Source organism: Oncorhynchus tshawytscha, linkage group LG16, assembly GCF_018296145.1.
Source record: "Oncorhynchus tshawytscha isolate Ot180627B linkage group LG16, Otsh_v2.0, whole genome shotgun sequence".
NCBI classification, from domain to species: Eukaryota; Metazoa; Chordata; class Actinopteri; order Salmoniformes; family Salmonidae; genus Oncorhynchus; species Oncorhynchus tshawytscha.
In genome coordinates, this window is record NC_056444.1 from 69,619,148 (window position 1) to 69,750,260 (window position 131,113).

At 43.0% G+C, this 131,113-nt stretch overlaps 4 protein-coding genes and 2 pseudogenes across 10 annotated transcripts; 3 read left to right on the forward strand and 3 right to left on the reverse strand.

Moving 5' to 3' along the window:
• Positions 1-223: 223 nt before the first annotated feature.
• LOC112216248 (citrate synthase, mitochondrial) lies at positions 224-21,617 on the reverse strand. Its single transcript, XM_024376095.2, has 11 exons — positions 21,437-21,617; positions 9,501-9,548; positions 9,070-9,177; positions 7,745-7,810; positions 6,001-6,132; positions 3,114-3,302; positions 2,215-2,417; positions 1,620-1,749; positions 1,351-1,452; positions 985-1,194; positions 224-690 (listed from the first exon to the last, which is right to left on the reverse strand). Exons 1-11 carry the CDS (start codon positions 21,491-21,493, stop codon positions 517-519), a joined length of 1,419 nt encoding a protein of 472 aa, XP_024231863.1. The 5' UTR covers positions 21,494-21,617; the 3' UTR covers positions 224-516.
• A 1,213-nt stretch (positions 21,618-22,830) lies between these two features.
• LOC112215220 (inactive dipeptidyl peptidase 10-like) lies at positions 22,831-55,241 on the reverse strand. 2 transcript variants are annotated; one of them, XM_042299554.1, is made up of 25 exons: positions 54,758-55,241; positions 47,224-47,338; positions 46,580-46,675; positions 46,346-46,440; positions 45,614-45,685; positions 36,965-37,017; positions 36,248-36,329; positions 35,308-35,428; positions 34,899-35,053; positions 34,684-34,781; positions 32,766-32,889; positions 32,105-32,146; positions 31,876-31,980; positions 30,198-30,289; positions 28,356-28,403; positions 27,201-27,319; positions 27,011-27,058; positions 26,681-26,779; positions 25,372-25,438; positions 24,947-25,141; positions 24,790-24,844; positions 24,547-24,646; positions 24,395-24,453; positions 24,227-24,299; positions 22,831-24,087 (listed from the first exon to the last, which is right to left on the reverse strand). In XM_042299554.1, the coding sequence occupies exons 1-25, from the start codon at positions 54,794-54,796 to the stop codon at positions 23,873-23,875; spliced, it is 2,367 nt and encodes a 788-aa protein (XP_042155488.1). In that variant the 5' UTR covers positions 54,797-55,241; the 3' UTR covers positions 22,831-23,872. The 2 variants fall into 2 exon arrangements, with proteins under 2 accessions (XP_042155488.1, XP_042155489.1); XM_042299555.1 differs by lacking the exons at positions 36,965-37,017; positions 46,580-46,675; positions 47,224-47,338; positions 54,758-55,241 and having other exon boundaries at positions 46,346-46,431.
• A 748-nt stretch (positions 55,242-55,989) lies between these two features.
• LOC112216250 lies at positions 55,990-70,084 on the forward strand (annotated as a pseudogene).
• Positions 70,085-70,999: 915 nt separating this feature from the next.
• Positions 71,000-78,019, forward strand: LOC112216252 (annotated as a pseudogene).
• Positions 78,020-102,377: 24,358 nt separating this feature from the next.
• Positions 102,378-104,486, reverse strand: LOC112216254 (DAZ-associated protein 2). Its single transcript, XM_024376097.2, has 4 exons — positions 104,274-104,486; positions 103,285-103,403; positions 102,918-103,160; positions 102,378-102,656 (listed from the first exon to the last, which is right to left on the reverse strand). The coding sequence occupies exons 1-4, from the start codon at positions 104,284-104,286 to the stop codon at positions 102,528-102,530; spliced, it is 504 nt and encodes a 167-aa protein (XP_024231865.1). The 5' UTR covers positions 104,287-104,486; the 3' UTR covers positions 102,378-102,527.
• A 13,356-nt stretch (positions 104,487-117,842) lies between these two features.
• On the forward strand, positions 117,843-126,011 carry LOC112216255 (POU domain, class 6, transcription factor 1). Of its 6 annotated transcripts, none has more exons than XM_042299556.1 (12): positions 117,843-118,223; positions 119,184-119,279; positions 119,788-119,832; positions 120,470-120,686; positions 120,837-120,982; positions 121,308-121,569; positions 121,693-121,868; positions 122,201-122,320; positions 122,556-122,807; positions 122,969-123,104; positions 123,273-123,441; positions 123,886-126,011. In XM_042299556.1, exons 2-12 carry the CDS (start codon positions 119,226-119,228, stop codon positions 124,232-124,234), a joined length of 1,926 nt encoding a protein of 641 aa, XP_042155490.1. In that variant the 5' UTR covers positions 117,843-118,223; positions 119,184-119,225; the 3' UTR covers positions 124,235-126,011. The 6 variants fall into 6 exon arrangements, with proteins under 6 accessions (XP_042155490.1, XP_024231868.1, XP_024231866.1 ...); XM_024376100.2 differs by having other exon boundaries at positions 121,696-121,970; XM_024376098.2 differs by having other exon boundaries at positions 117,845-118,223; positions 121,693-121,970.
• Positions 126,012-131,113: the final 5,102 nt, after the last annotated feature.

A 131,113-nucleotide genomic window follows, 5' to 3' on the forward strand; every position in this document is an offset into this window, starting at 1 on the left:
TGGTTTGAGTGTGTCAAGAACTGCAACACTGCCGGATTTTTCTCGCTCAACAGTTTCCTGTGTTTATCAAGAATGGTCCACAACCCAAAGGACATCCAGGCAACTTGACACAACTGTGGGAAGCATTGGAGTCAGCATGGGCCAGCCTCCCTGTGGAATGCTTTCGACACCTTGTAGAGTCCATGCCCTGACAAATTGAGGCTGTTCTGAGGGCAAAGGGGGGAGTTCAACTTAATATTAGGAAGGAGTTCTTGTTTTTTTACACTCAGTGTATGAGTATGTGTTTCGCATCTCTCTTTATCTTCCAAATGTGGAGGCATAGCGGGGATATATAATATAGGATATCTATGAATACCTAACCGTCTCACACCAAACAATGTAAATATCAAACGCCCTTTTTGGGGATTTTTGATTAATAATAATAAATTAAAAATGTGTACTGTCTCTTTGAATCTCTTTCATGGGGATGGGGGCGAGGTCAGCTTTTATTTGTTATTTCCTCCCTTCTCTCCCTCTTCAGCCTGACTTGTTGGCCCCCACCAGGGTCATGAGTCCGTCCGTGCTCATGGACTTGGGGCGTTCCAGGGGGAAGCCCAGGGCTCGGCTCCAGATCAGCTGGGCCAGCACTCCCAGGGCTCGGGACACACCGAACAACACAGTGTAGTAGTTCATCTCTGTCATCCCATAATACTGTAGTGGAGAGAGGTCAGGGGGAAGGCCAGGGAGAGGTCAAATATGTTTTGTTACAGAGGGTCAACAAAAATGGAATGATTAAAAGACTAAACTAAAACACACAGGTGCTGTGTTTTGTGATGCTTATAATTGAAGTATAATTGTAATGCTGACTAGTCAAAATACATTTAGAATGCACTTTCAAATTCAACTTCCATCGAAGTTTCAGAATGGATCTGCATTACATTGCAATACGTAACATTACAATAGGACATTGTTGAGCAGAATGCCTGAATAAAGAATATTGCTTACCTGCAGCAGCACTCCACTGTGGGCATCTACGTTGGGCCAGGGGTTCTTGGCCTTACCCTGCTCTAGCAGCACTGGGGGCACGATCTTGTAGAGCTGGTGCACCAGCTTGAACATGGGGTCATTGGGCAGGTGCTTAAAGGCAAACTCCTGCTGGCATTGGTACCTGGGGTCAGTCTTCCTCAGGACAGCATGCCCGTAGCCTGGCACCACCTACGGCAGAGAGAGAGGGTGTGAGGAGTAGGGTTGAAAACTTCCCCCAAATCTCCTGTGTTCTTCAGAATCCCCGTTCCTGATTCCCAGAATCCTAGAGAACTAGGGACTTTTTGGTAAGATGCGTCGTAATAGTGAAGCTAGACGCACTCTTACCCTGCCAGACTTGAGTGTGTTCCAGATGTAATCCCTCATCTTCTCATCAGACACCTCCCCTCCCATCTCCTTCTGCAGGGCCGTCAGCCACACCAGTACCTCCTGTAGGGCACACAGAAACACACTTATAACCTCAGCAAGTCTAAAACAGAAACTCTCTATAAAAGCACTGTTGTGCTAATGTTAAGGAAAAGCCAGTTACGCCAACATGATTATCGTTCTGTCCATCCATGTGACTGTGCAGAGCAAAGGACAGGATTGACACAGACCTGGTTGGCCAGCCCATGCAGAGGTCCAGCCAGCCCGTTCAGAGCAGCACTGAAGGAGAGGTAAGGGTCGGACAGAGCACTGCCCACCAGGTGACTTGTGTGGGCGCTGACGTTGCCTCCCTCATGGTCACTGAAACCAAAGGGTCACATTAATTTTAATGTATAGTAATTCATTACAAAATTGTACCTCACATTATTGATTACTACTAACAAACATTTATACAGAGCTATATTGAAATACAGACTTATCCCCCCCCCCAAAACTGTAGAATAATTCTAATGCAACATATAAACACTAGCGGGCAGAGAATTTTTATATTTGAGGGTTTCACAATTCTCAGAATTTAGTGGCAAAGGGGAAGGAACTACAGCCAAAAAAATAGACAAAATGGCAACCCCCTCCCCCAAAAGTAAAATAAATCAATGACTTATAATTGTTAATAATATGAATACCTGGGATTTATAGAGTGCTTTTCAATGACCCAAAGGCACTTAAACTGTAATTATGCTTAATATATAAATCCTTCAGGGCAGGTTTCAATGGAGATTCTTCAGTAGAGATTCTTAACCTGAAACTGGCCCATAAGTAAAATACCTGTGGATTGTGAGGTAGAGCCTCATAAGTTCAGTGAACTCAGCAGAGTTGCTGTAGCCCAGCATGTTGGCGAAGTTAGCGGACCAGTCCTGGTTGGAGTCAATAGCGCCAATGCTGCTGCCCTCACGGTACAGGTTACGGTAGATCTTGGCAGCAACACATGGCAACTTGGCAATTAAGTCCATGGAGTCCTCATAGATGAACTGGAATAGAGTAGATTAACTGAATAGATGAACAGGAATGGAGTAGATTAACTGAATAGAGAAGGGTAGGTGGTTTAATCAACAGTCAGTAGTCTCCCACAGGATCTCACTGAAAGACATGATAAATCCCACACACGATTACCTCGGTAGGTGATTTCCTGTTGATGTTTTGGTCTGTGAGTTTTTTCAAGTCTCGGTTGAACTCTGGGGCTGTAATTCCCTGCTCTACACAAACAGTGTGGTTGTGTTTCTATTTACTTAAATTTAACCTCATCTTGATGAATATGCTCTTGTTCAAGGAAGACCTGGTGTGCGTGTTAAAATTCACATTTAAAAGAACAGACACTTGAAAGGTACTTTAAAATAAGTCAAGGTTTAGTGAAGACGACTCATTGATCTGGCATCACACACTGGTTTAATGCCTTTTACCACACCTCTGCCTGTACTGCATTGTCGTGTGAGGAATGCAGACCTAGGTTCAAATCATATTTAAAATATTTAAAATACTTTGAGCGTTGACTTTTGCCTGCCTGAAGCGCCAGATGTGCAAGGTTTACACCTTAATGGCTATTCTGTTTGTTCTATTTCACCAGGCACGCTCAATCAAACACAGAAAGTATTTTTTTAAATGTCAAATACCATTTGAACCCAGGTCTGTGAAGAATACATGCTGAGATCTGTCTGTGTGTGACTTACCTCCCAGTACTTGGCCTTGTTGACGCCCTCGGAGTAGGCCCGGGCAAAGCTGCTCTCACTGTTCAGAGCTGTGATAGCAGCGCTGAACTGGGACATTGGGTGAAGGTTGGTAGGGAAGTTATCTAGCATGGTGACGACGTGGGAGGGGAGTGCTGCCCGCTTAGCCCATTCTTTGGACAACCAGCTCACCTGGAGAGATGCAAACATGATCGGTGAGTACAAGTAGGGCCTATAAAAAAATTGAGCCAGGAAATGTTCTTCAATCCCAAACATTATAAATCCCCATCACTTTGCTATGGTTGTAGAACTTCAATGCCTTCCTCCTAAACCATAAAGAGTAGGTGTGTCCAAACTTTTAACTGGTACCATAAAACCTGTAATATAGGAATTTCCTCCAGCTGAGCCATATTAGGGTGGAATTAGACCTCATCTCGTGGTGGCTTCAAGAAAGAGCTGCAGCAAACACCAAATGCCAAGGATGTGTGTTGGAGTTGAGTTGTTGCAGTAATACCCACAATGTGGCCCAAAAACGAGAAGCTAGCTTTGTAGTGGGAACGGTTTGTCCAGTTGGAGCGAGTGGATTGGATGAAGGGAACCACGGGAACGTCTACTGTATGCAGTGCTCACAGAGGACTTTGATAGCTATAACCAGTGGAAGGCAGGATTCGGAATGAGTGTCTGAAACCAGGTGCTGTGCCGAGCGTGAATGTTAAGCCAGCAACCTCTGTTCCCTACCGGTACATCACGAGAGTCAGCAGTAATGAGATAAACCGGGTAAATTCAATGTGGATTTACCTCCCTATATCGCTATTGGATTAACGGACTCCCTCAGGCTGGTGAAAAGGCCTTTTCCTCGGCTCTTCTTTGGTCGTTAACTCAGCTGTCAATCGGTAAGTCTCCACGCTCTACTTTATACAGTGGGGCAAAAAAGTATTGTCAGCCACCAATAGTGCAAGTTCTCCCACTTAAAAAGATGAGGCCTGCAATTTTCATCATAGGTACACTTCAACTATGACAGACAAAATGAGAAAAAAAAATCCAGAAAAATCACATTGTAGGATTTTTAATGAATATATTTGCAAATTATGGTGGAAAATAAGTATTTGGGCACCTACAAACAAGCAAGATTTCTGGCTCACAGACCTGTAACTTCTTCTTTAAGAGGCTCATCTGTCCTCCACTCGTTACCTGTATTAATGGCACCTGTTTGAACTTGTTATCAGTATAAAAGACACCTGTCCACAACCTCAAACAGTTACACGACAAACTCCACTATGGCCAAGACCAAAGAGCTGTCAAAGGACACCAGAAACAAAACTGTAGACCTGCACCAGGCTGGGAAGACTGAATCTGCAATAGGTAAGCAGCTTGGTTTGAACAAATCAACTGTGGGAGCAATTATTAGGAAATGGAAGACATACAAGACCACTGATAATCTCCCTCGATCTGGGGCTCCACGACAAAGAATGCTGAGTTGCATCCAAAGAACACCATACCTACTGTGAAGCATGGGGGTGGAAACATCATGCTTTGGGGCTGTTTTTCTGCAAAGTGACCAGGACGACTGATCCGTGTAAAGGAAAGAATGAATGGGGCCATGTATCGTGAGATTGAGTGAAAACCTCCATCAGCAAGGGCATTGAAGATGAAACGTGGCTGGGTCTTTCAGCATGACAATGATCCCAAACACACCGCCCGGGCAACGAAGGAGTGGCTTCGTAAGAAGCATTTCAAGGTCCTGGAGTGGCCTAGCCAGTCTCCAGATCTCAACCCCATAGAAAATCTTTGGAGGGAGTTGAAAGTCTGTGTTGCCCAGCAACAGCCCCAAAACATCACTGCTCTAGAGGAGATCTGCATGGAGGAATGGGCCAAAATACCAGCAACAGTGTGTGAAAACCTTGTGAAGACTTACAGAAAACATTTGACCTCTGTCATTGCCAACAAAGGGTATATAACAGAGTATTGAGAAACTTTTGTTAGTTATTGACCAAATACTTATTTTCCACCATCATTTGCAAATAAATTAATAAAAAATCCTACAATGTGATTTTGTGTACCTATGATGAAAATTACAGGCCTCATCTTTTTAAGTGGGAGAACTTGCACAATTGGTGGCTGACTAAATACAGTGGGGCAAAAAAGTATCTGTTAGATTTATATTTTTCCTGCTTGTGCTAGAATAGTTGGTGTTGTTCTCTGGCTTACCACTTAGCTATGTTGACCGTGGTGGTTTTCCAACTAGACTAGTTAGCTGGCTATGCTAGCAAGCAGGCTAAATAAGTAACCTTAGCTGGCTGGCTAAGATAACTGCATATACAGCAACATTATTTGATAATTGTTTAGATGGTGTTATATTTGTTCAAAACTTGTTTACTTTAAATGTTTCTGTTAGCTAGGTGTTGATCGCAACTGGCTGACTCATGCAGCGCTAACCTAATGTTAGCAGGCTAGTAGGGCTAACGTTAGCAGGCTAGTTGGCTAGCATCTTTGCAAGCTGATTTCTATCAATAAATTCATACATTAATTGGGTTTGAAGTTTTTTTTATTGAACATTTTTATTGAAACCAGTAGTTATGAAGGTGCAAACGATTTGATTTAATTTAAAGTTATACATTATAGGGAATAGGCTGACTGGCTGGGTCCTCCATATAAAACGTCACAACCCACAAAAAACACTTTCCCGGCATGACTTCAGCATTCTGATCGGTTTTATGTAATAACTTAAAAAATAAAAGTGAGGTCTAACATTGTATTAGAACTTTACGTGCGTATACTAATGCAAATCCATGTTACATGTGGTTATGTTTATGCTACCCTTTAACCTCCTTTCCACTTGACCAGACTAAATCTTTACATTCAGTTTAAATTAGCCCTAGCCCCATCTCACCTGTTCCTCTGTGGGGACCTGTCCTGTGACCAGCAGCCAAAAGAGGCCCTCAGGCAATGGCTCCTGACCTCCTGGAGCCTTGGGCAACAGCTGCTGACACTCTGGAATGCTGTAGCCACGGAAGCGGATGCCCTAAAGACAAATTTGACACAATTTAGATAGTGCCTTGAGAAAGTACTGACACCCCTTGACTTTTTCCACATTTTGTTGTCTTACAGCCTGAATTTAAAATGGATTAAATGTAGATGTTTTGTCACTGGCCTACACACAATATATATAAAAGAGGAAATATGTTTTTCGAAATTTACACAAAATTATTTAATAAAGAAAAACCAAAATGTTATAAGTATTCAACCCGTTTGTTATGGCAAGCCTAAATAAGTTCAGGAGTAAACATTTTTTATTTTTTTTATTTGCTTAACAAGTCACATAATAAGTTGAATGGACTCACTATGTGCAATAAGTGTTTAACATGATATTTGAATCATCTCTTTACCCACACGTACAATTATCTGTAAGGTCCCTCAGTCAAGCAGTGAATTACAAGCACAGATTCAACCACAAAGACCAGGGAGGTTGTTCAATGCCTTGCAAAGAACGGCACCTATTGGTAGATGGGTAAAAAAATAAAAAAATAAATAAGACCCTTTGAGTATAGGTTAGTTATTAATTACACTTTGGATGGTAACTCAGTTGCCGGAGGATGGAAACTGCTCATGGCTGTCACCCTAAGGCCAAATGCTGTGATAGAAAACTGAGGATGGAACAACAAAATTGTAGTTACTCAACAATACTAACCTAATTGACAGGGTGAAAAGGAAGCTGTACAGAATTTAAAAAAAATCAAAAACATGCATCCTGTTTGCAATAAGGCATTAAAGTAATACTAGAAAAAAAATCTGTCAAAGCAATTACCTTTTTGTCCCGAATACAAAGTTGTTTGGGGAAAACCCAATACAACTAATTACTGAGTACCACTCTGTTTAAAGCTGCATCATGTTATGGGTGTGCTTGTAATTGTTTATTTTTTATCCTGAAAAACTCCCCAGTCCTTAACAGAATGGAGCTAAGCACAGGCAAAACCCTAAAGGAAAACCTGGTTCAGTCTGCTTTCCAACAGACACTGGGAGATTAATTCACCTTTCAGCAGGACAATGACCTAACAGACAAGGCCAAATCTACACTGGAATTGCTTACCAAGACAGTGAATGTTCCGAGTGGTCGAGTTAGTTTTGACTTAAATATACATGAAAATCTATGGCAAGACCTGAAAGTGGTTGTCTAGCAATGAACAACCACCAATTTGACAGAGCTTGAATAATTTTTTTAATAATAAAAAAGGGCAAATGGTATACAATCCAGGTGTGGAAAGCTCTTAGAGACTTACCCAGAAAGACCGTAGTCCCTGCCAAAGGTGCTTCTACAAAGTATTGACTCGAGTGTGAATACTTATTTCTGTATTTCATTTTCAATAAAATGTGCAAAAATGTCTAAAAACATGTTTTCACCTTGTCATTAAGGGGTATTGTGTGTAGAAGGGTGAGAATAATTGTTTTCATCAATTTTGAATTCAGGCTGTAACACAAAATGTGGAATAAGTCAAGGAGTCTGAATACATTCTGAAGGCACTGTAAGTAACCATATGGCTTATCTACGAGGGCCAAGAGTGCTCAGCTTGACACATCAATTATTCTGTGGTTGATACCGTTGTGGATTATTTGTGTTGTGATGGCAGGAAACACACCTCATCAGGATCCAGCACTGAGGTCTCATACACCAGACCCTTCATGCCCCTCATCCCACCATAGACCTATGAAACAACAGAAATTACACTGTACAGAAAGCTCAATATAGGCTAGACTATTTCTCTCTGATCAAAGTCCAGAAATAAGTGTCTCAATTCAAAATGTGTAAAGATGACCCTGATCTTAATTAATCTACATTCTTCATAGTCATAAAAAGGGTGAAGATGTCATGTGAATGATAAACGTGTGGATGACGTTCACTGTAAGAGCTGAGGTGTGTGTAACCCTGGAGTGAGTCTGCTGTGATTTCTGGTGTGGGAGGCAAGAGCTGTGACTCAGCTTTATATTTTAGTTATTTTTTGTTGCATTAGTCCGCTGTTGGTACAGTCTCAAAATGTTTTGAATATCAGCAATCAAGTTTTCAAGAAGCAAAGTGTCATCGGACACATGTGGCTGTGCTTAGCTGGCAGAGAACAGGCTGAGTAGTGGTACATTACATGACCGCTAGTATGCTAAAAGGGGAATAGATGAGGGGCAATATCAGACCCAATCACGTAGCAGCCGGTCTATAATACAGTAATGTGAATCCATTTCTACATATTGATAAACTAAAGACCCTCACCACACATCATTTTGTTAATGGAATTTTGAAAATGATTTTACCATTGCTTTTCTGATCTTTGTGGTGTGGTGGTTCATTTCTTTACTATCAAATGAGGAGACAACCTTATCACACAAGTCAGAGTTATACTTAAACTAAATCTTTAAACCACTTATTAATAATGGAGCATGATGGCTGGTCGACAAATCACCCTCAGATGATTCGTTGAGAGCCCTGAGACAAAAGTACAAAGGTCTTTTATAGCCAAGATAGTCCCCTTTCAACCTACATGATGAACAGATGTATTGAATGGGTCACAAGGTTAAGATTTGTATAAAAGATACTTATAATTCACAGCAGACAGTATCTGCTGTAAAAACAGTTTTCATTGTGTAGAGACCAGTGTCTGGCCCCCTAACTCCATACTGGAGCCATGTTTCGGTTCTATACTGTACCAGTGAGACATTAACTCATGCTCTGGAATACAGTATCCCCAAAGACATCATAAATCTCCTGTCAGTTATCTCCCAGAGGCCCATCCTCAGTAGAAAACAACCCCTTATTCTATTGCATAAACAACCATGATGCAATAAAAGTATTATAACATAATCTTGCAATTTTCCTCTCAAAGTGGTGTATTTCTACATGAAAAGCCTTTGATTATCTTGTATGGTTTTTACCAACATTATGTTCTGAGATAATGAATATGGCTCAATTACTTACCATATCAACAGTGATCGATCCAATGTTGGTTTTACCATACTGCTGTTTGAAGCTCTTGATCCTACTTTGCTCTTTTGGGATGAGGTCTGATAGAACATCCTTTAAATTCTGCAAAAACACAGACATGTCTCTGAAAGCTCAGTCAAAATAAAATTAGTTGAAAACCAGCCTATTAAAAAAAAGGTCAACTACAGAGAACCTAGTGAAAACTGTGATAACACTGCCAAGTCTGTGTTAGTTAAACAACCAATATATCCAAAACATAGGTTGAAAAACAGGCTTATAAAGTTGTCAGCATGGTCCATAAATGGCAAAGAGAACAAAGAAGGAAATCTCGTCAATCCCTATTAATATCATGCTTCACCAACAATTACGTTAATAATGAGCAAACTGACAATGAGTGGCCTTGAAGAGGTGGTCAGAGTACTTACTGTTGATGAGCTGGCATGTCTGGATGCCACAATGACACATGAGGCATTCTGCAGAGGAGAAAATGCAAGCGTCAGAAAACATGAGCCTGAGGGAGGGTCTGTGGTCAAAACAGAGACTTGGTTAGCAGAGTGTAAAGGGGGTATTAGAGAAGCTTCAAATTAGCTGCGTAGCACAACTGCACTCTGATTTCCAATACCTGCAGCTAGACTACGAGAAGTAGGCCTAATTTAATTATTGAGCTGATAGTACCATGAAATCCTGATTTCTCGCCGCTTCTCAGTTAGCCTAAATATCCAACCCCATAGACTCAACATCCACGACAGAGTGGGAAGATCGGGTAATTGGTTCTGTATAGATAACTGCTATCTGGTCCGGCAATCCGCAATGTCTGCCTTCACTGCAGATAACAGCGAAGACCATTATACTGTTGTCAGAGGTAAATGGGAGCAGCTGGTATAATGATGAAAGAAAATGAACCTAGAGGGTTTATAGCAAAAAGCTAGCAATATTTCTCAATTTCAATGAACCATAAATGTATTTTTTTTCTCCAGCTATGGCAGATGACCCTAAGGACTTGGTCACTAGAACTAGGAGATTGAGTCGGATTAACAGGAATGTTCTTGAGTAAATAAATAAAAATACAAAAATCAGCCAAGGCAGGATGAAATTTCTTGCCTGGATGCCAGTAATCTTGTAGCTTAGCAGGTGATTACTACCAGTAGTCTGAAACCAGACCAGAGAGGAAGAGGCAAAGCGAGAGGTTTCACCCTCGCAAAAATATGTCCAAAATAAGCCCAATGCGTTTCTATGGGTTTGTTTTTTTATTTAAGCTTGTCACCTGCCTTCCTGCCTTTGGGACAACGGCTCCCATTGTTAGGGCAAAGACATGAGCATCTCGTCATTATATACAGATCTCTGACCAGACTCAGTCAGATTGTCAATGGAAGGGGGATGGAGCCAGGGGGTCAACGCAAGGGACATCTGGCTACAAGATTCCCAAAAAAAAACACACCACTTCGATACAGCCACAACCGGAAGTGACTTTTTCATAGTAGGTTAGGATAATTAAAGTTGGCAGATTAAGAAAAGTAGGTTAACTCTTTTGGGGTAGGGGGCAGCATTTTCACTTTTGGATGAATAGCGTGCCCAGAGTGAACTACCTCCTACTCTGTCCCAGATGCTAATATTTGCATATTATGAGTATTGGATAGAAAACACTGAAGTTTCTAAAACTGTTTGAATGATGTCTGGAGTATAACAGAACTCATATGGCTGGCAAAAACCTGAGAAAAATCCAACCAGGAAGTGGGATATCTGAGGTTTGTAGTTTTTCAAAGCTTGGCCTACCGAATACACAGTGGGATATGGATAAAGTTGCACTTCCTACAGCTTCCAGTAGATGTCAACCGTCTTTAGAAACTTGAATGAGGATTCTACTATAAAGGAGGGGCTCATGAGACCTCTTTGAGTCAGTGGTCTGGCAGAGTGCCTTGGTCTCATGATGTGCGCTCCCGACAGAGTTAGCTCTCGTTCCATTGCTTTTCTTCAGACATAGGAATTCTCCGGTTGGAACATTATTGATGTTTGATGTTAAAAACATCCCAAAGATAAGTCAAACGATGTATGGAGGAATCTGTTTCTACGACCTGTAACGGAACTTTGAATTGTCTGGACGAAGCGCCTGCGCCTCATGAAGATGGATTACTGGGCTGAACACGCTAACAACAAGTGGCTATTTGGACAGAAATGATGGACTTTATGGAACAAATCAGTCATTTGTCGTCAAACTGGGATTCCTGGGAGTGCCTTCTGATGAAGATCATCAAAGGTAAGTGAATATTTATGGCGTAATTTCTAACTTCTGTTGACTCCAAAATGGCAGATATTCCTCTGGCTGTTTTGGGTTCTGAGCACCTCTCTCAGATTATGCTTTTTCCGTAAAGTAAAAAAAGAAAATCTGACACAGCGGTTGCATTAAGGTTAGCAAAAAGGGTTAGGAAAAGTTTTAGGTTTAGCAAAAACATGGGACGAAAAGTCACTTCCGGGCATAGCATGTGTTTTAGGGAGTCCCATCTGGCTACGTTCCCACTAGGTGGAACTCTACTTCAGGTGTGGGTAGCCTACCTTCCCATAGCAGCTATAATCCAACATTAAAACAGTGATAAATCATTCGATTTTTAATTGAAGGCCAGCATCCCGAAGTCACCTATTCACTATTGACGTTGAGACTGGTGTTTTGCATGTACCATTTAATTAAGCTGCCAGTTGAGGACTTGTTTCGGTTTCTCAAACTAGACACTAATGTACTTGTCCTCAGTTGTGCACTGGGACCTCACACTCTTTCTATTCTGGTTAGAGACAGTTTGCGCTGGTCTGTGAAGGGAGTAGTACACAGCGTTGTACGAGATCTTCAGTTTCTTGGCAATTTCTTGCATGGAATAGCCTTCATTTCTCAGAACATGAATTGACTGACGAGTTTCAGAAGAAAGTTCTTTGTTTCTGGCCATTTTGAGCCTGTAATCAAACCCACAAATGTTGATGCTCCAGATACTCAACTGGTCTAAAGAAGGCCAGTTTTATTGCTTATTTAATCAGGACGACAGTTTTCAGCTTTGCTAACATATTTGCAAAAGGGTTTTAATAGTCATTTACTACATTAACAATATCCACACTATTTCTGATCAATTTGAATGGACAAAAAAAACAAAAAAACTTTTGAACGGTAGCGTGTGATTAATATATATATATATATATATTTTTTTTTAAATGGCACAGGAGACACCCGTCTTAGTCACACCCATCCCAGTGAACTAATCCCTTGCGGAGGCCGCTTGGATGGCACAGTACAATGCACATTCATTGTTTCATAAGTAAAGTGTGTGAATTGTTTGCAATCACCAGTAGTACATTTACCTAGTGGTTAGCGTCGGGCCAGTAACCGAAAGATCGAATCCCCGAGCTGACGAAGTAAAAATCTGTCATTCTGCCCCTGAGCAAGGTAGTTAACCCACTGCTCCCCAGGTGCCGAAGACGTGGATGTCGATTAAACCTGTTACGGCTAGACGTTCCGGAACATCCGGTGAAATTGCAGAGCGCGATATTCAAATTAAATTTGAAATATTTAACTTTCATAAAATCACAAGTGCAATACACCAAAATAAAGCTTAACTTTTGTTAATCCAGCCTCCGTGTCAGATTTCAAAAAGGCTTTACGGCGAAAGCAAACCATGTGATTATCTGAGGACAAGGCCTCATCATACAAATGCATAACAAATCATTTTCAACCAGGGAGGTGCGACACGAAAGTCAGAAATAACGATATAATTCATGCCTTACCTTTGAAGATCTTCTGTTGGCACTCCAAAATGTCCCATAAACATCACAAATGGTCCTTTTGTTCGATAAATTCCTTCGTTATATCCCAAAATGTAAATGTATTTGTCGCAGAAATACACCGGGTCCAACTCGCCCAACATGACCTAATAAGTTACCTGTACACTTGATCCAAACAACTTTCCTAATCCAACTTTAGGTATCCCCCTTTCCGTTACCATTAATAATTAATTAATTTCTAATTCCTAGAAAAGCTAAATATACACTAACTGTACACTATTTTTTATTGGTTTTATCACATTTGCAGCCGATAGTATTTTTCAGTTACAACACTTTTCTGGCATCCTCCTTCCAATACACAGTTGTTCATAGATGCTAGATTGCCATGTTACAGCGGTTTTATTGGCTATATGGCCGTGTGTGAATCCTAACGCTATAAAAAGGTGTATTCATTTAACCTTTTATGAAAAATAATTATAGATTGTACAGTACAGAAGCAAACTTCCAAAAGGTTACCAAAACCGTATCGCAAGCAAGGATTATTAACGTGTCATGTCGACAAAGTCCTGGGACTATTGTACAGTTCCACAATGTCATCAATGCTTCAACTGAGAATCAAAGAGGGAGCCCTCTTTGGTGAACGAGAGGTCATCTGTCTGAGGATTGAAAGTTAACAGTCCCTCAAATAAGAAGTCACAAGTTAACGTGATTTGTCAGCTGTCTGGGCCATAGAAATAGAATGATCTGAGCAGGAGGGTAATTGGGTGAAGGCAGTACTGTAGGTTACAATCTAGTTACAGCCGGTGTTCCAAGGACACTCAGACAGTCTTACTCCTGACCAGGGAGGTAGTTGCTTGGAAACCCAATGGGCAAAAATTAGCATTTGAATCAGGAAAGTTTCCTCACAACTTCCAGAATGTCAAATAAAATTAGATTTTAACGTACTTTACCAGTTGTCCTTGCGGCTGTAGGAGACAATATATCCACAGGAAAGTATAATTACATCAACTTTTGAAAGTGCTGGTAGTGCTCAGACTTCTATCACCTGAAGCATATGCACGAGCCTCATGTCTACTTGCCAAGCTCCTGCACGTGTTTACATGGTTCTGTACATGCTTCAGGTGATAGAAACCTGAGCACACTACCAGCTTTGAAAAGTTAATGTAATTCATATTTCTTGTGGATATTGCTTCACATTCCTACCGCCAAAAGGACCAACTGCACAGACAACCGGTAAAGTTTGTTAGAATATAATTGTATTCAACATTCAGGCTTTTAGAGGTCGTGAAAGGAAACTTTCCTGATTCAAAACACTCATTTCTGCTCGACATAGAATTCAATGCAATTTAACGTTGGGTTTCCAGGCAAGAGGTAGCAGTGGCACCCAGGAATCAACAGACCTCTGTGGAATGCATGAAATCAAGACAGAATTCAAATCAGTGTGTGTTATTGAAACTTCAGTGTTGCACATGCATAAGACTTATTACATAATTGGATAGTTAACTGGCTAGGTATAAATCAAATCAAATTTTATTTGTCACATACACATGGTTAGCAGATGTTAATGCGAGTGTAGCGAAATGCTTGTGCTTCTAGTTCCGACAATGCAGTAATAACGAACAAGTAATCTAACTAACAATTCCAAAAAAACTACTGTCTTATACACAGTGTAAGGGGATAAAGAATATGTACATAAGGATATATGAATGAGTGATGGTACAGAGCAGCATAGGCAAGATACAGTAGATGATATCGAGTACAGTATATACATATGAGATGAGTATGTAAACCAAGTGGCATAGTTAGTGGCTAGTGATACATGTATTACATAAGGATGCAGTCGATGATATAGAGTACAGTATATACGTATGCATATGAGATGAATAATGTAGGGTAAGTAACATTATATAAGGTAGCATTGTTTAAAGTGGCTAGTGATATATTTACATCATTTCCCATCAATTCCCATTATTAAAGTGGCTGGAGTTGAGTCAGTGTCATTGACAGTGTGTTGGCAGCAGCCACTCAATGTTAGTGGTGGCTGTTTAACAGTCTGATGGCCTTGAGATAGAAGCTGTTTTTCAGTCTCTCGGTCCCAGCTTTGATGCACCTGTACTGACCTCGCCTTCTGGATGACAGCGGGGTGAACAGGCAGTGGCTCGGATGGTTGATGTCCTTGATGATCTTTATGGCCTTCCTGTAGCATCGGGTGGTGTAGGTGTCCTGGAGGGCAGGTAGTTTGCCCCCGGTGATGCGTTGTGCAGACCTCACTACCCTCTGGAGAGCCTTACGGTTGAGGGCGGTGCAATTGCCATACCAGGCGGTGATACAGCCCGCCAGGATGCTCTCGATTGTGCATCTGTAGAAGTTTGTGAGTGCTTTTGGTGACAAGCCGAATTTCTTCAGCCTCCTGAGGTTGAAGAGGCTCTGCTGCGCCTTCTTCACGATGCTGTCTGTGTGAGTGGACCAATTCAGTTTGTCTGTGATGTGTATGCCGAGGAACTTAAAACTTGCTACCCTCTCCACTACTGTTCCATCAATGTGGATAGGGGGTGTTCCCTCTGCTGTTTCCTGAAGTCCACAATCATCTCCTTAGTTTTGTTGACGTTGAGTGTGAGGTTATTTTCCTGACACCACACTCCGAGGGGCCTCACCTCCTCCCAGTAGGCCGTCTCGTCGTTGTTGGTAATCAAGCCTACCACTGTTGTGTCGTCCGCAAACTTGATGATTGAGTTGGAGGCGTGCGTGGCCACGCAGTCGTGGGTGAACAGGGAGTACAGGAGAGGGCTCAGAACACACCCTTGTGGGGCCCCAGTGTTGAGGATCAGCGGGGAGGAGATGTTGTTGCCTACCCTCACCACCTGGGGGCGGCCCGTCAGGAAGTCCAGTACCCAGTTGCACAGGGGCGGGGTCGAGACCCAGGGTCTCGAGCTTGATGACGAGCTTGGAGGGTACTATGGTGTTGAATGCCGAGCTGTAGTCGATGAACAGCATTCTCACATAGGTATTCCTCTTGTCCAGATGGGTTAAGGCAGTGTGCAGTGTGGTTGAGATTGCATCGTCTGTGGACCTATTTGGGCGGTAAGCAAATTGGAGTGGGTCTAGGGTGTCAGGTAGGGTGGAGGTGATATGGTCCTTGACTAGTCTCTCAAAGCACTTCATGATGACGGATGTGAGTGCTGAATAAAGATCAACACAATGTGCAACAACTTCAAATATTTTACTGAGTTACAGTTCATAAGGAAATCAGTCCATTAAAAATAAATTAGGCTCTGATCGATGGATTTCACATGACCGGGAATACAGATGGTCACAGATGCCTTCAAAAAAAAAGTTGGGGCATGGGTAGCCTAGTGGTTAGAGCGTTGGACTAGTAACCGGAAGGTCGCGAGTACAAACTCCCGAGCTGACAAGGTACAAATCTGTATTGAAAATAAGAATTTGTTCTTAACTGACTTGCCTGGTTAAATAAAAAAGGTAAAATAAAAATTAAATAAAACATTTTTTAAATCAGAAACAGTTCGTATCTACGCCGGTACATCCGGCGCCGACAGAGATGGCCGCCTCGCTTTGCGTTCCTAGGAAACTATGGTTTTTTTACGTGTTATTTCTTACACTAGTACCCCAGGTCATCTTAGGTTTCTTTACATACAGCCGACAAGAACTACTGAATATAAGATCAGCGTCAACTCACCATCAGTACGACCAAGAATATGTTTTTCGCGATGCGGATCCTGAGTTCTGCCTTACAACCAGTGTAACCGAGTGGATCACATGCAGCGACCAAAAAAAAAAAAAAAACTCAGAAAAAGAGGGAAACGAAGCGGTCTTCTGGTCAGACTCCGGAGACGGGCACATCGTGCACCACTCCCTAGCATTCTTCTTGCCAATGTCCAGTCTCTTGACAACAAGGTTGATGAAATCCGAGCAAGGGTAGCATTCCAGAGGGACATCAGAGACTGTAACGTTCTCTGCTTCACGGAAACATGGCTCACTGGAGAGACGCAATCCGAAGCGGTGCAGCCAGCGGGTTTCTCCACGCATCGCGCCGACAGAAACAAACATCTCTCTGGTAAGAAGACGGGCGGGGGCGTATGCCTTATGGCCAACGTGACATGGTGTGATGAAGGAAACATACAGGAACTCAAATCCTTCTGTTCACCTGATTTAGAATTCCTCACAATCAAATGTAGACCGCATTATCTACCAAGAGAATTCTCTTCGATTATAATCACAGCCGTATATATCCCCCAAGCAGACACATCGATGGCTCTGAACGAACTTTATTTAACTCTCTGCAAACTGGAAACGATTTATCCGGAGGCTGCATTCATTGTAGCTGGGGATTTTAACAAGGCTAATCTGAAAACAAGACTCCCTAAATGTTATCAGCATATTGATTGCGCAACCAGGGGTGGAAAGACCCTGGATCATTGTTACTCTAACTTCCGCGACGCATATAAGGCCCTGCCCCGCCCCCTTTCGGAAAAGCTGACCACGACTCCATTTTGTTGATCCCTGCCTACAGACAGAAACTAAAACAAGAAGCTCCCACGCTGAGGTCTGTCCAACGCTGGTCCGACCAAGCTGACTCCACACTCCAAGACTGCTTCCATCACGTGGACTGGGAGATGTTTCGTATTGCGTCAGACAACAACATTGACGAATACGCTGATACGGTGTGCGAGTTCATTAGAACGTGCGTTGAAGATGTCGTTCCCATAGCAACGATTAAAACATTCCCTAACCAGAAACCGTGGATTGATGGCAGCATTCGTGTGAAACTGAAGGCACGAACCACTGCTTTTAATCAGGGCAAGGTGTCTGGTAACATGACTGAATACAAACAGTGCAGCTATTCCCTCCGCAAGGCTATCAAACAAGCTAAGCGCCAGTACAGAGACAAAGTAGAATCTCAATTCAACGGCTCAGACACAAGAGGTATGTGGCAGGGTCTACAGTCAATCACGGACTACAGGAAGAAACCCAGCCCAGTCACGGACCAGGATGTCTTGCTCCCAGGCAGACTAAATAACTTTTTTGCCCGCTTTGAGGACAATACAGTGCCACTGACACGGCCTGCAACGGAATCATGCGGTCTCTCCTTCACTGCAGCCGAAGTGAGTAAGACATTTAAACGTGTTAACCCTCGCAAGGCTGCAGGCCCAGACGGCATCCCCAGCCGCGCCCTCAGAGCATGCGCAGACCAGCTGGCCGGTGTGTTTACGGACATATTCAACCAATCCCTATACCAGTCTGCTGTTCCCACATGCTTCAAGAGGGCCACCATTGTTCCTGTTCCCAAGAAAGCTAAGGTAACTGAGCTAAACGACTACCGCCCCGTAGCACTCACATCCGTCATCATGAAGTGCTTTGAGAGACTAGTCAAGGACCATATCACCTCCACCCTACCTGACACCCTTGACCCACTCCAATTTGCTTACCGCCCAAATAGGTCCACAGACGATGCAATCTCAACCACACTGCACACTGCCCTAACCCATCTGGACAAGAGGAATACCTATGTGAGAATGCTGTTCATCGACTACAGCTCGGCATTCAACACCATAGTACCCTCCAAGCTCGTCATCAAGCTCGAGACCCTGGGTCTCGACCCCGCCCTGTGCAACTGGGTACTGGACTTCCTGACGGGCCGCCCCCAGGTGGTGAGGGTAGGCAACAACATCTCCTCCCCGCTGATCCTCAACACTGGGGCCCCACAAGGGTGCGTTCTGAGCCCCCTCCTGTACTCCCTGTTCACCCACGACTGCGTGGCCATGCACGCCTCCAACTCAATCATCAAGTTTGCGGACGACACAACAGTGGTAGGCTTGATTACCAACAACGACGAGACGGCCTATAGGGAGGAGGTGAGGGCCCTCGGAGTGTGGTGTCAGGAAAATAACCTCACACTCAACGTCAACAAAACTAAGGAGATGATTGTGGACTTCAGGAAACAGCAGAGGGAACACCCCCCCCATCCACATCGACGGAACAGTAGTGGAGAGGGTAGCAAGTTTTAAGTTCCTCGGCATACACATCACAGACAAACTGAATTGGTCCACTCACACAGACAGCATCGTGAGGAAGGCGCAGCAGCGCCTCTTCAACCTCAGGAGGCTGAAGAAATTCGGCTTGTCACCAAAAGCACTCACAAACTTCTACAGATGCACAATCGAGAGCATCCTGGCGGGCTGTATCACCGCCTGGTATGGCAACTGCACCGCCCTCAACCGTAAGGCTCTCCAGAGGGTAGTGAGGTCTGCACAACGCATCACCGGGGGCAAACTACCTGCCCTCCAGGACACCTACACCACCCGATGCTACAGGAAGGCCATAAAGATCATCAAGGACATCAACCACCCGAGCCACTGCCTGTTCACCCCGCTGTCATCCAGAAGGCGAGGTCAGTACAGGTGCATCAAAGCTGGGACCGAGAGACTGAAAACAGCTTCTATCTCAAGGCCATCAGACTGTTAAACAGCCACCACTAACATTGAGTGGCTACTGCCAACACACTGTCAATGACACTGACTCTACTCCAGCCACTTTAATCATGGGAATTGATGGGAAATTATGTAAATATATCACTAGCCACTTTAAACAATGCTACCTTATATAATGTTACTTACCCTACATTGTTCATCTCATATGCATACGTTGATACTGTACTCTATATCATCGACTGCATCCTTATGTAATACATGTATCACTAGCCACTTTAACTATGCCACTTGGTTTACATACTTATCTCATATGTATATACTGTACTCGATATCATCTACTGTATCTTGCCTATGCTGCTCTGTACCATCACTCATTCATATATCCTTATGTACATATTCTTTATCCCCTTACACTGTGTATAAGACAGTAGTTTTTTTTTTGGAATTGTTAGTTAGATTACTTGCTCGTTATTACTGCATTGTCGGAACTAGAAGCACAAGCATTTCGCTACACTCGCATTAACATCTGCTAACCATGTGTATGTGACAAATAAAATTTGATTTGATTTGATTTTGATATCTGGTGTGAACACCATTTGCCTCATGCAACACGACATCTCCTTCGCATAGAGTTGACCAGGCTGTTGATTGTGGCCTGTGGAATGTTGTCCCACTCCTCTTCAATGGCTGTGCTAAGTTGCTGGATATTGGCGGGAACTGGAACACGCTGTTGACACATCGATTCAGAGCATCCCAAACATGCTCAATGGGTGACATGTCTGGTGAGTATGCAGGCCATTTTCAGCTTCCAGGAATTGTGTACAGATCCTTGCGACATGGGGCCGTGCATTATCATGCAGAAATATGAGTTGGTGTCGGATGAATGGCATGACAACAGGCCTCAGTATCTCTTCACAGCATCTCTGTGCTTTCAAATGGCCATAGATAAAAATGCAATTGTGTTCATTGGCAGTAACTTATGCCTGCCCATACCATAACCACACCGCCACCATGGGGCACTATTCACAACGTTGACATCAGCAAACTGTTTGCACATAACATACACGTTGTCTGCGGTTGAGGACAGTTGGACGTATTGCAGAATATTTTAAAATGACATTGGAGGCGGCTTATGGTAGAGAAATTAACATTCAATTTTCCAGTAACAGCTCTGGTGGACATTCCTGCAGTCAGCATGCCAATTGCACACTCCCTCAAAACTTAGCATTGTGTGATAAAAACACCTTTTAAAGTAGTCTTTTATTGCCCCCAACAAGATGCACCCGTGTAATGATCCTGCTGTTTAATCAAGTTCTTGATATGCCACACCTGTCAGCTGAATGGATTATCTTGGCAAAGGAGAAATTCTCACTAACAGGGATGTAAATACTTTTTTTTTTTTATAAAATAAGTGTCCACAAAATTTTAGAGAAAAGCTGTGCATATGGAACATTTCTGGGATCTTTTATTTAAACTCATGAAACACAGGACCAACACTTTACAAGTTGCGTTTATATATATTTTTCAGTGTGGATTGCGACATAAATGGAGACTTGGCAACAATACAGCACCCGGAAATGAACAAACCTAGATAGCCAATACAACAGAAACGTACGTTAATAGTTAGGACATGTACTTATGAATGGAAATGTTAGCACTGAAGGTCAAATGAGGGGAAGTGGAGGAGCAGGTTAGCTAGCCAGCCAATTAACTTGCCACTGCTGACAGTAGGTAGCTAATATAAGACTATGCATTATTTTGGATTATCTAAACAAGCAGTTTAAAATAACGTCCATGTGAGAGGTGGGATAGCTAACTAACGTTAGCTGTCAAACGTCAACCTCCTGCACAATCAATCTCCTGTTAACGTTATCCGTCACTGTCAACTGGCTAGCTCGCAGCTAACCTAAAAAACGTCGAGAAACAGTAGTTCCAACGCATTTAAAAGATAGAGGACCATCGTTGGTAAGCTTCAAAACAGTCTGGCGATGTGTAGCCACTAGCATACATGAATGCGCTTGACTACAACCGACATTTTTCCTGGAGAGCGAGCAAGCCGGCTAGCTAGTTGTTGAAGTTTACTTGATAGTTTCTAGCAAATTAACGTTTGCACTGACGCCCACTCTACTTCGAAGAGGCTCCTTGCCTCGGCTTACCTTTGACTGAAGGAGTCTTGGCGCTAGCCTGCTGATACTGGTAGCCAGAAAGGACATGATGTCTGTGGGAAAAATATATTTATTCTGAAAGACAGTGCCCAGCGAAGCTAGTTGAAGGTGCCCCTACAGAAAAAGCACGACTGAAGGTTGAAGAGGGATTCGGGCCCGCAAGTAGGCGTATCGTTGATTGGATGGTGGTTGCAGGAAAATGTAACCTCATTGGCCAGTTGAGCCTCGTGTGTCTCTATCAATCGAAACGATTGGCTAAGGCAAACGGAAGACTGGGAGGGAACTCATTTCCGTTTCATTCTGTCACACAATTTAAATGAATTGTTTCTGGACATGACCATAAAAATTACAGGTGTAGATCGGAAATAATTTGATAAATATCAGCAATATTTTACTTTTGATACTTAGTATATTTTAGCGATTGCATTTAGATTTGGATCCTTAACTATATTTAAATCCCAAATACTTTTAGTGAAGTAGTATTTTACTGTCTGACTTGGTTGGCCCTGTCCGGGGGTATCGTCGGACGGGGCCACAGTGTCTCCCGACCCCTCCTGTCTCAGCCTCCAGTATTTGTGCTGCAATAGTTCATGTGTCAGGGGCTACGGTCAGTCTGTTATATCTGGAGTATTTCTCCTGTCTTATACAGTGTCCTGTGTGAATTTAAGTATGCTCCCTCTAATTCTCTCTCACTCCCGGAGGACCTGAGCCCTGGGACCATGCCTCAGGACAACCTGGCCTGATGATTCCTTGCTGTCCCCAGCCTACCTAGTTGTGCTGCTGCTCCAGTTTCAACTGTTTTGCCTGCGGCGATGGAACCCTGACCTGTTCACCGGACGTGCTACCTTGTCCCGGACCTGCTATCTCTAACTCTGAATGCTTGGCTATGAAAAGCCAACTGACATTTACTCCTGAGGTGCTGACCTGTTGCACCCTCTACAACCACTGTGATTAATATTATTTGACCCTGGTGGTCATCTTTGAACTTCTTGGCCATGTACTGTTATAATCTCCACCCAGCACAGCCAGAAGAGGACTGGCCCACCACTCAGGTCCTGGTTTCTTCCTAGGTTCTTGCCTTTCTAGGAAGTTTTTCCTAGCCACCGTGCTTATGCATCTACATTGTTTGGGGTTTTAGGCTGGGTTTCTGTATAGTACTTTGTGACATCGGCTGATGTAAAAAGGGCTTTATTTGATTGATTGATTGACTTTCACTTTAGTAACTTTCTATTAAGGTATCTATACTTTTACTCAAGTATGAGATTTGGGTACTTTTTCCACCACTGGACATATTGCACTTATCCAATTCTTGCCAAATCTATTGGGTAGGTTAAAAATACCTGGTACCAACGAGACCGGTTCAAGAAATTATACTTGACACAACAGACAGTTATTCATTCACTATTTCAATTCTGATACTTTAGCCGAGGCTCCACCTTTCCTCTCCAAAGCAGCCAGTGATGGAACACACACAACAATATTTCTGTAAAACAAGGAATTGATTCTTTATCGTAAAGGATTTAGTAAAACAAAAAAAAGGAAAAATGTAAAGTTGGCTATTCAATTGCAAACAGACTACATGCAGTGCACCATAGATGTTCCACAACTTTGATTGGGAGTCCACGTTGCTGGGGGAGATGTATACTTTTCAGTGAGGTGTTAAACTTTTGCAGCACACATGAAGAAAGTATGCGTGACTGTCAAAGGAAATTAATTTAAGAAAAAACAAAAACATAACTACTGAAATAAACTTCTAACAAATGTGCTTCATATTATATTTTGTTGGGTTTGTTCATTCTTATTATATCCATCCAAAGTTACCAAATACAACATGGAACTGTTGAAAATAATCATGCAAGAGGCATGGAAAATACAGTCTATAAGTCCGGATACATCTCTGAATTGGCATGGTGAATACACTTGTAAACATACCATGTATTTGGCACATTAAAAGTGACACTAAGTCCATACCATATATGTGTTACATAACAGCGTAGCAGGCTGATTTTAGCTGTAATAAATTAAGCAAAGTTAAGATATGCAGGATAACGAAACATAGAAGAATGCATTGTAAACCACTCCGCTTCATGCAGCCATTACGACATGCATGTTCAGGCGATTTTGTAAACTTTAAGAAGAATCAACATTTGGCCTGGCCATGGTCACTTCTTGGATAATGGATCCACACAGTGTAAACAATCAGGGACAACACAATTCAAACAGTACAAACAATGGTGGGAAGAAATTGTATATTTCCAAAGTTGCTGTGAACTGATAACAGTAGGCTATGATCTGATATTCTTGGTCCACACTCCCGTGGTCTTGTGTCTAGTCAGTGGCTGTGGGAAGAGACTAGTGTTTAGTAGTAGTCTGACTGAGTAGTCGTCACTTCTCAGTATGTTTCTCCAGTGCCAGAGGTGGGAGTACTCAGTCATCCTCATCTGGCTCCTCTATGGAGGCCAGGAGGGGGTTGTGTCTCAGGCAGGTCTGGAGGTAGTGCACCAAGGTCCGTTGGGAATGCTGGATGCTGCGCCGCTCCTTCAGGATGTGGCCCTCATCTGGGTACAGCTGCAGGGAGTAGTTGGCCTCCACCTTCACCAAGCGGCTCAGGAGCTCTGCACTGTGCTGGAAGTGGACCCGTGCTGCGTCACCCAAAGCCAAAAACACACACATAAGACAAACAAACACATACAAGTTATTATTAATAAGTTCAGCAGTTGATTTGCATATTGATAAAAAAAGTGGACAAATTTAGCTGTTAAAATCATAGCCAAATCTCACCGTCTGCAGTCCCATGCAGTAAGAGGAAATTCTCGCCTTTAAGCTTGTGAACATCTTCCAATACAGATGCCGTCTGAGGAGACAAAACAGAGACAGAAAGCCCTTACAATAACCTATTGCCTTATACTTCCTACCATGCATGATCACACATGGTATGAGGATCCTCACCAGGTAAGTGTACTCCTCCTTTGCTGGGAGACCTAGATACCTCTCTGAGAAGGCAGCACCTATACATGAAAGCAAAATAGATTACTTTTAATGGTTTCCTTTTCAACATAGGCTCTTGTGTGTTTTTTCACTATTGTATAGTCTTCACTTACTGTAGAGTTTGAAATCTGTTATGGGAGCCATAGCGGCTGCACATTTAAACAGCTGATCAGTCGCAGCTAGCATCTTGAGGGATAAATAAGCACCAAATGCCTGTAGGGAAAGACACAAGTGCCATTAAACAGAGAGTCTTTATAATATATGCTTTTGCAACATTATACTTTTGAAACTCATGTGATCACGTGGTCGTGGCCAGAATATAGGTTAATTGTTGCCATAGTAAACATAATAGTAACCTTGCCATACAGGGCAATCCGCTGATCGTCAATGTAAGGCAATTGCATCAACCACCTGTGGAGAAAAAACAAAATAGGTCATACATTTATTTATGGATAATTTCTACAATATGTCAACAAAATGTAATGGCCAATAATAACACTGTAGAAAACTAACTCTACGACTCCTAGTTGATCTTTGACTCTGAGGGAGCTGAGCTTGCGGGGATCCACACTGCTGATCTTCTGCCCCCGGCCGACCCCACTTCTTCCATCCACCCAGGCTAACGCCATGTCATGTGTGCTGGCGAGCACCTCAGGCCATCCCATAGTAAACTCCTCCGTCACCGACTGACTGCCTGGAACTCCGTCTCTGCATGACAACAGGAGGAACAGGATCAGCTGAGCAAAGGGCAAAGGTTAAACAACTAAGCCGTGGTTTAGCCTGCTGGTAAACTATGGGGAAATCAATGTCTGTTAAAAGTTATGTAACAGGCTGTAAAACTGTAAAAGTGAATCGTTGATATAGGCTCACATTAAGAGGCTTCATACAATGGCATAAGCATGTTATAACACGATTGATCAGCTGTGTTTAGAACTTACACAATGATGAGTAGAGGGAGAAGGTGGGCTTCATAACCCTGGGGCAGAGACAGCTTCAGGTGTAGATCTAAAAGGAAAACAAACAGAGGGCCCACACTCAGTCTCAGATAAGATATACAGTGATATACACTGAACCAGAGCTCATCAGTATTCTCCCCCTGAAACACCTGTAGGCATCAAACTAAAGCACCAGTAAATGAGCTCCCCTGAGTCCTATGCGTGACACTTAAACAATGAGTTAACGGTAGCTCATTGAGAATGTGTAGGCCTACAGTTGACACCCACACACACACACAAAGCACACATACATTGTACACACATTGTTCTCCTCCCAAAGGAAGAGTATGAATCATGCTCTCGCTACCATGGAGACCTAATCACTAAATGAAACAATTACTTTCTTTATGGATATGCTGCTATATTTGGCTTGTTATTTACATGCCTGGCCAAGCAGAACCAGTCTGTTTTGTGACTGTTTGAACCCAAAGCAGCCTCTGTTTTGTGACTGTTTGAACCCAAAGCAGTCTCTGTTTTGTGACTGTTTGAACCCAAAGCAGTCTCTGTTTTGTGACTGTTTGAACCCAAAGCAGCCTCTGTTTTGTGACTGTTTGAACCCAAAGCAGTCTCTGTTTTGTGACTGTTTGAACCCAAAGCAGTCTCTGTTTTGTGACTGTTTGAACCCAAAGCAGTCTCTGTTTTGTGACTGTTTGAACCCAAAGCAGTCTGTTTTGTGACTGTTTGAACCCAAAGCAGTCTCTGTTTTGTGACTGTTTGAACCCAAAGCAGTCTCTGTTTTGTGACTGTTTGAACCCAAAGCAGTCTCTGTTTTGTGACTGTTTGAACCCAAAGCAGTCTCTGTTTTGTGACTGTTTGAACCCAAAGCAGTCTCTGTTTTGTGACTGTTTGAACCCAAAGCAGTCTCTGTTTTGTGACTGTTTGAACCCAAAGCAGTCTCTGTTTTGTGACTGTTTGAACCCAAAGCAGTCTCTGTTTTGTGACTGTTTGAACCCAAAGCAGTCTCTGTTTTGTGACTGTTTGAACCCAAAGCAGTCTCTGTTTTGTGACTGTTTGAACCCAAAGCAGTCTCTGTTTTGTGACTGTTTGAACCCAAAGCAGTCTCTGTTTTGTGACTGTTTGAACCCAAAGCAGTCTCTGTTTGAACCCAAAGCAGTCTCTGTTTTGTGACTGTTTGAACCTAAGGTAGTCTCTGTTTTGTGACTGAAGCGAATGTAAAATTATGTCAGTGAATGCTAATTATAATTTTAGACTGCTCTGTGTGTGTGGGCCCAGGGTGGTTTCACACACTTACCATGGTTGTCAGCTGCGAGGGTCTTGAAGACAGTCTCTGGGAGTCTCTTCCCTTCTAGGGTCTCAGAGAGAGGTGTGTTGTCCTCCAGAACTATGTATCCTAAAGGTGATCAAACAAAATACATTTACACAGTCTATTCACGGTCATGCAGCTATCCACCTCCGTCCTGAATTCCAATAACTGTCTGAAACTGCTCTACATTATATATGTTTGTTTGCCCATGTTGCCCTCTACTGGCCATTGTTGAAAGTGTCTGATGGTAAAAAGTGGAAAAGGTTCAAGATTAAGATTCAGAGTGTTTAATAGATTAGTCAGACAAACCAGACTCACTGGAGGGGTCCTTCGTGTTGTGTACTGTCACCTTGGGGACTCCAGGGCCTAGGGAAACATGGGCCAAAGTGATAGAAAAAGTATACATGTTTGATTATTGTTAAAATGCTGTTTTAATTCAAGCGGTAGGGTGTGTGCGTGTGGTGTGCGAGCATGCCTGCGTTTGAGTGCATGTGTACAGAGCTCCTACCTAGGCAATAAAGTGTGAAATATGTCTGATTGGGGCTGAACACGGCTTTGAAAAAGCTACAGTCATCTAGAAGGTTGCAGGTCAGACACTGGCGTTGGAAGATCCCTTCAAAGTCCGCACTGAAAGGGAGGAAGACAACAGAGTGACCAAACACACCTTAAAGAATTGTGGATGAGGAAGGTTTGGGTCTGAAACTATTGGGCTGTCCCAATCAATACATTAAGTTTGTAAATTACACCTTAATTAAGCAAATAATACAATGATAGCTATGCTAAAATACATTACTGAGTTGACTCCTCAAACACAAATAGGACTGACTTCTCAAAACACAAATAGGACTGACTTCTCAACACAAATAGGACTGACTTCTCAAACAAAAATAGGACTCTTCAAGGGTGAAAAAAAGGCAACTATTTAAATAAAACCACTATCTCCGGCCTCTCAGTAACTCTCTCTCTCCAAGGGAAGTACCAAAAAAGAATGCACAGAAAATCACCTTTAAACCAGACACCAATCTCTCCCTCTACTCTATCATCTGGTGAGGCCAAAAGCAGACAAATTAAAAAACACAATATAAAACATAAGGCGAATGACTGGGGACTGAGCACATTAATCACAGGTCTTGGATCAGTTTTTATGTCTGTGTCCCAAATGGCACCCTATTCCCTATATACTGTAGGGCAATATAGGGAATAAGGTGCCACATGAGATGCTGTCGTTATGTCCCAGTGACTCATCCTCTAGCACAGCACCATCCCATCCACTGCGTTGGCTTGGTCAGCTCTGATTAACATGTTAGGTGGTCTGGCTGGAGCGCCCTTAGAGAGGAACGGCTTCGGCTGCTGCACAATTTAACCCTTCAGCTCACGCTTCACTTCTCTGATCATCTACCTTCTCACGAAACCAGAAAATTGTTGAGCCACCATTCCTTTGACTTGAATTAGAAATAGATAGTTTTGTTTCTTTGGCTGATAAACTAATATTTTCATCTTAAAAATTGGAAATTACATTCAGTAAAAAAAAAGGTATGTTTCAGGAACTAAAATGTTTTGATTTGGGAGATAAAAAAATAAAATTTAACTTCATCAGTCAAAGTCAAGCACGCCTACGAAGGATGAAATTCTGGATAAAGTAGTTTTGACAGGATGGCCTCACCTGTACAGGTGTCTGCTCTGTCTGGATTCTTCTGTGCTGAGGAAGTAGCTGCAAACAGAGAGGACAAAGTGATGCAGTCAATAGAAAACATTCAATCGAGTTGGTCCCCCTTTGCTGCTATAACAGCCTCCACTCTTCTGGGAAGGCTTTCCACTAGATGGTGGAACATTGCTGATGGAACTTGCTTCCATTCAGCTACAAGAGCATTAGTGAGGTCGGACACTGATGTTGGGCGATTAGGCCTGGCTCGCAGACGGCGTCCCAATTCATCCCAAAGGTGTTCTTTGGGGTTGAGGTCAGGGCACAGTCAAGTTATTCCGCACCGATCTCAACAAACCATTTCTGTATGGACCTTGCTTTGTGCATCGGGGCATTGTCATGCTGAAACCGGAAAGGGCCTTCCCCAACCTGTTGCCACAAAGTTGGAAGTACAGAATCGTCAAGAATGTCATTGTATGCTGTAGCGTTGAGATTTATCTTCACTAGAACCAAGAGTCCTAGAGAGAACCATGAAAAACAGCCTCAGAATGATTTCTCCTCCACCAAACTTTACAGTTAGCACTATGCATTCGGGCAGGTAGAATTCTCCTGGCATCCGCCAAACCCAGATTTGTCTGTCGGACTGCCAGATGGTGAAGCGTGATTAATCACTCCAGAGAACGCCTTTCCACTGTTCCAGAGTCCAGTGGTGGCAAGCTTTACACCACTCCAGCCGATGCTTGGAATTCCACATAGTGATCTTAGGCTTGTGTGCGGCTGCTCGGCCACGGAAACCCATTTCATGAAGCTCCCGACGAACAGTTATTATGGTGACGTTGCTTCCAGAGGCAGTTTGGAACTTGGTAGTGAGTGTTGCAACCGAGGACAGACCATTTTTATGCACTACGCGCTTCAGCACTCGGTAGTCCCGTTCTGTGAGCTTGTGTGGCTCACACATCTACACAATAACAGCATTTACAGTTGACCGGGGCAGCTCTAGCAGGGCAGAAATTTGACAAATTGACTTGTTGGAAAGGTAGCATCCTATGACGGTGCCACGTTGAAAGTCACTGAGCTCTTCAGTAAGGCCATTCTACTGCTAATGTTTATCTATGGAGATCGCATGGCTGTGTGCTAGAGTTTATACACCTGTCAGCAACTGTGCGGGGCTGAAAGAACTGAATCCACTCATTTGAAAGGGTGTCCACATACTTCTGTATAAATAGTATATGTTAGTTAGTCCATATGGACACTATGATATCTATGATTTATTTATACACTTCACTCAACACATTCATGGGATTAGTTGATTCTCAGACAATGTCGATAAGGCTGAATTACAGAACTTTTCCAGTGATTTGAGTTTGACTCCATTGTCGAATCAGCAAAATTAGTATGAAAGCTGTGCTATATGAGTGTCTTGCTTGGAGGCAAACGGCCGTGCCAGCCACCACATGGGCGATTGGGACTGCCTGCATCCGTCCGGTTCCCATCATGCTCTGTGATGATGATGATGCTGCCACACACACACACACACACACACACACACACACCGCACACACACAACTCAATTTGTCTAAGCATGAAGGACTTGGGTCTCTGCCCTGCTCAGTCTATGACCATCTAATCATGTAATCAGCTGACTTGCCCTGAGCAAAGTCAGATATTTTTTAAGTGAATACTACATTGCCTCTTTTAGTTAAGGATCAAGGGCTAGTTATTTTAAAAGGCAATAATACCTTTCTGCTAATTATATCAACACACACAGTTGCTCTCCACATAGCATCACATGCAGAGGCTCTCTATATAGCATCACATGCAGAGGCTCTCTATATAGCATCACATGCAGAGGCTCTCACATACATTTTCCTATTGTCCTCATCCAGGGCACACAGCACAGTGACATCCCAGTTCCCGGACGTCAGAAAGCGAGGAGGGACAGGGGGGATGGCAGGCTGTGTCACATAGAATGAGAGAGAAAAAGAGGGGGGTGAATACAGAAACAGACAGACTGCCAGTGGAATGCAGAGTCATCCAGAGAAAGATGTAATAAGATGTGAAAGGCGTCCCGAGTGGTACAGAGGTCTAAGGTACTGCATCACAGTGCTAGCTGTGCCACTAGAGATCCTGGTTCGAGTCCAGGCTCTGTTGCAGCCAGCCGCGACCGGGAGACCCATGGAGCAGCGCACAATAGGCCCAGCATCGTCTGGGTTAGGGAAGGGTTTGGCTGGCAGGGATGTCCTTGTCCAATCGCGTTCTAGCGACTCCTGTGGCGGGCCGGGTGCAATGCACCAGGTGCACTGTGTTTCCTCCGACACATTGGTGTGGCTGGCTTCCGGGTTAATTAAGTGGGCATTGTGTCAAGAAGCAGCGCGGCATGGCGGGTCGTGTTTCGGAGGATGCATGGCTCTCAACCTTCGCCTCTCCCGAGTCCGTACGGGAGTTGCAGCGATGACTGCAACTACCAATTGGATACCACGAAAAAGGGGTTAAAACAACACAAAAAAAAAGATGTGAAGAGAGAAACCGACAGATACAGAGAGGGAGATGTAGAGAAGAACATTGTCAGGGAAACAGAACTATTCAGAAACAGTTACAGATACCTAAAATAATCACTGCTAAGACTTCAGCTCTCTGACATTAAGATCTGTATAATCACATGTTGTTTTATGCCACCCTGACCTTGCCGGATGAATCAAACTGAATTCTTCCACTGCTCTATGTTCGCTACATACTTCAGTCTGAGACTACCATCGTTGAAGTCATTTGTGGTGACGTCAAAATGACATGACCACAAACTAATCAGACGTACCAAATCTAATGACGAATTTTCAAAACGCCCACATGGTTTCTAGCTCTGGCCCAACCCATCGGTTCCTGTGACTAATCAGAAAGGTTAGAATATCTTCAGAGTGACACAGCAGTCTAAGGCACTGCTTCAAAGTGCTAGTGGCGTCACTACAGATCCGGGTTTGATCCCATGCTGTGTCGCATGCGGCCATGACTGAGAGACTCATGAGGCGGAGCACAATTGGCCCAGCGTAGTCCAGGTTAGGGAAGGGTATGGCTGGCTGGCATGTCCTTGTCCCATCGCGCTCTAGAGACTCCTGTGGCGTGCCGGGCGAATGCATGCTGACACAGTCGCCAGTTGGACAGTGGCTTCCGGGTTAAGCAAGCGGTGTGTCTAGAAGTTGTGCGGCTTGGCAGGGTTGTGTTTCGGAGGATACATGGCTCTCGACCTTCGCCTCTCCCGAGTTGCAGCGATGGGATTAGACTAACTACCAATTGGATATCACGAAATTTGGAAAATAATGGGGTAAAAAGTAAAAAATATAATATGTTTGTGTTCTAGAAATTGTTAGGGAGGTACTTATATCCACACTCATTGTAGAGAAGAAACAAACGTCAGTGGGCGTGGCAGAGCAAGGAGTTTGGGTAGCCAGGCAAACCCTGACCCTATTGAAGATTTAACAAGCAGTCTGGCATTAAACCATTGGAGGATGACACAGGGGTATAAAAGTTTGAGTGCCCTCACACTGACCTGGGCTGGCAGACTGGCAATGTGGCGGAACTCCCCCCGGGCACCCTGCTTGGCTGGCAACGTCAAATAAAACCAAGAGCCATCAGATGAAAACAATGGCACCTCCTGTTGGACAAATGAGACAGGCATGGTCAACAATACCAATCCAGGAAATATCACAGGCCAATAAGACTGGGTCAGTATACCAGTTTCAATTAGTAGCAGCTTTTATGAAATGAGAAATGCCTACCTGTCGTTGGTTTTGCATTAAGTCCATGACCATTGTGTGTTTCTGTGGATTTGATATGGAGATACGAAATAAAGAAAACGTTTCAGCATAATTAAACAGCCAAAGTTAATATTATATAATGAATCCATAAGGACTGGCTGGAGAGAGGTGGCAAATAAATGCTGCAGCGAATCATTGGAAATGTATCACAAGCAGTATAATTGACCTTATTTAAGATGGAAGGGAGAGAATATGACATCTTAAAGGAAAAAGGTTGGTATTTGTTTCATTAGTCCATTGTTGATTTAGTCCCAAAATGTTCTCCTTGTCAGCAATCTAGTGTTCAAGCTATGCAAGTTTCAAAATACAGAAAGCAATTAGCATCATATGATGCTGTGTTTTGCATCATACGTGGATGATTTCTGTATTTTTTTTAAAGTGACATATGTTGAAAAGTTGAGTGCTGACAAGCAAAACATTTTGGGACTATGTCAACAATTGACTAATTAAACAAATACCCCCCCCAAAAAAATTGGGTTGGAGTTTTCCTTTAAGGAAATCAATCCAAACACCCCAGTGTATAGCTTATGGGATGGAAATGCTATAAAATTAATGAATGGCAGAGAGAAGGGTCAGGACACCCACCCATTGGATTACTGTGGAGTAACCTTTGACCTCTCACCTTTGAGCATGCCCCAGTGGTGGCCTCACACACACAGAGCTCTGATTGGTTCTGGGCCCGGTTCAACCAACGTACCACCAACTGAGTACTGCTGATCCATGTCACCATGGAGATGTAGCGGTCTCTAGGGAGACATTTAGGGAAACAGACAGAAAGAGAAAGTCTCTTGGATGGCACAACACAAATGTAAAGGGGATTTTCTAGGTGAAACAAATAGGAAAGCAGTCATTGGTAAAGGCAATCAAAAATGAATCTGGTTTAATACAAGTTGCAACAGGGAGACAACCTCCAGCATGGGAGCATAGAAACATAACGAGCCGTCTCTGAGCAGGCCCTTATTAAATCCTAATCACATATGTTCTGTAAACACAAAACAAAAGACATAACACAAGGTAGTGAACCACACAGTCTCACACAATACAATAATAACCAGTGTATCCTCTGAACTGGCTCCTTTAAAGCCAATGTAGGCTTGATCCACAAATGTGGTCGGAGGCTCTGTGTGGAGGGTGTGACGCAATTGTGGAGCATCCGGGGGCATGCAGATGCCAAATCCAGCTCTGTACCGCATCGCTGTGCGCCTCCCAAATTTTGTAACAATGCGGAGGGCTCTATATAACTTCTTGAAGCGCTGCATTAACATAATTGGTTGAGAGTAGGTGGTTTCAGGAGGTCCTGTATAAACACAAACTCCCTTCCTTGACAACTTCCTTCACAACAGCGCTGCTCTGCTACAGGAAACTCAAGAAGCATGAATGCCCTGACCATAGAGAGCATTTTTATTCTCTATTTTGGTTAGGTTGGGTGTGACTACGGTGGGTGATCTAGTGCATTTATTTCTATGTTGGCCTGGTATGGTTCCCAATCAGAGGCAGCTGTTTATCGTTGTCTCTGATTGGGGATCATATTTAGGCAGCCATTTCCCCACTGGTTTTTGTGGGATCTTGTTTGTGTGTAGTTGCCTGTGAGCACTCCATGACTTCACGTTTTGGTTGCTGTTTTTTTGTGAGTTTCCTTTATTAAACATGAGGAACCCAAATCACGCTGCACGTTGGTCTGAGTAGATTTCCAGTTCGTACGACGATCGTGACACTTTTGCAGAGGCCGTATCACTGTAAATGCTGCAGAGCCTTTTAGACTGGCGCCAATATCATCAGCAGATAGGAGTCTAAGATTCAAATCTAGAATTCAAGTCCAGTGACCATCAACCTTGCACAAACAGAATCATGTGTATTACAGAAAGGAAAATGTCACGATCGTCGTATGGAATGGACCAAGGTGAAGCGTGGTGAGCGTACATTTTTCTTAATTTGCAAATGTCGCCAACAAAACAATAATACAACAAAAACTAACGTGAAGCTCCGTAAGGCTTTACATGCACAAACGAAGACAACGACCCACAACTACCAACAGGAAAAAAGGCTGCCTAAGTATGATTCCCAATCAGAGACAACGATAGACAGCTGTCCCTGTTTGAGAACCATACCCGGCCAAAACATAGAAACAAACAGATTGCCCACCCCAAATCACACCCCGACCTAACCAAATAGAGAAATAAAACTGCTCTCTAAGGTCAGGGCGTAACAGAAAAGTATAATACATTGTTTTAATCACTTAACTCAATATTAATTGGGGCGGCAGGGTAGCCTAGTGGTTAGAGCGCTGGACTAGTAACCGAAATGTTGCAAATTCGAATCCCCGAGCTGACAAGGTACAAATCTGTCGTTCTGCCCCTGAACAGGCAGTTCCTAGGCCGTCATAGAAAATGAGAATTTGTTCTTAACTGACTTGCCTAGTAAAATAAAGGTAAAATAAAAAAATAAAAAATAAACATTAACTTTATTCATCTTAAATTTCCCATTAGAACAGATAAAAACATTAATGACGATGTCAGTTGGTGAAATTTTGGATATAGTACCTGGCCCTGACAGAGTCTGGAGGGATCATCTCTAGAGTGTGAGCTGGACCATAGAGATTCACCACAAACAGACTGACAGTGGGGATGGTGGAGCCAGCCTGTACACACACACACATATAGGATCAGAGTATTAGATTCGTTAGATAACATGACAGGCTGAGAGAACATAATCAGAGCATTCATACATTTGATCATATGAGATCAGTGTCGTTTACCTTGGGGTAAGGAAAGAACACATTGGAGGGATAGACCCCGCCCAAGAAGTGAGGTATCTCCATTAGCGGTGTGGCAGAGTTGTTGATGGTGAGGTATGCCAAGCGAGCTCCATCTTTCGACCACCAGTTGGCAGAGAAAGTCAAGAGCACTTCCTCTATAAACAATTTTACAGATGAACAAAGCAATCATGTGTCAAAACTATTTCAAATACACATGTTACTCATGGAAGTCCAATTGTTACACATTGCAAATAGTGCAAAACATGTATCAAAGCCATATACTATCTGCAATGTCATTAATCTCAGGGAACAGCTTTCAATATGGAAAATCCAATTTTGCAAACAGTTTTTAACCAACCAATCAGTGTCTATGTCATCGTGATAGAGGAAGGGTTAGAGTATCTCTTACCCTCGTAAATCCAGTCACTCAGCCCGTTGATCACCAGCCCCTCTCTGCCTGTAGCTGTGAGGCGGAGAGGTTTACTGGTCACTTCTGTCTGGTAATAGATATCGCCTTCAAACACATAGGCCTGGCAGCAACAGAAACAGTACTAATCCATTATCAAAGCAAGGCACACAGTGCTCAGTGTTGGCTGGCCCAATCAAATGTCTGATTGGCTCCAAGTGGGAACGCATCAGCCAGCTAAGTCACAAGTCAATACATCTCAACTTTCCACTGAAAGATTTGCATTGTTAGTTGAACACAAACATTGCACTGAAAAACACTTTACATTCAAAACACATAATCAAATATTAATCTAAAACAAACACTGTGAAACAAACACTGAAATAAATCACAGAAAAAAATCCTTATAACTCAAATATTAACCACCGCTGAATAAAGGCGTTATAGATTTGTGGTCTCAAATGCATTTCTAGCCCACCAGATATTGAGGTGGAATGCAGGATGAGTGAGTAAAGGTGTGTGTGTGTCTCTATGAGTGAATGCTGCAGCTTTACATAGTCCATCAGCAAATAGCCCACCCAATTTACCTACCTCATCCCCATAATGTTTTTATTTATTTACTTTTCTGCTCTTTTGCACACCAGTATATCTACCTGCACATGACCATCTGATCATTTATCACTCCAGTGTTAATCTGCTAAATTGTAATTATTTGCCTACCTCCTCATGCCTTTATATATATAGACTATTTTTTTTTTTTTCCTACTGTGTTATTGACTTGTTTATTGTTTACTCCATGTGTAACTCTGTGTTGTCTGTTCACACTGCTATGCTTTATCTTGGCCAGGTCGCAGTTGTAAATGAGAACTTGTTCTCAACTAGCCTACCTGGTTAAATAAAGGCGAAAAAAAAAGACAAAAAAAAAAGAGAGCAGCTGCCTTACCAGCTGGTTCCCCTGCAGTCCCCAGGCTGCATACTGTATCAATGCCTTCTCCCCCGCTGGAGGGTTAAGCTCCAACAGAACCCTAGGACACACAGAGACACACACACAGACACAGTCCCTCCATTAGGATTCGACGGGCCTCTAAAGCCACTTGTGGATAAAAAAATGTAGAGAGAAGATTTGTCCATGCTTGTTTGTAAGCACTTGAGAGATGTCGTAAAAAAGACACGATGCAAATGCTAAAACCAAACAGACGGAGGTCAGTCATGCAATGGAATAAGACCTCTTTCAATCCATTGAAACAACACTCTTATCCTCCTAAAAACAGGCAGACATATTGCGGCAACACATTCCCAGGCATTTCATATTTTGTTGGAGAGCAGGTCATTCTGAATTCCTTTAATTGGCATTAGTGCTCCTCATACTGTAGACCCAAGGCCCAAGCTTCAATCGACAGACACAGGAGCGCCCTTCCTCACTGGTGGGCCAGCAGATAGGAATCTCTGATAGTAAACCTAGAATTGATGTTGACCAGCCAGAGAGGACAATTACTGTATAAGAATAATGGATGTCTGACATAACAGATGAAGTTTATTCAGATGAAAGAAATACACATTTGGTGGTGCTTGGCCAGTCGAGGCCAGGGCCCACTTGCGTCAGCAATGCACATGCCCAGTGCAGCCCATGCATTAGCATTCATGGCTCTACTGTACCTACCCTTTAGCCACATTGTAGATGGCATAAGAGGCTGTGAAGGACTGAGAGAAAATCTGGAAGAAGTGAAGGAGATGATGGGCACATTGGTCCCAGAGTTACACAAACACACACACACACACACACACAGCCCTGAAAAACCATCATTAAATGTACAGTTAGACCATAAGACAATCTAAATATGCACATTAACAACAATTGGAAGTCAGTGGCTAGTCCATGAAACCAGGTCAGCAATTCCATCAATCGCATTGCATCATCACAAACTTCAGTTCTGATTATCCAATCGAACAGCGCAGACATTGATAACCCAGTCTATACTAACAGAGAACAGGAGACATTAGAGGCATGATGTCATGTGAGGATGAGAGAGAAAAGGGGGACAGAGAAAGACATCCTCACTAAGTAACATCATTACAGCCAATATCCCTCCAATTGAGAAAGATTGAGAGTGGCAACTCAGCTTGACCAGTGGTCAGCTAGGCATGTCGAAAAGTAGACCCAAATCAATGAGTGTGCCCTGAAAGTATTTTTTAAAACTGCACTATTGGTTAGGGGCTCATAAGTAAGCACTTCACTGTAAGGTCTACACCTCTTGTATTCAGCGGATGTGACTAATAAAATTGGATTTGAAGTGTAAACTAACTCTTTGTGTGTGTGTGTGTGTGTGTGTGTGTGTGTGTGTGTGAGACATTCTATAGAGGACATTCTATAATTTTTGACTTAATCTGTCTAGTACTGTCTTTTTGCTAGCTAGGGCCATCTACTTTAAGTGCTGCCGTCTTCCCAGTAGTCTACTTGGTGTGTGAACTGCTGACTGCTCATAACTTGCAGATAGTTGTGTTTTCTGACTATGTTTTCTCTCATAGTCCAAGAGCATCTGGTCATCACACCAGTGGCACAGGGCTACTCATTTCTCCGAAGTGGAGATTTTATCTTTTATCCCTCTCTCACCAGTCCATTTCCTCATTTCAATTTCATGCTTTCACTTGTCCACTCAAGCTTAACACTGTTATCATCTATTGCCCACCAGGTGCCCTTAGAGACCTCCTCAATGAGCTTGACACCTTGATAAGCTCATTTCCTGATGATGGCTCACCACTCTTCCTTCTTGGAGACTTCAACCTCCCTAGCCGCTCAGGCCCTAACCAGATGGTCATGCGCCTTCACAATCTTCACTCTCTCTCTCCCACTACTCTCTTCTCTTCTATTCCATCAGCTCTCCCTTCTGCTAAATCCTTCTCCCTCCTGTCTCCTGATTCTGCCTCTTCGACCCTACTCTCCTCCCTTTCCGCATACTATGACTTGCACTGTCCATTTTCCTCCTGGCTGGGTCATCCCTACCCTCCTTCTCCGTAGCTGAGTGACTCATTGCAGAACAGGGCTGTGGGCAGCTGAGCGAAATGGGAGGAAAACTAAACTTCTGGAAGACCTATTATCCTTTCACTCCCTCCTCTCTACCTTCTCTTCCTCTGTATCCACTGCCAAAGCCACTTTCTATCACTATAAATTTAAATATTTTGCTCTAACCCTAGGAAGCTCGACAATGGGACAGCAATGGAGATACAACCGTACTTGTATGAGGTGAGATATTGATAGGATAATAGAGTTCTTCCCCCAGTCCATTTTTTTGTGCAAAACATACATTTCTCTCAGGTAGTGCCTCAACATGCTGTACAGTCATGGCCAAAAGTTGAGAATGACACAAATATCAATTTTCACAAAGTCTGCTGCCTCCGTGTCTTTAGATATTTTTGTCAGATGTTACTATGGAATACTGAAGTATAATTACAAGCATTTCGTAAGTGTCAAAGGCTTTTATTGACAATTACATGAAGTTGATGCAAAGAGTCAATATTTTCAGTGTTGACCCTTCTTTTTCAAGATCTCTGCAATCCGCCCTGGCATGCTGTCAATTAACTTCTGGGCCACATCCTGACTGATGGCAGCCCATTCTTGCATAATCAATGCTTGGAGTTTGTTAGAATTTGTGGGGTTTTGTTTGTCCATCCGCCTCTTGAGGATTGACCACAAGTTGTCAATGGGATTACGGTCTGGGGAGTTTCCTGGCCATGGACACAAAATATTGAGTTAGTTATCACTTTTGCCTTATGGCAAACTGTTCCTGGGTGGTTGGGAGAAGTTGCTCTCGGAGGATGTGTTGGTACCATTATTTAGTCATGGCTGTGTTCTTAGGCAAAATTGTGAGTGAGCCCACTCCCTTGGCTGAGAAGCAACCCCACACATGAATGGTCTCAGGATGCTTTACTGTTAGCATTACACAGGACTGATGGTAGCGCTCACCTTGTCTTCTCCGGACAAGCTTTTTTCTGGATGCCCCAAACAATCGGAAAGGGGATTTATCAGAGAAAATGACTTTACCCCAGTCCTCAGCAGTCCAATCCCTGTACCTTTTTGCAGAATATCAGTCTGTCCCTGATGTTTTTCCTGGAGAGAAGTGGCTTCTTTGCTGCCTTTCTTGACACCAGGCCATCCTCTAAAAGTCTTCACCTCACTGTGCGTGTAGATGCACTCACACCTGCCTGCTGCCAATCCTGAGCAAGCTCTGTACTGGTGGTGCCCCGATCCCGCAGCTGAATCAACTTTAGGAGACGGTCCTGGCGCTTGCTTGACTTTCTTGGGCGCTCTGAAGCCTTCTTCACAACAATTTAACTACTCTCCTTGAAGTTCTTGATGATCTGATAAGTGGTTGATTTAGGTGCAGTCTTACTGGCAGCAATATCCTTGCTTGTGAAGCCCTTTTTGTGCAAAGCAATGATGACGGCACGTGTTTCCTTGCAGGTAACCATGTTTGACAGAGGAAGAACAATGATTCCAAGCACCACCCTCCTTTTGAAGCTTCCAGTCTGTTATTCAAACTCAATCAGCATGACAGAGTGATCGCCAGCCTTGTCCTCGTCAACACTCACACCTGTGTTAACGAGAGAATCACTGACATGATATCAGCTGGTCCTTTTGTGGCAAGGCTGAAATGCAGTAGAAATGTTTTTGGGGGATTCAGTTCATTTGCATGGCAGAGAGGAACTTTGCAATTCATCTGATCACTCTTCATAACATTCTGGAGTATATGCAAATTGACATCATACAAACTGAGGCAGCGGACTTTGTTAAAAATTTAAATTTGTGTTATTCTCAAAACTTTTGGCCATGACTGTATGTTATACCAGCACCTAGTTGTCTGTAACTGCAGAGCAGACTCAACTCTCCATTTTCTTTTCCCTTCTCTCTAAATTGCACAGTCTTACATTTACATTACATTTTAGTCATTTAGCAGACACTCTTATCCTGAGCAACTTAGAATTAGTGCATTCATCTTAAGATAGCTAGGTGAGACAACCACATCACATTTTCTCTCTTGGCAGTTTCCACCTGTCTAACTCCTGCTGCATTTCCTCATCTCCATCCTTCCTCTCCTTCCCCTCTTTTTGGGTAAAACAAAGGGAATAACTCTCATAAGCACTGACGCACACATGCATATGCACACGCCTAATTAGTCTAACTACAGATGTAGGATCTTCATTTGATCATCCTGTTCGGAATTTTGTAGTGTATTTGAGGTTTAAAACGTCTTCTGAAGTTTACAAATTCACACTTCCTGTTTTTATTTTCCTGCCGTAGCATACTGGATCAAATTAAGAACCTACATCTAATCACACACAAAACCAATTTGTCTGACTATTGATGATTTTAAGGAGCAATTTAACCCCTCTGCTACATAGGAACGTTGTTCTCTCCCATATGCAGCCCCCACCATCCCTACTCCTAACTATATCCCCCCTTTCAAAATAAATGTATTTCCATCCAGTAGGCACAAATCTCCCCCAAAGCCCCACCAGCTACATCTAGCTAATATGAAATCCAGGGGAGAAGCCTTTCAACTTAACAAACAGCCCACTAATCCATTTCCCACCACTGCAGCCCTCTCCTCTAAGCATCCATCCTCCTGATTCTTTTACACCCCTTCTGATTGACTTCCATTGGACAGGATGATCTAAGGGCAACTGGTGCGTTTAACATGTTTTTCTCCCCTATCTCTACTGCGTCTGTCTCTCTATTCTCTCTGTCCCTCTCTCTATCTCACTTTGCCATTCTCAGCGGCATACAGATCCTCTCCCCAATAAGAAAGCCGGTGCTTGCTGCATACTGCTTCAGTCAGCAGAAAAACCCCAGAGATAGAGAGAAAAAAGTGAGTTATAGATAGATAGAAAGACTTGAGGGAGTGAGAGAGAAGCAAAGCAGAAAGAGAGCAAAAGATAGACTGAAGGTATAAGCCCCCACATCCACCACAGACACCACACTGTTCACATACATCTACTCACTCAAACTCTGTGCATATAGATGGGAATAGAACATCCTGCTGATGCAACAGTAAAAATGCAAACAGAGAATTGTAGACATACCAACACACAGGTACTGTAGTGCTAAAACCTATTGATTCATATAATATGAAGCATGTACTGATGCATGTACTGATGCATGTACTGATGCATGTACTGATGCATGTACTGATGCATGTACTGATGCATGTACTGATGCATGTACTGATGCATGTACTGATGCATGTACTGAAGATCATCAGTTACTAGATTGTTCAATCAGACTGAATGAGCTCTGCTATCTATCTCTCTCGAGTGGTGCATCGGTCCAAGGCACTGCTTCTCAGTGCTAAAGGTGTCACTACAGAACCTTGTTCGAATCCGGGCTGTATCACAACCGGCCATGATTGGGAGTCCCATAGGGCAGCGCACAATTGGCCCAGCGTAGTCCGGGTTTGGCCAGGGTAGGCCGTCATTGTAAGTAAGAATTTGTTCTTAACTGACTTGCCTAGTTAAATAAAAGGTAAAATATATACATACACACCATCTAAAAAGCAATATTAACGTGCAAAAAATGATACTTGTGTTTTTGCTTCCCCATTTTACAACAGTGCTAATCTGATCAACTACTAAATGAGAACAGATCCTAGAGGAAAAAGAGAACGAGAGAGGGGGAGAGAGGATAAGAGAGAGGGGAAGAGGGAGAGAGAGGATAAGGGAGAGAGAGGGGAAGAGGGAGGGAAAGGATAAGGGAGAGAGAGGATAAGGGAGAGAGAGGGGAAGAGGGAGGGAAAGGATAAGGGAGAGAGAGGATAAGGGAGAGAGAGGGGAAGAGGGAGGGGAAGGATAAGGAGAGAGAGGATAAGGGAGAGAGAGGGGAAGAGGGAGGGAAAGGATAAGGGAGAGAGAGCAGATTGTATACAGTCAGAACAGCCCAGCTGTTTTGACAGGGCTTTTTAATAAGGCAAAATTTGTGCTGAGGGCTTATTTTTTTCCTAATCATTTTTTCCTCCTCTCCCATTACCTGTATATTACACCTTTTGCTCACTCCTTTGGGGAAACAGGAAACTATGTATTAAGCAAAAGGTTATTTACAGAAGGAGTAGGTCAGTTGGGGAGACAGAGAATGCTATCATAAGGCAAAGAGAGAAACGGGAAAATGCATGTGTTGTTAGAGTTGCTTGTTATGCTTTAGTTTGCCTCAAACCACCTGCAATTGTGCATTAGACATTAGGCTCTCATATAAGCTTCTCCTTTACTTTCCCCGCAGGGCGATTTCATTACCGCATGCAGCTCCAACTTTACCACGCTATCTCTCCCTCCCCCTGCCCTGCTATCTACATCAAACTCTCTCTCAGCCATTCATACCCTCCATCCTTCTACACCCCTTCCCCCAGCATTACCCAGTCTGAAGATTGCCAGTAATTTCACTAGTGGCTGTTGTTTGAATAGCATGTAGAGCAACAGACTGCTGCAGTACTGTAGCAGCATCACTAGTTTCCCTTTCTCTCTCCCTCCCTCTCTCTCTCTCCCTCTTTCTCTCTCCCTCTTTCTCTCTCCCTCTCTCTCTCTCTCTCTCCCTCTCCCTCTCCATATTTCTCTCTCCCTCCCTCTCCATATTTCTCTCTCCCTCCCCCTCTCTCTCCCCTCCATATTTCTCTCTCTCCCTCTCCATATTTCTCACTCCCTCCCTCTCCCTCTCCATATTTCTCTCTCTCCCTCTCCATATTTCTCTCTCCCTCCCTCTCCCTCCCTCTCCATATTTCTCTCTCCCTCTCCATATTTCTCTCTCCCTCCCTCTCCATATTTCTCTCTCCCTCCCTCTCTCCATATTTCTCGCTCCCTCCCTCTCCATATTTCTCTCTCTCCCTCTCCATATTTCTCTCTCTCCCTCTCCTCTCCTCTCCATATTTATCCCTCCCTCCCTCCCTCTCCTTCTCCATATATCTCTCTCCCTCTCCATATTTCTCTCTCCCTCCCTCTCTCTCTCCATTATTCTCTCTCCCTCTCCATATTTCTCTCTCCCTCCCTCCCTCTCTCTCTCCCCTCTCCATATTTCTCTCTCTCCCTCTCCCTCTCCATATTTCTCTCTCCCTCCCTCTCCATATTTCTCTCTCCCTCCCTCTCCATATTTCTCTCTCCCTCCCTCCCCTCTCCATATTTCTCTCTCCCTCTCCATATTTCTCTCCCTCCCTCTCCCTCTCCATATTTCTCTCTCTCCCTCTCCATATTTCTCTCTCTCCCTCTCCATATTTCTTGCTCCCTCCCTCTCCCTCTCCATATTTCTCTCTCCCTCTCCATATTTCTCTCTCCCTCCCTCTCCCTCTCCATATTTCTCTCTCCCTCTCCATATTTCTCGCTCCCTCCCTCCCCTCTCCATATTTCTCTCTCTCCCTCTCCCTCTCCATATTTCTCCCTCCCTCCCTCCCTCTCCATATTTCTCCCTCCCTCCCTCCCTCCCTCCCTCCTCCTTCTCCATATTTCTCCCTCCCTCCCTCCCCATATTTCTCTCTCCCTCCCTCTCTCTCCATATTTCTCTCCCTCCCCCTCTCTCTCCCTCTCCATATTTCTCTCTCTCCCTCTCCATATTTCTCGCTCCCTCCCTCTCCCTCTCCATATTTCTCTCTCTCCCTCTCCATATTTCTCTCCCTCCCTCTCCCTCCCTCCCTCCCTCCTCTCCCATATTCTCTCTCCCTCCCTCTCCCTCTCCATATTTCTCGCTCCCTCCCTCTCCCATATTTCTCGCTCCCTCCCTCTCTCTCCCCTCTCCATATTTCTCTCTCTCCCTCTCCTCTCCATATTTCTCCCTCCCTCTCTCCATATTTCTCCTTCCTCTCCCTCTCCCTCTCCATATTTCTCTCTCCCTCCCTCTCTCCATATTTCTCTCTCCCCTCCCTCCATCTCTCTCTCTCCCTCTCCATATTTCTCCCTCCCTCCCTCTCCATATTTCTCTCTCCCTCCCTCTCCATATTTCTCCCCCTCTCCATATTTCTCTCTCCCTCTCCATATTTCTCTCTCTCCCTCCCCTCCCATATTTCTCCATATTTCTCCTCCCTCTCCATATTTCTCTCCTCCCTCTCCATATTTCTCGCTCCCTCCCTCTCCCATATTTCTCGCTCCCTCCCTCTCCCTCTCCATATTTCTCTCTCCCTCCTCTCTCCCTCTCCATATTTCTCCCTCCCTCCCTCTCCCCTCTCCATATTTCTCCCTCCCTCCCTCCCCTCTCCTCTCCATATTTCTCCTCTCTCCTCCCCTCTCCATATTTCTCTCCCTCTCCATATTTCTCCCTCTCCCCTCTCCATATCCCTCCCTCTCCCTCTCCATATTTCTCTCCCTCCCCTCTCCATATTTCCCTCCCTCTCCCTCTCCATATTTCTCCCTCCCTCTCCTCTCCATATTTCTCCCCCTCCCTCCCTCCCCTCTCCATATTTCTCCCTCCCTCCCTCCCTCCCCTCTCCATATTTCTCTCCCTCTCCCTCTCCATATTTCTCTCCCTCCCTCTCCCTCTCCATATTTCTCTCCCTCCCTCTCCCTCTCCATATTTCTCCCTCTCCCTCTCCCATATTTCTCTCTCCCTCTCTCCATATTTCTCTCCCTCCCTCTCCCTATTTCTCTCCCCCTCCCTCTCCCTATTTCTCTCCCCCCCTCCCTCTCCCTATTTCTCTCCCTCCTTCTCCATATTTCTCTCTCTCTCTCCCTCCCTCCCCCCCCCTCCCTCTCCATATTTCTCTCGCTCCCTCCCTCTCCATATTTCTCTCTCCCTCCCTCCCTCCCTCTCCCTCTCCATATTTCTCTCTCCCTCTCCCTCCCCTCTTTCTCTCTCTCTCCCTCTCCCTCCATCTTTCTCTCCCTCTCCCTCCATCTTTCTCTCTCCCTCCCCATATTTCTCTCTCCCTCCCTCCCTCTCCCTCTCCATATTTCTTTCTCTCCCTCTCCATCTTTCTCTCTCCCTCCATCTTTCTCTCCCTCTCTAACTGTTTCATAAGGAGATTTACTCTAAAGGCTGGATTAGAATGCATGGCATCATTGTACTACAGTCACAATGCAGTTGGGAAATAGACCTGTCATTAGTCGCAAACGGAAACAGATTTGACTCAATTGATTTTCTCTGATGGTCTGGAATCAGTTTGTGGCGTTGCTGTGTAAAACTAATGTGTTCAATGAAAGCGAGTGTGAAACCCTTGTTACAATCAAATAATCTTTGGTGTCTTTGGAGAATTGCTTTGACAGTGAGTATGATTATTGATAAAGATTTACACTGTAAAAGAGATGGTTCTTCTGAGCATTTTATTTGGTCATAACCAGAGTCACTCACCGGTTGAATGTTGTATGCCAACAGGACAAACCTCTTGTCTGCAGACACATGGAACTTTGTGTAAGTCAAATCCTGTAGAAAACATGGTAAGATAAACATGTCAACAACATCCCTAGATCTAATATGAGACTTAACCTTCAAGAACAACATCCCTGGAGCTAAGTAGTTGTAGATAATGTCAGAGATAGGACTGCACTTGGGAAGCCATGGCCATAGTTATAGTAGGTCTGCATATATCATGAGCAGAATGCTAATTACTGTTGTAGGCTTACAGCTACAGTGTGGGATTAACATGGCAACAGAGATGATACACCAAGTGAGAATCTGGCGAGAGCCGGAGAGGAGACAGCATCTCCCCATCTTGACAACAGAACCCTGCTTAGCTCCTAGGCAATGACCCACATAAGTCTGTCAGTGTCGCACAGAGCCAGGCGGTGTTGTTCAAAGTGAGGCTCTTGCTTGAAAAATCTCTTTGAAGCCGTATGTTGAAGGCTTCAATTGAACAGTGAGGGAACCAAATAGACCCAAAAGAGCTTAAACTGTCACTGCATATCTATATAACTGTATAGTTACTACTGCTCTCTACTGGTTTAACAGTCGTTCTATAGTTCTTTAACCATCTGGGAGGACCACTCAGTCTCTATTGAATTTGCCTGGTTGACTCCGTATATGAGCCGATCAATAGTGGAATACAGCTCCTCTCCTGCAGAGACGTTACGGGCCGTTACTCACTAAAGAGCTGTTGTCCAGCAGGGTAGCTGTGATGTTGGAGTGGAGGCTGTAGGACAGGACATGACCCTCTCTGGTTCTGAGCGCAACCTCATTCTCTGGAAGGGACAACACAGGCCGAAGGGAAATGGTTACCTTTTGGTTGGTTCACTCAATATAACATGAATGGGAGCTTGCCTTGGCTTCCCTATACATGTTCTATCTCGTTCCCCCGCTTTAGGGTATCAAGGCTCTTACCATCCAACCAGGTCACACAGGGGTCGTGAACTGTATACTTCTCACTTTCCAGATCCTCCATGGTGAGACGGGATCGCAGAAACAGGTGAGACTCATCTTCCAGAGAAAGAAAGAAAGCAAGAGAAATGAGAAAGTGGGAGAAAACAAATGGGCAAAAACACTCCACTTGTCATTTCCACCCGGAATGAACAAGAAGCTTCCTCTATTCACACAGAGCCAAGGCACAGCTGGTGCTGCGGCGGCTCAGCTTGTTCTTAGCATAGCACTGGAGTCTCGTCTTTGGTCTGAGTCTCTTTTCATTGCAGGGGAATTTTGTATTTGTCAGTGTTGATTTGTTTTGTCAAATTGTGAATGTCATTGTTGATATGTTTATCTGATGGAGAGTCTCTGTTCTCACTCCTCCCACTGCATCCTCTCTCCTTCTCTCCATCCCTCTCTCTCTCTCTGTTCTTCAAGCCTCCTTCTCACTCACCCCCTTCACCCCTCCTTGCCTTTATTCTCTTTCTCACCCTGCTGCATTCTTTTTCTCTATTTGTTTCGCTACATTTTTATTTTTCTCCCCATTCCTTCTCTTCCCTCCCCCATTCCTTCTCTTCCCTCCCCCATTCCTTCTCTTCCCTCTCCCATTATGTGTTTCATCTTACCAGGTGTGAGCATGATGACTGAAAGGCTGACCAGTGATAGAACACCAACGATCACCATCATGGCGATTGCAATGCCCTTCCAGTTCCGAGGTGGACCGGCTGAAGCGTGCATGTCCTAACAAGAGAAGCACACAGACACACACAGACACACACACAGACACACAGTGATGAGTGTAATGTCCACACACACAGCTGAGGGAGAGAACATTAGTGCCGCTTCATTTCCACAGCCTCACAGTGAGTATTTAGCTTCTCAGACAAGCAGATCTGCGGCGTAGGCAACAGGCAGTCTCTGGGGAAATACCAGTTTCGTACAGCCTCTCACTATGACAGAAAAATGTGTAATTTAGACTTCTCCTTTGCCAGGGAAATGTTTAATTAATTGCAGACTATCATTTCTGTCATGGTTTAATTTCTCAAATCTGTCGCCTCATTTCACCTGTAACAGCTTTAATGGGGCACATGGTAGGGGTTGGGAGGAAGAGTGGAAGGGTGCACGTTCTTGGGCACAGCGTTCTTGGGCATAAGGACTATGGTGGTCTGCTTGAAACATGTAGGTATTACAGACTGGGTCAGGGAGAGGTTGTAAATGTCAGTGAAGACACTTGTCAGCTGGTCAGAGCATGCGCTGAGCCTGCGGCCTGTTTAAAACTCTTACTCACATCGACAATGGAGATCGTGATCACACAGTCATCTAGAGCAGCTGGTGCTCTCATGCATGGTTCAGTGTTGCTTGCCTCAAAGCGAGTATAGACGAAATTTAGCTTGTTTGGTAGGCTTGCGTCACTGGGCAGCTCTCGGCTGGGTTTCCCTTTGTAATCCGTAATAGTTTGCAAGTCCTGCCACATCTGAAGAGTCTCAGAGCCGGTGTAGTATTTGGTATTTTATTAGGATCCCCATTAGCTGTTGCAAAAGCAGTAGCTACTCTTCCTGGGGTACACACAAAACATGAAACATGATATACTGTACGTGTGTTGAGTATTCTCTCAAGATTAGCCTATGAAGTGTGGAACTATGTACAGATATCATTCCCTTTCTGGTTCTACTGGTAACAATAATATGCTCCATGGCCCTTTTCTTGTTGTTATGTCAACTGTTTGATTTGACTTTTATGATTGTGTCTTGTGTGATTGTGGTTTAAGTTTTTTCAGTATGCAGATAGGTTGAGAGCATGTGAGGTTGGGGATTGTACATTGCATAAGTGGAGATGTGTGTGTGTGTGAATGCAACAGTGGCTGTATAGTGGTGGTTCGGAGACAGCTGGTGTAACACAGGGCTGGATGGAGGATCAGCAATATGTCAACCAGCAATCCCCATGGCTGTTCCCGTCCTCCATCAAGGCCTGCGGGAAGGTGAGGGTGATGGAAAACAGGAGCCAGCCATGGCTCTGTGGCTTTGAGGACAGGGCCAGGCCATGAGGTTTATGGCTGCATTGTGATTGCGCTCTCACACTCCAATGAATATAATGCCCCGGTGTCTTGTCTCAGACAGCTACACACTATATATGAGGACTCTGGAATCGTCTGCAGTTGTATTTATTCGTGACTGATACTGTGGCTCCCTTATTCCAGTAGAGCTTTGAGGAGCATTGGAGGAGAATATACAGATGTAATATTCCTACAGCAGCTATTTCTTGTACTGTAATGTTCCATCTTATTTATGTTTCACCTTGTGTTCTTGAACTTTTTGTTAAATTAATTCCCATCATCACACCTCGTCATGTTGGTCTTCTAGGTAGCTAACTCACCTTTCATGGAACGTGCACCCTTCCACACAGGTCCAGAGCTCCAGACCAATAAGTCCTCCCCTGATGTGCTCCTTTCTTTGACTGTAGCTGCTATACTCTATCTCTGTAATTCTCTCTGTTCTCTCAACACAGTGCACAGTCCTGTGCTGTACAATAGTGGACCCGATCAACATCATTCCCTCTGATTGGGTGTTATGGAAGATTTGGAAGAAAAGAGACCCTGGCAGGCAGACACACACACACACACACAGAGGAGACCCTAACAGAGAGGCACGGTTAATGTAATTTCCCTTCGCTCTTCTGATTCGACCACAGATATTGTTTTGATTTCAAAATCCTTCCCTAATTACTACTGCATGCAACAGTCTGCTGAAACATCCCCTCTAATGGGATGCACCACCACAGGAAGCACATCAGATAGAGCGGGAGAACCCTGTGCATGCTGGCTGGGGGAAGAGGGAGTTATGTCAAAGTTGCAAATGAGACACAGATACAGGAGACGGGAAGATAATCTCAAGGGTGGATACACACAGCCACCATATTCTGGGTGGGTTTCAATGATGGCGACGCTACATCTGAGGAATCAAGGATTCAGCACAGCACTGATTGCCAGAAGAGGTGGACAGGTGAGAGGTTAGATTGACATGTGAATATCACCAGTGCACACTTTTTGGTGACCCAATAAAAGGAATCAGGACAATAAAACAACTATAATGTATAATACACTGCTCTGTGAGCCATCCATCCGAGACAGAGTCAAGAGGAGCCTATGATAAAGCTTTGATGATGCTGTCAGTCAAACCAACCCACAGGCAGTCTATACTCTAGTCTATAGACTAAATGGAGCTTCGTACTGTATGTGCAACCAAACATGTATCTCTTGGGGAGAGACCTCTGCAAACATTTGCAGTGCTGACTACGTTTGTAGCGTCAGTGAGAGATAACAGAGTTCCCCTCCCACCATGGCCAACAGACAGAGCAGACCGAGGGAATTCCCCTCAACCAACCAAATAGGACCGGTACAGTGTGCAGCTGAACAAGGTCCAGCGGGAAACAATTCATAGAAAGCGAGCAGTCGGTAAAATGGACTTTAGATGGGTCACTAGAAAGCCTCTCGCCCCACAAAATATGACACATCCTTGCGTAATCCCTGGTCCGATAACCTGACCCCTTCTTCATTGAGAAATTCAACTAACGATTACAGATAAAAACACATGCTGAAACACATACTGTATGTAGACTGTAATCAAAACACCTTAATTGTATGGTTGGCTACAGACTTTAAAAGGGAAACCACACAAAATAGAATTGCTCAATTTGCTCCCAATACACCAGAGGTAGTTCATAAATTAGACTCTGGGGATCTCCTTGTCTGTCTGTCTTTGGAACATGCGGTGAAAATAACACAATAAATCATCGGGAGCAGAATCACAGCTAATGAAGCTATTGTTGAGACATGCTGACTCTCATCTACATATCCAAATCCCACCAGCTACATAATTCTGCAGCAACCAATCACTAGTAACCAGAAAGAAAAACAAGATGTACCAAGACATGATATTTGACATGACATTTGAAGATCAAGCAAGCCAGTCAACCATTACATTTTAAGAGACAAAACTGTAATAGCAACTATTTTTTGGAAGATACAATAAGCCTACCAGCATCTTGTTTTAACGATTCACTGTAATTGATCGCACGGGACAAAAGCAGATGAACCATTAACACATAACTTTTATTTGAATGCATTGCCATGTCAATATCTCTTTAGTACCTCAGTTAAATAGTAACCATTATGAAGCAGTTTCCCACTTTCTGACTGGTTTCAATAGATATAACTGGGGTGATGTGCAAGGACCTCAACAGCACTGCCAGTGCTCCGCTATAAACATCAAAGGATTTGAAAGCTGTATCGCCACGCCATGATTGATGTGACCTTTTGGATAATAAAATTTCAATAAAACACAGTGCCGCCATCTATACCGCCATTTATTTGGCATTTATTTGGCAGAATTTTCTCACTTGCCTCTCACATCCTAAAAGGTTGTAGGTAGTAGGCTTTGGATTTGGGTTGAGGAGGATGACACTTTTGCCCTAATATCATATACTCAGCAGCACCTGCCACAGTTGCATGGAAAAATCCACTGCTTTAAGCCTCCTCTTTTGTGAGCCCTGCAGCCCTTTTCTCTATTCCCTTTCATGCATCCCACCAAGCAATAGCAAATGACTGTACAAAAAGTCTCTCAGTACACTATATGGCTACTGAACCTATCCCACTCCTCTACATAGCTGTGTCCGCCCTGGGGAGAAGGGAGTGTGATACTGCTGTAAACTATGGGAGAGGAGAAGTACATAAAAGGGACGGCAGGTAGTCTAGCGGTTAAGCGCGTTGGGCCAGTAACTGAAAGGTCGCTGGTTTAAATCCCTGAGCTGACTAGGTGAAAAATCTGTTGGTGTGCCCTTGAGCAAGGCACTTAACACTAATTGCTCTGGATAAGAGCGTCTGTTAAATAATTGATTTGAGAGAGAGGTGCATGTTCTGACACAGGACTGATACAGTTGAAGTCGGAAGTTTACATACACTTAGGTTGGAGTCAATAAAACTCGTTTTTCAACCACTAACAAATTTCTTGTTAAACTTTAGTTTTGGCAAGTCGGTTAGGACATCCACTTTGTGCATGACACAAATAATTTTTCCAACAATTGTTTACAGACAGATTATTTCACTGTATCACAATTCCAGTGGGTCAGAAGTTTACATACACTAAGTTGACTGTGCCTTTAAACAGCTTGGAAAATTCCAGAAAATTATGTCATGGCTGTAAAAACTTTTGATAGGCTAATTGACATCATTTGAGTCAATTGGAGGCGTACCTGTGGATGTATTTCAAGGCCTACCTTCAACCTCAGTGCCTCTTTGCTTGACATCATGGGAAAATCAAAAGAAATCAGCCAAGACCTCAGAAAAAATATTGTAGACCTCCACAAGTCTGGTTCATCCTTGAGAGCAATTTCCAAACACCTGAAGGTACCACGTTCATCTGTACTAACAAAAGTATGCAAGTATAAACACCATGGGACCACACAGCCGTCATACCACTCAGGAAGGAGACGCCTTCAGTCTCCTAGAGATGAACATACTTCAGTGCGAAAAGTGCAGATCAATCCCAGAACAACAGCAAAGGACCTTGTGAAGATGCTGGAGGAAACAGGTACAAAAGTATCTATATCCACAGTAAAACAAGTCCTATATCAACAAAACCTGAAAGGCCGCTCAGCAAGGAAGAGGCCACTGCTCCAAAACCGCCATAAAAAAGCCAGACTATGGTTTGCAACTGTACACGGGGACAAATATTGTACTTTTTGGAGAAATGTCCTCTGGTCTGATGAAACAAAAATAGAGCTGTTTGGGCATAATGACCATCGTTATGTTTGGAGGAAAAAGAGGGATGCTTGCAAGCCGAAGAACACCATCCCAACCGTGACGCACGGGGTGGCAGCATCATGTTGTGGGGGTGCTTTGCTGCAGGAGGGACTGGTGCACCTCATAATATAGATGGCATCATGAGGCAGGAAAATTATGTGGATATATTGAAGCATCTCAAGACATCAGTCAGGAAGTTAAAGCTTGGATGAAAATGGGTCTTACAAATGGACAATTACCCCAAGCATACTTCCAAAGTTGTGGCAAAATGGCTTAAGGACAACAAATTCAAGGTATTGGTGTGGCCATCACAAAGCCCTGACCTCAATCCTGTAGAAAATTTGTGGGCAGACCTGAAAAAGCATGTGCGAGCAATGAGGCCTACAAACCTGACTCGGTTACACCAGCTCTGTCAGGAGGAATGGGCCAAAATTCACCCAACTTATTGTGGGAAGTTTGTGAAACCTACCCGAAACATTTGACCCAAGTTAAACTATTTTAAAGGCAATGCTATCAAATACTAATTGAGTGTATGTAAACTTCTGACCCACTGGGAAAGTGATGAAAGAAATAAAATCTGAAATAAATCATTCTCTCTACTATTATTCTGACATTTCACATTCGGAAAATAAAGTTGTTTTCCAAACTGACCTAAAACAGGGAATTTTTACAAGGATTAAGTGTCAGGAATTGTTAAAAACTGAGTTTAAATGTATTTGGCTAAGGTGTACGTAAACCTCCGACTTCAACTGTAAATGCATCCTTTTAAAGTACACTCTTCTTGTTCAACCCCCCCATCATAGATCAAATCTGTGGAAACAGAACCAAGCACGGAGGTGCAGTATATGAATTGCTTGGCTGTGTAAATAACGCAGAGAAACATTTGTCTGGGAAAGATACACTAACTAGTGTTTTGTGGATTCCTTGTTTAACCTACAAAATGTAATGGATCAATTCTAAATTGTTGGGAGACATAAAACATTCCCCACTGACCACTTCAGACAGGAAAGACATTTATCATCTATTTTCAATCATTCACAATGTTGCACAGTATAAAATATACCAATGCAACCTAACACAGCACTGCCTAAAAACAATGTTGTTGACAGTCTGACACATGATTTGTAAACCAAATGAATAGTGCAGCTCTGAACTGAAAATGCCGTCACGGCTGAATTGTTGCTGTCGCTGAGAAGGTAATGGGTATTCTTAATTAGACTTGGCAAGGCTATAATGTACTGCTGTAGTGGAGATGGAAAGCATATCGCAACACTAACTAATATCCAGGAGCAATGTATTTCTCTGATTATTAATTAAAAACAGTATGTATGCAGCTATCAGCAACTGTCTACCAAGAAGCAACCAACTACAGTCACATTTGGTTACTTTTACATTTCTGGAGCATCAGCAATTCTGCAACCTATTGACAGCCTGCAAGTAGAGATAGCTACATGCAAATAATGTTGCAACTTCTCTGTTTGAATAGGCTCACAGAGCTGCTGAATGACCATGCAGTGGACATTTTTCAGTACATGGTGGAAAATTAATGACATTAAAAACAGTGGCAAAAAGTGTGAAATGAAAATGCTGGTAAAATAAGGTCTGGTGTTAAATAAGTCAACTTTGCTATTCAGATTTGAAATCAACTTAATTGAGGCTATACACTTCATATAATTACAGAATACATTTGATTGTCCATCACCTGCTGCAAGGTGTGTGTGCCTCATTCACACTTCGTTTGCAGATCTCTCTTTATCCACATGCTGTGGGCTATAAATCAATTAATAAAGTAGGCCTATATGCCCTTTGGCATGGGTAAGCCATGACTACAGCATTTTAATTGCTATAACCGCAACCGACACGCAGTATGACGTGTTTTAAAATATAGCCTACATAATTTAACTGAATCAGTTTACCAACAAAAAAAATCACTACATCAAAACAGTTTGCGATAGAAGAGGGGAATACCGGTATTGGGGTTACCACTGCAGTGCACACAGAAGCTTGTTCAAGAGATGCCTGTATTGATTAGATATATTAAGTACGAATAAAAGAGCACAAAGGAAAGACAGATATTAATTGATAATCACATCATGTTGATTTAAATGTAAAAACTATTTCTGACTGGTCACAACAGAGATATAAAAATAAAAAACAGGCGCATTTAGACTATCCTTCAAGCGCATACGCTCACATGTAGACACACGCACACACAGACCTCTGCGACTGTAATGTTATCCCCATGCTCATCAGAGAGATTTATGCAATGAGATAAACGCAGATCCTGCTCTATGATAAAATTTTAAAAACAATCTTGGGAACATCTAAAAAAAACCGAAACAATATTGAGTAGAGCCATTTACCAGGTCCGTGCCCATGTTCTGTTGAGTAGTGGCAATCATCTTTGCTGTCTTCAACAAGCTTCTTCCTGGAATTAAATCATGCTCCTTTCAGCAGTTGATCTGGATGAATGCACTTGCGATGTTCACAAGTTGTCCAAGTAAAAATGCTCTCGCTCTCTTTCTCTCTCTCTCTCTCTCCCTCTCCCTCTCTCTCTCCCTCTCTCTCTCTCTCTCTCCTTCTACAGTATCTCCGCGGGAGGGAGTGTATGTGTTCTGTTTATGGCCATTTGCTTGCTTCCTCGCTGATTACAAAGTAATCAGATTACGTTACTGAGTTTGGCTAATCCAAAAGTTATGTTATTGATTACAATTTTGGACAGGTAATTGTGACCGTTAGAAAGTAACCTACCCAACCCAGTTGATAAACTCTGAAATTAATCAAGACACAGTCGTAACCTCTGGCTCAGCAATATTCTATGGCTGTAAGTAGTCATGTTGGAGCAACACATATGCCAAGTAAATCACGGTTCTGACTAGATGGAGCACAGCTATGACCGAGAGTGACTTTTCGTAGCAGGTTAGGGGAGCATTTGAACTAACCTTTATCCTAAACTTAACCTAATTATCCTAACCTGCCACGTTAATTCTCCTAACCTGCTACGAAAAAGTAACTTCTAGTCAAAACCATAAATCACAGCTACTGAGTTCAAATAGCCTAATAATGATAGAAATATCAATATGTTAATATGATATCAATCAATATGATATAACAAGAATGAGAATTCATGTTAATACTAATGCTCAATAATTATTGTCATAATATTCACCATTATAATGTAATATGGATTAGATTTTCCCAGATGTTCATAAATATTTCACCCATTTTATTCACTCTTGTATGCTGCATTTGAAGCTGATTTGAGTTTTGCGTTTTCCCATGAGAGAGAAGCTAAATGACTGCTCTGTGGGGAGAAAAGACTGGACTGGTGGATACTGGATCAGAGCTAACATCAGTCGTTTAATGGGGCAGTCGTCACTAGTTACCACAACCACAAGGCATAAACGCCACCTATTTAAAAATGTATCTTCATAAAATCTGATTTTAAACCCAACCACACTGTTAACCTTATGCCTAACCCTAACCTTAAATTAAGACCAATCTTTTTTTTTTTTACAATATATCTAATTTTGACATTGTGGCTGTGGTAACCGCCATGTGCGCGTTGATTTACAGCTAGGTGAAGAACGCCAGTTGATATTCATTGGCTAGTGGGTAAATTTGAAATGCACCGCGCCTGCCTTGCTTCTTGTATACACTTCCAGGAGTTTAGCGTGAGATAACCCAAACAAAAGAATAACAAACTTGATCATCCAGTGCAAAACAGAGGTCAAAACATTTGGCTGTGCAAAGATTTTTCTGTTTTGTCTGCCTTTTTTCATTAGTGTGGTGGACTCAAACGGTATGTAGTGGCAGCTAACTTTAGCATGCTAGTAGCTAACTGTTAGCTGTACAGTAGTTTTTTAAATTACACATCACCAGCAATGTTGGCTAGCTACTGTAGCCAGCTAACGTTAGCGTCTGAGCTAAATCTACTGTTGCTTTCCTTCCATCTAAATTGTATGTTGTATGTGCAGGTTTTAGCTAATTTGGGTGATTTATGTGGCAAATTTGGTTCGCTAATATTGGGAAATTGCATCTTTTATTTATTCTGTGCTATTTTTTGGATTAGGAAAAGACAGTTGATCTGTTCATCATAGTTGGCTATGATGAATTATCAGCCAGGGTTCATCACCACCAGACACTTTCGCCCATCCGCAATTAGCCTGGGGACGAGGTTATTCACCTATTGACATTTAGCAAACTTATTTTCAGAGGTTTCTATGTGCCCTTATTTTTCTCAGAAGATGGACGCTCCTGTGTTAAACCTACACAGCTTGTTTGACAATCTGCGGTCTCATGTTGACATACTCAATGAGAGCATTGAACCCCGTAAGTAATTGTTTTAATTTGATTTGACATGGAGATTAATATTATAGACAATGCTGGACAATATATATTCAAAGCTACCACACCTTTATTGTGCATTTTCTCGTATCAGAGTTCATCCAGATGGCCCTCAACTTTGAGGACTGTCGTCGTAGATGGCTCAGGTTTGAGCAGGACCTAGGGTCCTGCAAGGAAGTGCTTGCCAAAGCAGAAACAGAGGGGAGCCCTGGAAGTCAAACTCAAGCATGCTCGCAATCAAGTCGACGTGGAGATCCGCAGGCGCCAGAAGGCAGAGGCTAACTGTGAGAAGTTGGTGTGTATTCACAGCAAGTCTAATTCATATTTTATTTTATTCTTGTCACTGGTACCCTCAGACTGGTTCACTCTTCGCTGAAGAAACTGTTGAATGGCTTTAAACAACTCCTCTCACCTTCCTTCTCCCTGCGTTCTGTTGCTGCTATATCAGCCTCCACTCTTCTGGGAAGGCTTTCCACTAGATATTGGAACATTGCTGTGGGGACTTGCTTCCATTCAGCCACAAGAGCATTAGTGAGGTCTGGCACTGATATTGGGCGATTAGGCCTGGCTCGCAGTTGACGTTCCAATTCATCCCAAAGGTGTTCGTTGGTGTTGAAGTCAGGGCTCTGTGTAGGCCGGTCAAGTTTTTCCACACCGATCGCGACAAACCATTTCTGTATGGGCCTTGCTTTGTGCATGGGGGCATTGTCATGCTGAAACAGGAAAGGGCCTTCGCCCAAACTGTTGCCACGAAGTTGGAAGCACAGAATGTCATGTGCTGTGGTGTTAAGATTTCCCTTCACTGGAACTAAGGCGCCTAGCCCGAATCATGGAAAAACAGCCCCAGACCATTATTCCTCCTTCACCAAACTTTACATTTGGCACTATGCATTTAGGCAGGTAGCGTTCTCCTGGCATCTGCCAAACCCCGATTAGTCTGTCCGACTGCCAGATGGTGAAGGGTTCATCACTGCGTTTCCACTGCTCCAGAGTCCAATGTCGGCAAGCTTTACACCACTCCAGCCAACACTTGGCATTGCGCATGGTGATCTTAGGCTTGTGTGCGGCTGCTCGGCCATGGAAACCTGTTTCTTGAAGCACCCGACAAACAGTTATTGTGCTGATGTTGCTTCCAGAGGCAGTTTGGAATTTGGCAGTGAGTGTTGCAACCGAGGACAGACTATTTTTATGCGTTACACACTAGGTGGTCCCGTTCTGTGAGCTTGTGTGTCTACCACTTCGCAGCTGAGCCGTTGTTACTTCTATACGTTTCCACTTCACAATAACTGGGGCAGCTCTAGCAGGGCAGAAATGTGACGAACGGACTTGTTGGAAAGGTGTAATCCTATGACTGTGTCACTGAGTTCTTCAGTAAGGCCATTCTACTGCAAATGTTTGTCTATGGAGATTGCATAGCTGTGTTTTCAATTTTAGACACCTGTCAGCAACGGGTGTGGCTGAAGTAGCCTAATCCACTAATTTGAAGGGTTGTCCACATACTTTTGTGTGTGTATATATAGTGTATTTGCAATAATGAACCCGGTCCGTTCGTTTGATTAACCATTCCAGGACTGGGACTCGTCCATCATGAGAACTGTGCGGCTGAAGAAACGTGAAAAAAGGGTAAACGAAGTGTATTGGATGCAAAATATTTGCCAGCCATTTCTTGAACATCTGTGTGTGGAGTTTTTAAGATGTTAGCCCTCTTCATTACAGCGCTCTACCTCTAGAAATTTCACTGACGGCCCCCCAAGTGCTTCCAAAAGGTCTCGATCAACAGGCAGAACGTCTGAGAAGGTAAAGATTTTAGTTTAATTTCTATAGATAACTGAGAGCTGTTACTCAATATACTGTTGAAGTTTACAGTGACTTGACTGATGTTACGTTTCATGGTCGTAGGGAAATGAGTCTCTTGTGGCCAAGACCACAGTGACCGTGCCTGCTGACGGAGGACCCATCGAAGCAGGAGTCTCTACTATTGAGGCTGTTCCCTACTGGACCCGAAGCAGGAGAAAAACTGGTAAGAGCTTTTACTCATTTACTGTGGATTTGATGAACTTTAAAACGGAGGATTGTATTTTACTCAGAGTTAGTATTGTATGTTGAAGCATGATAGGATATTCAGTTGGAAAGATGCAGGCAGCTAGGCTATATTAGTTTATCCTTGACAATGTGACATGTATGTTCATAACTCATCAGAACTGCATTGTCAGACTCTGATCTGTATTTTACCTTTGTCTGTCTGTCCTGTCTAGCTACACTGGAGTGGGACTCTGAGTCAGTCAAGTCTGAGGATGTCATGCCCAACCGGCCAGAGAGCGACAGCAGGCCTCAGGAACCCAGCACACCCCAGGGCAACGGGAGCGTCCGTAATCACAAATTTGTCTCCAAAGCGGTAGGAATGTAATTTGTTTTCAGACAGAGAGGGTTAATGCATGGGTGACTTGAGATTAATTTAGCAAGGCAGAAAATGTTGGTTCTTATTTTCGAGTTAAAAGCTTTATTCTACCGCATGCACAGGTAATCAAGCCTGAGTCATGTGTGCCTTGTGGCAAGAGGATCAAGTTTGCGAAGATCTCCCTGAAGTGTCGTGACTGCAGACTGGTCACCCACCCAGAGTGTCGTGAACTCTGTCCCCTGCCATGCATCCCCATCCAGGGTGGCACTCCTTTCAAAATTGGAGAGGTAAGGGGAAAATTCCATTGTACTTCTCTTCTTGTATTCCAATACTTTTATTCTGATGTAAATCTGTTTTTCTTCAAAGATCTCTTGAGTTTAGTTCAGTGGGATAAACATTCTCTTTTACTTTTATTTCCTTCCCAGGGCACACTTGCAGACTACGTCTCCCATGTCCAATCTCCCATGATTCCCTCTTTGGTTGTGCACTGTGTCAATGAGATTGAGCAGAGGGGCCTACGTGAGGTGAGTGTTTTTGTCTCAATCTCACACTGGGCTGAATCATTACTGCCTTTTATGGCTTAGTTTGGGCGGCAGGTTGCCTAGTGGTTAGAGCGTTGGGCCAGTAACCAAAAGGTTGCTAGATCAAATCCCAGAGATGACAAGGCAAAAAAAATGTTGTTCTGCCCCTGAACAAGGCAGTTAACCCACTGTTCCTAGGCCGTAATTGTAAATAAGAATTTGTTCTTAACTGACTTGCCTAGTTAAATAAAGGTTAAAATATAATAAAAACAATTAGTTTATACAGTAGAATTTATAGCTTCTGTATTTCATGCTTTCTAAGGCTTTAAGTTTCACCATGCTCTTTCTTCTCACTCCCAGACCGGCCTCTATCGGCTGTCTGGTTCTGACCGCACAGTGAAGGAACTGAAGGATAAGTTATTGCGAGGGAAGACTGTCCCGCTGCTCAGCAAGGTGGAAGATATCCACTGCATCACTGGCCTCCTCAAGGACTTCCTCAGGAACCTCAAAGAGCCCCTCCTTACTTTCCGCCTCAACCGCACCTTCATGGAGGCTGCAGGTAGGTGTTGGCTCTATAGCGATAAAACAACTTTATCAGTCTCTGTGGTTTGTTCGGACATTGGCCGACTGAATAAAGGTGTCTTTTGGTTGTTTTGCATAGCCATTTTGTGTTGGGGCACGTTGAATGTTTTGGTTAGTAATAGTTAATGTGGTATATTTCAGTGTTCATTCATGGTATTCTTAGTCACCAGTAACTATAGTTACTAAGTCTATGCAATGTCACATTCTTCCTCTACAGTAAAACATTTTTTTCCCCTGCTACTCAATTTCTGTGATCTCTACATTGCACTCTTTGTCCTCAGAGCTTGTGGATGAGGATAACAGCATTGCCCTGATGTACCAGACCATCAGTGACCTGCCACAGGCCAACAGAGCCACTCTGGCCTTCATGGCCATTCATCTCCAGAGGTGAGCATCTGCTGTGCATTTAACTATGAGCTCTGCTTACTCACTTAATTGTATATGAACAACCAAGCCTTTCTTGAAATGTCTTGTAGAAAGAGGCCATGCTTGTTGCATTCTGTGACAGGTGTTTTTCCCTACATCCTTATTGACCACCATAAACTATTTCAGGGTCACCCAAAGCCTGGACACTAAGATGGACATCCCCAATCTGGCACGGGTGTTTGGGCCTACTATCGTTGGCCATGCAGTGCCTGACCCAGAGCCCATGACAATCATACAGGACACCAAACGCCAGCCCAAAGTAAGACACATTACAACAACACAGCTCTTGTTTTAAGTGGCAGTATTTCTTCACAAAAACACACGGGCTGCAAAAGTGACATGATTGCCATTTTTGTTAAAAAACAATGTCTTAGTCTTGCAAGTTGTTAGATCTGTTTTGCCTGCTTGGAAGATGACGACGCAATAGGCTGTAATTCGTTTCAATTCAATACAACTGTATTTTTCCCCTCATGAGTAATTTATAGTAGTTATTGTTTTTCTATTTCTATTGTTTTTCTGTTACCCAGGTTATTGAGCGTCTGCTGGGCCTGCCGGTGGAGTACTGGAGCCAGTTCATGATGGTGGACCTTGACCAGCTGCAACCTGATCACATGATCATCAAGAACGCTAACTATTATACCCCTGACCAGAAAGGTGAGCGAGTGCATGAGTCTAGCAAAGCGTTATCTCGGCAACCCAAAACCAAATCTCTAGTAATGCACCGACATGACATTTTTGGCCGATACCGATATCCGATATTTTACATTTTTGCGGCGTTTTAAACATTTTAGTACAGTTAAATAGTTAACACGCTCACATGGATGCAGTGATCTAAGGCACTGCATCTCAGTGCAAGAGGTGTCACAACAGTCCCTGGTTCGATTCCAGGCTGTATCACATCCGGCCATGATTGGGAGTCCCATAGGGAGGCACACAATTGGCCCACCGTCTCCGGGTTTGGCCAGGGTAGGCCGTCATTGTAAATAAGAATTTGTTTTTAACTGACTTGCCTAGTTAAATAAAAGGTTACACACACCACATTGACCAAAAAGTTATATTGTGCATTTACATATGTCCCCATTACCAGTAAAACATTATTAAAACATTTCTTTCACTTACTTGCTGTTTCCTTGTTCATTTGTTTCCTTGTCAACCAGGATTTGTATGGAATGCCGTTTGGGTCTTCGCGTGTCAAAAAACATGCATGTCAAATAACCTTGTTGACCAATCAGGACCTGAATATGACTGCACGTCACATAATTTAACGCGTTCATTCATTTTTAAGTAGTTATTACACATTGATTGCACTATCACTCATTTTTCATGTCACAACGATTCATCGATACGTATTTTATGTTGCTGTTAAAGTTTTCTCGCGCACCTACAGTGCTGGTCAGAAAGAAAAGCTAGCTAGTTCATGGATGCAAACAATGTTCTTCCCCAAAAACAGCAAAACGAAATCTGTTTTGGGAGCTATAGTTGAAGTCGGAGGTTTACATACACTTAGGTTGGCGTTTTTCAACCACTTCACAAATTTCTTGTTAACAAACTAGTTTTGGCAAGTCGGTTAGGACATCCACTTTGTGCATGACAAGTATTTTTTCCAACAATTGTTTACAGACAGATTATTTCACTTATAATTCAGTGGGTCAGAAGTTTACATACACTAAGTTGGCTGTGCCTTGAAAAATCTTTGAAAATGCCAGAAAATGATGTCATGGCTTTAGAAGCTTCTGAAAGGCTAATTTACATCATTTGAGTCCATTAGAGGTATACCCGTGGATGTATTTCAAGGCCTACCTTCAAACTCAGTGCCTCTTTGCTTGACATCATGGGAAAATCAAAAGAAATCAGCCAAGACCTCAGAAAACAAATTGTAGAGCTCTGGTTCATCCTTGAGAGCAATTTCCAAACACCTGAAGGTACCACGTTCATCTGTACAAACAATAGTATGTAAGTATGAACACCATGGGACCACACAGCTGTCATACCGCTCAGGAAAGAGATGCTGTCTCCTAGAGGACTTTGGTGCGAGAAGTGCAAATCAATCCCAGAACAACAGCAAAGGACCTTGTGAAGATGCTGGAGGAAACGGGTATAAAAGCATTTATATAAAAGTAAAATGGTTTCACATCGACATACCCTGAAAGGCCGCTCAGCAAGGAAGAAGCCACAACTCCAAAACCGCCATAAAAAAAGCCAGACTACAGTTTACAACTACACATGGGGACAAAGATTGTACTTTTTGGAGAAATGTCCTCTGGTCTGATGAAACAAAAATAGAACTGTTTGGCCATAATGACCATCGTTATGTTATTAGGAAAAGGGGGAGGCTTGCAAGCCGAAGAGCACCATCCCAACCGTGAAGCACGAGGTTGGCAGCATCATGTTGTGGGGGTGCTTTGCTGCAGGAGGGACTGGTGCACTTCACAAAATAGATGGCATCATGAGGCAGAACAATTATGCGTATATATTCAAGCGACATCTCAAAACATCAGTCAGGAAGCTTGGTTGCAAATGGGTCTTCCAAATGGACAATGACCCAAGCATACTTCCCAAAGTTGTGGCAAAATGGCTTAAGGACAACAGTCAAGGTATTGGAGTGGCCATCACAAAGCCCGGACCTCAATCACATAGAACATTTCTGGGCAGAACTGAAAAAGCGTGTACGAGCAAGGAGGCCTACAAACCTGACTCAGTTACACCAGCTCTGTCAGGAGGAATGGGCCAAAATTCACACAATTTATTGTGGGAAGCTTGTGGAAGGCTACCTGAAACGTTTGACCCAAGTTTAACAATTTGAAGGCAATGCTACCAAATACTAATTGAGTGTATGTAAACTTCTGACCCACTGAGAATGTGATGAAAGAAATAAAAGCTGAAATAAATCATTCTCTCTACTATTATTCTGACATTTAACATTCTTAAATAGTGGTGATCCAAACTGACCTAAAAACAGGGAATTTTTACTTGGATTAAATGTATTTGGCTTATGTGTATGTAAACTTCCGACTTCAACTGTATATAGCTAGGGGTCATCTAAAATAATCCTTATATATATATATAAGTCTGATAACTCTGAGGAGGACATTGGGAAAACATATATTGGGTATTGAGTAGACTGATACCTAAGGATTGGGGATCATTGAGGTAAAGCTGTACAGTGCAATATAAAAGTCAGTACACACAATAGGCTGACTGGGTAGGTGATTTCACACAGTCCTGCAATAAGAGCTACAATGCTAATATTTGCGATGCAGCTAGCTGGCTGCTTATAACGTTAGCCAGCTACTTAACCCTGTTGCCCAAAGCTATCTATGTATTTTCATGAACTGAAGTTCAATTTCAATAGGTTGAGCAACAAGTAGCTACCTAGCTAATACTTACTCACAAGGATTCCTAAATCATTGCAAAAAATAATGAAAATGACAGCAGTTTTTACTGGTCATTGTTTTCAGGCTGGTTGTATTGTTGCTAGCTAGATACCAAGCTAAAGCTAGCTAGCTACCCCAGAAGTTGCAGTCAAACAAATAATGCTTTATTACCAACGCGGTATTGTAAACACATCGTTTGTGGCCGGTGTTTGCTTGTTTACAGGCTTTTTTTGTACAGCTTTGACAGTGCTACTAATAGTAGTGGTGGCGCTTGGCTTGCACGTGCAAATTCAGAACATACAACATTCTATAACAGAACTGTGTTATTTGACATGTATATTTTTCAACACGTAAATACCCAAATGGCGTTCCATAGTTGGTCTTGAAGCTATTACTGTGTAACTCTGGTAGGAAAACATCTGAAAAATAGCACACTTGGTAGTGTGTACTGGTGCTTGACCAGTCACGAAAGCCAACATCACCCACGACAGAGAACGGTTGATTTTCAAGGGCAATGAATTCCATTATCTTGGCTTTAATGGATTTCGCCTTTGAGTTGTCTCGCTGAAATTTTCTTACTCTTTCAAATGACTGCTCGATCCACACAGCAGACATTGTGGGCTAGGTTAGAAATTCTGTGTAGCGTCATTACGTCATGTACCTACGTTTTACATAGGTATGCATGTCAGCTTTGACATCGGTTTTGCACATCATCGTTAAACTAGACATCGGGGCGATACCAATGTTGGCATTTTTAGCTAATTTCATCCAATTCCAATATGTTCACCGATATAGGATGCATCCCAACAAATATCAAATCAAATTTTATTTGTCACATACACATGGTTAGCAGATGTTAATGCGAGTGTAGCGAAATGCTTGTGCTTCTAGTTCCGACAATGCAGTAACAACCAACAAGTAATCTAACTAACAATTCCAAAACTACTGTCTTATACACAGTGTAAGGGGATAAAGAATATGTACATAAAGATATATGAATGAGTGATGGTACAGAGCAGCATAGGCAAGATACAGTAGATGATATCGAGTACAATATATACATATGAGATGAGTATGTAAACAAAGTGGCATAGTTAAAGTGGCTAGTGATACAAGTATTACATAAGGATGCAGTCGATGATATAGAGTACAGTGTATACGCATGCATATGAGATGAATAATGTAGGGTAAGTAACATTATATAAGGTAGCATTGTTTAAAGTGGCTAGTGATATATTTACATCATTTCCCATCAATTCCCATTATTAAAGTGGCTGGAGTTGAGTCAGTGTCATTGTCAGTGTGTTGGCAGCAGCCACTCAATGTTAGTGGTGGCTGTTTAACAGTCTGATGGCCTTGAGATAGAAGCTGTTTTTCAGTCTCTCGGTCCCAGCTTTGATGCACCTGTACTGACCTCGCCTTCTGGATGATAGCGGGGTGAACAGGCAGTGGCTCGGGTGGTTGATGTCCTTGATGATCTTTATGGCCTTCCTGTAACATCGGGTGGTGTAGGTGTCCTGGAGGGCAGGTAGTTTTCCCCCGGTGATGCGTTGTGCAGACCTCACTACCCTCTGGAGAGCCTTACGGTTGAGGGCGGAGCAGTTGCCGTACCAGGCGGTGATGCTCTCGATTGTGCATCTGTAGAAGTTTGTGAATGCTTTTGGTGACAAGCCGAATTTCTTCAGCCTCCTGAGGTTGAAGAGGCGCTGCTGCGCCTTCTTCACGATGCTGTCTGTGTGGGTGGACCAATTCAGTTTGTCTGTGATGTGTATGCCGAGGAACTTAACTTGCTACCCTCTCCACTACTGTTCCATCGATGTGGATAGGGGGGTGTTCCCTCTGCTGTTTCCTGAAGTCCACAATCATCTCCTTAGTTTTGTTGATGTTGAGTGTGAGGTTATTTTCCTGACACCACACTCCGAGGGCCCTCACCTCCTCCCTGTAGGCCGTCTCGTCGTTGTTGGTAATCAAGCCTACCACTGTTGTGTCGTCCGCAAACTTGATGATTGAGTTGGAGGCGTGCGTGGCCACGCAGTCGTGGGTGAACAGGGAGCACAGGAGAGGGCTCAGAACGCACCCTTGTGGGGCCCCAGTGTTGAGGATCAGCGGGGAGGAGATGTTGTTACCTACCCTCACCACCTGGGGGCGGCCCGTCAGGAAGTCCAGTACCCAGTTGCACAGGGCGGGGTCGAGACCCAGGGTCTCGTGCTTGATGACGAGCTTGGAGGGTACTATGGTGTTGAATGCCGAGCTGTAGTCGATGAACAGCATTCTCACATAGGTATTCCTCTTGTCCAGATGGGTTAGGGCAGTGTGGTTGAGATTGCATCGTCTGTGGACCTATTCGGGCGGTAAGCAAATTGGAGTGGGTCTAGGGTGTCAGGTAGGGTGGAGGTGATATGGTCCTTGACTAGTCTCTCAAAGCACTTCATGATGACGGAAGTGAGTGCTACGGGGCGGTAGTCGTTTAGCTCAGTTACCTTAGCTTTCTTGGGAACAGGAACAATGGTGGCCCTCTTGAAGCATGTGGGAACAGCAGACTGGTATAGGGATTGATTGAATATGTCCGTAAACACACCGGCCAGCTGGTCTGCGCATGCTCTGAGGGCGCGGCTGGGGATGCCGTCTGGGCCTGCAGCCTTGCGAGGGTTAACACGTTTAAATGTCTTACTCACCTCTGCTGCAGTGAAGGAGAGACCGCATGTTTTCGTTGCAGGCCGTGTCAGTGGCACTGTATTGTCCTCAAAGCGGGCAAAAAAGTTATTTAGTCTGCCTGGGAGCAAGACATCCTGGTCCGTGACTGGGCTGGATTTCTTCCTGTAGTCCGTGATTGACTGTAGACCCTGCCACATGCCTCTTGTGTCTGAGCCGTTGAATTGAGATTCTACTTTGTCTCTGTACTGACGCTTAGCTTGTTTGATAGCCTTACGGAGAGAATAGCTGCACTGTTTGTATTCGGGCATGTTACCAGACACCTTGCCCTGATTAAAAGCAGTGGTTCGCGCTTTCAGTTTCACCCGAATGCTGCCATCAATCCACGGTTTCTGGTTAGGGAATGTTTTAATCATTGCTATATCTATTAGGTTCTTGTGTTATTATGTTGAAGATTTAAGGATTTTTATTTATTTATAAGAACTAATGAAAATATACAGCTTGGTAACGTAATGTGACTAATGTTGACTGTGTTAATATTGTTCAAGTGAGCATGCTGGGTCCCCTCACAACTCCAGAGCACCACCAGATGAACAAAACCCCGTCCTCCAGCTCCTTGGGTCAACGCATGAGGTCCACCCTGAGCAAGACCACGCCCAAGTAAGCACTCTGTGCTGTCATGCATTTAAATTATTCAGCATTTTGTGTTGTAGGTCACTGCAATGTGTATGAAGATCCTGTCTGAAGGACTTGAGTTGTCACTAGTCTCGAAGCAAACACCATTGGTCTATAAACCTGACAGTCTGGAGTACATTTTCACCTAATTATCAGCTTGTAAAGGTGAATGACATGAGTAAATTTTTCACCCAAGTCTTAATTCACTTCCTTATAACTTTGGTTTCTGTTGACTAATGCTAATACTGCCTGACTAATATGTGTGTGGTGTTATAACTTTCAGATTTGGGAGTAAGAGTAAGTCCAGAGTAAGTCTGCTGTGGTAGTGGGATTCCCCAGTCACCCAGGAAACTTCTTTGCATCTCCGCTCCTCAAGTAATCCAAAGCAGCCGCAGGGCAGCTCTATTCACCTAATGGGAAATAAATGCAATACCTAGCAATAGATTGATAAACTTATTTTTTTAAATTTTACACAAGACTGAGACTAATGCTTCCACAGATGCTGTAAACACCTATTTTGTGTTTTTATATTTCAAAATGCTACGGTTTTAGTATATAACAGGATATTTTTCCAACCAAAAGGGAAGGTCTCTTTTGGAGCTCTGATTTAAAAAATAAACTTAAAAAAAGATGAAATGTTAAATCAAGATTTAACAACCTCAGGCAATGAAACCTACTAGGTTTGTAGTATCTTTCTGTGATTTATTTACAAAGAATGTTGAACATTGGTTGAGAATACACACGTCTGAAATTTGGCAGGTGATTGTCTTATATCTAACACGCAATTTAACGTGCACATTACCAGTTAGAAAACAACATTCCATAGAGCTTTTTATGCCGAACTTGAATGGAGTTATTATTGCATGTGGCATTTAAAAATATTTTCCTGTTAATTTATATAATCACCTTTCGTAACGTCTACATGCTTAAGCAGTTTGTTTGTACATGTTTCACTCAATTTGTCTTTTACATACTCAAGACTAGCCACAGTGTAGTAATATTAAGTTGGCACATTGATAAATGTCTGCAGCATTCTTTAGCAATAATCAACTAACTTTAAGGTAACCATGCAGCTGTATGCTTGGTGACTTGAGCAAATTTTGCAACTTGAGGATACATTTGAAAGAAATTCACCTTCCCTTGTTTCCTTTCCTGAGTGTTCTAAAAATATAACTTACAGTATTGGCCAATATGACTCTGTTTGCACAATGGGAGGTTGGTTCTGACTAATGTTCTGCACCTCTAACTGCATAGAACGCTTGAATGTTGCATCAGAGAACCAGAGTGTAGAAATGGTGGCATTTCAACAAGAACGTCAAATTTGCTTTGATCAACGATTTTTGTGGACCAGTATTTAAAATTGTCTTTGTTTCATTATTGCATTTTTTGGTATTGCTGAAAACTTGAACAAAAGCAAATGATGGTATACAGATCATTTTGAAGGCAGCAGGGGACCTGTCAGGTCTCTGCTCTACAATGTGTTCTGTTACACCAATCTTGACACTAGCTCCCAGGAAGGGAAAATGTCATTCTACGGTGTTAGGAATGAATTGGTCCTAGATGACATGCACAGAAACACTGTACAAGTAGGTCTACTGCATGAACTGCCTTTTTGCATGCCTGGAATGGTAGTGTTGAGAAATGTTAAAGAGCATATGAATTTGCCTATGAACATAACAGTAAGCTATTGCACAGCAATTGCATGAAAAGGAGTTTATATCAAAGCATTTGTTCCACATTTAGAATGTCTGTCAAGACTGGGTGTTCTCTGAACAATATGTTTCATATAATGAAGTTTTGGTGTGTGTGCTTTGAATGAAAGACTGTTAGAGAACCAGCACACTGGGTGCTTGATGATTAGTGGTCCTGTTCAGAAAGTTTCCCCTTGAGCCAGAACATCCTATTAGAAAGTGTGCAACATCAGAACTCGGGAATTGGCCAGAGGAGTGTTCTGGAAGGCAGAGTCTGAACCCCGCTTCTCCAGGATGGGAATGCCATTAACGTGACGCAGCAGGAACCAGACAAACAGAGGAGATGGCATACTGGGGACCCTTCATCACAGACGAAGCAGAGCCAGAGTCCAGACCACTGCATTATCTCCCCAAGGTAGTTAGGGTGCTGGCTGTCACCCCACAGCCCGCTCTGGATGAACTTTCCCTGGGGAGGCTGGATTGAGGCTATTCCCTGTAAATTAATATACTATAAAATGAACATACAAATACAGGAAGTTTATTCAATGTTTTGAGAGTGGTCGTGACTCATGTTTACAGCACTTTGTAGTGAGAATGCATCCATGAGGATTATAAAAAGGTCAACCTCCCCTAAGGAAGCCCAGCAGGCTGACTCACAGCATTATCTGGGTCCCCTTTGAAGAGCCACTTGTGATGGCCTCTGTGACAAAGGCACGGCTCCATATCCCCCAGCCCAGATAGTCCCTCAGGCCCAAGGGCTCATCTCGCTGCTCACTGTTCAGCATGAGGGTGGGCAAGCGCGTCAAACACCCAGACAACTGAAAGGTAGAGGAATAAATAATTGACTGAACCATTGGTAGAATAGATCAAAGATGTCTAAATAATGTTTTACACGTCAAGATTATGCACCTACTCAACAAGACATTCACCTGGGACCAAAATAGAAGAAAACATTTGCAAAAGAGTACTGTATACTATCAGTGTGCAATGTTAACACTAATTTATGTTCTCTCCCATTTGGGCACAACCCTGATATCAGTGGCTATCCTAATCTCATAAATTTATAAGGAGCAAATAAGACTGAGCAGTGAGTTAAAGTGGATTCTCTAATGGGCTACATCGGGTTGCTTAAGGATGATGGAAATCACAGCTACTGTGGCTGAGTGAAAAAAATAAAAGCTGGTGACCATAATGATTCAAAGTACCTTGAACATTCCAGTACACAAAGAATATCCCTGGGCTGTCTCACATGGTTAAACCTGCGATCCTGGCCGTCCTTCACGATCCACATGAAAAGGAATGTTCCAAGCCTGCAGAGGTTAGAACATGAGTACCGTTGTCACATTATCCCCAGCATTATTCATTAACCCAACCATAACGACTCACAACCATAAAGGGTTCTGCAACACTGTTGGCCCAAGCCTTAGCCTTGGCTAAGACTGCTGAACTGATACACTACTTTGTTGAATGAAAAGCAAATCAGCAGAGAACACTAAAGCTCTGCAAGTGTTTATAACTGTTTTGTTCTTCTCCACTGATGGGATTGGATATTAGGTCACAGGAGGCTGCTGAGGGGAGGACGGCTCATAAAAATGTCTATAATAGAGTGAATGGAATGGTATCAAACACATGGAAACTATGTGTTTGAAAGTGATATCATTCCATTAATTCCTTTCCAGCCATTACTATGAGCCTGTCCTCCCCAATTAAGGTGCCACTGGCCGCCTGTGCACTAGTTTGGAAACCCTTTCACCCCGACTCTGTCAAGCTTACCTTACTCCCCATGCTGTTACCAATCCAGTCTGCACATTTTGCCTCAAATGACAAGAGTCACTCCCCAATAGCTACTCAGGTGGGCAAGTAATATAAATGTGCCAGACCCTAAAAAATAGACGTTTCACAGTAAGGCGTGTTCAATTAATATTTTACCCAGTAGCCTACAGACAGTGACAATTAGCTCCAAAGTTCAAGGGTAAAACTTTCGATGAGCACATACAGAGCAGCACAAGAAGACAAGTTAAAGAAGCTTGTCAAGAAATGCAATTAATTTGTTGCATTGACAAGGAATGCCCATTCAGTGTCTACAGGTAAGTTGCAGCGTTTTACATAACTGTAAAGTAAATAGCTAATTCTGAATGGCACATACTGTCCTATCAGTTTTAACTTGCATTTTGACAGGTCATATGTAGACAGATCTGTTGTAACATATTATACTAGAATAAGGCAAAAGCCAACAATTGTCACATGCAATTGTCAAAATGCATGGGCCTACATGACTGTTGTTTTTTGGTTTAAGGCAATTCCATGGTAACAGAGTGGTACAGTATGTTACAATATTGCTACGCCATTTTTGTCGATAAAACATCTGCTATGGTAATGGCCAACTTCACGATAACAGAGTGATGCTGATACACCCCGATTTTTCACTTTAAAATGTATACCAAACAAAAAAGAATGATTGTGCATAGTTGTTTAACTTTGCAATGATTACTTTTAACAATTTCAACTGAACCTCTTGCAAAAACACATTTACTTGAAGAACAGTGCAGATTTAAAGTTTGGTAACAGAATGACAGTTTGTGCGGTTTGTGTAATCATAGGGTTACCAAACTTTGCATCAAAACAAAAAAAATAATGACACATGCAATAATAACTCAGTTCAAGGCTATCATAGAATGATGGCAAACTGTCATTATTACCAAACTTTGCATTTGTAAATGTGTTCTAGTAAATTTTTCCGTGGAAATTGTTAAACGTAGTCATTGTGCATATTTGTTTAGTTTGTTTAACTTTGCAATCATTCATTTTTGTTTGGTATACATTTTAAAGTAAACATCTGAGTTTCAGCATCACTCTTATCGTGGAATTCCCCTTTACCATAGCAAATGTTTGATGATCGACAAAGGGCGTAACAATATTGCATTGGTAAAATTGTAACATTGATCTACTGTACAAAGTTAAATCGGGTGAGCTACAGAGTAACAATTTGTGGTAAACATATCACGATACAAATTGACCAATCTCGCGCTACAATGTGACAATTTGTGGCAAATCATCTTGGACTTTGGATCATTGCTTTAGCATTCTTATTTATAGAGGCTTGCAAGGTTGACTAAATCAGTTGGTGGTAATGTTGAAGTAAACTGGGGTGTATTCATTACCTCTTGCAACGGAAACCGTTTAAATAAGTGATTTTGTAACATTGATATTCATCAGATACAAAATGCTATACTTTCATTAATGGAAAAAAAATGCCTCATTCCATTGCAAACATTTTGTTTGACCGCATTATTGTTGATTTAGAATAGGCCTATGCCCAAACCTAATAGATTCGATTACTTATTCAACCAATGGTTGAAATCGTAGCGATTCCCTGCAAACACGCCTCGGCATGAATTGGTATGCTTCAAATCAACATGTTATATACCTGCTAAATCATAAAACTTCTCTGTTTTGAGAGTTCCTGATATGGCCCATCCAGTCCACTGGATTCTCAGGTCTGTAGCTGCACATTTTGCTATCGTAGTCCCTTTATCAGGTCCAGTAAATGATATAATATCAAATGGTATTCTGACATCGGACCAGCCCCACTATCTTGAAACAGTCCTGTGTAAAGTTCACTTCCATAGTATGTAGGCGTGGCCAACGACAATTTGATAAGACATAGGCGGCGTCTTCTTCTTCTTCTTCTTCTTTGGTGAGGTTTAACAACGGTTGGCATCCAATATGTTGCATTACGCCCCCAACTGAACTATAGTATAGCTCAATTACACTTTGTGATACAAAATCGTAAAGGGGAAGTGGGAAAAATGAAAAACATAAATATATTTTAATTACCCTACCAACTAACTCATTCAAACCCATCACCTTTACTTTAACCCAATCTTATCCTACCCCAGGCCAACGGCCTGAGAGGATTGGACACCACTCAGCACATGCTGTAAGTCTTCTGAAGTAAAATCTCGTACTCCCAAATACTTTTCTGCAGCTGCCACCACAACATATTTTTTCTGTGATTTATGTTCAATTTCTGCAGTACAGTTGATAACCATTGCTATGAATGCTAAGAAGCCAACCTTACTGAAGCATACTGTATATCGTTCATTGGTCTATCCCTCTGTGCTAGCACAGATATCCACAGCAACACGTGCACCCCAACAGTTGACACACCACTTTATCCACCAAAACGACACAATCCTCTATCCCATGCCCTCCTGCACACTTCCCACATCCTGGAATTTCCCTCATACACACTGCTGTGACACGACTATAAATGTTGCACCTGAAACAGTGCAGTGGATTCGCCACAAAATCTTTAACAGGATAACTGATATATCCTATCATGACCTTGTCGGGTAAAGACTCTGACTCAAAAGGACTGACAGTGACTCCTCTGTTTCACCACACTCACCACCGGGTCTGCGTCGCACCAAACGGTGGGCGTCACAAACACCAGGAATCTTCAACTTCACCTCCACACTAAACACTACACCAGAAATAGCTCATTTTAATGGTGCCCTGTTCCTAAGAGCAAAGCAAGAAACAGATCTTGACCCAAGTTGTGTGACACGGAGCGCCCGCTAGTTCTGGTCAGAAGAAACACAAACAAATATAACAAGTCCACTACAGTTTACCTTCACTGATTCAACTGCACCCAACTCTTTTCCCACCAACCCTGAAACCACAAATGGATCCTCCAAAAGGCAAGGATCCACTTCATCCAGAAATGTCACTCCTACTGGACCAAATGTATCTTTATCATAACCATATGCATCAATGCAAGGCTCGGGCTCCGAGCTCCTCACAACACCTTCTACCCCTTCCATTTCATCCCCAGAACTCAAACTGCCATCCAGCTCCACCTGTTTGAATTTGACACCAATCTTCCTTGACAACCTCTCACTTGTTATTTCTAGCTTCAACAGATTCAAACCCATCCTCTTCCTCCCTAGATCTCCTCTCTCTTTCTCTCCAATCCTCTGCCCTTAACCAATTACCCGACTCCTTCTGAAAATATTCAACTTTTCCAAGCTTAAAATCTATTTTTAGCATTGAGAGAGACATGCTAAGCCCTGTACTCCCTCCTCTTCAAACTCAAGCCATCACCAGTTCACCTTCCTTCCTCCCAGGCTAATAATGCAATACATTAATCAGACATAGGTGTGCTAAAAACACTGGGAACACAGGGGGACCCCCGAGTGGCACTGCGGTCCAAGGCACTGCATCTCAGTGCTAGAGGTGTCGGTACAGACCCTGGTTCAATTCCAGGCTGTATCACAACCAGCCATGATTGGGAGTCCCATAGGGTGGCACACAATTGGCCCAGCATCATTAGGGTTTGGCTGAGGTAGGCTGTCATTGTAAATAAGAATTTGTTCTTAACTGACTTGCCTAGTTACATTTTTAAAATGTAGTCATTAAAACTGCCATACATGTTTGATGCACTTTTGATCTTGAGCCTAATATGCATCCATCCCGACTAATGTCTTAACTTGTCTTTCCTCCACCTCTACATTTCCAGGGATAAAAAGCTCAACACCAGGGAAAAGGAGAAATTATGGCAGAGGGCAATGGTCCAAAAGGAGGCACTGGGGTCTTTGCGAAAAGATTCCAAAGGCAGCTGAGCAGGGGCAAAGAGAAGGTATACAGTTCTTTAACTTTCTCAATATAATGCACAATATTATTAAGTTGTTTGAGGTTTGACATGTATCGTATTCCCTACTTTGTAGGTCTTGCAGAAGTTTGGAAAGACAGTGGAGACCAAAGATGAAATATTTGAACAATGCCTCCTAAATCTGAATGACCAACAGGTAGTCACCATGACAGTACAGTACTACACAGAGATCAGACCACACCATACGTATGAACCTGTAACGATAACCTTAAACGGATATGTGATTTATATTCTATAGAAAAGGCCTGTAAATGTGCCCCAGTAAATCCCATAGATGTATGTATAGCCTACAGACAAGATGAGTCACTCTATAATCTCTGTTTGCAGATTGATGGGAACCGGTTATACAAGGACCTGAAGATTTACCTTAGTTCTGTCAAAGGTAAACATTTGTTCAGTCCGTCTATGTTGTAAATTAAACGTGATCTGTATGATGTTGTCCATAAATTGCATGCTTTTCTATAGCTTTAGCACCATCAGTAGTGCCCCAGTCTGATAACATGTGATCCATGCTGTCGACTTTCCACAGGAATGCGGGAAGCTTCAAAGCGTCTTTCCCAGTCTCTGTATGGTGTCTATGAGCTGGACTGGGATGGAGAAGAGGAACTGGGGACCATTGTAGAGGTCAGTCATAGCACTGCTGTATTATTAAGAATGGCATGCATGACTGTTGATTATTATTATGCAAATTTCTGTATAAAAAAACATACATTTTCTCCACATGCCAACAGGGTGAAGACCTCCTGTGGAATGATTATGAGGCGAAGCTGATAGATAAGGCACTTTGCACCATTGAGTCTTACATAAGCCAGTTCCCCGATGTCAGGGTAAGGATGGAAACATACACACACACTCCCTAAATATTTGATCTCACACGGGCATTATTCCTTTCCTCCAACCCCCCAGGAGAGGGTGGCCAAACGAGGCAGGAAGTTAGTCGACTATGATTCCTCCCGTCACCACTTGGAGGCGATGCAGAATGCTAAAAAGAAAGATGATGTCAAAATTGCCAAGGTCAGACAGACAAGATACCCCTGTCTACTTAATTTGCACAGCAATGATCATTTAAACAAAACTACAAACTCATCTCGTCATGGTGCTTCTCTCGGTACAGGCAGCTGAGGAGGTAAACAGAACCCAGATTGTCTTCGAGGACATCAACAGAGAGCTGAGGGATGAGCTCCCTACTCTCTATGACAGGTAACGAGTCAGAAGTCCGCATATAGCCAGATAGCAGAATGACAAATGCATCATCAGATCAAGTGTGTCAACAAAGAAAAAATAGAGGACAATTTATATGAATAAAGTTTTTTCTTCTCTTCATTTTGTTCCTTCCTGAAGTCGAATTGGATGCTATGTGTCAGTCTTCACAGCCATCTCAAATTTACGGGACACCTTCTTCAAGGAAATGACTACGGTATGTGCAGGTCATATTCTTCTCAATATCTGGGGTGGGAACACAGTGAAAAAAGCAGTTATGTGGGGCTTTGCTTTGGTTGATAAAAAACGTAACTGTTTTGTCAGCATTTAGGTAACAAAAGTCCTAGTTCTTTCAGTTTATATCTATTCTTAAACTGGTGTAATATCCTCTCTTTCAGTCCAACAGTTATTTACAGAATGTGATGAAGGACCTGAAGGATCAGCATCCAGACAAGGTGTTTGTCATCAAAGGGTTGAATCAGTAAGTTGGCTAGGATTTTACATCTCTCACCAGCCCTGTTTTTTTTTTAATTAACTTTCCTCCCATTTTGAGTCTATCTATGAGCTGTGGTCTGGGATGAACGAAATAGTGAGTGTTACATAAAGCATAACGGTAATTAAAGCAAAGTAAGCGCATCAACATGTAGTCATCCTATCCCTCCTCTCACATATCTTTCAGGACTGGCTCTCTGAAGAGGCGATCTTTCATGTCCCCCAGGTCGTGGAGAGCTAGCTTCTCTGACTTCCATCAGAGTTATAGTCCGGGCAAGTCCGGCACCCTCACTAGAGACAGGTCCAGCTTCAGATCCCTTAGTAGTCCTCGCTATGATGAGTCATTAACCAGCATCCCTGCAGTCTCCCCACGGTCCCCACCTACTAAAGAGCCTTTTTCAGAGGCCCAAGACCTGGATGCAGACTCCACCCGCAGTGAAGGCCCCACTGCAGAGAAGAAACCGGAATCTGAAAGCAGGGATAACACCACCACTAAAGGGGCCTCTGGCAGCGGCCAGAAGTCAGAAGAGAAACTGATGGAGGAAGAGAAGGATGTGAAAGAGGGAGAGCCTCCTTCAGACCAGCACTCCACCACCTCAGATAAGAAAGGAGAAGAAGAAGAAAGCTCTTCTGCGTTGACAGCGAGTACTTCCGATGTGACCAACTCCAATAACTCAGAGAACGTTGAGCTCCAATCCTCGGCCATAGACACACCCCAGCTGACCATAGAGAGCCCTGTGGCCCCTGAGGACTCTGGGGCCCACGGTGTGCAGAACGGAGCGGCTTCTGATGGCTCCGATGCTGACGTGCTTGTCCAAAAGGTGAGACACACGCAACCTTTAATGACCTCTCGTATGTAGTACATTTGATTTACATGCCGGTCTACTCTAATCAAGACAGGCTGTATAATAATGGGATTCCATCGACTGCTGCTAGACCATTTGGATCTACTGGTATATAACTTTTCTTTTCTTTTACTTTTAGGCAGCAAAATTACATATCCAGGAGCAAGAGGGTGTGAACAATACTGTGGTTTAATGAAGGATCTCTGAGGAAAAGGTTGTGACTGTCTAAAGTAACTGTAATTGAGTTATTATATTGAGTTTCTTATTTCCTGAGTTAACTGTCAAAATGTTTTGTATTTGTTCACAGAACGAGTTATAGTAATTAGGGAGAGTGGATGAATACTGCACAAGGGAAAATAGGATCAATATGAAAAGCCTTCTCAATATTACTGGAGGGATATAAGAATATCTCCTGTTTCCACCTGCTGTCTAAGATCTGGAAGCTCTTGCTTGTGGACAATATACTTTCAATACAAACGTTTTGTTTTTTAATTAATATAATCAATGGTATGCCAATTTGTGCTTTGTTTAGGGTTGTGCCAGTATTCACCCAATAACTTTATACACCCAATAACTGTGAATTGTATTTTAATTTAATTGTAGAGAAACAGCAAGTTCACTAAATTGTACTTGACTCAATTTGACATTCAGCTTTGCAAAACTGTATCTCATTTCATAGAGCCCACAGTGGAGGTGTCATAACCATAAAACCTAACGGTCAAACAGGGAAATGGTTCCAATAATTTTTCCACCAAACATTTTTTAGAAACACTTAAAATAAGGGCTGTGTTTCGTGTAGGCTTACCCTGGTGTGACATTTTTATAAGGTCCCCTTGTCCTAGAGAGATTTACACTGTCAAAATGTCATGCCAGGGTAAGCCTAAACAAAACACAGCCCTTATTGTAATTGTTTCTGAAATCCCCTATGGGAAAAATGAATGGTAGAAAAACCATTGGAACTATTTCCCTGTTTGACCGCTAGACTTTATGGGTATTATGACTCATACTGTGTTACTCTCTATAAGTTTGCTAAATTGCACCTGAAAAACTTGATTATTGATTAAACAAATAGCTTTTTATAATGTCTTGTTTAGTGTCACAGCTGTTAATTTAAAAACTAAAATCAAATGACTAAATCAAACAGTGGTGTAAAAATACTTTAAAGTACTACTTAAGTCGTTTTTGGGGGAATCTGTACTTTACTGTTTATATTTTTGACAACTTTTACTTTCACTTTATCACATTCCTGAAGAAAATAATGTATGTTTTACTCCATACATTTTCCCTGACACCCAAAAGGTACTTGTTACATTTGGAATGCTTGGCAGGATAGGAAAATGATCCAATTCACACACTTCTCAAGAGAACATCCCTTGCCATCTCTACTGTCTCTGATCTGGCAAACTCACTAAACACAAATACATCACTTGTAAATTATGTCTGAGTGTAGGAGTGTGCCCCTGGCTATCCATAAATAAATAAAACACAAATTGTGCCATCTGGTTTGTTTAATATTTGAAATGATTTATACTTTTACTTTTGATACTTAAGTATATTTAAAACCAAATACTTTTAGACTTTACTCAAGTAGTATTTTACTGGGTGACTTTCACTTGAGTCATTTTCTATTAAGGTATCTTTACTTTCACTTTAGTATGACAATTGGGTACTTTTTCCATCACTGAAATCAAAGGTGTCTTGATTAATTTCGTTTTTATATAAAATGTCTCAAACATCTTTGTCCCGATACGGTGTCTTTTATTTGTGAGCCTATAACTAGGTTTCCGTCCATTTGGCACGGAAAACAGATTTTCATGCGAATATTATCAACAACAACAACAAAAAATACAGTGGGGCAAAAAAGTATTTAGTCAGCCACCAATTGTGCAAGTTCTCCCACTTAAAAAGATGAGAGAGGCCTGTAATTTTCATCATAGGTACACTTCAACTATGACAGACAAAATGAAAAAAAAAATCCAGAAAAATCACATTGTAGGATTTTTAATGAATTTATTTGCAAATTATGGTGGAAAATAAGTATTTGGTCACCTACAAACAAGCAAGATTTCTGGCTCTCACAGACCTGTAACTTCTTCTTTAAGAGGCTCCTCTGTCCTCCACTCGTTACCTGTATTAATGGCACCTGTTTGAACTTGTTATCAGTATAAAAGACACCTCTCCACAACCTCAAATAGTCACACTCCAAACTCCACTATTGCCAAGACCAAAGAGCTGTCAAAGGACACCAGAAACAAAATTGTAGACCTGCACCAGGCTGGGAAGACTGAATCTGCAATAGGTAAGCAGCTTGGTTTGAAGAAATCAACTGTGGGAGCAATTATTAGGAAATGGAAGACATACAAGACCACTGATATTCTCCCTCGATCTGGGGCTCCACGCAAGATCTCACCCCGTGGGGTCAAAATGATCACAAGAACAGTGAGCAAAAATCCCAGAACCACACGGGGGGACCTAATGAATGACCTGCAGAGAACTGGGACCAAAGTAACAAAGCCTACCATCAGTAACACACTACACCGCCAGGGACTCAAATCCTGCAGTGCCAGACGTGTCCCCCTGCTTAAGCCAGTACATGTCCAGGCCTGTCTGAAGTTTGCTAGAGAACATTTGGATGATCCAGAAGAAGATTGGGAGAATGTCATATGGTCAGATGAAACCAAAATATAACTTTTTGGTAAAAACTCAACTCGTCGTGTTTGGAGGACAAAGAATACTGAGTTGCATCCAAAGAACACCAGACCTACTGTGAAGCATGGGGGTGGAAACATCATGCTTTGGGGCTGTTTTTCTGCAAAGGGACCAGGACGACTGATCCGTGTAAAGGAAAGAATGAATGGGGCCATGTATCGTGAGATTTTGAGTGAAAACCTCCTTCCATCAGCAAGGGCATTGAAGATGAAACGTGGCTGGGTCTTTCATCATGACAATGATCCCAAACACACCGCCCGGGCATGAAGGAGTGGCTTCGTAAGAAGCATTTCAAGGTCCTGGAGTGGCCTAGCCAGTCTCCAGATCTCAACCCCATAGAAAATCTTTGGAGGGAGTTGAAAGTCTGTGTTGCCCAGCAACAGCCCCAAAACATCACTGCTCTAGAGGAGATCTGCATGGAGGAATGGGCCAAAATACCAGCAACAGTGTGTGAAAACCTTGTGAAGACTTACAGAAAATGTTTGACCTCTGTCATTGCCAACAAAGGGTATATAACAAAGTATTGAGATAAACTTTTGTTATTGACCAAATACTTATTTTCCACCATAATTTGCAAATAAATTCATTTAAAAATCCTACAATGTGATTTTCTGGATGTTTTTTTTCTCATTTTGTCTGTCATAGTTGAAGTGTACTTATGATGAAAATTACAGGCCTCTCATCTTTTTAAGTGGGAGAACTTGCACAATTGGTGGCTGACTAAATACTTTTTTGCCCCACTGTATATATTCACATATTTCCATGTTTTCATCAAATTGACTTAAGGGGGGAACACAAGTTTATACAGTATATAGAATATTCAAAGGACAATTGGCTAGGGGGTACAATATCACATTACACAAGAACCTTAAGGGACAAATACACACAGCTATAATGGCTTTTTTGTTGGTAGAATACAATATAGTTACATTTATTTTTGCAAGGTAAGAAAGTGTGGTGTTTTGTTTGTACATTTTCTGAAATGAATTACACAAAAATGTTCAATTTATTTATATGACCCTATGATCACTCGGCTACACAGCTGATGCCTGCTGGACTGTTCATTAACACGGTACTTCATTTAGTTTATCTGTCGGCCCCAGGCTCAAACTCAGGCCCTGCGTGTAGCTAACTGACCCCCTCTGCCCATTTATCACCATTTACCTGTTGTTGTCCTCGCTGTTTTACCTGTTGTTGTCTCACCTGTTGTCTTAGCTCTCCCAATCAACACCTGTGATTGCTTTATGCCTCTCTCTGTCAATATGCCTTGTATACTGTTGTTTAGGGCAGCTCTCATTGTTTTATTTTACTGCGGAGCCCCGAGTCCTGCTCAACATGCCTCAGATAGCCACCTTGTCCCACCCCCCACACATGCGGAGACCGCACCTAGTTTAACTGGCGCCTCCAGAGATGCAACCTCTCTCATCGTCACTCAATGCCTAGGCTTACCCCCACTGTACTCGGACTCTACCATACCCTTGTCTGTACACTATGACCTGAATCTATCCTACCATGCCCAGAAATCTGCTCCCTTTATTCTGTTCCCAAAGCACTAGATGACCAGTTCTTTTAGCCTTTAGCCGTACCCTCATCCTACGCCTCCTCTGTTCCTCTGGTGATGTAGAGGTTAACCCAGGCCCTGTGTGTCCCCAGGCGCTCTCATTTGTTGACTTCTGCAACCATAAAATCCTTGGGTTCATGCATGTTAACATCAGAAGCCTCCTCCCTAAGTTTGCTTTATTCACTGCTTTAGCACACTCCCCCAACCCTGATGTCCTAGCTGTGTCTGAATCCTGGCTTAGGAAGGCCACCAAAAATTTTGACATTTCCATCCCCAATTACAACATTTTCCGTCAAGACAGAACTGCTAAAGAGGGCAGAATTGCAATCTACTGTAGAGATAGCCTGCAGACTTCTGTCATACTATTCAGGTCTATGCCAAAACAGTTTGAGCTTCTACTTTTAAAGATCCATCTCTCCAGAAATAAGTCCCTCACTGTTGCCGCTTGTTATAGACCCCCCTCTGCTCCCAGCTGTGCCCTGGACACCATATGTGAATTGATTGCCCCCCATCTATCATCAGAGTTTTTACTGCTAGGTGACCTAAATTGGGATTTGCTTAACACCCCGGCCATCCTACAATCTAAGCTAGATGCAATCAATATCACAAATATTATCAAAGAACCTACCAGGTACAACCCCAAATCCGTAAACATGGGCACCCTCATGGATATCATCCTGACCAACTTGCCCTCTAAATACACCTCTGCTGTTTTCAACCAGGATCTCAGGGATCACTGCCTCATTGCCTGTGTCCTTTATGAGTCTGCGGTCATAAAGGACCACCCCTCATCACTGTCAAATGCTCCCTAAAACACTTCTGCGAGCAGGCCTTTCTAATTGACCTGGCCCTGGAATCCTGGAAGGATATTGACCTCATCCCGTCAGTAGAGGATGCCTGGTTGTTCTTTAAAAGTGCTTTCCTCACCATCTCAAATAGGTATGCCCCTTTCAAAAAATGTAGAACTAAGAACAGATATAGCCCTTGGTTCACTCCAGACCTGACTGCCCTTGACCAGCACAAAAACACCCTGTGGCGTACTGCACTAGCATCAAATAGTCCCCGCGATATGCAACTTTTCAGGGAAGTCAGGAATCAAAACACACAGTCAGTTAGGAAAGCAAAGGCTAGCTTTTTCAAACAGAAATTTGATTAATGCAGCACTAATTCCAAAAGGTTTTGGGACACTGTAAAGTCCATGGAGAATAAGAGTACCTCCACCCAGCTGCACACTGCACTGAGACTAGGAAACACTGTCACCACTGATGAATCCACGATAATCGAGAATTTCAAAAAGCATTTCTCCAAGGCTGGCCATTCTTTCCACCTGGCTACCCCAACCCCGGCCAACAGCTCTGCACCCCCCACAGCAACTGGCCCAAGCCCCCCCTGCTTCTCCTTCACCCAAATCCAGACAGCTGATGTTCTGAAAGAGCTGCAAAATCTGGATCCCTACAAATCAGTTAGACTAGACAATCTGGACCCTCTCTTCCTAAAATTATCCTCCGCCATTGTTGCAACCCCTATTACTAGTCTGTTCAACCTCTCTTTCATTTCGTTTGAGATTCCTAAAGATTGGAAAGCGGACTCTAGACCCAAACTGTTACAGACCTATATCCATCCTGCCCTGCCTTTCTAAAGTCTTCGAAAGCCAAGTGAACAAACAGATCACTGACCATTTCAAATCCCACTGTACCTTCTCCGCTTTTCAATCTGGTTTCCGAGCCGGTCATGGGTGCACCTCAGCCACGCTCAAGGTCCTAAACGATATCATAACCGCCATCGATAAAAGACAGTACTGTGCAGCCGTCTTCATCAACCTGGCCAAGGCTTTCGACTATGTCAATCACTGTATTCTTATCGGCAGACACATCAGCCTTGGTTTCTCTAATGACTGCCTCGCCCGGTTCACCAACTACTTCTCAGATAGAGTTCAGTGTGTCAAATCGGAGGGCCTGTTGTCCGGACCTCTGGCAGTCTCTATGGTGGTGCCACAGGGTTCAATTCTCGGGCTGACTCTTTCCTCTGTATGTCAATGATGTCGCTCTTGCTGCGGGTGATTCTTTGATCCACCTCTACACAGACGACACCATTCTCTATACATCTGGCCCTTCAATGGACACTGTGTTAACAAACCTCCAAACGAGCTTCAACGTCATACAACACTCCTTCCGTGGCCTCCAACTGCTCTTAAATGCTAGTAAAATTCAACCTATCGCTGCCCGCACCCACCCGCCCGACTAGCGTCACTCCTCTGGACGGTTCTGACTTAGAATATGTGGACAACTATAAATAGCTAGGTGTCTGGCTAGACTGTAAACTCTCCTTCCAGACTCACATTAAGCATCACCAAACCAAAGTTAAATCTAGAATCAGCTTCCTATTTCGCAACAAAGCATCCTTCACTCATGCTGCCAAACTTACCCTCGTAAAACGGACTATCGCACCGATACTTGACTTCGGCGATGTCATTTACAAATTAGCCTCCAACACTCTACTCAGCAAATTGGATGCAGTCTATCACAGTGCCATCCGTTTTGTCACCAAAGCCCCATATACTACCCACCACTGCGACCTGTATGCTCTCGTTGGCTGGTCCTCGCTACATATTCGTTGCCAAACCCACTGGCTCCAGGTCATCTATAAGTCTATGCTAGGTATAGCTCTGACTTAGCTCACTGGTCACCATAGCAACACCCACCATAGCACGAGTTCCAGCAGGTATATTTCACTGGTCATCCCCAAAGCCAACACCTGCTTTGGCCGCCTTTCCTTCCTGTTCTCTGCTGCCAATGACTGGAACGAATTGCAAAAATCACTGAAGTTGGAGACTTATATCTCCCTCACTAACTTTAAGCGTCAGCTGTCAGAGCAGTTTACTGATCGCTGCAGCTGTACACAGACCATCTGTAAATAGCCCATCCAACCAACTACCTACCTCATCACCATATTTGTTTTTCTGCTCTTTTGCACACCCTTATTTCTACTTGCACATCCTCATCTCTACATATATCACTCCAGTGTAAATTGCTAAATTGTAATTACTTCGCCACTATTGGCCTATTTATTTTCTTACCTCCTTACTTAATTGGCACATACTGTACACAGATTTTTCTATTGTTTTAATGACTGTACGTTTGTTTATCCCATGTGTAACTCCGTGTTGTTGTTTTTGTCGCACTGCTTTGCTTTATCCCGGCCAGGTCGCAGTTGTAAATGAGAACTTGTTCTCAACTGGCCTACCTGGTTAAATAAAGGTGAAATTAAATTAAATAAAAAATATCGTAGGTAAATTGTATTTTTTATTTTTTAAATCCCAGCCTCCGTCCCCACAGGAAGCCTTTAGCCAGGTCGTCATAGTAAATAAGAATTTGTTCTTAACTGACTTGCCTAGTTAAATAAAATGTTACATAAATAACAAATAATATTAAATAAATGAATACAATGCCAAAAAAATATTGCTTCGTTATAAAAGGTACAATTTGAATATATGTTCCTTAACTTCTTCATATTGTGGTTGGCAGGATAATATTTCTGAACAATTTTAAAAGAAACTTACATAATTTTGTTAATAAGTAGGTATTTGTGGCAACATCCAAACTTTTTTCCAACAGATATTATCAATAAAACTGTTCCAATAAGGCATGACATAGATACAACATCCTGCTGAAGCAAGGCTTGAATAATGTAGGTTGTAGGTTTTTGGCAAAGTGGGTGGGTTTATATCCTGCCTGTTTGGCCCTGTCCCGGGGTATCAGCGGATGGGGCCACAGTGTCTCCTGACCCTTCCTGTCTCAGCCTCCAGTATTTATGCTGCAGTAGTTTATGTGTCGGGGGGCTAGGGTCAGTCTGTTATATTTGGAGTATTTCTCCTGTCTTATCTGGTGTCCTGTGTGAATTTAAGTATGCTCTCTCTAATTCTCTCTTTCTTTCTCTCTCTCTATCTCTCTCAGAAGACCTGAGCCCTAGGACCATGCCTCAGGACTACCTGGCATGATGACTCCTTGCTGTCCCCAGTCCACCTGGCCATGCTGCTGCTCCAGTCTCAATTGTTCTATCTGCGGCTATGGAACCCTGACCTGTTCACCGGACGTGCTACCTGTCCCAGACCTGCTGTTTTCAACTCTCTAGAGACAGCAGGAGCGGTAGAGATACTCTTAATGATCGGCTATGAAAAACTAACTGACATTTACTCCTGAGGTGCTGACTTGCTGCACCCTCGACAACTACTGTGATTATTATTATTTGACCATGCTGGTCATTTATGAACATTTGAACATCTTGGCCATGTTCTGTTATAACCTCCACCCGGCACAGCCAGAAGAGGACTGGCCACCCCTCATAGCCTGGTTCCTCTCTAGGTTTCGGCCTTTCTAGGTAGTTTTCCTAGCCACCGTGCTTCTACACCTGCATTGCTTGCTGTTTGGGTTTTTAGGCTGGGTTTCTGTACAGCACTTTGAGATATCAGCTGATGTAAGAAGGGCTACAGTGCCTAGCGAAAGTATTCGGCCCCCTTGAACTTTGCGACCTTTTGCCTCATTTCAGGCTTCAAACATAAAGATATAAAACTGTATTTTTTGTGAAGAATCAACAACAAGTGGGACACAATCATGAAGTGGAACGACATTTATTGGATATTTCAAACTTTTTTAACAAATCAAAAACTGAAAAATTGGGCGTGCAAAATTATTCAGCCCCCTTAAGTTAATACTTTGTAGCGCCACCTTTTGCTGCGATTACAGCAGTAAGTCGCCTGGGGTATGTCTCTATCAGTTTTGCACATCGAGAGACTGAAATTTTTTCCCATTCCTCCTTGCAAAACAGCTCAAGCTCAGTGAGGTTGGATGGGGAGCATTTGTGAACAGCAGTTTTCAGTTCTTTCCACAGATTCTCGATTGGATTCAGGTCTGGACTTTGACTTGGCCATTCTAACACCTGGATATGTTTATTTTTGAACCATTCCATTGTAGATTTTGCTTTATGTTTTGGATCATTGTCTTGTTGGAAGACAAATCTCTGTCCCAGTCTCAGGTCTTTTGCAGACTCCATCAGGTTTTCTTCCAGAATGGTCCTGTATTTGGCTCCATCCATCTTCCCATCAATTTTAACCATCTTCCCTGTCCCTGCTGAAGAAAAGCAGGCCCAAACCATGATGCTGCCACCACCATGTTTGACAGTGGGGATGGTGTGTTCAGGGTGATGAGCTGTGTTGCTTTTACGCCAAACATAACATTTTGCATTGTTGCCAAAAAGTTCAATTTTGGTTTCATCTGACCAGAGCACCTTCTTCCACATGTTTGGTGTGTCTCCCAGGTGGCTTGTGGCAAACTTTAAACAACACTTTTTATGGATATCTTTAAGAAATGGCTTTCTTCTTGCCACTCTTCCATAAAGGCCAGATTTGTGCAATATACGACTGATTGTTGTCCTATGGTCAGAGTCTCCCACCTCAGCTGTAGATCTCTGCAGTTCATCCAGAGTGATCATGGGCCTCTTGGCTGCATCTCTGATCAGTCTTCTCCTTGTATGAGCTGAAAGTTTAGAGGGACGGCCAGGTCTTGGTAGATTTGCAGTGGTCTGATACTCCTTCCATTTCAATATTATCGCTTGCACAGTGCTCCTTGGGATGTTTAAAGCTTGGGAAATCTTTTTGTATCCAAATCCAGCTTTAAACTTCTTCACAACAGTATCTCGGACCTGCCTGGTGTGTTCCTTGTTCTTCATGATGCTCTCTGCGCTTTTAACGGACCTCTGAGACTATCACAGTGCAGGTGCATTTATACGGAGACTTGATTACACACAGGTGGATTGTATTTATCATCATTAGTCATTTAGGTCAACATTGGATCATTCAGAGATCCTCACTGAACTTCTGGAGAGAGTTTGCTGCACTGAAAGTAAAGGGGCTGAATAATTTTGCACGCCCAATTTTTCAGTTTTTGATTTGTTAAAAAAGTTTCAAATATCCAATAAATGTCGTTCCACTTCATGATTGTGTCCCACTTGTTATTGATTCTTCACAAAAAAATACAGTTTTATATCTTTACGTTTGAAGCCTGAAATGTGGCAAAAGGTCGCAAAGTTCAAGGGGGCCGAATACTTTCGCAAGGCACTGTATATATATATACATTTGATTTGAATAGCTCTATTGTTGTTGAATTGACCAATATAAGAAAAATTATAATAATATTGATGAGGTAACAGGGTTAATCATAGGTATCTTCTGAGGATCAGGTCTTGACACATTCCTGAATAATAAAGCAACACCTGGGAGAATGGCATCTAAAACAATTAGAAAATCTTTAAGTGTTACAGGGATTTTGTAAAGTGATAAGAATTCCTTATAATTAAGTAAAATACCCTCTACATTTACATGTTGGCTCATCAAAAGGATATTATTATCAAATTGATTTGTTGCAGATACAAGGCTTTGCGTTTTGACGTAGTGTACATAAACATACCTTTTGTGGTAAAAATTCCAAGTACCGAATAAAAAGTACAAGTTAAATGAGTTTTCATCGCATTTTCAACTCTACTGATGGTTTTCTGACAATAAAAAAATGTTGCGTTATAGAGCGAGTGACTCGAGTGAGTGGTATTGGCACGTGCGGTCTCGCCAGCGCACATATAGCCTAGATCAGGGGTTTCCAATTCAAAACTTTTCCTGGAGAGCTACACTGCTGTAGGTTTTTGCTCCAACCCCAGTTGTAACTAACCTGATTCAGTTTATCAACCAGCTAATTATTAGAATAAAGTGTGCTAGATTGGGGGTATGTTAAAACCTAGAGGGCCGTAACTCTCCAGGAACAGGGTCAGAGTCCTGGCCTACATTATGCGACTATTATAATGGACCAAAAAGTGAGATTATTTGTATTTCTCAAACGGCAGCCAAACACCGATTATTATGTCACCAAAAGACCCTCGATATTCACTTTGCACGTTCACCACCCTGTGAAATGAATAATAATGTACTTCATTTGTAGCCTAATAAACTACATTGCTTTCCCGACGAGTCGTAGTGGGACTGCAAAACATGTCACGTGATTCCAAATTTACTTCGATGAAATGGTTATTATATCAATATTTGTGCATAAAAGCGTTTCCACCGACATTTCTCGCATAATACATTTTAACGACACAAAAAGGTTCCACCTTGTCTAGCGTATTTAGTTTAGTTTACATTTGGGTAGTTTACCGAAACTTCCTGTTTCCATCACAGCTCTCCTTTTTTAATTTTATTTTTTATTTTTATTAACAACAAATCAATACATAAAGCACATGAGGGAACACAAGCATACATAGATTACAAACAATGGACAATCGCGCTAGGGGTTACAATATCACATTACAATTACACAAGCTCTCGTGAATTCGTTTTTATACGGTATGGCGTCAGAAAAGAAATCGCAATGGGAACCTGGTTTGCGATTTCACGGGGGCGAGCACACATGAGTCTCACGAACGCGCAAGGGATTACAGGAAAGTTTGAGCTGTGAGAATACACGTCTGTTTTTGTTCGTTGTTGGTAGTTTGCTTTATCGACTGTATTTTTGTACCTGTTGTTATTTTTGTAAGGACAAAAGTCGTGTGCCTGAAGGTGACCAGCAAGCAAATATTTCTCTCAGCAGATCCAGCTAGCTAAACTACTTCCTCAGGTAAAATTTGCGTAGACAACTGTGTGATGAACAATGGCAGCATTACACGTGTGATGTAGCCAGTAAACAGGCTATGCCAGGCGACACCCTGATTTAATACATCAATGCTTGATACGTGGAAATGATGAGAATATTCTAGCCTTTACTGCTTTTTATTACCCGTATAGGGCGGTAACTAAGTCAATTGACCCTAGAGACGATTTAGCATAGATACAAGGGGAAACTGGTTAGTCCATTACTGGGCGTTACAGGAAAGCCCCATATATATGGGAGCATTTAGCTACTAAAACTCAATTGGAAATGCAAATGGTAATTATAAATGTTATCATGTTTGCAATTCCTTTTCCTTAAATGGGTATGTATTTGTTTAAAAAAAAAAATGGAATTGCAAAAAAAGAACTGCCAATTTGAAAAATAAATAGCAGTGTTTGATGATTCATTTCCATGATACTATCCAGTACAACACTGGCACATCCAAAAACATAATTTATATGATAAATAATTTCTCATGTTTGCCATTTCATTTTCTTGTTGTGATAGCATGAATTGTGACACATACATACTTTTTTTTCAATTGACAATGCTTTTCCATAATCTGGTTTAAGATTGATCATTTAAATTATGACAATCAAATTCGATAAATCAATCGTAATGCTTAATTTCGCTATTTCGTTTCCTCATTTGCATGATCGTTTTTTCGACTTGTGTTGATTGTCAGTCAAACACTGGGTGGAGTTGTGCTTGCTGGCGATGGTCATGTTCGGTTGTAGCTGTATCGATTGTGGTGTGTTTTTAGGCTATCCCGGCAACCACAATCAGTGTGAAACCCCACAGAAGAACAGGGTGTTTGCAGGAGGGGACAGTGGGGACTAGTAGCTAGCTAATTGGCTATAATATGTAGCTAGCTACGGGTAGGTTAGATGCATGTCACGTGACATGTATCTAACCTAGCGAGCAATTTACCTTGTGGACACTCCTTCAAATTAGTGGATTCGGCAAACAGGTGTATAAAATTGAGCACACAGCCGTGCAATCTCCATAGACAAACATGAAGTAGTACAGTGCAGTGGCCTTACTGAATAGCTCAGTGACTTTCAACGTGGCACCGTTTATAGGATGACACCTTTCCAACAAGTCAGTTAGTCAAATTTCTGCCCTTCCAGAGCTGCCCCGGTCAACTGTAAGTGCTGTTATTGTGAAGTGGAAACATCTTGGAGCAACAACGGCTCAGCCATGAAGTGGTAGGCCACACAAGCTCACAGAACGGTACCGCTGAAGCGCATACCGCATAAAAATAATCTGTCCTCAGTTGTAACACTTACTACTGAGTTTCAAACTGCCTATGGAAGCAACGTCAGCACAATACCTGTTAATTGGCAGCATCCTTAAATGCGTTTCCATGGCCAAGCAGCTGCACATAAGCCTGAAATCACCATGCGCAATGCCAAGCTGGAGTGGTGTAAAGCTCGCCGCCATTGGACTCTGGAGCAGTGTAAACGTGTTCCCTGGAGTGATGAATCACGCTTCATCAGGCAGTCAGACAGACAAATCTGGGTTTGGCGTATGACAGGAGAACGCTACCTGCCCGACTGCAGAGTGCCAACTGTAAAGTTTGGTGGAGGAGGAATAATGGTCTGGGGCTGTTTTTCATGGTTCAAGCTAGGCCCATCAGTTCCAGTGAAGGGGAATCTTAATGCTACAGAATACAATGACATTCTAGACAATTCTGTGCTTCCATCTTTGTGGCAACAGTTTAGGGATGGCCCTTTCCTGTTTCAGCATGACAATGCCCCTGTGCACAAAGTAAGGTCCATACAGAAATGGTTTGTTGAGATCGGTGTGGAAGAACTTGACTGGCCTGCACAGAGCCCTGACCTCAACCCCATCAAACACCTTTGGGATGAATTGGAACTCCAACTGTGAGCCAAGCCTAATCACCCAACATCAGTGCCCGACCTCGCTAATGCTCTTGTGGCTGAATGGAAGTCCCTACAGCAATGTTCCAACATCTAGTGCAAAGCCTTTCCAGAAGAGTGGAGACTGTTATAGCGGCAAAGGGGGACCAACTCCATATTAATGTTCATTAGAGGTCGACCAATTAATCGGCATGGCCGATTTTTAATTAGGGACGATTTCAAGTTTTCATAAGTCTGCATTTTTGGACGCCAATTACATTGCAATCCACGAGGAGACTGCGTGGCAGGCTGACCACCTGTTATGCGACTGCAGCAAGGAACCAAGGTAAGTTGCTAGCTAGCAATAAACTTTTATAAAAAACAATGAATCTTAACATAATCACTAGTTAACTACACATGGTTGATATTACTAGTTTAACTATCTTGTCCTGCGTTGCATATAATCAATGCGGTGCCTGTTAATTTATCATCGAATCACAGCCTACTTCGCCAAACTGGTGGTGATTTGACAAGCGCATTCGCGAAAAAAGCACGGTCGTTGCACTAATGTACCTAACCATAAACATCAATGCCTTTCTTAAAATCAATACACAAGTATTTTTTTAAACCTGCATATTTAGTTAAAAGAAATGCATGTTAATAAGCAATATTAACTAGGGAAATTGTGTCACTTCTCTTGTGTTCTGTGCAAGCAGAGTCAGGGTATATGCAGCAATTTGGGCTGCCTGGCTCGTTGCGAACTGTGTGAAGACCATTTCTTCCTAACAAAGACCGTAATTAGTTTGCCAGAATTGTACATAATTATGACATAACATTGAAGGTTGTGCAATGTAACAGCAATATTTAGACTTAGGGTTGCCGCCTGTTAGATAAAATACGTAACGGTTCCATATTTCACTGAAAGAGCAAACGTTTTGTTTTCGAAATGATAGTTTCCGTATTTGACCATATTAATGACCTAAGGCTCGTATTGCTGTGTGTTATTTATAATATAATAAAGTCTATGATTTGATAGAGCAGTCTGACTGCACGGCGGTAGGCATGGCTTTTTTACATGGCACATATTGCACGTTTACTTTTTTCTCCAACTGTTTTTGCATTATTTAAACCAAATTGAACGTTTCATTATTTATTTGAGACTAAATGGATAATATAATACATAAATAAAGATAAAATAAGTGTTCATTCAGTATTGTTGTAATTTTCATTTTACAAGTGTGTGTGTGTGTGTGTGTGTGTATGTATGTGTATATATATATATATATCTCGTCCGATTTAATCGGGTATTGACTTTTTTGGTCCTCCAATAATCGGTATCGGCGTTGAAAAATCATAATCGGTCGACCTCTAATGCTCATAATTTTTGAATAACATGTTTGACTTTTGTTCCTGTAGTGTAGCTAGCTGGCTATGATGCACTACTGGCTAACGTTATTGGCTTGTGTTAGATAGATAGCCCACTGCCTAGTCTAGCGAGCTATAGCTACCTTCACAACAAGACATCGTGGAACACTTTTAGGTAAGTGGCATTTTTTGTCTTGTCATTTCAGAGGAAGGTGCATTGAGGGCTACAGCGATATTACAATGAGAGGATTTGATTAAGCTGGCCGTGTTTGTGCAAATTGCACCGGATGAAAAGTCATTGTTTTGAAAACAGTCTGCCTCTCGGGTGTGAGCCGGGATCGCCATTCAAAGCTCACTGCGAAGTCTGCTCAAACAAAAGTGTAGTATGTCAAGAACATTGAAAATCAAATGTTTTTTTGTCACATGCGTCAAATACAAGTGTAGACCTTACTGTGAAATGCTTACTTACAAGCCCTGTTCACATGCAAAGTGTTTTCTCTTGGTTAAAACTAATATGATATTTATCTGCCTTCACAAGTAAACTTAGTTTGAAAATTTTAACATGTACTTTGATGGAAAATGTATGTCTCTGAACGATGAACCATGCTGTCTTGTTGACAATAGGACCTGGTGGTGCAGATTTACTTTTCGATTTGAGCAGGGCGCTCCTCCCTCACCACTTTTGCCTATTCACATCACGGGCCATAGCCCGGCGCATCCCGGTCCAGCTTAATTAAACTCCCTCAATTTAAGAGCAATACAGATTATATTAATATTGTAGTCCTATGATCCTCCCTCACTGAGTTTGTCATTTTGTTTATTGCAAGTAAAGCTTTTGTTTGAATGCCAGTAAATAATGTTGCAGTATTTCATTATTATAGCCCACATGGGACAGTACCAGAGATTATAAGTGGGCAGATCTGATATGGACTGGAATCAATGATTCTTAAGAGTTCCTGTTGTCTGATTTTAAAATAAATCCCTTTCTATATTAGCTCATTTGCCCCAGACATGACAGTGTGCCTTTCAACTAATATATTTTGTGTTCAAACCCTAAGGAAACTGATGTCATTGCTGTGTACGGGACACCCCAGCAGGTCCTCCAGCAGACGCTGCCCCTCCTGTCTTCCAGATGCTGCTGCCCACCATCAGACGGGTTAGAAAACAAGGGCTGGAGGGGCACCAAAATGGCTGAAAGATGCCCCACACCACCTGTGCTATAATACCTAATTGAACTGTAAATTGAGTGAATGATTGGTTATGACATGCACTAAACCGGAGCATACAGTTGTTGTACTATTTTAAAAAACAGTAGGATTTGTGACTAGTGTACTTATCATGAGTTGTACATTGATCTGTGTTTTAGATTTTCATCTATTCTAATCTTTTAGCATAATTTGCACTCCTCAACTCAGTGCCCTTGTGGTTAGTGTCCTTGCTGAGATTTAAAGTTGGACAGCTCTATCCCTGGCCTAGTCATACTAAAGACTGTAAAAACGGGACCTGATGAATCTCTGCTTGGCACTATAGATGGGGGATAAGGCCATTCGAAAGACTAGCATCTTGTCCAGGGATGTACCACTAGTCGTAGACTGTTCTCTATGCTACCGCGCGGCAAGCGGTTCCGGAGTGCCAAGTCTAGGTCCAAGATGCTTCTACCCCCAAGCCATAAAACTACTGAGCATCTAATCAAATGGCTACCCAGACTACTTGCATTGCCCCCCTTTACGCTGCTGTTACTCTGTTATTATCGATGCATAAGTTACTTTAATAACTCTACCCTCATGTATATATTATCTCAACTAACCGGTGCCCCCAATCATTGACTCTTATTTTACTGCTGCTCTTTAATTATTTATTTCTTATTTTGTATGTATTTTTCTTAACTGCATTGTTGGTTAAGGGCTTGTAAGTAAGCGTTTCTATGTAAGGTTGTATTCGGCGCATGTGACAAATAAAATTTGATTTGATGGTGCCATGCCATGACAACCGCACTTTTTGTAAATACTGTCCCACCAAGGACTAACTCAGACTAACGTTAATGGCCAAAGGGGCTGTTCTCCCTTGCTCTCTGTCACTGTCAAATATATGTATTTTATTTGTTTAGACCAGAATCATTTTTAGTAGGTTATGTCTCTGTTCATCTCTTAAATGTGTTGACTTGCCTCACCATGACCAGCTAGCTAGCATATCTAACCTAGCTAGTAGCTAACAGTGGAGGCTCCTGAGGGGAGGACGGCTCATAATGTCTGGAACGGCGCAAATGGAATGGCATCAAATCATGTGTTATTTATTTGATACCATTCCACTTTTGCTGCTCCAGCCATTACCACAAGCCTGTCCCCAATTAAGGTGCCACCTGTGGTAACTACATATACTAGCCATCATATTGCTTGCAGCAAGCACCATGCCTGAGCTGTCTCCTCATTTCTTGCTCACTCGCTGTCCTGGCCAGCATAGCAAAGATTATCTACACTGAGTGTACAAACTATTTGGAATACCTTCCTAATATTGAGTAGCACCCCCTTTTGCCCTCCGAACAGCCTCAAATCGTTAGGGCATGGACAACAAGGTGTCGAACGTATACTACAGGGATGCTTGCCCATGTTGACTCCAATGCTTGTCAAGTTGGCTGGATATCTTTTGGGTGGTGGACCATTCTTGATACACAAGGGAAACTGTTGAGTGTGGAAAAACCTGGCAGCGTTGCAGTTCTTGACACGCTCAAACTGGTGGGCCTGGCACCTACTACCATACCCCGTTCAAAGGCACTTAAATATTTTGTCTTACCCATTCATCCTCTGAATGGCACACTTACACAATCCATGTCTCAAGTCTTAAAAATCCTTCTTTAACCTGTCTCCTCCCCTTCATCTACACTGATGGAAGTGGATTTAAACAGGTGACATCAATAAGGGATGATAGCTTTCACCTGGATTCACCTGGGCTGTATGCCATGGAAAGAGGTGTTCCTAATGTTTTGTACACTGTGTATATATATATATATATATATATATGTGTGTGTGTGTGTATGTGTATATATATATATATATACGGAGTTATTCAGTATATAGTACAGCTTCGCCTCTTCCTCTTTGATCCAGAAATACTTGAAGAAATTAAGAGTATTTCTGTCTGAGCATAGCTAGCAAGCCCAGCCCAGGCAACCACTTCCGCCTCACATTACCAAAGCACCGCCCACCGTGTTTGACAGGTCTAACACACATCGGAAAAAGCAAAGGAGCAATGAGGAAACTAAATAGCAAAGTTGAGCATTGATTGATTTATAGAATTTTATTGATCATTTGAATTTTGTCACAATTCATGCAGTCACAAGTAAATTACATGAGAAATTATTGGTAATTTAAGCTTTTACATTTCATTTTTAAACGTGTCAGTGTTGTACTGTGGAAATGAAATATGAAACACTTTGCTATTTATTTTTCAAATCAGCAGGCATTATGCATACTCAATCATGAAAACGATAATGCCTAAAATTTTGTCATAAATGCATACCCATTTGGAAAAGGAATTATAAACGCATAGATTTATATTTTGCCCATTTATATTTTTTTATATTGAATAAAGCCACTAATAAACTTCATACACACTAACTTCCACCATAGATTTTTCAACTAACCTGTGCTTGGCTGTACTTTCATCGTTCTCGATTCAGTGAAAAAAATTATCTTAGAAATGTCAGTTTCAAGTTGCAGATGGTTCTACAAAAAATGTATATTAAATCCATGTTTTGTACCCTGCCATCTTAGCTGCCACACATCTAGCATTTCCCAGCAGCTTTGCAGGAACTACTAGTTTTTATGCGGCATGGCCAGGTGTAGCATTAGATGGCAGTTCGTCACACAGTACAACCAAAACAAAGATCTACACACATGCAAGAGGCATCTCACTCAATACAAAACATGGATTTAATAGCTTTCTGAATTTTCTATGGTTTTTGTAGAACCACCTGCAACTGGAAACTGACATTTCTAAGATACTTTTTTTTCACCGACTAGAGTTTGAAGATTAGTTGAAAAATCTGTGGTGGTTTGTGTAGGGCTTTCCTGCAAAGCCCAGTAATGCACACCAAACATCTTTGGCTGTACGCCAGATAATGTGATATGTATCTACAGAATTTAGTACTGTGTTGGTTAGGAATACAGTGCCTTTTATGTCTGAGTTTGTGTGTTGTGTAAACAATGACTGTACTAAGTACTGTACTTTTCATTTGTTCCATAGCTTGTGAATCTGACATCAATCACCATGACTTCTATTCCCATGACAGGTAAGTGGGACGTCCTTTTTTTGTGTTAGAGAAATGTCATTTTATATGGCACTTATTTCACAAAGAAGACAAAATACGTTTATTTGAATTTTGAAGTCCGTGTGTCAATAAAATACTGTAACCATATTTTCCTCTATAGAGTTGATGACACACAACTCTTTTTCATGACGGCTCTGTCTTTACTTCTGATTTAAGGCACTGCGTTATGTCAAATAGATTAAACATGGGCTGGACCCGTTTAGCCGTTTTGTAAGCAGATTACTGTGTAATAAAATACAGTTCAGATTTCCCTGCATTGAGAAAATGATGCAGTTTCTCATGTTTATACTAGCACAGCCTACAGTATGAAACGGATTGTTTTATGTCTTCAGCAACAGAGATGAGACCTACATCGCTTCCCAGTCATACGGACTCCTCTGTCATTGGAAGTAGGCCTGATTTTATTTGAACTTTTCTTTTCACTTCAGTATGATAAAAACAAACATGTGCAAAACCCTATGTTTTAAAAGTAGACTCCACAAAATGTTGCCACAAGTAGCACCGCAGATATTGAGATGCAAGACTTCTCTTAGTATATGCGCATGTGCGGTTTACGTTCTGCATCTACGTCATATCCCTGAGTCTACCTTTAAAGCGTATGCATCTATCCTTAGCTGAACTTCTGTCCCTATTCTTAAAGCATTTCTCTCTCTTCTATTCTCTCTCTAGTTGTCATCGTACTTGTTCTACTGACGCTAGCTGGCCTGGGTTTCCTTCTGTACCGGTACTTGTGCCACAACAAGGGTGCCTACAGAACCACAGGAGAACCTGCCCCGGGGGAGGACTGTGATCTGGCCCACGGTGACATCGTAACTGATGAAAAGAAGGAGTACTTCATTTGAACTTGAGGAATGTGAGAACTGTGGGTGGGTGTTTAACAAAATGTTCTCTGCCAAACTGACAATCTTTGATGGACATCTACCATATGTTTGTGGAATTGAAGACCTACATAGATTTTACCCAAGAGTATACACTATCTCGTATAAGCACATAAGCTGGGCAAGTGATGAGATTAATTAGTAAAAGTGTGTGCACACTGATGGTTTCACAATTTAACAGTTGTGTGTGTAAAGTAAGAGAACTGTTTTAACACTGGTGGATGGAGGACTTCATGAGATTCTTGTGGGGGAATGTCTAAGATGGCGTCATATAATTGTCATCAATCTGCTCCCCATGTGTCAACTCTGAAGGGTTTTCATTTTCTGATTGTATTGGTAAAAAATATATACACAGCGGGGAGAACAAGTATTTGATAACCTGCATAGTCGACAGTGTTTCCTACTTACAAAGCATGTAGAGGTCTGTAATTTTTATCATAGGTACACTTCAACTGTGAGAGACAGAATCTAAAACAAAAATCCAGAAAATCACATTGTATGATTTTTAAGTAATTCATTTGCATTTTATTGCATGAGATAAGTATTTGATACATCAGAAAAGCAGAACTTAATATCTGGTACAGAAACCTTTGTTTGCAATTACAGAGACCTTCTCCAGATCCTTCAGGTTTCAGGGCTGTCGCTGGGCAATACAGACTTCCAGCTCCCTCCAAAGATTTTCTATTGGGTTCAGGTCTGGAGACTGGCTAGGCCACTCCAGGACCTTGAGATGCTTCTTACTGAGCCACTCCTTGGTTGCCCTGGCTGTGTGTTTCGGGTCGTTGTCATGCTGGAAGACCCAGCTACGACCCATCTTCAATGTTCTTACTGAGGGAAGGAGGTTGTTGGCCAAGATCTTGCGATACATGGCCCCATCCATCCTCCCCTCATTATGGTGCAGTCGTCCTGTCCCCTTTGCAGAAATTCATCCCCAAAGAATGATGTTTCTACCTCCATGCTTCACGGTTGGGATGGTGTTCTTGGGGTTGTACTCATCCTTCTTCTTCCTCCAAACACAGTGAGTGGAGTTTAGACCAAAAAGCTCTCTTTCTGTCTCAGACCACATGACCTTCTCCCATTCCTCCTCTGGATCATCCAGATGGTCATTGGCAAACTTCAGACGGGCCTGGACATGCACTGGCTTGAGCAGGGGGACCTTGCGTGCGCTGCAGGATTTTAATCCATGACGGCATAGTGTTACTAATGGTTTTCTTTGAGACTGTGGTCCCAGCTCTCTTCAGGTCATTGACCAGGTCCTGCTGTGTAGTTCTGGGCTGATCCCTTACCTTCCTCATGATCATTGATGCCCCACGAGATGAGATCTTGCATGGAGCCCCAGACCGAGGGTGATTGACCGTCATCTTGAACTTCTTCCATTTTCTAATAATTGCTACAACAGTTGTTGCCTTCTCACCAAGCTGCTTGCCTATTGTCCTGTAGCCCATCCCAGCCTTGTGCAGGTCTACAATTTAACCATGATGTCCTTACACAGCTCTCTGGTCATTGTGGAGAGGTTGGAGCCTGTTTGATTGTGTGGACAGGTGTATTTTATACATGTAACGAGTTCAAACAGGTGCAGTTAATACAGGTAATGAGTGGAGAACAGGAGGGCTTCTTAAAGAAAAACTAACAGGTCTGTGAGAGCCAGAATTCTTACTGGTTGGTAGGTGATCAAATACTTATGTCATGCAAATTAATTACTTAAAAATCATACAATGTGATTTTCTGGATTTTTGTTTTAGATTCCGTCTCTCACAGTTGAAGTGTACCCTATGATAAAAATTACAGACCTCTACATGCTTTGTAAGTAGGAAACACTGTCGAATATGCAGGTTATCAAATACTTGTTCTCCCCACTGTATATATTTTCCTGGGGGCTAAATGGGAAATTGTATTTCTTGATCAGTAGAAGGCACCGATTTTTTTTTTCTTCTCATGCCATTATACATAATCTACCAGTTCAAAACTGGGCAGCTAAACGGGAAATGTTGTTTTGTATCTATTACTATTACCAAATACACCATCTTGTGTTTGTATGATCTTACTGAAGTATCTGCCAAAGGCAGTAAGTGGCATGAAAGACCTCAATTTGAGACTGCAGGTCTGACATGGCAATAAAGCTTGTTAGTTTTTAATCACTCAGTGTTCAATGTCCTTAATCCAGCTAGCTATAAGCCATAGGTGTTTATGCACAAAACATTTCTTCACCTCTTACGATTTATACAGGGCTGCTTGAGTCCTAATGCATGACACAAATCTGATTTTATAAATGATGGAAAAGCACTCGGAACAGGTAGCATTTCAAATTTTCAAAATATCCTTTATTCTAAATTTGTCACCTTAAATGTTGTTTAGTATAAAAAGTTAACTGCACCAGAGTTTTCTTCCAGACGCATGTCTCAAACCAAAGTGACACTTAGTAATCTTAAAAGAAAGTACTGTAGTCCATCAAATCACTTTAATACATATCCATATTATAAAAATGTTAAAGAGAATCCCTGAACTATAAATGTCCATAAATCCTTCAACAGAAACTTTTACTCCACACTGGCTGTGGTTGGCATGGCATCTACTGGTAAGCATTACGGTACATGATATTGCTAGGTCTAAGCTGCGTTATAAACATGAGTCAGGTCTGGGACAGAAAGAAACTAAACAAAATTATATGAGCCTTTTTTGTTAACATTTTGAAAGCTGTGACCCCTTTTTAAACCCTATGATGCATCAGTGTGTTTGGGAATGGGATACACATTTACAGCTGTGCAAAATGAGTGACATGACAACCATGTTTGGAATGGTAGCTAGTCATATGATCAGTGTAACCAAGAGCAGATGCAGTCTGATGATACAATGTGCAAACAGGTTGCATGCTAGGCTAGCAGGTTTCCAGACAGCTGATCAACTGACCAAAGTAACCTGGAATTCACATTTCAGTGAGGACTACATGTTTTAATGGAGGGCCACAACGATCAAATCTAGGCTATTAAGTCGGATACCCAGTGACACATGAATTTTGATCATAACATACAAGACATGAGTTGCATTACATACGGAAAAATAAAGAAATTGCACTGAATGTTAATGTTTAAACCAAAATATCAAATTCTTGAATCTAGGCATTTTCACAAACTGGATCAAACCTAGTGTTAGATATGACCTAAAAAGGTTATACGGTAGTTTAATTAGCAGCGCACATAAGTGTATTGGAAAAGAAACAGTTGTGTAAGCTCGACTGACACAATGCGCATTCATAAATAATGGTGTGGCTTAACACTACAATTAACAAGTCGGGTATGGGGAACCATTTGCAAGTGATTTGCTGCAGTCCTAAAACATTTAGGAATCTCACCCTGAGTGAAAAGACACTTAAATGAAATTCCTTCAATAAGTTGTACAGGAATGAGTAGCCTTTGCCTAGCGCTGTATTTGCAGGTTATTAGCATTTGAACTAAAAACAAGTAGCAAAATCTATCATTTCCAGAAGTGTACATAAATTAAATTGTGGCATTTCTATAAAAATTAGCAATGATACATCTTCACAAAATTCAAAGTTGTACAGAGCAAAAGTGCAAAAAGGCATGCAGAACCACCTAGTCACAATTACATCAAACATTTAATCACCCCCTTACAAAATACAGCAACAAATGCCAGATCGAAAGTCTTAAGTACCTTCAAACCCATCATCACTGTTTGATATGTTTCCTTTTAAAATGTGCCATATTTGAATTATTAAGTCAATCAAACATTTTGTAGTGCAATCTAGACCATATCTTTGGTACAACCATCTCCGTGGTTATACTTACAAAGTAAGTAACTAGTAATTGATTCAAACAAATCACTTGAAGATGAGACAGAAAATAAACAAACTAGTTATATTTTAATTTAACCTGCAAAGGCTTCATAACACTGCAGCCCTTAAAACCTACTGATCTTAGTAGGTTATTCTACCCTACATGACAGTACTTTGTGTTTTAAGAACAGGTTGTGGGTGCCATTATTTTACTTAACGAAACACTGGGATGATGTTCAACTCTGGGTATCCGACTTAGGGGGAAAAATATATATAACTGCAAAAATGTAAAGCCAACCAACCCTTTCGGTGATCCAAATCTCAATTTGGAAAATCACACTGAATTTCGTTCTTATGTATTTTAAGTTAATTCGCTTTTATTTAAGTCACGGTGCTGTTTGGCACCCGATTATGTTCATCTACAGTTGCCCAAGAAGGTACAGTAAACCACCATGGCATGTAATAGTCTGGTTAGAATTTTGTAATCCATTCTTGTTTGTTTTGGTTCTTGTTTAACATACCAGTATTCTATGATACTACAATCCGGTGGCCGGAGAAACTGATTTTTTAGATAGGCCTACTGGGCATATTCAACATGCCATGCAACAGCAAAAAGAAAAAAAACTCAAGTATATGTGATGCACTGCTTGGATCATTAGCACTCTTTGTGAGGAAGACATGAGGCCGAGTCCAAATAAACATGAAAAACTGAAATAATAAAGTACAAAAATGGTGACAGTTAAGAGTTTAGATCGATGTCATTCACTCAAAAAGAAAATCTAGCCAGTAACATATGAAATGTGTTTTGACTGAAGACAGCAGCACTATCCTTGTAAGGTCAGGGAACCGGTTCAGAAGCTCAAATTATGAATAAGTACTTAAGACTGACTCTGGATCGAAAGTGGAGTACTGTACCTTTTATCGGGGCTCTAAAGTATTACATTCCGTTAAGTGATATCAGTATTGTGGCATGGCCAAGCAGCCCGAAAGGGGTTGGCGGATGGGACAGGAAGAGGGAGTCATCATTTTGAATGAGGGAGAGGAGTATGGGGAGAAGTTGTGGCAAATGCTGGCTGTTACCAGATGGTGTACCCACCATTGGAACCACCCATGAAGAAGTTGTTCTTGCGCTGTGTCATCATGACGTTGGCACCCTGCATGGCGGCCAGCTGAGCTGCATTAGGCATGTGGCCAGGAGGTGGGGGCTGTGATGTGTTTAGGTGAGGGAGAAAGAAAGTCACATGCATGAGTAACTTTACCAATATCTGTTAATCAACAACACAGGCAATATACTTGGCTCCTCCCTTGTACTTATTATGGTTATCGATGACTTTCCTCTCACGTGGTTGTCTAAGTCTGAAGTAGACACAAACTGAAAGGAAACAACAAAAACCAGCAAACACACCACCCACCAGGAATTGAGCTTGACACCCCTGATATAGGCATGGTGTTTTGTGGATACTCACAGGGATGGAAGCACTGTTGCTTTGGCCAAATCGAGCACCAGCATCATATCCTCCCTCCACTAGCACAGTGGAGCCAGGGGGATACATGGCTCCCATGGGGTAGTATGCCATGGGGACGTTGTGGCCCATTGGTCCAACAGCCATGGACTGGGGCAGTTGCATGTACATCTGAGTGCCAGGGTACTGGGCCATTTGCTGTAGCTGGCCAGCCTGAGATGGGTGCACATACCTGGGCTGATAAATCTTTGGAGTAATGGAGGATGAAAAGGGGAGTGTTAGACAGTCTGTCAGTGTGTTTGTATTGATATGATTGTGAATAATCTTCACAAAAGTAGATAACACATTTATTCCAAGTATAAATGATTACCTCAGAGTATGCAGGTGGTGCGTCTGTGTAAGGGGGTGCCTGAGGAGACACTTGCATAGCAGGGGGGTAGATGGGTGCACTGCTCTGCTGTGGGTACACAGCTTGCTGGGGATAGGAACCTGTGATACACAAAATAATATTATGCTATTATCACTACCAACACTTTGTTTTACTCAAACGTCACACAATTGCAAAACATTATTGAATGCCAGATTGTTAATCTACGACCACTCTTCGTGGGGTCGGAATAAAACTGCTTTTTCCAGTTCAGGGATACAATATGGGCGTCACTAGTTAACACAGCCACAGTCATAAACACCGTTAATTTCTACAATTTATCTTTAAAATCAGAACCTAACCTTAAAAAATAAAATAATTCAATGAAATCGTACGATGGGCAATTTTGACTTTGTGGCTGTGTTGTCTAATGGGAACAACAGTATTTTCAACCAAACTTCCGTTTCCACTGAAACGGATGTGGGAACTCCGCTCAGGCGTCTTTTTACGCCTGCTACATTAGGTTAATCTACAACAGACCGTTCTAACAAAAGAAATGTACCCATGACTGGCTAACAGAACAGAGAAATACTTAATTCGTCAATATAATGATTACAGTTGGCTAGTTAGCCACGTTAATATAGTCAGAAAAATACAGTTAATCAATTTACACAAGTGACTATGACAGGTCCTACTGTTAACTCGTTAGCTGAATAGTGTTGTATTCATGGTTGAGGTCAGTGTACGCGGCTACGCGCTAAATAGCCTGTAACAAACGCTAGCTAGCTAACGTTACGTATTTGACAACAGATATAAGCTAGCTGGCTACTTACCGGTCGACTCTTACAATTTAAACAACTGTAGCTATTTATCTAATTCATAATGAAAACGACGACGGCCAGGTAGACCGCGCAGTCTAGCTTGCAGCTAACTAACGTTAGCCTCTGTTAGCTAGCTTATTCAACAATGATTTTGGACGTTAGCTAAATTACCTTTGTTGTTCATTGTCCTGAAGTGGTGTGTGGTTTTCTGAGTCGAAGACGATGATTCTGAAGTTGTATGTATTTTTCTATCAGGACCGTTTTAATACTAAAAACGGAGATAACAGTTCAGAGTTACGTGACCGTTCACTTCCTTGTTTTTCTCTGGATTTTCTGATTGTTGTGATGTGGATGCAGTTAGCTACGTAATGTGGGCTCCCTTCAATGGGGGGGGATTCGATTATCTGTCCCGGATTACCCAGTTTGGAGGTGTTTGCTTTGGGTGAATGTAATTATATTCGTGTTGGGGCCGGGATGATTCCCGGGCGTGAGCGGTGAGCCAGGTGTGCCCGTACAAAACCCACGATGAAATCGGCTCAAAACAAAAGTGATATAGCCTAGGCTAGATTAAACACGTGGACTAATGAGTAGGATTCATTGTTTTCCCATGCAAAAGTGATTGCTTCTGATAAAAACGCGTTATCTGCTTTCCAAATTAAGAACTCTAGTTTAAAAATTCAGACATATATTTTATGGAAAAGAGATTTATGTTTCAGGACGATGCACCATGCCGCTTTATTGACATGACCGAGCGACGCATATTCCTGTTCGAATTATGCCCGTTTACGTCACGGGCCATAGACCGGTACACCCCGGCTCAGGTCAATAGAACTCCCTCAATGGCTCCGTTACTCCCATTCAATTGGTGAAAGTGTGTGAGCTGATGTAAATTGTTTTACATTATTTAACTGGCTCAATTTTGTTGGTGTAATATATTTACTGCATGTTCCATGGTATGAGAAACATGGGCACCTTTACCAGACCTAGATACAAACTGTTCGATAACATTAATGAGAATGAAAAACAAGTATTTGCAATAGTCAGCAAGAAGGAGCTAATCGTGGGCACAGTCGTGAAGTGTTGTTGTGAGTGGACCATGATAGTTCACTAGTGATGTGGACCAGAGGAACTTGAAGCTCTCGATCCGCTCCACAACCCCGTCGACGTGGTTGGGGCGTGCTCGGCCTTCCGTTTCCTGAAGTCCACGATGTCGTGTCTTGCTGAATCATAGTGGAAACAGTAAGAAAACATTTAACGACGTTGCGTTGGTCAAGTAGACCTCACAGTTTAGCTTCTTAGTCAGCTAACTGACGTTAGCAGCTGTTAGCTAGCTAGAGAGCTCTTTTGTCTTGCTCCTGATAATGACAACGCCTCTTCCCCCTCAGGAGACTGAACATATTCGGCATGGGCCCACATATCCTTAATTCATTTTTTTTATTTAACCTTTATTTAACTAGGCAAGTCACTTAATAAGACAAAATATATTATTTATAATGATGGCCTACAGCTGCCAAACCCGGACGACGCTGGGCCAATTGTGCGCGCCCTATGGGACTCCCAATCACGGCCGGTTGTGTTACAGCCTGGAATCGAACTAGGTGTCTGTAGTGACGCCTGAAGCACTGATATGCAGTGCGCCCCCTCCCACACAAAAAAGTTATACAGCTGAACCATAGAGCATCATGACTCTTTAACTCACTGTTTGGTATGGCAACTGATTGGCATCTGACCACAAAAGCTGATGCTACTGTTTATAATCAATCCTGCCACGTCATCCCTAAAAAAACATTTGAAATGGATAGTTTATCAACATCATTTATCAATTGGCAATATCTCACCACATCAACACTAATGGGTGATGACATAGCATATTTATTGAAAATATTTGTTATACATAATTCTGATCATTAGGTAGTCAATTCTTGGTAGGAATATTTTAGCTTTAATGATAGAGGACATTGTGATTGAACAGACAATAGAGAGCACTGGCTATGGGTTTAATGAAATATTTTAAATTATCTTAGCTCTCCCTTTGAGCTCCAGTGCACTACAAATTCAAGGAATTCATAAGACTTTTTCTTGCTCAATACAGGTTCAGTGGACCCACTTATTGTATGGGATGCCTTTAAATGTGCCGTTTAAGGCTTTTCAATGACATTTTCATTCCAAAAAATGGTCTCGTCAACGGAGAATAGAACATCTAACATTAGACATCAATGGTGTAGATAGGCTAAATGTATACAGAAGCACTGAATAATCTAGACGCAAAACAAAAAGTTTGAGGAACTTATTCAGGAAAGATCTGGTTTCATTTATCTAAAAAAACAGACTAAATTGGATGGGGAATGGCGAAAATTCACCAAGTTTTAACCTTCAATATAGAAACGCGACCAAAAAGAACCTACAAAAAAATATTAACAAACGATGGAAAAATCCTTCTCTCCAACAGAGATTTTGTTCTCTTGTCAAGTTCATACAACCTCACTTGACGATGAGTTTTGTGACATCCTTTTCCCCACAACAACAATAAATCTTCTGCATGCCTAATTAATTGCACATGACAAACTATTGTTAGCAATTGATTCATTTCAGACGGGGAAACCCCTGGTCTCGACAGCATTCCAATAGAGATATATCAAACTTTGTATGAACTACTGAAATATCCATTACTACCATGTTTTAATTACTCATAAATGACAAAATGTCAGACATCCAAAAGGAGGGGCTGATTCATCTCCTACTTAAGCAGGAGCCAGGGGAGCAATACAAAGACCCAGTCTCTTTTAAAAAATGTGGAGGCTCCTCACCTTTCAATGTTGTGATGCAATATTAATCAATATTGAATCAATATTGGCAAAATCTATTGCTCATAGAATAAAAAACATCTTACCGGACATTATTCGTTAGAAATTAGAAAACTACTTGAAATATTGGAAAACTATTTTATGAGAATGCAGGGAAGCCAGGTATAATCTTTATAGTGTATTTTGAGAAAGCTTTTTATACAGTATGTCTAGGATCTGTTTATACAGTGTCACGACTTCCGCCGAAGTTGGTCCCTCTCCTTGTTCGAGCGGTGTTCATTGGTCGACTTCACCGGTTTTCTACCCGCCACCGATCCACTTTTCATTTTCCATTTGTTTTGGCTTCATTGTACACGCCTGGTTTCCATTCCCATAATTATATGTTCCTTATTTAACCCTCTGGTTCCCCCATGGTTTTGTGCGTGTTTGTTCATTGTAAGTTGGTCTGTATTTGTGAGCTTGATTATATTCCTTCTTGGAATATTTGTTGTTCTGAGTAAAGTTACGTGAATTACTCATCTCTGTGTCCTGCGCCTGCCTCCGCCTTACCTGCTACACCTAGACACCTTTCAGAAACACGCACCTGAAAATGGAGTCAGCAGGTGCACAAAGCCCTCCTTTGTTAAAAGAGGAGTGCGTCCAGCAGCACGCAACCATGTTGCATAGTCTCTGCACAGCCATGGATCGCGTGCTGCAAACAATAGAGCGATGGGAGAGAGGAGGTTGTTCAGCGCCCCATCATCATCACAACAACCTGTCCACCCCTCCTTTACCTGGTCCCAGTGGGATTTGGCTTGCGCTCCCGAGGGAATATGATGGGACGGGTGCCAGGGGTTCCTACTCCAGCTGGAGCTCTACCTGGCGACCGTCCACCCGGCTCCTTCGGGACGCGAGAGAGTGTCCGCCCTCATCTCCTGTCTATCTGGGAAGGCTCTGGAGTGGGCCAATAACGTATGGGGAGAGGGCGACGTGGCGTTGGACCACTATGAGGATTTCACCCGCTGCTTCCGGGCGGTTTTCGACCATCCGCCTGAGGGTATAGCGGCGGGGGAATGCTTGTTTCACCTAAGGCAGGGGACGAGGAGTGCACAGGACTTTCCTTTGGACTTCCGAACCCTGGCCGCCGGCGCGGGATGGAATGTCAGGGCCCTGATCGACCATTAACGGTGGAGTCTGCGCGAGGACGTCCGTCGGGAGCTGGCCTGCAGGGACACCACCCTTACATTCGACCAGCCGGTGGACAACCTGCTGGCCACCCGCGGACGTCCAGATCGGGGTCCGTCAGTTCCATCCCCCAGCACCTCCGCTCCGACACCCATGGAGCTAGGAGGTGCTGCTCTTAGTGTGACCGGAGGGGGGACCATTCCCTGCACCATCTGTGGCCGCAGAGGGCACACTGCTGGTTGGTGCTGGGGGGGTTCCTCAGGGAGTCGAGGCATCAGGCAGGGCAGTGTCGTGTCACCCCAGGTGAGTAGGCACCAGACTCACCCAGAGCTCCCTGTTGCTCACATGTTTGTGTTTAATAGAATATCCTGAGTTTTCCCCGCATTCCCAGCAGAAGGCGCTAGTAGATTCAGGCGCAGCTGGGAACTTTATTGACCGTTCATTTGCCCATAGTTTAGGGATCCCCATCGTTTCTGTTGATATGCCCTTCCTTGTGCACGCCTTAGATAGTCGACCATTAGGGTCAGGGCTCCACTATGCATGGTTACGCAGGAGGGTCATGAGGAGAGAATCAGTCTCTTTCTTATTGATTCTCCTGCATTTCCCGTGGTGCTGGGCCTACCCTGGTTGGCCTATCATGGCCCCAATATTTCGTGGCAACAGAGGGCTCTCAAGGGATGGTCACAAAAGTGCTCGGGGAGGTGTGTAGGTGTTTCCATCGGTGCGACTACGGTGGAGAGTCCAGACCAGGTCTCCACCGTGCACATCCCCTCAGAATATGCCGATTTGGCTCTCGCCTTCTGTAAGAAGAAGGCGACTCAACTACCACCCCATCGACGGGGGGATTGTGCGATAAATCTCCTGGTATACGCAGCACTTCCCAGGAGTCACATGTATCCTTTGTCACAGGAGGAGACGACGGCTATGGGAACATATGTCTCCGAATCTCTGGGGCAGGGATACATTCAGCCTTCCACTTCACCTGCCTCTTCGAGTTTCTTTTTTGTGAAGAAGAAGGATGGAGGTCTGCGCCCGTGTATTGACTATCGAGGTATCAATCAGATTACTGTGAGGTACAGCTACCCGCTGCCTCTCATAGCCAGTGTGATCGAGTCAATGCACGGGGCACGCTACTTCACAAAATTGGATCTCAGGAGCGCTTACAATCTGGTGCGTATCCGGGAGAGGGACGAGTGGAAGACTGCATTTAGTACCACCTCTGGGCACTATGAGTACCTCGTCATGCCGTACGGATTGATGAATGCTCCATCAGTCTTCCAGGCATTTGTAGATGAGATTTTCCAGGACCTGCACGGGCAGGGTGTAGTGGTGTATATCGACGACATTATTTTATACTCCGCTGCATGCGCCGAGCATGTGTCCCTGGTGCGCAAGGTGCTTGGTCGACTGTTGGAGCATGACCTGTACGTCAAGGCTGAGAAATGTCTGTTCTTCCAACAGTCCATCTCCTTCCTAGGGTACCGCATTTCTACGTCAGGGGTGGAGGTGGAAAGGGACCACATTTCAGCCGTGCGTAATTGGTGCAGCGGTTCTTAGGGTTTATCAACTACTACCGGTGGTTTACCGGGGCTTTGGTCAGGTAGCGGCTCCCATGTCCTCACTGCTGAAGGGGGGACCGGTGTGACTGCAGTGGTCAGCTGAGGCGGACAGGGCTTTTGGTCACCTGACGGCTCTGTTTACCTCGGTTCCCGTGCTGGCTCATCCGGATCCCTCCTTGGCATTCGTAGTGGAGGTGGACGCGTCCAAGGATGAGATATGAGCTGTGCTGTCTCAGCGCTTGGATACGCAACCAAAGCTCCGCCCCTGTGCCTCCTTTTCGAAGAAGCTCTGCTAGGCGGAGCGAAACTATGATGTTGGGGACCGGGAGCTGTTGGCTGTCGTAAAGGCTCTGAAGGCGTGGAGGCATTGGCTTGAGGGGGCTAAACACCCTTTTCTCATCTGAACTGACCACTGCAATCTGGAGTACATCCAGGCGGCGAGGAGACTGAACCCTTGCCAAGCAAGATGTGCTATGTTTTTCACCGTTTTGTTTTCACCCTATCCTACAGACCAGGTGCCCAAAACACTAAGGCAGACACACTGTCCCGGATGTATGACACAGAGAAGCGGCCCATGGATCCCACTCCCATACTTCCGGCTTCTTGCCTGGTGGCACCGGTGGTGTGGGAGCTGGACATCGAGTGGGCGCTACGTACAGAGCCCACTCCCACCCAGTGTCCAGCTGGGCGTCTGTACGTTCTGTCTGCTGTCTGCGACTGTTTGATCTATTGGGCCCACACGTCACCCTCCTCTGGTCATCCTGGTATCGGTCGGACAGTGCGCTGTCTTAGTGGGATGTACTGGTGGTCCACCTAGGCTAAGGACGTGAGGGTTTATGTTTCCTCCTGCTCGGTGTGCGCCCAGTGCAAGGCAGCTAGACACCTGCCCAGAGGGAAATTACAACCCCTACCCATTCCACAACGGCCGTGGTCACACCTGTCGGTGGATTTCTTGATGGATCTTCCTCCGTCACAGGGAAACACCACGATCCTGGTCGTTGTGGATCGGTTTTCTAAGTCCTGCCGTCTCCTTCCTTTGCCCGGTCTCCCTACGGTCCTACAGACTGAGGAGGCCCTGTTCACCCACGTCTTCCGGCACTACAGGGTGCCTGAGGACATAGTTTCTGATCGGGGTCCCCAGTTCACGTCCAGGGTCTGGAGGGCGTTCATGGAACGTCTGGGGGTCTCGGTCAGCCTCACCTCAGTTTTTCACCCCGAGAGTAACGTGCAGGTGGAAAGAGTTAACCAGGATGTGGGTAGGTTTCTGCGGTCCTATTGCCAGGACCAGCAGAGGGGGTTATCAGCCGGTTCTGGCACAGTGGCATCAGAGCCAGATCAAGGCACCTGCGGTGGATGAATGGTTTAGGCGCTCGGAGGAGACCTGGGACACCGCCCATGTGCACCTGCAAAGGGCCATAAGGCGGCAGAAGGCGAGCGCCGACCGCCACCGCAGTGAGGCCGGGTCTGGCTCTCGACCCTCCTGCTGGAAGCTGGGTCCGCGGGTTGTGGGACCATTTAAAGTCCTGAGGAGACTGAACAAGGTGGTGGCTGGTCCAATCCAGGAATCTGAGGTGCGGGAGGTTCGTCCGCCCCCTCTGGACATCGAGGGGGCCCCGGCGTATGCTGTTCGAGCCATCATGGACTCAAGGTGTCGGGCGAGAGGCCTTCAGTACCTCGTGGAGTGGGAGGGGTACGGTCCGGAGGAGAGATGCTGGGTGCCGGTGGAGGACATCCTGGACCCTTCATTGCTGCGGGAGTTTCACCGTCTCAAATCAAATTTATTTATATAGCCCTTCTTACATCAGCTGATATCTCAGTGCTGTACAGAAACCCAGCCTAAAACCCCAAACAGCAAGCAATGCAGGTGTAGAAGCACGGTGGCTAGGAAAAACTCCCGAGAAAAGGCCATAACCTAGGAAGAAACCTAGAGAGGAACCAGGCTACGAGGGGTGGCCAGTCCTCTTCTGGCTGTGCCAGGTGGAGATTATAACAGAACATGGCCAAGATGTTCAAATGTTCATAAATGACCAGCATGGTCAAATAATAATAATCACAGTAGTTGTCGAGGGTGCAGCAAGTCAGCACCTCAGGACTAAATGTCAGTTGGATTTTCATAGCCGATCATTAAGAGTATCTCTACCGCTCCTGCTGTCTTGAAAGTTGGAGTTGAAAACAGCCGGTCTGGGACAGGTAGCACGTCCAGTGAACAGGTCAGGGTTCCATAGCCGCAGGCAAAACAGGCCGTGCTGGAACAGCAGCACGGCCAGGTGGACTGAGAACAGCAAGGAGTCATCATGCCAGGTAGTCTTGAGGCATGGTCCTAGGGCTCAGGTCTTCCGAGAGAGAGAGAGAGAAAGAAAGAGAGAATTAGAGAGAGCATACTTAAATTCACACTGAATATGACAGGAGAAGTACTTCAGATATAACAAACTGACCCTAACAAGCCCCCCGACACAAACTACTGCAGCATAAATACTGGAGGCTGAGACAGGAGGGGTCAGGAGACACTGTGGCCCCATCCGATGATACCCCTGGACAGGGCCAAACAGGAAGGATATAACCCCACCCACTTTGCCATAGCACAGCCCCCACACCACTAGAGGGATATCTTCAACCACCAATTTACCATCCTGAGACAAGGCTGAGTATAGCCCACAAAGATCTCCGCCACGGCACAACCCAAGGGTGGGCGCAGACCCAGACAGGAAGATCACGTCAGTGACTCAACGCACTCAAGTGACACACCCCTCCTAGGGACGGCATGAAAGAGCACCAGTGACTCAACCCCTGTAATAGGGTTAGAGGCAGAGAATCCCAGGGGAGAGAGGGGAACCGGCCAGGCAGAGACAGCAAGGGCGGTTCGTTGCTCCAGAGCTTTTCCGTTCACCTTCACACGCCAGACTACACTCAATCATATGACCCACTGAAGAGATGAGTCTTCAGTAAAGACTTAAAGGTTGAGACCGAGTCTGCGTCTCTCACATGGGTAGGCAGACCATTCCATAAAAATGGAGCTCTATAGGAGAAAGCCCTGCCTCCAGCTGTTTGCTTAGAAATTCTAGGGACAATTAGGAGGCCTGCGTCTTGTGACTGTAGCGTACGTGTAGGTATGTACGGCAGGACCAAATCGGAAAGATGGGTAGGAGCAAGCCCATGTAATGCTTTGTAGGTTAGCAGTAAAACCTTGAAATCAGCCCTTGCTTTAACAGGAAGCCAATGTAGGGAGGCTAGCACTGGGGTAATATGATAAAATTTTTGGTTCTAGTCAGGATTCTAGCAGCCGTATTTAGCACTAACTGAAGTTTATTTAGTGCTTTATCCGGGTAGCTGGAAAGTAGAGCATTGCAGTAGTCTAACCTAGAAGTAACAAAAGCATGGATACATTTTTCTGTATCATTTTTGGACAGAAAGTTTCTGATTTTTGCAAACGTAGATGGAAAAAAGCTGTCCTTGAAACAGTCTTGATATATTTGTCAAAAGAGAGATCAGGGTCCAGAGTAATGCTGAGGTCCTTCACAGTTTTATTTGAGACAACTGTACAGCCATCAAGATTAGTTGTCAGATTCAACAGAAGATCTCTTTGTTTCTTGGGACCTTGAACAAGCATCTCTGTTTTGTCCGAGTTTAAAAGTAGAACATTTTCAGCCATCCACTTCCTTATGTCTGAAACACAGGCTTCTAGTGCGGGCAATTTTGGGGCTTCACCATGTTTCATTGAAATGTACAGCTGTGTGTCATCCGCATAGCAGTGAAAGTTAACATAATGTTTTCGAATGACATCCCCAAGAGGTCAAATATATAGTGAAAACAATACTGGTCCTAAAACAGAACCTTGAGAAACACTGCAATGTGAGAGGACAAACCATTCACAGAGACAAACTGATATCTTTCCCGACAGATAAGATCTAAACCAGGCCAGAACTTGTCCGTGTAGACCAATTTGGGTTTCCAATCTCTCCAAAAGAATGTGGTGATCGATGGTATCAAAAGCAGCACTAAGGTCTAGGAGCACGAGGACAGATGCAGAGCCTCAGTCTGATGCCATTAAAAGGTAATTTACCACCTTCTCAGTGCTATGATGGGGTCTAAAACCAGTCTGAAGCATTTCGTATATATTGTTTCTCTTCAGGCAGGCAGTGAGTTGCGGCGCAACAGCTTTTTCAAAAATTTATGAGAGGAATGGAAGATTCGATATAGGCCGATAGTTTTTTATATTTTCTGGGTCAAGGTTTGGCTTTTTCAAGAGAGGCTTTATTACTGCCACTTTTAGTGAGTTTGGTACACATCCGGTGGATAGAGAGCCGTTTATTATGTTCAACATAGGTGGGCCAAGCATAGGAAGCAGCACTTTCAGTAGTTTAGTTGGAATAGGGTCCAGTATGCAGCTTGAAGGTTTAGAGGCCATGATTATTTTCATCATTGTGTCAAGAGATATAGTACTAAAACACTTGAGTGTGTCTCTTGATCCTAGGTCCTGGCAGAGTTGTGCAGACTCAGAACAACTGAGCTTTGGAGGAATATGCAGATTTAAAGAGGATACTGTAATTTGCTTTCTAATGATCATGATCTTTTCCTCAAAGAAGTTCATGAATTTATTACTGCTGAAGTGAAAGACATCCTCACTTGGGGAATGCTGCTTTTTAGTTAACTTTGTGACAGTATCAAAAATAAATTTAGGATTGTTCTTATTTTCCTCAATTAAGTTGGAAAAATAGGATGATCGAGCAACAGTGAGGGCTCTTCAATACTGCACGGTACTGTCTTTCCAAGCTAGTCGGAAGACTTATTTGTTGCGATTGCAAACGTAATAAAATGGTGGTCCGATAGTCCAGGATTTTGAGGAAAAACATTAAGATCCACAACATTTATTCCATGGGACAAAACTAGGTCCAGAGTATGACTGTGACAGTGAGTAGGTCCAGAGACATGTTGGACAAAACCCACTGAGTCGATGATGGCTCCGTAAGCCTTTTTGAGTGGGTCTGTGGACTTTTCCATGTGAATATTAAAATCACCAAAAACTAGAATATTTTCTGCTATGACTACAAGGTCCGATAGGAACTCAGTGAGGAGCGCTGTATATGGCCCAAGAGGCCTGGAAACAATATCTATAAAAAGTGATTGAGTAGGCTGCATAGATTTCATGACTAGAAGCTCAAAAGACGAAAACATCATTTATCGTAAATATTAGCGACACCTCCGCCTTTGCGGGATGCACAGGGGATATGGTCACTAGTGTAACCAGGAGGTGAGGCCTCATTTAACACAGTAAATTCATCAGGCTTAAGCCATGTTTCAGTCAGGGCAATCACATCAAGATTATGATCAGTGATTAGTTCATTGACTACAACTACCTTTGAAGTGAGGGATCTAACATTAAGTAGCCCTATTTTGAGAGGTGAGGTATCGCGATCTCTTTCAATAATGACAGGAATGGAGGAGGTCTTTATCCTAGTGTGATTGCCTAGGCGAACACTGCCATGTTTAGTTTTTCCCAACCTAGGTCGAAGCACAGACACGGTCTCAATGGGGATAGCTGAGCTGACTACACTGACTGTGCTAGTGGCAGACTCCACTAAGATGGCAGGCTGGCTAACAGCCTGCTGCCTGGCCTGCACCCTATCTCATTGTGGAGCTAGAGGAGTTAGAGCCCTGTCTATGTTGGTAGAAAAAGATGAGAGCACCCCTCCAGCTAGGATGGAGTCCGTCACTCCTCAGCCGGCCAGGCTTGGTCCTGTTTGTGGGTGAGTCCCAGACAGAGGGCCAATTATCTACAAATTCTATCTTTTGGGAGGGGCAGAAAACAGTTTTCAACCAGCGATTGAGTTGTGAGGCTGTAGAGCTCATCACTCCCCCTAACTGGGAGGGGGCCAGAGACAATTACTCTATGCCGACACATCTTTCTAGCTGATTTACACGCTAGGCGATCCACTCGTCCTCCGGGCCGTCCCGAGGCTGGTGTCGGCGTGCTGCTGGAGCCGCGCGTCAAGGGGGGTACTGTCACGACTTCCGCCGAAGTAGGTCCCTCTCCTTGTTCGTTCGGCGGTCGATGTCGCCGGTTTTCTAGCCGCCACCGATCCACTTTTCATTTTCCATTTGTTTTGTCTTCATTGTACACACCTGGTTTCTATTCCCATAATTATATGTTCCTTATTTAACACTCTGGTTCCCCCATGGTTTTGTGCGTGTTTGTTCGTTGTAAATTGGTCTGTATTTGTGAGCTTGATTATTTTCCTTCTTGGAATATTTGTTGTTTTGAGTAAAGTTACGTGAATTACTCATCTCTGTGTCCTGCGCCTGCTCCGCCTTACCTGCTACACCTAGACACCTTAAAATACAGTGCATTCGGAAAGTATTCAGACCTCCTTCCACAAGCTTCACACAATAAGTTGGGTGAATTTTGGCCTATTCCTCCTGACAGAGCTGGTGTAACTGATTCAGGTTTGTCGGCCTCCTTGCTCGCACACACTTTTTCAGTTCTGCAACATGATGCTGCCACCCCCGTGTTTCATTGTTGGGATGGTGTTCTTCAGTTTGCAAGCCTCCCCCTTTTTCCTCCAAACATAACGATGGTCATTATGGCCAAACAGTTCTATTTTTGTTTTATCAGATCAGAGGACATTTCTCCAAAAAGTACGATCTTTATCCCCATGTGCAGTTGTAAACAGTAGTATGACTTTTTTTATGGCGGTTTTGGAGCAGTGGCTTCTTCCTTGTTGAGCAGCCTTTCAGGTCATGTCGATATAGGACTTGATTGACTGTGGATATAGATACTTTTGTCCCTGTTTCTTCTGGCATCTTTGCAAAGTCCTTTGCTGTTGTTCTGGGATTGATTTACACTTTTCACACCAAAGTACATTCATCTTTAGGAGACAGAACGTGTCAACTTCCTGAGCGGTGTAACAGCTGTGTGGTCTCATGGTGTTTATACATGCGTACTATTGTTTGTACAGATGAACGTGGTACCTTTAGGAGTTTGGAAATATTTCTGAGGTCTTGGCTGATTTATTTGGATTTTCTGATGATGTCAAGCAAAGAGACACTGAGTTTTAAGGTAGGCCTTGAAATACATCCACAGGTACACCTCCAATTGACTCAAATGATGTCAATTAGCCTATCAGAAGCTTCTAAAGCCATGACATTATTTCCTGGAATTTTCCAAGCTGTTTAAAGGCACAGTCAACTTAAATCTGACTTTTCCCAATTTGAACATATTTTTTACAAATGTTAAACCTACAGTACCTTATACCTCCAGGTGTTTCTCCGTTTGTAACTCACCCACCAAAAATCTGCTGTTTTACATGTGTTATTTTTGCTGGTCTAATTCCTAAAATGGAAAAGCAGAAGAATCTGTGTGCTCTACAGTGATAATAGTTCACATGCTGCTGTTCGATATCGCAGGTTTGTGGCATCGATGAACAAATAATTAAATCTTTACTTCAAGGTCAGATGTTTATATGTGATGTATAAAAGGCATCTATGCATTGTTAACTATTTATTTTTCTTTGAATTGTTGGGGTATTGTTCAGGTATTTGACATAATTATTTTTTTTGTAAAAAAAAATTTACCCCCTTTTCTCCCCAATTTTGTTATATCCAATTGGTAGTTACAGTCTTGTCCCATCTCTGCAACTCCCACACGGACTCTGGACAGGCAAAGGTAGAGAGGCATGCAGCCTTCCGAAGCACGACCCTGTCAAGCTGCCCTGCTTCTTGACACACTGCTCTCTTAACCCGGAAGCCAGCCTCATCAAGGTGTTGGAGGAAACACCGTACAGCTGGTGACCAACGTCAGCGTGCATGAGCCTGGCCGCCACAAGGAGTCACTAGAGCCCGCCAAACCCTCCACTAACCCGGACGATGCTGGGCCAATTGTGCGCCGCCTCATGGGTCTCACGGTCGCGACCGGCTTCTACACAGCCCGGGATTGAGCCCGGATCTGTAGTGACGCCTCTAGACCGCTGTTCCACTCAGGAGGCTTGACGTGATTGATGGGTGTCTAGGTGCATTGTTGTCAAGTAAATATGCTTATTCATTCATGATTATGGATACATTCTGCAACGAGTTAGCTGGCTTTGAATCTGCAACAGAACATGTCAACAAGTTAGTTCTGAATTGCTTTAATACAGCAGTGCATTCGGACACCGTTAATTTAAATAGATTTCACCTCGATCATATACTGCATATAATTTTAAAGATGCACTGTCGCTTTAAGGCAGCCATGGCTCCTCTAGAGTCGAGGCCGACATTTTTCAATGCAAGATTTTCCTTGCATAAATTATGTTCATGACGTGGTGCTAAAGGCCACATTTTTAGTCATTTTGGTGGATTTTACAGCAGAAGTCGCTTTTAAGAGGCATATGGAGGAATATGTGGGTAATCTGAATTGCAGTACCAAATGACCGTCATTAAATATTGAGAAAGAAAGGATCCTCACGTTGCCAACCCTCCTTATCAATGCAAATATATCTTTTGTGTGCAGCCTTAGCGCCTGACTGGTGCTGTGAGATGCATTTTTAATTATGTGTGACTAACACAAACTGTGGAAAAGCTTTTTAAAAGGGGAGAACCACAGAAATAAGACATTTTTTACGGTAAGTTGTTTGCTAAGATAGCATGCGTAAGATTACCATTGGCTATATAGCGCGACGAAATGGCGAGAGGAAATGAGTTTTTTTCGTTAATATGCAATGCTCTTAATTAGCATAATTTATATATTTATGATAAATAGAGGGAAATACATCAAATGCAGTCCCCAAGCATGGAATTGCGGGTCTTTTTTTTTTGTCGCGCATATTTTATGGGTAACATCGTGTCCTCAAATAGGTTACACGGCGAGATTTATTGGGGCTAGATTAGGAGTGGCCAGAGTACGGGGATCAACACCTGCCGAAGTTTTGACAGATCTATAATTTCTGTGTTGTGGTGTGCTTCGCGCGACTGATCTTTTTGATATTACGTCAAAATATAAACATTTCGAATAGTCATTTGTCAGCTATAATCATTCTAGAATGCTAGATTTGTTGGGGACGTAGGCGGGCCTGTATTTTCTAGGCCGTTTATGATCAAGAAGCTGCCAATTCGTGGTGCATTATATGTTTAATTTGTCATGAAGACATAAATAAAGTAATACAGTCTATTATTATCACTGTGTGTGCACCCCAGTAGCCCCCAGTATACAAGTACACTGGACTAAATATCCTAGGTGTGACTTCTATTTATATTGCTGTCACTTATGTGGCATCATATGATTTGTTGTTCTTATACCCCTTAACTCCAGCTAGAAACCAAATTGTCACACTATTAGATAGGCCCATAAGACACTAATGTGGGAGTGCTTGACGGTTTGCTATTGAACAGTCATTCTTTACATAGCTATAATAATAATAATAGTTTCATCTAGAGTAGCACAAATGTCTCCAACCATTAGGCCTACTTCATAGATTTAATAGAAAAAATATCAGCACACCACATAGATGGGGATAAAACTATTCACATAGGCAAGCCTAATACCTGGTAGTTTTGATGGTACAGTATTATCTTTCCTTACTCAGAATGTCAAGACAATGACTGCTTGGTGGTGAGAGCACTAAACCATGGATCCTCAGGATCTCCCTGCTACTGATGCGCCCCTCACTGTCAATGAACAGGTACCACTAACTGCTTTGCAAACACTACATGATTTCACATCAGTTATACACCCCTGCCCAAATGTCCTAACTCTCTGTGTTGCCTCTGCTTCATAGTCCCGTGTCATAAGCTATTGCCACATCCATGTCACCGTGTATTTGGAATGATTAACCCCACACAATAATTTTGAGGTTGATATAGTAGCTAACCAAATGTCATCAATTAATACTGATTCGGTAACACTCCTAAGGTTTCTGCTATACTTTGTCATGCTTATTGATTCATTGTGTATGTCTACTCCATCTGTGTCCTTTGCACTCATAGTCAGCTAACTAAAGCAATGTCTTTTTTGAATTACGAGCGGGGCTCTCAGAAAGCATTGTTTGAGCTGCTTGTTGGCTGATCTTTGTTGTTTTGTTGTAGTCATGTTTTTTTCTCCCATTTGTGTGCATTGTGCCCTAACGTGTGTGCTTGGCCTCTCTGTTCTCCTTAGCCATTCACTGTCTGACTGCAGAAGTATTTTTTCAGCCATTAGGTTCCTGCACTTTGAAATACCCTGCCAAAGACAACCAGGTATGCATCCCTTCTTTCCTGCATTGCACTCTCTGTCTGCACCTTTCTCTCCAGCTCAGGTTTTCTCCCTGCCTCTCCTTCACATCTTTCATGGCTGGATCCACTCATACATCATGTGTTTGCTTTGTTATATTTACTAATGATATACAAATTGGATAATTAGGATATGGTACAGATAGGGACTAGCTGTCTGCCACTGTTGACAAGAACTATGACAGGTCATACTCCTATGGCATGGTTTGCTCATGTGTAAACTCATGTTCTGTTCCACGTGTAACCAATACACATGGTCCTCTACCTGAGTTGTCTCAATAGGTTGAGACTGAACGGTACTAAATTTAACTCAATACATCAGTGGAACGATACTGAGCCTAGTTAGATATTTATACCATATCATTGTATTATTACTACATGATTACCTCTCGGCCCTCTTCATGACTCGGAACAAAAACATCCACGCTGCTGAGAATAGATGATGAGTCATTTATTGTGTATAGTTGCGTGACTTCTATTCATAAAGCGTCTCAGGAGTGCATATCTAGGATCAGGTCCCTTCTGTCCATCTTATCCATTATGATCTGAGACACTTTATGAATGCGGACCCTGGTCTTGTGTTGTGTTCTCCAATGCTGTGCAGGTGATAGTGATGTCTGGTCATGAGACGATCCGAGTCCTGGAAGTGGAGGTAGATCAAGCCTCTCTTCCATCCTCAGTGCCTGATGGGAGGACTGATTCGGGGGGTGAAGATGGGGGTAATCAGGCCACGGAGGAACCTCAGGCAGGCATGCAGGACAGCCAGAGACCACCCCACAACGCTGGGGGAGTAGGTGAGCCCTTTGTAGGATACCGATATGGTAGGTTAGATTCCATGCAAAACAGATTATACTACATTTTGTTTACCGTTTCAGTGTAAAAATATTTCAGTTTTAAAAACAGAGTTTAAGAGTGAGGTGTGGTGTGTGCTGATGGTAGAATAGCAGTGTGTTCTCTCTTTGTGCTGTCAGTGCTGGAGGACCAGGTGGTGTCTGTGGAGTCTGCAGACTCTGGTGTCCAGACTCTAGCACAGACTGCAGTTCCCATCAGCGTCTCCCTGTCGCAGTCACAGACCACCATGCCCATCACTGTGCAGAGCTTGCAAGGCTGTCAACAGGTGAGAACAATTAAACAAAAAAAACTTTTCAACTACTTTTAGTGTAGTCATCGGTCATCCTGTTTATTTTTTCCCCCCACCTTCTTCTCCTTTTCCTCTCCCATGCATCACACTTTACTTGTCTGGATCTCACCTCTTCCTCCCTCATAACCCTCTTCCTACCATCTACCACCTCCTCCTTCTACCCCTCATCCTCCTCCTACCACCTCATACCCCTCCTTCCACCTCATATCCATCCTCCTCCCCCTGCTCCCACTCCTCCCACCTCACTCCTCTTCCCCCTTCTCCCACCTCTCGCCCCTCTTGATCCTCCCTCCTCTTGTAGGTTCTGACCCAGGAGGGTCTGGCCACTCTGATGACGGGGATGATGGCCCAGACAGGCTCCCTGGCCCAGCCCCTGCTCATCCCCATCAGCATGGCAGGGTCCATGGGGGGCCAAGGAGGCCTGGCTGTCCTCACCTTCCCCACCAGCAACGTAGCCACACTCCCTGGCATTTCAGGTGCCAGCCAGGCCGGAAGCCTCCTCAAACTACCCTTTGCTGGCTTGCAAGGCTTACAAGGATTGCAAGGCTTACAAGGGCTGCAAAGTAAGACATGGCTGAGATACACACCTCAGAATGCAAAGCATTAATCAACATTGAATCAACAGTCAAGATTTATTTGGCTACCACATGGAGCTTTACCTGTATGTTTGTTCTCTTCTTTCCCAGCAGCCACTGTGCTAAATTCTGTCCAGCCCCAGCAGACAGTCTTCCAGCCTCAGACAGCATCACTACAGCAGGTCCAGGCAGCTATGCAGCAGGCTCAGCAGACAGTCTTCCAGCCTCAGACAGCATCACTACAGCAGGTCCAGGCAGCTATGCAGCAGGCTCAGCAGAACTCACAGGTGACTGCAGCCCAACTAGGCCAGGCCATGCCAGCCGTCTCTCAGCCCAGCGTGTCTGTGGCAACACTCCAGTCTGCAGGCCTCTCCATCAATCCTGCCATTGTAAGAATGTGTTTCTCTATTGTTATTGTGATGTGTGTGCATTTGTTTTTCTTTCCTAGACGTGTGTGTTTGGAAAAGATAGTCAGCAAGCCATGTTTTTTACTTCAAAGTTTGGGCATGTCTGTGAATAACTTGAGCAAAGAACCTAATCCACATGAATATACTTTGTATTCAAAATGATCACATTATCGACAGTAGAATAATCTGGATGCCTCCGTTTCTTTCCCCAGATCAGTGCTGCGTCTTTAGGGGCTCAGCCTCAGTTCATCAGCGCCCTTACTTCCACTCCCATCTTCACCAGTGCCATGTCCGGAATCACCAGCCAGATCATCACCAACGCACAGGGACAGGTGTGCAAACATGCAAATATTTAACAAGCTCACTATTTAGTATGCACTAAATTAAGAATCACACTATTTTAACCAAGAGGTTTTAACTGTCTATTAAAGTTTTATAAAATATCTATAACTGATAATTAAGTTTATAAAGAACGTATAAACCCTGTTTAAACCCTTATGTCCTATAACTTGTTGTACAGTGTCACTGACAAATACATAACCTAATTCTCTTCAATGTGTCCTCCAGGTGATTGGAACCATCCCCCTGATGCTGAACCCTGCATCACTGACTGGAGGGGCTGCTACTCAGACTCTTAATCTCCAGGGCCTCCAGGGTCTGCAAGGCCTGCAGGTGCAGACAGTCCAGCCACAGCTGGTTCTGAACACCCAGGGCCAGATCATTGCCACCATAGGGAATGGACCTGCTACAGTCCCCACATCTGCAGCTGTAATACCTAAGCCTAGTGCTCCTGTGACATTCTCCAAGCCCAGCACTCAGGTACTGTAGGCCTTCTCCCTCCATTCATTTGTCCCTATGAGTGCTTTTGAGTGGTTATTTGAGTGGTTATATTTTGTGTGAACATTTGGTTAAACTGGAAATGGTTGGTCTTTGTTGGATGTAACCATTAACCCATTGCTGACATTGACATTTCCCCTCAGGCTCAGGTAACAACAGTTACACAGTCACCTGTGGTCATCGCCCCACAACCGTCTGCAATGAAGACAGTCACTCCAATCTCCTCCTCATTCCCTATAACCTGTGGAGACACACCCACTGTCAGCCAGCTCGTCAGCAGTGCGTAGTTTCACTTCTTAACTTTCCATTTATTTAACAAAGGAACATTGAGATTGAACATATTTTTCAAGCGAGCCCTGGCCAAGAAAGAGCACGTTCTCTCCAAACATTGATCTTGTTTTACAAGTAGTTTGATATTTATTCTTGTTTGTCTCTTCCCATCTTAAGAGCCACAGCAAGGGGGCACAGATGAGGAGGGCATTAATCTGGAAGAGATTCGAGAGTTTGCCAAGAACTTCAAGATCCGCCGGCTATCCCTGGGGCTGACGCAGACACAAGTGGGACAGGCTCTCACGGCTACAGAGGGTCCGGCCTACAGTCAGTCTGCTATCTGCAGGTAAACTCCTCTGACCTACTGGGTGGTGGCATCCCAGCACAGTAGATAGAATGGATTTCAGAAACCTATCAATATGATAAATAGTGTATGTTGGTATGCTATGGACAATGTAGTTCAAAGGCTACATTTTTAAAGTCTTCGTACTTGTAGGAAAACCTTAAGAAGAAATGTCTTCTTAATGTTTTCCTTAACTATAGACTTAAGAAGCAAGTTAATCAAAGTTGCTGTTCCTCTAAAAGGTTATTGCAAATGTTCTTGCTGTATTTCTTATGTTTCTCCTTAAGCAAAAAGTTAAGAAGAAATTAGATTCTTGAAAATAGTTAGAGACCAGATGAAATGGAGTTAGGTGTTATATTGAAGAGTAGATGTTGGGTACAATCTGGTTGATCAGCGGCTACTGTGTAATTAGTTTAAAAGTTGTTGCTCCTCTGTTGCCTCTTGCAGGTTTGAGAAGCTGGACATTACACCTAAGAGTGCTCAGAAGCTGAAGCCTGTGCTGGAGCGATGGCTGGCCGAAGCTGAGTTGTGGAATCAGAAGGGTCAGCAGAATCTAATGGAGTTTGTGGGTGGTGAGCCGTCCAAGAAACGAAAGCGTCGCACCAGCTTTACCCCGCAGGCTATCGAAGTGCTCAACACCTACTTTGAGAAGAATGCCCTGCCCACGGGCCAGGAGATTACGGAAATTGCTAAGGAGCTCAACTACGACCGTGAGGTTGTCCGCGTATGGTTCTGCAACAGGCGGCAGACACTGAAGAACACCAGCAAGATCAATGCGTTTCAGGTTCAGCTGTAAGCCTGTGCAGTAAGTAGGCGTGGACTAGTGGGGAAGTTGGCAGAACAGGATAATCAGCTAAAGAAGAACGTTTTGTAAAGACAGTAAAACAGAAAACCCTAGTAAGTTTCAAATTATATGGACTTTGGGAAGAAAATGAAAGACACTGAATGACTCTTGAACTGAGTCTTACTATATGGGACATAGAATATTCACTGATCTCCATATTGTTTGTGTGTGTGGGAGAGAGAGAAAAAGACATTGCATGTGAAACGTGATGGGGTTTAATGTTCACAAATCCTCTATCAGTTTGACAACCTCTTGTTTCATTTATTGTTATACCATGTTATTATGTGAAACAATGGATGAAATTTGATAAGTGGTTTTATACACTTACAAGAACGTTTTTGTGAATTGTGTGGCAAATGCCTCAAAAAATATTTGGTTACATTACATTGTTACAGTTGTACAATGTCAAATTGCTCCATTCAGATATTATGCTGGTGCCACCAAAATAGTTTTGGAATTTGTACCTCTTTATGAAGTCTGTGTGATTCTGTATGTGTAATGTGTGAATGTAGTCCTAATACTTTATGAAAGTATTCTGAGTCGGAAAAAGTTTACCATGGTAAAGGTTGTCATTTAGACGAGTTAATCTGTAAAAGCCACTTAAAAATCTATTGTTTTAAATAGTTAACAGATGACTTGGTCTATGAGCAGACAATACAGAGTGAAAAGAGTTGAAAACATCCCCTGTCTCAAATGAGTCAGGCGTCAGTGCTGTTTAATGTGTACTGTGTATTGAAAATACTTACATAACATAAACAAATCATCCAATTTAATCAAATTGATTGAATAAGACAACTTGACTATGTAAATTTAATTGATTCATATTGTACTTTTGATTCATAGAAAATACGGTTTCTCCACTGAAAGGAATGGTCAATTAGGGACAAACAAAATTTAAGGACTTTTCTTTAACCTTGTAATTCTTTGCACTTTAGTGACTTTAAAGTTATCTGTAGCAAATACCAACTGGTTACCCATCATATTTAAGTGGTCGATAAGTAAATGTTTTGAATGGCATACAGATTTCTAAATGTTTTAACGATCAATCTTCTGTGCGCCATGAGCATTAATTTTGTAAGGTGATATTTACTTTAGGCAGTGGTATTTCAAAGAAAGAGAATAAACTACAATACTTTATTCTGGCCCAACTGCATATAATTTGTCTGTCTGTGATATGCTATGCTGAGCAGTGTAAGAATTAATTTGTTCCTCATAATTGCCTTTTAAGATTGACAATGTGTTTTCAGAGAGAACGGAAATAACAGTTATATGAATCCTGTGTTATGTTAGTCATACACAACTGCCATTTCAGAGGTATAACCTACAACTTTTTTAAATGTTCACCAGTGAATTGTCTGTCTGAATCATTTTGAGATGACAAAATGCAAATGCAAATCGTAGGTGAACACATTTTAATAGTGTAGTTCTAAGAATTAAACTAATTCTACTAATAATTTTGTTCATGTTGGGCATATGAAAATGTGTGCAGTATAAAACCAGCGATACATCTGAATGACTGAATACAGCTGAATTAATGCACTGTTGGAGCTAGAAACACAAGCATTTCACTGCACCTGTGATAACATCTGCAAAATATGTGTACGTGACCAATTACATTACATTTTTATTTCAATTGAATCTGTGAAATCATTAAAGTGATTAAACTGTTGGATAATTTTGGATCATGGCATTCTCTGCCAAATATTAATAAATGCTTACTGAAAACCTCCCATGTGTTATTGTATTGTGTACCACTATGACTCTTGACTTAATTATGTCTTTGTTCTTATGTGATTTATATCAATCACTTGTCGCTTCTCTACAACATATGCCTTTGCATAAGCATTATGGTTCTAGCCAGGCTTCCAAAGATCTAAAATAACAAAAACTAGTCTGGTTAGAACACCATAGAATCCAGTAAATATTTGAAGTGAACATGTAAGAACACATGCTTTTTTGAATATATTCACTGATGAATCTAAGGACCATAAAATAGGGAGGACAGGTGTTACTGAGTACTTAGAGTTACTGAGTTTAAGGTGGCAGTGACAAATTGAGTTGAGTTGCTGGCCATAGTCTTGGCTGTAGAATGGATGGAGGAGGTAATGAGCACTGATGAGCTTAAATTAATTTGTGTCACAGAGCAGACATGATGTATTGTATGAGATTTTACAGTGCCTGTTTAGGATGAGATAGATGGGGGTATTTGCGAGGTTCCTCTGGGTATCAGCTCATGTGGGAGTAGAGGGGAATGAGATGAATGTTCTCGCCAGGAGTCTCTCCGTTTCATAGTGTGTAGCCCAAACCGTTTAGACGCTACAGCCGTTTTCGCTAGAAGACCGATTTTCAGGATGTCTCATGGTCTGACAAACACTGCTGTAGCTCTGCCACCGCAGCGGAACTCCAACATAGGCAGATTTCATGGATTGAGACGCAGCCCATGCAAAAGTTATCTCTAGTTTAAACAGACGGATTTGTATGGGGCTTTTTTTATTGTGCTAATTGGATTTCCACGGGGCACAGACATCGACTCTAGGGGGTTTAAGGGGTAGGGTTTAGAATAGACCTTCCCTGTCTCTTTTCCACACTACAGTCCAGTTGACGGTAATGCACCTTTAAAGTTGGTTGCCAACCACCATTTAAAATCTACAGAACAAGAAGAAGAAACTGTGACAGAAGACACCTCCATTCCGCCAGCAAGAATAAGCAAGACCTAGCAAAAATAAGGAAGTGACCTCGGTGATTTCCATTCAAAATAAAGGTCTCGCATTGAAAATGTAAAAAAAAAAAATGGTTGAAAAGTTAAACATTTTATGAGGAAATGTTAGCAGACCTAGAATTTTGTTTAACAACATGAAAAAGGAAAAAAGTGAATCGCCTTTATAGCACAGATAATATAGGATTGACATTATTGTTAGCAGCATTAAAAGTAATGATTACTAGGTAGTTATTATGGTAACAACAGCAATAAAATAACAAATAATGCTGCTATTAATAATATTATTATAATTACAATAACAAATATTAGAAAACACTTTTAAATCCCATTGTTAATTAGCCCATTCGTATTGCACAATGTTCAATATGTTTTTCATTTTGAACACAATGCTTGACTTGGGCAGGAGCTCACCGAAGCTGAGTACCAGCACCTCAAATGTTTTACTGCTTGAACTCCTGTTTCTCTTGTAGAATATTAGCTCAAAAGTATTGTGGAGCTCCTGCAGCTAAGTATACACAGGTCCGGCATCCAAAATGAGTAATGGCACCTATTTCAGTCCAAGTCAACTACTTACATCTAACACAATTTTCTGTATGTTGAGTCACAGTAAAACAGGGTCCATTCTACTCAGAATCACTTCTACTTCCCAAATCCAAAGAGTTTACCCCAAATCCACAGTTTACACCCCTCTGTGCTTACACACAGAGGAGCATCACTGCTGATTTTGCTGCCCTTGAAGAGCTGCCAATCAGCTTAAATCGAAACTTCTTTTCATATTGGACATACATATTGCAACGTACACAATTTGCTTTATGTTGTGTTGCAGGAAAAGGGGGATCAATTCCTGTGGCGATTTTAGCAGCATGCCAGCAAAGCCACTACCCCACACAACAATACACAATACATTTCTCAACGGCTGGCCATGCCTTCCGCCTGGCTACTCCAACCTCGGCCAACAGCTCCCCCCACAGCTACTCGCCCAAGCCTCTCCAGGTTCTCCTTTACCCAAATCCAGATAGCAGATGTTCTGAAAGAGCTGCAAAACCTGGACCCGTACAAATCAGCTGGGCTTGACAATCTGGACCCTCTATTTCTGAAACTATCCGCCGCCATTGTCGCAACCCCTATTACCAGCCTGTTCAACCTCTCTTTCATATCGTCTGAGATCCCCAAGGATTGGAAAGCTGCCGCAGTCATCCCCCTCTTCAAAGGGGGAGACACCCTGGACAAAAACTGTTACAGACCTATATCCATCCTGCCCTGCCTATCTAAGGTCTTCGAAAGCCAAGTCAACAAACAGGTCACTGACCATCTCGAATCCCACCGTACAATCCCACCGTACCTTCTCCGCTGTGCAATCTGGTTTCCGAGCCGGTCACGGGTGCACCTCAGCCACGCTCAAGGTACTAAACGATATCATAACCGCCATCGATAAAAGACAGTACTGTGCAGCCGTCTTCATCGACCTTGCCAAGGCTTTCGACTCTGTCAATCACCATATTCTTATCGGCAGACTCAGTAGCCTTGGTTTTTCGGATGACTGCCTTGCCTGGTTCACCAATTACTTTGCAGACAGAGTTCAGTGTGTCAAATCGGAGGGCATGCTGTCCGGTCCTCTGGCAGTCTCTATGGGGGTGCCACAGGGTTCAATCCTCGGGCCGACTCTTTTCTCTGTATATATCAATGATGTTGCTCTTGCTGCGGGCGATTCCCTGATCCACCTCTACGCAGACGACACCATTCTATATACTTCCGGCCCGTCCTGGACACTGTGCTATCTAACCTCCAAACGAGCTTCAATGCCATACAACACTCCTTCCGTGGCCTCCAACTGCTCTTAAACGCTAGTAAAACCAAATACATGCTTTTCTACCGTTCGCTGCCTGCACCCGCACGCCTGACCAGCATCACCACCCTGGTTGGTTCCGACCTTGAATATGTGGACATCTATAAGTACCTAGGTGTCTGGCTAGACTGTAAACTCTCCTTCCAGACTCATATCAAACATCTCCAATCGAAAATCAAATCAAGAGTCGGCTTTCTATTCCGCAACAAAGCCTCCTTCACTCACGCCGCCAAACTTACCCTAGTAAAACTGACTATCCTACCGATCCTCGACTTCGGCGATGTCATCTACAAAATTGCTTCCAACACTCTACTCAGCAAACTGGATGCAGTTTATCACAGTGCCATCCGTTTTGTTACTAAAGCACCTTATACCACCCACCACTGCGACTTGTATGCTCTAGTCGGCTGGCCCTCGCTACATATTCGTCGCCAGACCCACTGGCTCCAGGTCATCTACAAGTCCATGCTAGGTAAAGCTCCGCCTTATCTCAGTTCACTGGTCACGATGGCAACACCCACCCGTAGCACGCGCTCCAGCAGGTGTATCTCACTGATCATCCCTAAAGCCAACACCTCATTTGGCCGCCTTTCGTTCCAGTTCTCTGCTGCCTGTGACTGGAACGAATTGCAAAAATCACTGAAGTTGGAGACTTTTATCTCCCTCACCAACTTCAAACATCTGCTATCTGAGCAGCTAACCGATCGCTGCAGCTGTACATAGTCTATCGGTAAATAGCACACCCATTTTTACCTACCTCATCCCCATACTGTTTTTATTTATTTACTTTTCTGCTCTTTTGCAGACCAATATCTCTACCTGTACATGACCATCTGATCATTTATCACTCCAGTGTTAATCTGCAAAATTGTAATTATTCGCCTACCTCCTCATGCCTTTTGCACACAATGTATATAGACTCCCCCTTTTTTTCTACTGTGTTATTGACTTGTTAATTGTTTACTCCATGTGTAACTCTGTGTTGTCTGTTCACACTGCTATGCTTTATCTTGGCCAGGTCGCAGTTGCAAATGAGAACTTGTTCTCAACTAGCCTACCTGGTTAAATAAAGGTGAAATAAAAAATAAATTAAAAAAATTAAAAAAATTAATTGCACTATAACGGTGACAAGCAGTGCCCACAAACTGTTAGGGCCTACATAAAGTTGTCCCAACAGCAGAGCTTTCTTGCCAGCACAATGGAGTGAATCCTTACCGCTGCTACACCTGGCTATCAGCGGAGCCTTGTCTGGCAGTCTCATTTACTGCCTTTTCAAAAAAAAATTTTTTTTTACAATAATAATAAAAACCAAAAAACATTTACAAAAATATGACTGACCATATCTCCCTGGCATATAACATCATTTATGCAGCAGCATAAGACATTTTTGGACTCACCTTGTTGTGCGCGACGGTCCTACGAGGGCAAATTTTGTCATCAAAGAAAAAGATTTACAATTCCGAGTTGGTTGACCATTCAAAATGTATGTTCCCAGTCGGACTTCCCAGTTGCAAAGCTTGTGGTTAGCCACTGTCACCGATTCCTTCCAAACAACCTATTGTTGAATTGACCATTTCCAACTTGTTGTGTAATGTTTATGTCCAATGGCCGATGGCCGATGAGCACCGATACGTTTTATCTATAATTTATCTTCCTTATTTCTCTTCTTATGACAAGGATTAAAAAGGATTTGCCAGCAGATTGTCTACTTGATTTCTGATGACTGTTAGCAAAGATCTTGAAAATAAGATGTTGACATGATCAGTCCAATCAAAGCTACTGTAGATATAACGTGATTTGACATCCTTTTATCTGTGGCCAATGACCTTGAGCCTTCTTGGAAGGGCGCATATTCTTGATGTGTACCCTTACTAAAGGCAGGTGACGTAGTATCCCCATGAGTGACAGAACACTGAGCCAATCACAGTGCAATGCTGAGCCAATCACGATGCAATGCTCCTACTTTCTGCTGGCTTGTCACACCCCCACAGAAAGCACTGAGCTAGGATGAAACGCCTACATTTTGGAGCTGCCTGTTTGTATGCGGCTTTATTAATTCAATGATATATTTTTTTTTACATTGTTTGCAAACTGATATGTGACACCTATTAATGCAAAAATAACATGCAAAAGAGGCAAGCCCCCACCCCACCTTCCCTGAATGACTGGTCGCCAATGATCCATTCTAATCAGGAGCACTTCTACTTTCCAAATCCACAGAGTGTTAACTCAGGGGAGCGTCGCTGCTCATTTTGCGGCCCTTAAA

What these genes read in the sequence shown, in the direction of transcription:
- LOC112216248 (XM_024376095.2), bottom strand. Translation starts at nt 21,493, where the DNA reads ATGTCCTTTCTGGCTACCAGTATCAGCAGGCTAGCGCCAAGACTCCTT. An exon ending in CAAGACTCCTTCAGTCAAAG is followed by an intron (nt 9,549 to 21,436) that starts GTAAGCCGAGGC and finishes TCTCCTCTGCAG; the next exon opens with AATGCCTCATGTGTCATTGT. An exon ending in ACACACTCAAGTCTGGCAGG is followed by an intron (nt 1,195 to 1,350) that starts GTAAGAGTGCGT and finishes TCTCTGCCGTAG; the next exon opens with GTGGTGCCAGGCTACGGGCA.
- LOC112215220 (XM_042299554.1), bottom strand. Translation starts at nt 54,796, where the DNA reads ATGATTGCCACTACTCAACAGAACATGGGCACGGACCTG. An exon ending in TGCTGGACAACAGCTCTTTA is followed by an intron (nt 45,686 to 46,345) that starts GTGAGTAACGGC and finishes TGTTTTCTACAG; the next exon opens with GATTTGACTTACACAAAGTT. An exon ending in ATCTACAATGTGGCTAAAGG is followed by an intron (nt 36,330 to 36,964) that starts GTAGGTACAGTA and finishes TGTGTGTCCTAG; the next exon opens with GGTTCTGTTGGAGCTTAACC.
- LOC112216254 (XM_024376097.2), bottom strand. An exon ending in CACCACCTGCATACTCTGAG is followed by an intron (nt 103,161 to 103,284) that starts GTAATCATTTAT and finishes ATTACTCCAAAG; the next exon opens with ATTTATCAGCCCAGGTATGT. An exon ending in GCAACAGTGCTTCCATCCCT is followed by an intron (nt 102,657 to 102,917) that starts GTGAGTATCCAC and finishes AACACATCACAG; the next exon opens with CCCCCACCTCCTGGCCACAT.
- LOC112216255 (XM_024376098.2), top strand. Translation starts at nt 119,226, where the DNA reads ATGGATCCTCAGGATCTCCCTGCTACTGATGCGCCCCTCACTGTCAAT. An exon ending in CTTTGTAGGATACCGATATG is followed by an intron (nt 120,687 to 120,836) that starts GTAGGTTAGATT and finishes TTGTGCTGTCAG; the next exon opens with TGCTGGAGGACCAGGTGGTG. An exon ending in AGTCAGTCTGCTATCTGCAG is followed by an intron (nt 123,442 to 123,885) that starts GTAAACTCCTCT and finishes TGCCTCTTGCAG; the next exon opens with GTTTGAGAAGCTGGACATTA.